At 37.2% G+C, this 124842-nt stretch overlaps 13 protein-coding genes, 1 long non-coding RNA gene and 2 pseudogenes across 20 annotated transcripts; 12 read left to right on the plus strand and 4 right to left on the minus strand.

The window, feature by feature from the left end:
- Positions 1 to 2334: 2334 nt before the first annotated feature.
- Positions 2335 to 4928, plus strand: LOC121782588 (pentatricopeptide repeat-containing protein At3g49170, chloroplastic-like). The gene is given in 3 exon segments (XM_042180488.1): positions 2335 to 2867; positions 2869 to 3958; positions 3960 to 4928. Coding segments are annotated over 3 exon segments (2574 nt in total). The 3' UTR covers positions 4911 to 4928.
- Positions 4929 to 6130: 1202 nt separating this feature from the next.
- Positions 6131 to 8216, plus strand: LOC121780984 (protein phosphatase 2C 51-like). The gene is made up of 3 exons (XM_042178651.1): positions 6131 to 6826; positions 7076 to 7181; positions 7488 to 8216. The coding sequence occupies exons 1-3, from the start codon at positions 6212 to 6214 to the stop codon at positions 7802 to 7804; spliced, it is 1038 nt and encodes a 345-aa protein (XP_042034585.1). The 5' UTR covers positions 6131 to 6211; the 3' UTR covers positions 7805 to 8216.
- A 7628-nt stretch (positions 8217 to 15844) lies between these two features.
- LOC121780630 (iron-sulfur protein NUBPL-like) lies at positions 15845 to 18446 on the plus strand. 2 transcript variants are annotated; one of them, XM_042178244.1, is made up of 7 exons: positions 15845 to 16011; positions 16202 to 16324; positions 16511 to 16608; positions 16840 to 16966; positions 17277 to 17380; positions 17602 to 17727; positions 17931 to 18446. In XM_042178244.1, exons 1-7 carry the CDS (start codon positions 15855 to 15857, stop codon positions 18096 to 18098), a joined length of 903 nt encoding a protein of 300 aa, XP_042034178.1. In that variant the 5' UTR covers positions 15845 to 15854; the 3' UTR covers positions 18099 to 18446. The 2 variants fall into 2 exon arrangements, with proteins under 2 accessions (XP_042034178.1, XP_042034179.1); XM_042178245.1 differs by having other exon boundaries at positions 17277 to 17362.
- A 3989-nt stretch (positions 18447 to 22435) lies between these two features.
- LOC121781074 (spermine synthase-like) lies at positions 22436 to 27544 on the plus strand. Of its 5 annotated transcripts, XM_042178762.1 has the most exons (12): positions 22442 to 22578; positions 22682 to 22712; positions 23669 to 23895; positions 24026 to 24070; positions 24321 to 24397; positions 24487 to 24609; positions 24713 to 24817; positions 24901 to 24973; positions 25460 to 25531; positions 26149 to 26344; positions 26580 to 26709; positions 27182 to 27544. In XM_042178762.1, exons 3-12 carry the CDS (start codon positions 23700 to 23702, stop codon positions 27245 to 27247), a joined length of 1083 nt encoding a protein of 360 aa, XP_042034696.1. In that variant the 5' UTR covers positions 22442 to 22578; positions 22682 to 22712; positions 23669 to 23699; the 3' UTR covers positions 27248 to 27544. The 5 variants fall into 5 exon arrangements, with proteins under 5 accessions (XP_042034694.1, XP_042034699.1, XP_042034696.1 ...); XM_042178760.1 differs by having other exon boundaries at positions 22436 to 22712; XM_042178765.1 differs by lacking the exon at positions 22682 to 22712 and having other exon boundaries at positions 22441 to 22578.
- Positions 27545 to 29189: 1645 nt separating this feature from the next.
- LOC121782062 lies at positions 29190 to 37954 on the plus strand (annotated as a pseudogene).
- A 47-nt stretch (positions 37955 to 38001) lies between these two features.
- LOC121782057 (cyclic nucleotide-gated ion channel 1-like) lies at positions 38002 to 42920 on the minus strand. Of its 2 annotated transcripts, none has more exons than XM_042179760.1 (8): positions 42766 to 42920; positions 41908 to 42069; positions 40705 to 41266; positions 40256 to 40468; positions 39520 to 39803; positions 39216 to 39327; positions 38867 to 39103; positions 38002 to 38775 (listed from the first exon to the last, which is right to left on the minus strand). In XM_042179760.1, the coding sequence occupies exons 2-8, from the start codon at positions 41934 to 41936 to the stop codon at positions 38077 to 38079; spliced, it is 2136 nt and encodes a 711-aa protein (XP_042035694.1). In that variant the 5' UTR covers positions 41937 to 42069; positions 42766 to 42920; the 3' UTR covers positions 38002 to 38076. The 2 variants fall into 2 exon arrangements, with proteins under 2 accessions (XP_042035694.1, XP_042035695.1); XM_042179761.1 differs by having other exon boundaries at positions 42698 to 42871.
- A 3541-nt stretch (positions 42921 to 46461) lies between these two features.
- On the plus strand, positions 46462 to 50740 carry LOC121782058. The gene is made up of 2 exons (XM_042179762.1): positions 46462 to 46649; positions 48025 to 50740. Exon 2 carries the CDS (start codon positions 48128 to 48130, stop codon positions 50222 to 50224), a length of 2097 nt encoding a protein of 698 aa, XP_042035696.1. The 5' UTR covers positions 46462 to 46649; positions 48025 to 48127; the 3' UTR covers positions 50225 to 50740.
- A 5454-nt stretch (positions 50741 to 56194) lies between these two features.
- On the plus strand, positions 56195 to 58424 carry LOC121782060 (abscisic acid receptor PYL8-like). The gene is made up of 3 exons (XM_042179764.1): positions 56195 to 56486; positions 57127 to 57342; positions 57877 to 58424. Exons 1-3 carry the CDS (start codon positions 56361 to 56363, stop codon positions 58093 to 58095), a joined length of 561 nt encoding a protein of 186 aa, XP_042035698.1. The 5' UTR covers positions 56195 to 56360; the 3' UTR covers positions 58096 to 58424.
- Positions 58425 to 58545: 121 nt separating this feature from the next.
- LOC121782061 lies at positions 58546 to 61199 on the minus strand. The gene is made up of 2 exons (XM_042179765.1): positions 60849 to 61199; positions 58546 to 59596 (listed from the first exon to the last, which is right to left on the minus strand). The coding sequence occupies exons 1-2, from the start codon at positions 61197 to 61199 to the stop codon at positions 59552 to 59554; spliced, it is 396 nt and encodes a 131-aa protein (XP_042035699.1). The 3' UTR covers positions 58546 to 59551.
- Positions 61200 to 61347: 148 nt separating this feature from the next.
- Positions 61348 to 62960, plus strand: LOC121782063. The gene is made up of 3 exons (XR_006046238.1): positions 61348 to 61481; positions 62465 to 62756; positions 62829 to 62960. It is a non-coding gene; the product is annotated as an uncharacterized LOC121782063 (long non-coding RNA).
- Positions 61880 to 63634, minus strand: LOC121782059 (bidirectional sugar transporter SWEET3b-like). The gene is made up of 7 exons (XM_042179763.1): positions 63548 to 63634; positions 63427 to 63463; positions 63119 to 63341; positions 62880 to 63041; positions 62682 to 62801; positions 62342 to 62596; positions 61880 to 62219 (listed from the first exon to the last, which is right to left on the minus strand). Exons 1-7 carry the CDS (start codon positions 63582 to 63584, stop codon positions 62211 to 62213), a joined length of 843 nt encoding a protein of 280 aa, XP_042035697.1. The 5' UTR covers positions 63585 to 63634; the 3' UTR covers positions 61880 to 62210.
- A 12066-nt stretch (positions 63635 to 75700) lies between these two features.
- On the plus strand, positions 75701 to 76630 carry LOC121781720 (ethylene-responsive transcription factor CRF6-like). Its single transcript, XM_042179417.1, has 2 exons — positions 75701 to 75730; positions 75956 to 76630. The coding sequence occupies exons 1-2, from the start codon at positions 75701 to 75703 to the stop codon at positions 76628 to 76630; spliced, it is 705 nt and encodes a 234-aa protein (XP_042035351.1).
- A 3978-nt stretch (positions 76631 to 80608) lies between these two features.
- Positions 80609 to 82133, plus strand: LOC121780830 (ethylene-responsive transcription factor CRF4-like). The gene has a single exon (XM_042178467.1). The coding sequence runs from the start codon at positions 80921 to 80923 to the stop codon at positions 81935 to 81937; it is 1017 nt and encodes a 338-aa protein (XP_042034401.1). The 5' UTR covers positions 80609 to 80920; the 3' UTR covers positions 81938 to 82133.
- Positions 82134 to 98335: 16202 nt separating this feature from the next.
- Positions 98336 to 99253, plus strand: LOC121781721 (ethylene-responsive transcription factor CRF6-like). Its single transcript, XM_042179418.1, has 2 exons — positions 98336 to 98365; positions 98606 to 99253. The coding sequence occupies exons 1-2, from the start codon at positions 98336 to 98338 to the stop codon at positions 99251 to 99253; spliced, it is 678 nt and encodes a 225-aa protein (XP_042035352.1).
- Positions 99254 to 103418: 4165 nt separating this feature from the next.
- On the plus strand, positions 103419 to 104763 carry LOC121781209 (annotated as a pseudogene).
- Positions 104764 to 121408: 16645 nt separating this feature from the next.
- LOC121780975 (ubiquitin-conjugating enzyme E2 28-like) lies at positions 121409 to 123532 on the minus strand. The gene is made up of 5 exons (XM_042178642.1): positions 123372 to 123532; positions 123196 to 123274; positions 122036 to 122163; positions 121822 to 121926; positions 121409 to 121733 (listed from the first exon to the last, which is right to left on the minus strand). Exons 2-5 carry the CDS (start codon positions 123263 to 123265, stop codon positions 121590 to 121592), a joined length of 447 nt encoding a protein of 148 aa, XP_042034576.1. The 5' UTR covers positions 123266 to 123274; positions 123372 to 123532; the 3' UTR covers positions 121409 to 121589.
- Positions 123533 to 124842: the final 1310 nt, after the last annotated feature.

Here is a 124842-nt window from a genome sequence, read left to right on the forward strand (position 1 = left end):
CAAGTTCGACGCTCTCCGAGTAGCGCACCTTTTCGTTGATACAGTGGTGCGGCACCACGGTTTCCCTACGACAATAGTCTCGGATAGAGACTCGGTGTTCCTTAACGCAACCTGGGAGGAAATGATGCGGTTGAGTGGGACCAAACTTCACTTCTCCACGGCTTACCATCCGCAGTCGGACGGGCAGACGGAGGTCCGTAACCGGGGTTTGGAGCAGTATTTGCGCGCGTTTGTTTCGGATAAACCCTCGAAATGGACAAATTTTCTCCCGTGGGCGGAGCTCGCTCTCAATTGTTTTCACCATTCCGGGTTGGGCACGTCACCGTATCGCGCTTTGTATGGGAGAGAGCCTCCGTCCCTGGTCGCAGCCCCTCCATCGGCAAAGACACCACCTAACGTCGCAGACATTATCAAGCAGCGAGGGGAGTTATTGGTCACCCTCCGGCGTAACCTTTTGCGCGCCCAGCAGCGTATGGCAGACGTGGCGAACCGGCACCGTCGCCACGTCGAGTTTGAGGTCGGGGATATCGTTTGGCTTAAGCTGCAACCGTACCGACAACATTTGGTTGCGAAGCCACTATCGGCTAAGCTAGCCCCGAGGTTCTATGGGCCTTTTGAAGTGCTGGAGAGGGTTGGCCCAGTAGCCTACAGATTGCGCCTCCCAGATGGAAGTCGGATCCACAATGTGTTTCACGTAAGTCTATTGCGGGAGTTTGTGGCGGGGGAAGGTGATGTAGACGGGGTGAAACTCCCTCCGGAGTTCGTTGGGAATAGGCCGGTGGCACGGCCAGTAGCGTTGCTGGAAGAACGCGTTAGTTGGCGCGAGGGCCGACCAGAGAAGCAATGCCTGGTGCAGTGGGAAGATGATGCGTTCACGCCAACGTGGGAGCCGGTTGAGGCGATTGGTAGGCAGTTCCCGGAGGTTCGCCTTGTGGACAAGGCGATTTTTAACGGAGGGGGGGTTGATACGAGACCCCCGACACCAGACGCAACAGCAGAGCAGCATGCCGAGCTGGAGGCGACAACAGCCGAGCAGCATGCCGAGCTGGAGGCGACAACAGCCGAGCAGCATGCCGAGCTGGAGGCGACAACAGCCGAGCAGCTCGACGCAGCGCTTCCGGAGCCGAGCAGCACGACGCAGCCGAGCAGCACGACGCAATGCGTGAATGACCAAAGTGAAGAATTGATTGTGTCGAAGAGATCCTTGAGGCCGAGAGACAAGCTCAAGGCGCCGAACAAGTTCAAGAGTTAGCCGATTCTTTTTGTTTCCTTTTTATTTCTTTCCTTTTATGTTTTAGTATTTTTGAAACATTAATTTACTTACTGTTGAGTCGGGCCTGGTTTATAAGCCCCGTTCGGGTTTTCTTTGCGGTTCTTTCCCGGATGAATTAGGGTACGTCGAACCGCCCTAGGGTTTCTAGTATAAAATAGGGTATTTCATCAACACATTATTTTTATGAATGAAATATTTTCCCTAAACCTATCTTGTGAAACAAGCAATTATCCTTACGTTTCTTGTTGCTTTGTGGAAGACGTCCACCAAATCAGCAGGGGTTCGATCAATTGCCGCGAGTTTGTCGTGGAAATTGCTCGTGGTTCCGCCGAGAAGAAAGATCACGGAGCCGTTGCGGAGAACGTCCGTAACACATCCACAATAGCGCCTAGCGCACCGCCTAGCCGAGCGCCGGCGCTAGGCGGTCTATTGCAGCCGCCCAGCGATTTTCGCGAAAAAAAACCGTCTAGCGCTCGGCGGTTCCGTGGCGCTAGGCGATCCGCTAGTCGCTATTGCAGCGTCCGGATCGCCTAGCGCACCGCCTATCGCGAATTTTTAATTTTTTTTTTGTTTCCGAAACACTATATATACGCGACTTGCCCGTCATTTTCATTCGCACCACTTGTATTAACGAGTACTTTCTCTATCTTAATTTATGTACAAGATCAACACCTAGAAATGAGTAACGCCGGTGGTAGTGGTGGGAGTGGTGGGGATGCTGAGGAGTACGAGCGTACTCTCTCTATCTTAATTATGTAATTTTTTTTAATTAATGTATTTTTTAAATTTTAATAATATTATTGAATTTTCTCGTATATGTATAGTAAATTAAATTGCGTATTTTGTGTGATTGTTAATTATTTGTTTTATATAATTTTAAGTGATATGGCTATTGATGTGGCTGGGCTATTTATGACGTGGCTAGGCTTTGACTGAGCTATTTATGATGTGCCAGGAGGATTTTTAGTGTTGATGATGTGGCAGGAGGAGTTTGTGGCTAGGCTATGGCTGAGCTATTGCTGGGCTATTCCCACTGTGGATGGCATTAAGCGGGAGAGAGAATGATAAGGCTCTCCCTACCATCCACCGCCTCTCCTCCGCTCAAACCCAATCACCACCACCACTCCCGCCGTCAAACCTCCACCACCCCAAAACCTCCCGACACCGTCACCTTCGAATCACTCAAGAGCCGCATCATTCGCCATGCCGACGCCGGCCGCCTCCACGAAGCAATCTCCACCCTCGACCTCATGTCCCGCTCCAATCTCTCCCCGGATCTCACCACCTACTCCGTCCTCCTCAAATCCTGCATCCGCACCCGAAGCTTCGACCTCCGCCGAGCCCTCCACTCCAAGCTCGAAAATTCCGGAATCCAGCTCGACCACATCGTCCTCAACTCACTCATCAGTCTCTATTCCAAATGCGGCGACTGGAAAAAAGCGGAGGAGATATTCGCCTCCATGGGAGGAGGAGCCAGGGATCTGGTCTCCTGGAGTGCTATGATTTCGGGATATGCTCACAGCGGATTGAATTCGGAGGCCATTGCTTTGTTTTTTGAGATGGTGGAGTTTGGGGAGCGGCCGAATCAGTTTTGCCTCCGCCGCGATTAGGGCTTGCTCGAATCGGGAGTATGCGGGAATTGGATTGGTGATTTTTGGATTTGTGGTGAAGAGTGGCTACTTTGATTCCGATGTTTGCGTTGGTTGCGCCTTGATTGATTTGTTTGGGAAGGGATTTGGGGATTTGGAGTCTGCGAAGAAAGTGTTCGATGAAATGCCTGAGAGGAACTCTGTTTCTTGGACTCTGATGATCACGAGGTTTATGCAGATGGGTGATTCAATGGATGCAATTGAGTTGTTTTCGGATATGTTGATTGAGGGGTATGTGCCGGATAGGTTTACGTTTAGTAGTGTTTTATCTGCTTGTTCGGATGTGGGATCGTTGGACATTGGGCGACAGTTGCATAGCTGGGTGGTCAAAACGGGGCTGACTTCGGATGTCTGTGTTGGGTGTAGTTTAGTTGATATGTATGCGAAATCTACGGTTAATGGATCCATGGATGAGTCAAGAAAGGTTTTTGACAGAATGGCGGAACATAATGTGATGTCGTGGACTGCCATTATCACGGGGTATGTGCAGAAAGGAGGGTGTGATGTTGAAGCAATTGAATTGTATTCTAGGATGATAACAGAGGGGAGGGTTAAACCAAATCACTTCACGGTTGCTAGTCTGTTGAAGGCGTGCGGGAATCTTTTCAATCCGAGGTTAGGCGAACAGATTCACGGTCATGCCATTAAATCGAGTCTTGCAGAGGTTAATTGTGTTGGAAACTCTCTGATTAGCATGTATGCCAAGATGGATATGATGGAAGATGCAAGAAAAGCTTTCGAGTTCTTATTCGAAAAGAATTTGGTTTCGTTTAACGCATTAGTTGATGGTTACTCTAGAAATTTAGGCTCTGAGGAGGCTTTTGGACTGTTTAATCAAATTGGAAATGCTAGTGGTGGTGCTGATTCTTTCACGTTTGCTAGTCTCTTGAGTGGTGCTGCGAGCATTGGAGCAGTTGGGAAAGGCGAGCAGTTACACTCTCGTTTGGTTAAAGCAGGGTTCGCGACCAATTTATGCGTCTGCAATGCTCTGATCTCTATGTACACGAGGTGTGGCGACATAGAAGCTGGATTTCAATGTTTTCGAAGAAATGGGAGTGCGAAATGTGATATCTTGGACATCCATCATCACAGGCTTTGCTAAACACGGACTTGCAAGACTAGCTCTGGATCTGTTCCAGCAAATGCTTGATTTTGGTGTGAAACCGAACGAGGTCACCTTCGTAGCTGTGTTGTCAGCTTGTAGTCATGCAGGTCTGGTCGACGAGGGGTGGAGGCATTTCAACTCAATGTCGAAAGAGCACGGGATAAGGCCGAGAATGGAGCACTACGCGTGTATGGTCGACGTATTAGGAAGATCAGGATTTCTAAATGAAGCAATGGAGTTCATCGAATCAATGCCTTTCACTCCCGACGCCCTAGTCTGGCGCACTCTGCTAGGTGCCTGCAGCGTCCAGGGCGACGCTGACCTTGGCAGGCGTGCTGCTGACATGATCATCGAGCAAGACCCAAGCGACCCTGCAGCACACGTCCTTCTGTCTAACTTGTACGCCTCGGCTGGGCAATGGGAGGACGTTGCGAAGATCAGGAAAGGGATGAAGGAGAGGAATGTGGTGAAGGAAGCCGGGTGCAGCTGGATTGAGACTGCGAACAGCGTGCATAAGTTCTACGTTGGGGATACGAAGCACCCGGAGGCGAGGGAGATGTACGAGGAACTGGAGAGGTTGGTGGTGGAAATAAAGGGGATGGGATATGTTCCGGATACAAGATTTGTGATGCATGAAGTGGAGGAGGGAGAGAAGGAGAGGTATTTGTTTCAGCATAGTGAGAAGATAGCTTTGGCATATGGTCTTATAAGGACAGGCAAAGCTAAGCCGATTAGAATCTTTAAGAATCTTCGAGTGTGTGGAGACTGTCATGCTGCGATGAAGTATGCGTCAATGGCGACTGGGAGAGAGATTGTGGTGAGGGACTCGAATAGGTTTCATCACATCAAGGATGGGAGATGTTCTTGTAATGATTATTGGTGAATGTGGTTTAATTGAGTACAAAATGGGAATTTTTTGTTAAAATTAGTCCCTGTAGCTTTTTTTGAAACAATAGAACTACATAGAGAGATACACCTATTCTCTGTGTATATATATGCTTATTAATAAATAGAGTATCGTCCGTACATAATTAGTAATTTTGTTAGCGTAATATCACATATGACCTCAGTGCACAAGGGCTCGACAGTGCACATATCACATGGGTACAGTTGTGGCGCAGGTGTCGCATCTCCGTCCGCAGCCGCAGTCCGTGCCATGGTTACATGTCGGCCCCAGCAGCATCGGGCCCCCAGTTGGGTGTACTTTTTACACCCTTGCATCGGAATGTTCTAATTTAGAAACGTGGAGGCCGGTTGCAATTAATTCTTAATCAAAAGTTAGATTAATAATCAGAAAACTGATGGTCTGAAACCATCAGCTACGGACACGCATAATTATACGACCACCTAACTAAACATCAACGACACGTGAAGCACTCAACGTCCCAAACTTCCCATGCATCTATAATTATCAAAACAAGATACTTTTCCACATACAACTCGCCACGTCTCTGAATTCCCTCTCCCCATCAAATCATCCCTCTCTATTTATCTTTTTTTTTTTGCATTTTTATGCTAATAGTAATAATTAGGCAAACTCTATATTTTTCTACCATCATAAACATTGATGTAGGGAGCTGTCTCGGACCTACTACTACTGCTCCCTCCGTTCCATAGTAGTGGAGTCATTTTGCCATTTTGGTACATTCCATAGTAGTGGAGTCATTTCCCTTTTTAGTAAAAGTTAACACATTTCTTCTCACTTACTTTACTCTCTCTTACTTTATTCTCTCTTCATCTCTCTACTTTTCTTAATCTCTGTGCCGAAAAGAAATGCCCCCACTACTATGGAATGGAGGGAGTACTATTTAATTGACACATACTGTCACCCTTTTCTAAATAGAGAACATTTTATCATTTCGGTGGTATTGATAGTAGAAACAGAATTTAAATGAAGAAAATAAAAATATAGCTGCGTAATAAATGTGGGGATTGAAATAAAAGTATAAAACATTGCTCCTTCGCCCCAGTGCCACCTGTCTACATACATCAATATCGACAGCCCACGTGGTTCGGCGCTTCAATATTTTATTTGACTGCCGCTTTTCCATCCACGTGGCGCCGATCCACGTCCTTCCTTGTAAACGGCTCCGATCTCTCCTCGTCTCGCCCTTCTCATGCATCCGTTTACGCATTCCGTTTCTATTTATTCATAAATTTACACTCTTTCGAGATTCAATAGCTATGAATTTCGACGAATTACGGCAAGGATCGATGGCGCCGGAGTGTGAGAGTGGGGAATTGGTTTTGTGCAACGGCGACGCAGCGAAATCGAAGAATTTCTGCCGGAAAAGGATGGAGCCGCGGCGGATCAAGTCGGCTTCGAGCAGAAAAAGGCGATCGGATGTGAAGAAAGAGATTGAATCGATGGAAGGATCGGTTCTGATTCGGCACGGTGCGGTGTCGATTATCGGCCGGCGGAGGGAGATGGAGGACGCGGTGGCGGCGGAGGTGGATTTTTTACAGAAAGGCGGGAGGAGGTACAGTTTTTTCGGAGTTTACGACGGCCACGGTGGGTGGCGCGTGGCGCGTGCTTGCAGCGAGAATCTGCATAAGGTGTTGGCGGAGATCGTGGAGCGAGATGTTGGTGATGAGATAGCGTGGGAGAGAGTGATGGCGGTGGGGTTTAGGAAGATGGATGAGGAAGTGAATAAGAGCGGGGCGTTAGTCGCGTCGACCGGGTCGACCGCCGTTGTGGCGGTGGTCGAGGAGGATGAGGTCGTGGTGGCGAACTGTGGCGATTCGAGGGCCGTGCTTTCGCGCGGCGGTGTTGCCGTACAGATTTCCGATGATCACAAGGTAAATTATATCATGAATATTATAAATAGACAATATTGTTTGATTCATTTGTTTAATTCACGGATGGTGTAGTGCATGTTAGGTTACTATATCAGAAATTGGCCAAATTTCATGATTTTTTTTATAATTTTTTAAAAAAGAAACGACTCATTTATCTATAATTTTTCTCTTTAGTAGTTTCATTTCAATTTGTGCTAATGAATCTTTACGAAAGCTGATGATATGTTGTTCCCGTTGGCATTACACCAGCCCGATAGACCGGACGAGCTAGAGAGGATCGAAGGATGCGGAGGGAAGGTGATAAACTGGAACGGTTTAAGAGTTTCGGGAGTGCTGGCAACCTCAAGAGCTATAGGTATGGTATTACATGAAAAGAATAGTCCAATTCTTATTTAGTAATCCCCTGCAATTTTTTTTTACACGCGATTTGAGAAAAATCAAATCGCGGTAAGTGAATGAAGAATAAATAGGAAATAAAAAGATAAGAGGGAGAATGAAAGAATAAAGTAAAAGAGAAGAAACGTGTTAAAATTTACTAGAAATGAAAATGATTCCACCCCTATGAAACGTACCAAAATGGCAAAATGACACAACTACGGAACAGATGGTGTAGATGATTACATATGTTGGATGTGATAATAATGTTGGTTTGCAATTGCAGGTGATGAATATCTAAAACCATATGTGATAACGGATCCGGAGGTAAAGATTTTGAGTAGGACGAAACTGGATGAGTTCTTGATACTCGGGAGCGACGGGCTGTGGGATGTGATCTCGAACGAGATGGCGTGCCAGGTGGCGAGGAGGTGTTTGGAGGGCCGGATGAGGAGGAGCTCCGGCGCTGGCTACACACGAACGATGGAGGCTGCTGCCGTTTTGGTTGAGCTGGCGATGGCTCGGGGCAGCTGCGACAACATCAGCGCCGTTGTAGTCGATTTGACCCGCAATCAAACTCAAACTGCTGCCTATTCATGCTAGTGAGATGTGCACTAATGGCACCGGATCTAGGTGGGGTCGGGAGTCGGGTTCACTTGCATTCTTCGTCTCTTATTTCTCTGCACTCCTGCGGACCCCACGAGTTTCATATCTCGTACATTCCAACTTGTTGAGCTCTCATTCATCATAAGAGACCACAAAAAGATTTTGAAGGCCAACAAAAGATGGACAAAATAGTTACATGTGTGATGTGTATGTTCTTGGCATGCGCCTCTCGACTTAAATTACAAGTCGCTATTTGGCTGCATTTGAAAGTAAATTATTCGACGTGTCACAAATATAGCAGGTTGATGGAAATATAGTTTCTTTCTAGAAATTACACTCCGTCGAGTAGAAGATTTTAATATGAGTATGATATTTTACAATAACATCATTATATTTTGAATTTTTATAAGTTCATTCTAAAATTTTGTCCATAAAATAGTCCACGTGGCACGGTTTAAGGGTGGTGATGAAGCCGCGAATTTCTGATGTTTGTAAATGCGGGTAGAGAATAAAGATCACGACACAATGAATTTACGTGGTTCGATTTACTGAAGTAAATCTACGTCCACGGGAAGAAAAGAGGGCAGAGTTGTATTGCTTGATCTGGGATTACAGCTTACAATACACACTTGCTATATAGTCTATTCTGTCTCTAGAGAACGAAAAGAGCGTCTTTCTGTCAGATCTAAGTTCTATTTATATATTGAACTGAGATTGTGGCTTGCATCACCACCCTAAGTCGTGGAGGTCATGGAGGTCATGAGATCCTGCATGGCCACTAACTAGGCAGTGGCTTACATCATCAGTAATTATGTCGTGGATGTCGTGGAGGTCATGAGATCCTGCGTGGCCACTAACTAGGCAGTGGCTTACATCATCAGTAATTATGTCGTGGAGGTCATGCATGAGTCCGCTATCTCCCAGTTCGGTCGAATACTGAGACCGAACTGCTGAATTATTGCCGAGTGGCTTTTGCCGATCTGAGAGCAGAGTTTGATTGGTTGGCTTTTACCGAGCTGTAGGCTGGGGCCGAACTCTTTGGTTGTGCCGAACTGAACTCTTTAGTCATGCCGAACTGATACTCTTTCTTGGGCTTTAGGCTGATGGGCTTGTTTGGTACATACTCCATCACTACCCCCCCCGGAAAGCGAAGTGAATTAGTTCGGCATTATGAATAAAGGTACGGGGTAAGTTGATGTTTGTCCTCGGTCTTATGAAGTGAACTCTTCTTCGACCGGACTCGTCTTTGGTCTGATGAAATAAACATCTTTGACCGGACTCGTCTTTGGTCTGATGAAATAAACATCTTTGACCGGACTCGTCTTTGATCTGATGAAATAAACATCTTTGACCGGACTAAGCTTGTGTCCTAATTTGGCGAGTTTTATCGCTCGGATCGAACTTTCCGTTGTCCTAATTTGGGGATCGGACTTTCCCTTGTCCTAATTCAGGCAAGTTTTATCGCGAGAATCGGACTTTCGTTGCAGTTCGTTTCAGACGAAATGCTTGATTCTTAAGCTGAATTGTGGTCTTGTATCCTCTTTAGAAGCTTGGACTCACAATCGTTGGCTTGTTGCAGCTCGTTTCAGACGAACTGCTTGTTTAAGCTGAATTGTGGTCTTGTATCTTCTGTAGAAGCTTTGACTCACAATCGTTTAGCTTGTTGCAGCTCGTTTCAGACGAACTGCTTGTTGAAGCTGAATTGTGGTCTTGTATCTTCTGTAGAAGCTTTGACTCACAATCGTTTAGCTTATTGCAGCTCGTTTCAGACGAACTGCTTGTTTAAGCTGAATTGTGGTCTTGTATCTTCTGTAGAAGCTTTGACTCACAATCGTTTAGCTTATTGCAGCTCGTTTCAGACGAACTGCTTGTTTAAGCTGAATTGTGGTCTTGTATCTTCTGTAGAAGCTTTGACTCACAATCGTTTAGCTTATTGCAGCTCGTTTCAGACGAACTGCTTGTTTTGGTATTTTTTCAATGTTCCTGTTTTCACAAGAACATCAATACCTGCAGCCAAATTTCGGCACTCCTCGGTATCATGACCGTGGGCCTGATGGAAGGAGCAATATTGATCCTGAGGTCGCCGCGCGGCTGATTTCGTCATCCGCTTTGGTTTTTCGAACATATCGGAATGTAGTTCGAAAATTTCCGTTCTTGACTTGTTTAATGGTACGAACTGAGCGGGCGGCTTCTCAGGATTGAGCCGTGGCCCCAATCTGCCTTGTACCGGTGCCCTTTGAATTCTTTCAAAAGGAGTTCGGCGAGGAAGCACCTGGCCGCTTTGATCGGGCTTCTTTTTCTCTTCTCGGGATGAGCTGTCTAAAGACCGTTTTCGACGGTCTGCCTCATCCGCACGGGAAAACTGGTCCGCAATGTCCCACATTTCTTGAGCTGTTTGCGGGCCGCACTCCACGAGCTTTCTGTAGAGAGCTCCGGGCAGGATTCCATTTTGGAATGCCGAAATGACAAGTAGATCATTGAGATTATCTACTTGTAGGCATTCCTTATGGAATCTCGTCAGAAAGTCGCTGATCTTTTCGTCGCGACCTTGACGTATAGAAAGCAGCTGAGCCGAGGTAATTCGGGCTTCCGCTTTCTGAAAGAACCTCCTATGGAAAGCATCCATTAGATCTCGGTAGGATCTAATGCTGTCTTGAGGAAGGCTGTCGAACCACCTTCTGGCGTTCCCGATGAGCAGCTCGGGGAACAGTTTGCACATATGGACCTCATTGAGACCCTGGTTCGCCATATTATACTGATAGCATCCCAAGAAGTCATGAGGATCCACTAGCCCGTCATAAGTCATTGACGGTGTCCGGTAGTTCCGCGGCAAAGGAGTTCGGGTGATATCTTCCGAGAACGGAGTCTTTAATGCTCCGTACATGGCGAACCCGACATCTCTTCGGTACGGAGGAGAATGAGTTCTCCTGTGATTCCGGTGCCGAGGAGAAACAGGAACATGTCGGGGTTGAGGATTCTTCTTCCTGGAAGGCACGGCACTACTGCGGTAGTGACTTTCATGTCTGGATGAGGAAGGAGAATCCACCGCTTTCGTCTTCGGTTTTTGGCCTGTTTGCAGGAATGCTAAGAATTCATCCTGCTTCTCGGCCAAAAACAACTTGACAGCCTCGTTCAAATCGGGCTGCTGGGAAGACTCGGTGCGACGACTTCTGGAGTGGCTTGTTCCCTCACCGTGAGAACTGGAGACAGACTTCTCACGAGGCTGCTTTCCAGGCCTATGGGCTGCTGGATTAGCTTCCTCATGGTCATCACGGACGGAGGCACGGGAGTTATGTGATCTGGCATGCATTTTTTTTTTGTGGTGGAAAAAGGGTCAAAAATTCGCTTTATCACAGATTTGGTTCTCTGTTTCCCACAGACGGCGCCAGTGATGAAGCCGCGAATTTCTGATGTTTGTAAATGCGGGTAGAGAATAAAGATCACGACACAATGAATTTACGTGGTTCGATTTACTGAAGTAAATCTACGTCCACGGGAAGAAAAGAGGGCAGAGTTGTATTGCTTGATCTGGGATTACAGCTTACAATACACACTTGCTATATAGTCTATTCTGTCTCTAGAGAACGAAAAGAGCGTCTTTCTGTCAGATCTAAGTTCTATTTATATATTGAACTGAGATTGTGGCTTGCATCACCACCCTAAGTCGTGGAGGTCATGGAGGTCATGAGATCCTGCATGGCCACTAACTAGGCAGTGGCTTACATCATCAGTAATTATGTCGTGGATGTCGTGGAGGTCATGAGATCCTGCGTGGCCACTAACTAGGCAGTGGCTTACATCATCAGTAATTATGTCGTGGAGGTCATGCATGAGTCCGCTATCTCCCAGTTCGGTCGAATACTGAGACCGAACTGCTGAATTATTGCCGAGTGGCTTTTGCCGATCTGAGAGCAGAGTTTGATTGGTTGGCTTTTACCGAGCTGTAGGCTGGGGCCGAACTCTTTGGTTGTGCCGAACTGAACTCTTTAGTCATGCCGAACTGATACTCTTTCTTGGGCTTTAGGCTGATGGGCTTGTTTGGTACGTACTCCATCAGGTGGGTCACTATCAGTATAATCGGTACGGTTGTACAATATACCATAATGAAATACTAGTATGACAAAATATTGCATGGTTACTGTACCGATTTATGGTATATCAAAGTTTCGGTGTGAATAATATACCATAATGAAATACTAGTATGACAAAATATTGCATGGTTACCGTACCGAATTATGGTATATCATAAGTTTCAGTGTGAATAACTTGGATATCATTACCGTACTGATTTTGCAGTATATTGTACTAAAAGAATTTCACTACAACACCATACAGCTATATCATACCATTTTTTATATTCCTTTATGTCCCCAAAAAATATGCACTTTGGGTTCAGTATGAGTTTTAATGTAAAATTTATAAAGTAAGATAGAGGTAGAGAAAAAAAGTAATTAAAGTATTGTCAGTGAAGAATGAGTCTCATCTCAATAGAGAGAAAATACTTTTCAAAATTAGAAAGTGCATATTCTTGTGGGACGAACTAAAAGGAAATAGTGCATATTCTTGTGGGACATGGGGAGTGGAAATTAATTGAAAATATCATTCGATTAATATCGAACATATCAGTATATGCTGTATGTACGGTAGAATAAAATTTATATCATTATCGTATCGAAATTACATACTAGTACGATACATAGCGTATCGTAAATTATGGTGTATAGAAAATTCTGTAATTTTTAGTAGTACATTTTTCAGTATAATAAATTCTGTAATTACATTTTTTAGTAATTACATTTTTTCAGTATAATAAACATCCAGCAACCCAACCTTTAGAGCATCTCCAATGGTGGACGTCCGGTCGGACGTGCGCGACGGGCGACCGGGACGTCCGCCATTATGGCAGGGGAGGTCGGATACGGACGTCCCGTTAGGACGTCGGGTGTCCTCGGACGTCGGCGCGACGGGCGGGCGGACGTCCGCCATTGTGGTGTGGGTCGGACGTCCGGGTCGGACGTCCGATTTTTAAATTTTTTTAAATTTTTTTTAAACTCTATATATACGGCTCGTTGAATTTTATTTCATTCGCACCACTTGTGTTAACAAGTTTCTCTCTCTACATCTCTAATTTCAAGTATATCTAGAATGTCTAGTGACAGTGATAGCGAGAATGAATTGGAGGTCGCTGTAGAAGGTGCGATAGATAGGCTGCTACAGCAGAGGGCGCAGCGGCGGCAGCAGGCTGCGGTACCTCGGCCGATCCATCGTCGAACTACAGTACCCCGTGACCACATTGCTGCACATATTCGGTTGTATGCAGACTACTTCGCTCCGCAACCGCGTTTTGGGGAAGCCTTATTCCGGCGACGCTTTAGGATGCATCGTCCGCTGTTTCTGCACATCGTGGGTGCTTTAGAGAGAAGGTACACGTATTTTAGGATCAGGGAGGATGCAGCTGGCAAACCCGGACTCACGCCCTTGCAGAAGTGCACTGTCGCAATCAGAAAACTGGCGTACGGAGGCGCGGCAGACATGTTCGACGAGTACCTCCACATTGGCGAGTCGACAGCCGTCGAGTGTCTGCAGAATTTTTGCGCGGGCGTGAGAGCGATATTCGGTGAGCGGTATCTTCGGAGTCCGAGCCCCGAAGACTGCCAGAGTCTGATAGATATGCATGGGTCGGTGCACGAGTTCCTTGTGATGTTGGGCAGCATAGATTATATGCATTGGGAGTGGAAGAACTGCCCCGCCGCCTGGAAGGGGATGTACTCTACTGGCTTCAAAGCCAAGCATCCCACGATGATCCTAGAAGTTGTAGCTGACTACCGGCTGTGGATATGGCATGCTTATTTTGGAGTCGCCGGGTCGAACAACGACATCAACGTTCTCCAGTCGTCGCCCCTGTTCAATGCTCAGTGCAATGGCGTTGGTCCCGCCATCAGTTTCGTCGCCAACGTCAACCAGCACAATATGAGATACTATTTGGCGGATGAGATATACCCAAACTAGCCCGTCTTTGTGAAGACAATCAAGCATCCGCTCGGACAAAAAAAGTCATACTTTGCGAGCCGTCAGGAAGCAGCGCGCAAGGATGTGGAGCGGGCATTTGGTGTGCTACAGAGTCGATGGGCGGTAGTCAAGGGTCCTGCACGGCAGTGGTATATTCCCAACATCGGCGATGTCATGTACGCATGTATCATAATGCACAACATGATTGTCGAAAATGAAGGTGCGGAACTGACTCAGTGGACCAATGAAGATGATACGGGTGCAGGTCCAAGTCACGGCGTGGCCACCGCGAATGTGAATATATGGGTACCTCATGGAGAGGTCGAGCGGATGCGTGCATTTGCCGACATGCGGCAAACAGATGCCCATGTTCGACTTCAGAACGATATTATCTAAGAGCATCTCCAGTGGGCGGATGTCCCACTCGGACATCCACTAGGACATCCCGAAAACACCTCCCGCCACGTCACTAGGACTTCCCATCCCACTGCCACGTCACTAGGACATCCCCTTCACAATCCGCCCTTCCCATCGCCCTTCCCACTAGGACTTCCCGCAATATAAAAAATCACAAATTCACAATTACGTAAAAACGGAATTATAATTTTGACACGGAATACGGGAAAGCAAAATACGGGCAAAAATACATAGTCATAAAACATAAAAAAAACATAGTTAGAAAAAAAACAAAATACATAGTCATTCAAAAAAAGAAAAATACATAGTCAAATATCACCGCCCTCCACTGAGCAAAGGCACGGTTCCGGACATCCTCCTCGGACATACCGCTGCTTGCCTGACGGAGATTGTTTTGGTAGAGGCCCGCAAATCGACTAAGCTTAGGCCTCAACCGCTCCCACTGTTTCCGGCACTGTTCGGGAACGCGACGCTTCGCCCCAGCCGGTTTGTGTGTGTGGTAGGCTTCAGCGATGCGATACCACAGTCTGTCAATATGTTGGTTGGCACCGACATAGGGATCCTCGACTACTGAAACCCAAGCCTTCGCAAGCGCGACATTTTCCCACGGGCTCCATACCGTCCTCTTTCCCGTCTCATCCTCATCCTCCTCCTCTGCCACCGTTCGCGAGGAAGAGCCCGGGGCTTTCCCCTTGCCCTTGCCACGTCCCTTCCCCCTGCCTGGAGTCTCCCTGACTGGAGATAGCCCCAACTCCTCTAAAGAGAAAGTTTCCAAGCTGGTGAACTGAGTCTCCGGAACATAAGTGGAAGGGGTATCAGTAGACAGCATATCGATAATTGACCGATAGACATCGTCCGCTTGTGGGCCCCTGCCACCCCCTCCCCCCGGCATCATCCCCGCCATCATCCCCGGCATCATCCCACCGATCCCCATCATATTTGGGGTCATGCCCCCCATCCCCATCCCCGGCATCATCATATTTGGGGTCATGCCCCCCATCCCCATCCCCGGCATCATCATATTTGGGGTCATGCCCCCATCCCCATCCCCATCCCCGGCATCATCATATTTGGGGTCATGCCCCCCATCCCCGCAGCCCTGGGCATCATACCACCCATTCCACCCATCCAATTGTACATATAAGGGGACATCATCCCACCCATTCCACCCATCTCCGACATTGTCGGAACTATTGTCGCATTTCCGCTAACGTTTCCCTCCAGGTCGATGGGAAACACCGGAGTCTGCGACTCGCTCGTGGCAGGGGAGTTCCTATTGTTCTCCATTAAGTAGAAATGAAATTTGTAGTAAAAGAAGAGAGAAACTTGTTAACACAAGTGGTGCGAATGAAATGAAGTTCAACGAGCCGTATATATAGAGTTTAAAAAAAAATTTAATTACTGGACGTCCGACCCACTCCACAATGGCGGATGTCCACCCGCCCGTCGCCCGCACGTCCGAGGACACCCGACGTCCTCACGGGACGTCCGTATCCGACCTTCGACGCCACAATGGCGGACGTCCCGGTCGCCCGTCGCGGACGTCCGATTGGAGATGCTCTTATTCAGTAAGTAGCATCACTTTTCGCTGAAATCAATTGCCTTCTTCAATTCAAAGCTGATGAAGAAATTATTTCTTAGCATAAATTTCAAGCGTGGAGGGTTTAGGGGTTTCGCCTCGCAGAGCGGAAAGGGGCAACATCTGAAGATTGGAGGGGTTAAGGACATTATAGCTGTTGCTTCCGGCAAAGGCGGCGTCGGCAAGTCCACCACTGCCGGTATTTTATCTCCATTTATTGTTTCCTTCAAAAAAATACTGAATTTTTGTATTATGAGTTTGTGAGTGTTTTAATTGATTCATTGTTTGGAGTGTCTTCAATATATGGATTTTTGTAAATTTGTTTAATTGAGTTTTTAGATATGCCAATTTACGATTTTTTTTCCTGTGATATTGCTGTGAATTTGTAGTTAATTTGGCTGTTTCGCTTGCAAATAAGTGGCAGCTAAAGGTTGGGCTGCTGGATGCTGATGTTTACGGGCCGTCGATTCCGATGATGATGAAGCTCCATGGGAAGCCTGAAGTGAGTGCAGGTGATGCTTTGATGAACTTTGAAATTATGTGCTTTTATTTCATGTTTTGAACTTTGTCACTGTTACTATGAGTGGATGAGTTGATTATCTTAGATTCTTAGTTCGCATGTTTCTTTCATTTTATTAATTTCTGAATTTACAAATTTTGAGTTATGAGCTGTTTTGATGGTGTGGTGCCTCTAGCAGATAAGAAAATGATCCCAATCGAAAACTATGGTGTTAGATGCATGTCGATGGGGTCCCTGGTCGCAGAAGGGGACGCGCTTGTCTGGAGAGGTCCTATGGTAAGTGCAGATTATTTCTCTGCTGGTCATGTTTTCACGATTGCTTATGTTTTTATCAGTTTGGTTTTATAAAAATGAAGGTTGTTATTTATATAATGATGTCAAATTGCTGATTACAGATCATGTTTTACGATATCAGTTTGGTCAGGAAAACTCGTGGAGAGCATCCTATTGTCTAAGAATCATGCTACAACCATTTTGATATATGTAGATACTGTGTTATCTTTTCAGGTCATGAAAGCACTTGAACAGATGACGAGAGGAGTTGATTGGGGAACGCTAGATGTTCTTGTGGTAGACATGCCACCTGGCACCGGTGATGCTCAGATTTCCATCTCGCAGAGATTGCAATTGTCAGGTAGTTAGGATCTGCCTTTTATTCTCTTTCGATCTACAAGAGTCTATTCCAGCGTGATGAAATTGTTTTTATGTAATCACTTTTCTCATATTTGTATAATATGATATGACTGGGAGAATGTGCTTATATCTTCTAATGGATACGTAAAGTGGATTTTTTTCATCCGTATTTGGAGTCATGGACAAAATCCAATCTTATCTATCTCATAGGGGTTGATGAAGTAGTTGGATTCTCTATGTTCCAATTCAACTTGATGTTTAATTTGATTACATTGCTCATTTATTACATCATTTTTGCTACATGTTAACAGGAGCCGTAATTGTGTCAACTCCTCAAGATGTTGCCTTAATGGATGCTCGAAGAGGTGTTAAAATGTTCTCCCAAGTGAACGTGCCAGTATACCGCTTACCTTCAGTTACAGAATTTGTGTTTCCACAGCTTTCATTCATATATTTTCGCCAAACATGGTGTCCTTAACATATGGTTGGATAAAAGTTTCACGTATTGCATTGCATTCCTGGACGAGAAAGTAATACTGTGTTAATCATATGTGGAGCAATGACCTTTCATAAAATAAAGATGATTAGCGATAGATTTTGTTCAATGATGTTTCCACTTTTTGCAATGCGTCGCAGATTTTAGGAATTGTGGAGAACATGAGCTATTTTAAATGTCCGAGCTGTAATGAGGCTCATTACATTTTTGGAAAGGGTGGAGCTCAAAAGACAGCCGATGATATGGGGATGAGGTTTCTTGGTGAGGTATTTCCACTGATTTTGTCACCGGCTGCAATATTCTTTCGAATTATTGCTAGTTACATTATCTACAAGTGAGCTTGAATTCTGTGTTCTTGATCTTTTCTATATTTTAAAACAAATTTATGATACATTCTGGTATATAATCTCTTATAATGTTCCAAACTGTTAATTTACTCAAGCACTGATCTTTAAATATATCATCGCAGTTGCCACTGGAGACGGGAATACGAAGTGGCTCTGATGAAGGAGTGCCTGTTGTGATATCCAATCCCGAATCTTGTGTATCCCGGGCCTATGGTGATATCTCCCAAAAGATAGTCAGCACACTCGAGCTACTCAACCAGCCACACTCGCGTCCTGAAATAAATCTTTAAGCATGGGGCGTTTCCAGCTACGTCTTCAACTTTTCCTAGATGGTGGCACCAACACTTGCTATCACATTGACACCCAAGCTCCTAAAGACCTCTTAAGGCACGGTGAGAAGATTCGCTTTGACGTCTCTTTTCACTTAATGAACGAATGGAGTTTGTTCTTTTGCCTTTCTGCTCAAAGCATCGAACATCTTATGCAACTCGTATAAACAGCAGCCACATTGTATGTGTAACGAGGGATGTCGTGTTCGTGTCTCTGCTTCGATAGGTTGTTTTTGTCGAAAGATTGATGAGATTGTTGAAATATATACTTATATATATTTAATCCTTGAAAAAAATTCCATTTTTTCATCCCTAGCACAAAAAGGTATTGTACTTCTCTCGTTTCATTATAATTGATTCATTTCTTTTGGCCTTGGGTACGAAAATTAAAGAATGAGTGTTTAGTGAGTTAAATAGAGAGACAATTGAATAGATCGGAGGAATAGAGAATAGGCCACTAAGGTGATAGGGAGACTTAAATAGATAATTGAATATATAGTAAATATGAGAAACAATAAAGATAGAGCAATATTCTATTGACATTCACACTATAATTTTTTCTTCTCCTCTTCTTTCTCCTTTTTCGTCGGAAAACATGTTTTGAATAAATATATAAATACGGAATAATCCTTTTCGTAAAATAGTAACAAGTAAAGAAAAAAGAAACACATATTTTATTGCTGTTATTTTCATTATAACATTTTCTTACTCATATTCTAGGAGCGACTAAAATAAATGCTATTTATATGTAGCTGTCTTCAATTTAATGATTTCATAAAAATATCATATTCAGTCTCTATCATACAAAGTTGTGTGACATATTGATTGCTTCTTCCTTTAATTCTTTTAAATTTTTTTAAGTGCATAAAGAATACCACGTGTTGCTTAATACGCATCTAACCCCATATTAATTTTTTGTGACAACTGGAATATAATAATGTAGATTTGGCTGTCTTAAATTAAATATTCACCTCGAGAGAATCGTGAGATGCTATAAAATTAGTACAAAATTATAAGCATCCAATACTTTTCGTTAATGACGTTTTTACTTTTTAGGATAAGAATCATAAAGCACTCCTTTATTTTCCTCTTTTTTTGTCTTAACACTTTATTTAGTGAGGCTGGGTTTATGTTAATTAAATTATTTTGTAGAAGTTAACCTCTAACTTTTACTGTTAAAAGTAAATAAATTATCAATTTGTGAACATCAGAAATTTATTTGCTTTCACAATAAACATTAGAGGTATTTTTATTTATATTATTAATTTCGTTGTAAATACTACTTATTTTTTTTAATATTGGATAATAAATACATGCACATGGATGCACGATAGACGATGCACGGGGTATTGTTTTTTGCCATAATTCTTGATTGTAATTTTCAATCGGAAGATAGTATCGTAGACGATAGTTTGATTTCTACTTATGTAATTTCGTGCTTATCAGTATATTGAACTGATGCTAGAAAACGAACTGATAAATTTTGATAAATTTGTTTATATTTTTCAAATATATATACATTTATGATTTATCTATTACACATGAATTTTGAACCTTATATATGGGACGAATAAAATTCTTATAGTGATCTTATCTCCATTACAATTTATACTTCTATTTTCCCTTTTTTACATACATTTTCCATCCTTTTTAAAGACTTTTCTTCTCATCTTGTGCTTATCTAATACACAAGGCAAGAAATTAATATGAAATCAAACTAGCTTAGTTCTATGTAGTTTGCATAACTATTAGAATTTGTACTGTTTTACACTTGCTTTGCACTCTTCTTTTTTAATTATATTTATAACTTGAAACAAGTTAGGATATTGGAATCTATAACTTGAAACAAGTTAGGATACTAAGGTGAATTGTTGTTTCATTAGTAAATTGTTAATTTTTTTAACTTATTGATTTTTATTGTCTTTATGGATTGTGTATTATGGGTTCCTTTGATTAATTGATTGCTTACTGAGTTTTTGAACCGTGATTTTTGGTTTTAATATATATGAATTGTGAACGGACATACATCGAGAAAAAAAAAATCTCTTTCTAATGACAGATTTGTGAATAGTTTTTGGTAGGAGTAAATGAATATCCACAATAGCGCATAATTGGAACCATTAAACTCAAATGTACTACTACTACTACTTTTTTTAAGCGAATGACTTCTTTTGGGCATGAGATTTAAGGAATTAATATTTAAATAGTTAAAGTGAAGAGAGTAAAATATAAGACAGAGAAAAATAGAGGAGTAAAGAGAGAATAAAATAGGTGGGGAATAAAGTAAAAAGAAAATTTTTTGCTAAAAAAGGAAATGACTCACTTATAGTGGACTTACAAAAAGAAATATGACTCGCTTATATTGAGAACATTTTTTTTGAATTTGTTCGACCCCACCATAAATATTTTTTGGATCCGTCATTGATAGTCATGGTCATGGACTCGTGATTCATGAATTTTTTTTAAGAAAACAAATAAATATTGCCGAACGTTTTTTGCAATGATAATAATCATATTCGTTAAGCAAGGAATAAACTTCAGTCAACGATTCAAACCATCATGCTTCAATATTTTGAACCAAAAATATATTAAAAATCAACTATGAATAAAGTGAACTTCAAGTATTAACTACTTGTCGACTTTAATAAAAAAACGAATATAGTGAAATTTATTCTTTCACAATTATAATTTTTTGGACCCAAAACATACGTGGTAGTGCTTTTTTAACCCACGTAGACTTATACAATGTATTATCAAATGAGCTAAGGTTGTATTATGGTTTTAATATTGATGCATATATGGTCTAAATTGCAGTTTGATTTTCTTTCATTCTTTAAATTGCAGTTTTTTAAAGTTTCTTTAAGTTATTTTGATATATATTTGCTTTCCTAGTTAATTTATTAAGTAGTTGAAAAGTTGTTGATCAATATTAATTGGTTTGAAATTCTTTCCTTTATCAATTAGTGCTTCTTTTAAGTTTATTTCCTTTCTAGTTATTTTTTTAAAGCTTTATTATAAGTTTATTTCCTTTATAGTTATTTCCTTTAAGTTTTATTATTCCATAAGTTAAGATTTTCTTTTGCTATATAAATGCTATATTGTTGAACTACAAAAACAGACATTAACTTGACAAATATAGTTATAAGTCTTCGTCAAATTTAAGACGAAGATCATATCAAATGCAGTTGTAAAATAGTAAGTATTACTCGCATTTAGTAGTAATTTCTTTAGCTATCAAAGTTGAAAAAAAATATCATCATGTTGAGTACTATGAACAACAACTCCAGTACAGTTTTTATTGTGAAGGGGCCCAAACATTCATGAAATATATGACTCCATTTTCTACTTTATTCTCTTATTTATTCACCAAACAAACATGAAGCATTGCTTAAAATTATTTACCAAAAATAAAATGTATAAGTAAGTGAGATGGAGGGAATACTAAATACATACTAGCATAATCAAAATTTTCACCTAAGCTTACATATATATAAATACTCCAATTTTTTCATATAGACACTTGACACAATACTCTCTCTAAACGGCCAAACATATTTGGGGTAATCTTGTTATATGTGAACAAATGTATATACACCTCCAATTTTCGGACAAAAAGATGATAAAAATCGAGCAAAGAAATAAATCAATAATTATAGTAGAATTACAGTAATTTGTAACATGGTTTAGGTCGTCAAGTTTATATTTAGTATAAACTTTATAAGTAATCTCTGGAAAATAAAGTTAACACTTTTTATGTTATGAGTGTGATCAGTTGGTAACTCATCAACGTAGTGTATTAAAAATGTCAACAATGAAATGTCGACATAAATTTAAATTAATATTTTAATGTCAACACATTTTATTAAAATGTCAATACAAATATATGTTGACATGTTAATGTGATCGTGTAGACATTTTTAATACACTACGTTGATGAGTTAGTAAGTTAACAATTTAAGAAAAGTTAGCATTATTACGCACCTTTTTATGTTATAGAAGTATAATAGTACTACATATTCTTGATATTTGTAATAATTTTTTTAATCTCTAGTGTCATTAAATTAAGTTAAGTAATTAAAAATTTTAATTATGTGGTTTTCGAAATTTGAATAGATTATTTGAATTTCATAAATATTTATAATTACTAAATACTATTACTAAAATAAATAATGAAATAGAAATATAATATCTAGAAGGTGATGATGCCATCCATGTATGAACAAGAAATTCTGTCATGTGGAAACGTGTGTTTTAGTTTACCTTTCTTTTATTTTTATTTTCAAAAAAATACTCTGATAAAATTCTGAATAATTGAAGAATCCTTTTTTTTGGTGGGAAGAACACTCCATTAATAATCGATTTGCTCATATAATTCTCTCCATCATTTCGCGATTCTCCTCCATTGATAACGCGACGCGAGCAGTGGAGCTGTGCAGTGAAGGTTTCAGTCGCAATTTCTCCCATCAATACTAATTACTACTACTTCCTACGTTTCGAGAATTTATTCCTCTGCTTTTTCGCTGCCATTTTCTCGTCACCCACAGCTTTTTTCTGAGAAATCCACATTCGCAACAGGTATGGAGCGCTTTCCTTCTCCTTTCTCTATCTGAAAGCACATTTAAGGGTGCAGTGGCGATCTTTTCACCCCAATCCACATTTCCCGGATTTTCGAAAACCCTAGTGAGCTTTGATTGGGATTTGTGGTTTGTTGATTTCGTTGAAAAAAAATTGACCTGAAGTTTATGATCATGTATACTCATTGTAATCGGAGAATTAACTTTTTACCGCAGTGAGGTGATTGTTTGAGGCGGTTAATTTTCTTCACATTGAATCCTTTTAGCTAAAATAATTTAGATTTCGGCTCGTACTTTTGGGCGGCGTATTTGTTATTATTAGACGATGATTGCAATAATTTTTGGTGCCTGGAAGGAAAAAAACAATAGTTGCTGTTTCCTTTTTAAAATTCTTGTATAATATGCGGATTCTGCTGCTATTTTTGGTGTATTATTTTACTACTATTATTCTCACCTACTTGTTCCTTCCATAATCTTTCAGCTAAAGTGAGAATCTTTTTTGCCTTCATTGATATAGTAATTTTTAATCCGGGTAACTGACAGTTATTTGCTCGGACCCTTCTCTGACATTGAACTTGTACGCACGTTCTGCTCATTTTTTTCCTCAGCTTCTAGTGTTTAAGATGTCAAAGCTGTACATTTTTTTTGTTAATTTGGCTGGAGGCTATTCTCAATTCTGTTTTGTCTTTGTAATCTCTAGTGGACATCCCTGTTGGTTTTAGTGTTAGTTGGTATATAGATACATGTTGTCTTTCTTTATTTTGTGTAATTGTAGTTATGCAAATTTCAAATTTTTATGTATGTGCTGTTATGGATATGCATATGTCTTTGATTTGAAGCCTTATTCTTTTAATGTGATCCTGGTCTCCCTTATTCTCACTTATGACTTTTAAGGTTTATCTACACATGTATGATTTCTTTGTTATTTCTAACTCAGTTTACCTTATTTGTGATCAGAGACTGGATCCACAGGAGAAAAGGCCAATTTATGGAGGGCGGCGCAGAAAGAGGTTCGGAATGCCAGAGGACTACAGGTGGGAGGGCGAGTAGTGACAATGGTTCTAGTAAGGCCACAAGTATACCCTCTTGTTGCTTGAAAGCAAGGGCATCTGCACCGGAGCTAGATGCCAAGTGCCACTCAACTGTTGTTTCTGGATGGTTCAGTGAAATTCAGCCATCCTCTGGTATTGGAATATGCTTATTATGTGTTTCCTGGGACACCCTTGTCCACTTCTGCTTTAGTCCTACCATTTTCAGCGTTGCATTGTGTTCCAAATGGGCTAATCAATTTGTACTTTATGATATTGGTTGCAGATGAGTCTTTGAATGAAGTCTATTTTAACAACCCAATGTGGCCAGGTATAATCCTCTTTTTGTCCTGATTCAAAAACCAGATGAATCCTCTGTTACGTATTTTTTGAATTTGATAAATTGGTTCATGTGTCATTGTGGAGAATAGCTCAATTTATTTTGATGTTTGAATCTAAAAAATATTTGCACTTGTGGGGAAAGTGATTTGGCGGTCTTATTAGTTTTGAAAGTAGTAATCTCCTATACCTTCGAAAATGGAGCGCAGTTTTGTACTGAATTGATACACACTTGGTTGTAGGAGAGTCACACTCCCTGAAAGTCGAAAAGATTTTGTTCAAGGATAAGTCAAAGTATCAAGAGGTTCTGGTTTTCCAGGTTCTGCATCTTTGACTTTGTATGATTTCTTTTTGTTCCCTATCTGTTGTGAACTTATTTTCACTCTGTACTTCGTCGTTTTATTGCAGTCATCAGCATATGGAAAGGTTCTTGTGCTAGATGGCATTGTTCAGCTGACGGAGAAAGATGAATGTGTTTACCAGGAAATGATAACCCATCTCCCTCTTTGTTCAATTGAATCACCCCAAAATGTAATTTCTGGATACTTTATTGGAACTTTACCTTCCTATAATGCTGGAGTTTGGTACCCTGCCTCGCTGCATAGGTTTTTATATGTTAAATTTGGGAATTCAGGTTTTGGTGGTAGGTGGTGGTGATGGTGGCGTCCTTAGAGAAATTGCCCGTCACAGCTCTGTGAAGTTAATTGATATTTGTGAAATCGATCAGATGGTCATAGATGTGAGCACTCAATCTTGCTGCCTATCTTAGCTTTGTATATGTTATACTTCATTGCTGCTTATGTATTATTCTTTAATTCACAGGTAAGCAAGAAATTTTTTCCAGAGTTAGCTATTGGTTTTGAGGATCCTCGTGTGCACCTTCATGTTGGCGATGGTATGATTTTAAGTTCTGTAAAACGTTTTCGTATACCTGGCCTTTAGAAGTGTAGGTTGAACATATGTTTAATATGCCACTTGGAACTAAGATATCCTGCACATGGTATTAAAAAAAAACCTCTTTCACTTTTCTCTATTCATTTTGATTTTTTTACAAATTTGAAAGTGCAAGTTTTAGATTGGGTCATTACTTTTAAATGCATGTCATTCTTTATAAGTTTAAGTTGCTTCAAGAAAGCATGTGCATATAGCCTACTCTTTAAATAACTGTGACCTGACGAGCAGCATGAAGCCTGACAATTGATGTCTTGGCTTTTGGACACATGCCAGTCTTCATTTTTTCCATGAGTTTGACCTAAAATGTATTCTCTTGCACTTGCAAGTGCTGTGGTTAGTAATACCCTTGCTCCATTTGCCTGCATTTATCACTCCAGGTGTGTGGTTAATAGTTTTTTAACTTTTGTTCCATTTCTTATTTTCACAGCTATTGAATTTCTAAAGCAAGCACCTGAAGGGAAATATGATGCAATTATTGTTGATTCGTCAGACCCTGTGGGTACGTGTACTATTGGTGAATTGGACATGCATGAACAAATGTTTATTTTATTGATTTTTTACTTGTATATTCATAACCTGCAATATGCATACATTAATCACACTACTGCTGATAAAGTTCTTTAATTCATTGATAAGGTGATTAACTATTAATGAGGATATTTATGTTTTTTCTCATAATGTTTTGACTTGAGTATATTAGTTAGTCTCTATATAACATACAACCATATGACTGGCAATTATGTAATTGGTTGTTAAGTAAATATTTCTGTAACAGAAATCAAATCTAGAAGCAACTTTCTGGATTGTGTATGAATGTGCTCAGTTGGAAATATGTTTGGTAAATCAATCATGGTAAAAAAAATCTATCATTTCATTGATGACTAATAGTATGTTTGAGTACTTCAATTGACTTGTAGGAGTAAGTTGTAATTATTATGGTAACTCAGACACCTTTTCAGAGTGTATTCTTCATTATTGTATCTTGATGATGTTGTATGACTGGACCTTATATATTCCTCCCTCCCCCCTCATATGATTGACTTTACGTAGTACTACTCGAGGTATCCTACAAGCAGTAATGTAGCTTATTATATCTTATGTTTTTTTACTGCTCAGGTCCTGCTCAGGAGCTTGTGGAGAGACCCTTTTTTGAGACCATTGCCAGAGCATTAAGGTCCGGTGGTGTTCTTTGTAATATGGCAGAAAGTATGTGGCTTCATACACATCTGATTCAGGATATGTTAACCATATGCCGAGACATTTTTAAAGGTTCTGTGCGCTATGCATGGGCTAGTGTCCCTACATATCCGAGGTAAAAAGCTTGCCATTTTATCATACAAGTAATTACAAGTTCTCGAACTGTATTTAAACACTCAAATTACCCACCACTTCTCTTATGAATTCCCATTAAGTCTGCTCAGTTATCCCAAAGATTAATACAGTCTGTCGACCAAGATTGTTTTTTTTTCCTCATTATTCACGGGTCATTTTTGTTAAGTTGTAATCTGTAAGATGGTGTTCTGATAGTTTCTCCTTCTGGTTGGCAGTGGCGTTATAGGGTTTCTATTATGCGCAACTGAGGGACCACCTGTTGATTTCGTACACCCTATCAACCCTATTGAGAAGTTGGATGGTGCACTTGACTACAGAAGGGAAATTAAATTTTACAACTCCGAGGTATCTTCTGGTCTATTCTTGAAATTGTTTATTGAAGCTCTCGAATTTGCTCTTATTCTTGAGGATTTCCATCAGCTTCAAAACTTTGTTCACAAAATGCATGGTTTATAGAATAATGTTTATTTGTGTGTAATTATTGTTATTTAGAATCAATAATACTATGTTCTGTCAAATATAGAGAGCATCACTGGCTACTATGTTCTGTTAATTAATCAGGCTTCTTCAAACTCAACCTTCAACTACACTATTGGTCTCTTTATATGATTCGTCAACATATGTGTGTGCTGTTCTCAGGCTATTTATCTGTTATCGACTACCAGATTTTCTAAGCTTTTGTATATAAATTTGACCTATGGCACACACGATGCACACACTGTCCCGAGCCATTCTGAAATTAACATCCTTTTTTTCCAAAATTTCCATGGTGCGATACTAGACACTCAACTACGTTTTTGCTTATTGTGGATAACAGATTCATAGAGCTGCCTTTGCATTGCCATCTTTCGTAAGGAGGGAGGTCGAAGCTCTCCGGGGTTGACCAACTTCTTTGAAGTCAGCCTTGCCTCGTTGCGCACCATATTAAACACGTCGATGGCGTTAGCCTCACTAAGACTATTATTATGACTTATGATGCCTGACTAGGGTTAGAGTGGGGATAATGCATATTCTAATTAGTGTGGATTTTTGGATTTGGCTGCGGTTGATATGTTGCTTATGTTAATGGAGTCGTATTGTGTATGTGGGTGGTGTTGTGATTTTCAATAACTTCGTCATGGTGTTTCATCGTTTGGTGAGAGATTTAGCAACTTGAATTTCTATTATTTTTGGCTGAAAATATGGTGCATGTCTACAACATGATTTATTCAATTACTACATATAGGGCTTTCTGGTTGTTGAATTTGCTTATCTTACAACATTAGGAGATAAAAATTGGTTGAGTTTAATTTGCTTCAAAAGTCACTAGTTTATATTTTCATTGCTTTGAAAAGAAGTGTTTTTACTTTCCGTGATGTCTTGAGCTCTTTCTAATCCATTCTTAAGAGTTGCTTCGTACTCCCTCTCTCTCCGGGGATGGTTATGGGAGTCTTATTTTTTCTTTTTGGTTCGTCTTCTAATATGACCCCTGATTCATTATTACTATAAATAGTATGAAATTTCATATTCAACTAACTATATTATTTAAAATTAATATATAATCCACTAGCTTTCTTCTATTCACTTTTTTTAATGTTTCTTATAACTCGTGCTGAAAAGAAGTGAAACTCACAGTGAATGAAGAAGGGAGTATGATCTAACGAAGGAGTGCAAGAAATGGTGATGTCTATATCTATTTACATTTGCCAAATAGAATCAATTAAGCCATGTCAACCATTCAGATCGATGATTTACCCGTCATTCCACTAACTTATTTCACTCATATATCATTTAAAATCAATATATACAAGTGACACCCGTAAACCACTAGTTTTCTTCTATTCACTTTTCATAACATTTCTTAAAACTCGTGCTGGAAAGAAATGAGACTCATAATGAAAGACGAATGGAGTATGATGTAACGGAAGAGTGGAAAACAGTGATGTCTATATTTATTTACATTTGCCCAATAGAATCAATTAAGTCACATCAACCATTCGGATGGATTATTAACACGCCACTAAAAATTAGCATGGTCTTTAAAGTTTATAATTTTTAAGACAACTTTTAAAGTTCCTAGGAAATACCATAATCTAAATAAAGTTCATGATTTTATAAACCAATTTCTCTTCCTTTTATTTGAAATAAACAAAAATTCTAAATACTAGAATATTCCCGTTCATCGCTCCTCTTCGTCTAAAATTGTTGGGGACCTTTGAGAAATATAATGACGAAAGTATAAAATTGTCTGAAATTGTTATTAAAATTCAAACAAATTTTTGATGAAATTGTGACTTAAATCATACTTTAGCATTATTCTATGAAAATATTATGTATTTGGTGAAGATATAATGACAAAAAATACAAAATTCCTAACAAATTTTATTAAAAGTTTTATTGTACTCCCAAGATAATTAAAAATGTAAAAAAGTACTATAATTTGATTTAACTATTTTTATAAGATAATGGGAGTACTATAGTAATTAAAGTACTAACAATTTTTCTTGTATTTAAAAATGGATCGAATTTTTTTTATAATCAATGAGATTCTGGAATCAGGCACGTGCCATCCACACTCCCATCTCTCTACAACTTTGCGAATTGCGATTGAAATTCATGTAGCATTGCTCAAGTTCAATTGAAACTACCTTTTGTGTGTGTGTACCATTTCTGGAGCTCGATTCTTCGCCCTTAAATCTTCCATTTCTGCAGAGCTTCCCAATCGGTACCTTTTTCTATCGCGCTCCAGCTAAATATACCAAATTTCGTATTATTTCTTTCATAATGTATGCTTCAACCTTATCTTCATCCATTTCGCGATTTTGTTAGCTTTGAGGTGAATTTCAGCTGAACATTTCGTTTTTAGAAACCCTAAAAAGAAAAATTCAGCATATTTGAGTCGGTGCGTGATGAATGGATGATGTTATTTGGGGATGTTTCTCGACAAGGTTATTTGTATAGTGGAAATGAACTTTCATAATTGCGTTGTTCTCCTTGTTTGGTGGTTCTTTGAATTATCTGTTTCAGATTTCCACGAATTATGAGGCTTTTTGCATCAACTGAATTACAAATTAATTAACACATAATTTCAATCATGGTAGAACAGGAAAGGTTATAAAGAAAAATGCTTTTGATGATGCATATTTTGAAATTGAGTCCACATGTTCATAGTATTCATATTTTGCTTTGCATATAATTTAACTAGTCAGGTGTAGAAGCACTAGGGATTTTCTCTCTTTTTTTATGTTTGTTAAGACCGATTCGAATTGTTCTTAGATGTAGGCTAGTCCAATTACATCACCTTGCTATGGTGTAACCAGAAAAGTGCATTTATTTTCTTTGTAATTTCTCTTAAAGTAGTTGAGCTAACGAATTTTGATGTCACGCAGACACCATACTTCAGAATATGATCAAAGGAGCAGTTTCAGTTGTTGACCAGACATCGTTTATGTATCATGTGAGTGCCCTTTTCATTTGTTCTTGAGGTTACTGCATGATTTCACAGCCTTGTAAGTTGTTTGTCTAAGTTCTAACTATATCATTTTTCAGTTAAGTAGCTTTAAGAAAAAGCTGTTGTCCCTTTGAACAGAAAATGGTGGAAGTGAACACCATTTCAGTAGTTAAAGTAGTTTTAAGAATATGCTCCTTAATCATGCACACCATTTCAGTGAACAGAACATTATTTCCTCTGACCCTATTTTACATATTCCTAGCGGAAAGTGGAGAAAAACTTTCATCACCCTATTTTTCATTTCATACGATCATCATAGACATCTCTACAATTTTATTTCTGTCTGGAGGCATTCACAAGAAAGGTTACTTGAGTACTTACTTTTTTCTTCACAAAAGTTATTTACGCTGATATCAACTATTAACCACTACATTCAAGATGATATGCGGGGTCACTGAGCCTAAGAAAATTTCATCTTCTTGTTAATTGTTATACTGTTGTGCAGGCTAGGTTCCCATATCTAGCAGCTGTCAACTTATATGGGAACTCCTCATTTCTGCCTTGTAAATCTGGCACTAAAGCACCAGACTATGGGGATCACATATTGCTTCTTCAAGGTCGTGGCAAACTCACCCCAATAGCTGCATATAGCATGCCACCTGAACGTGAGGATGCCTCACCTACAGTGCTCTCCTGATTTCTGTGATGATCCTGAGAGGGATGAGGATCATAAGGAGCCGAAAAAAGAAGAGCTTCCTCCAGAATGCATTCAAGTATTGATCTTCAACAAATTGCCGAAAAACAGGGAAACAAAGTGACTATGCTGGATAAGCTGAAGACAGTTCATTTGCACATCTTAGCTATGGAACAATGGAATGCATCAAGGCTTAACATGTGTCACCGGTAAGCTTCACTTATTCCCTATGTTTAGAAGCTGTGACTGTTGACCGATAGACCTTTTTTATTGCATTTTGTATTCAATATTCTTTTCCTGTCCCTAATACAATCTATCCGAGAATTTAACCGAAAGTACAATCTACATATGGTATTACGGTCATACCTTTTTCTTGTGCCATCCTTTTAAAACTGCTAAATCAGTAGTGCTTTTTGACAGGGGTAGAGTACTTAACAATTGAACTAGCCAAAAATTTTATTTATGATATCCTATTGTCATCTACATCCTAATAATTTGCAGAAATTACTCGGCAAGTGCTATAAACGTGTTGCACTATTTGGCACTGAAAAGCCTGGATACGGAACAGATCAAAGAAGAGCTGTGAAAGTGTGTCCATGCAAACTACTGATTTGATCGAGTGGTGGAGCCTCTGCAGCTCAAAGAAGAGATCAAGAAATGAAGCTCGGCTTTGAGCTAGCTCGGCTAGAAAGGAGTTCGGCTAGAAAGGAGTTCGGTAAGCTCGGCTAGAAAGGAGTTCGGTAAGATCGGCTTACCGAGCTGGAACTAGCCTGGAACTAGCCGAGAAGAAGAAGGCAGAAGAAGGAAGCTCGGCTTTGAGCTGGAACTAGCCGAGAAGGAAGAGTTCGGTTTTGAGCCGAGAAGGGAGTTCGGTTTTGAGCCGAGTAGCGGTTATAACTAACTTTGGGAAATAGAGTTAGTTGGATTTTATTTCTTGATTGCATCTTGTATAAATAGCTCGATAGAGCTCAGTAGTGAAGTAGCAGAATTACACCATATACACACACACCCAGAGAGATTAATTCTCAAGATAGCGAGCGGTTGTGAGCGGTAGAGTGTGAGTGTGAGTTCATTGTAATTGTAAAGAGTTCATCAATAAGATTCCGGTCATCTTCTCCGTGGACGTAGGTGGTTTATCACCGAACCACGTTATATCGTTTGCGTGCTTTATTTTCTCGATTACGTGTGTGAGATCAGCGGCATCGCAACCCAACAGGTGGCGCCGTCTGTGGGAATTTCCCAAAGGAGTTCTTGATTGCTTTCTGGGATAGTTAGGGTCCAAGAATTCCGGTACTTGAGCTGATCTTGGCGATTGCCCACCGTCTGTTTGAGAAATGTCTACAGCTAAGTTTGAGGTGGAGAAGTTCACCGGGAAAAATGACTTTGGGCTGTGGAGGTTGAAGATAAAGGCCATCTTGATGCAGCAGGGCCTATGGAATATCTTGAAGAATGAGGTCGATGCCGAGAAAGAAGCGGAGGTCGATGAAAAAGAGAAAGGAAAGCTTCAGGATATGCAGTATAGAGCCTACAGCACCCTAATCTTGAATTTGTCAGATAGAGTTCTGAGGGAAGTCTCCAAAGAGGAGACAGCTGCGGGAGTATGGACAAAACTTGAGTCATTGTACATGACCAAGTCCACTACAAATCGTTTACACCTGAAGCAGAAGCTCCTTGCATTCAGATTCTCAGATGCGAGAGGAATTACAGAGCAACTTGAAGAATTTGGTAAGTGTGTAGATGATTTGGAAAATATCGATGAAATGATCAAGGATGAAGATAAAGCCTTGATGCTGCTGAATTCGCTTCCTAAGAGTTTTGAACACTTCAAGGATGCGGTGTTACTTGGAAGAGAGTCCAAGGTTACATATGAAGAAATTCATTCTGCTCTGAAAATGAAGGAATCGCAAAAGAATGATTATTCCACTTCTACTAGACAAAATGATCCAGTGGCTGAGAGTCTTTTCTTGAAGAAGGGTCAGAACAAGAAAGTTTTCAACAAGAAGAAACAAAACAAAGATAAGGCTGAGGGAGAGAGGGAGACTAGAAGCTGCTACTATTGCAGAAAGCCGGGTCACTTGAAGAAGGCATGTTTTGCTTGGAAAAGAAAGCAAGAACAAGCGATCAATGCAGGTTCAAATACTGCAGATCTTGCTTAGGAAGTGGAGGCCAATGAGGCCTTGAATATACTCTCAGGGGCAAGAATTGAAGAATGTTGGATCATGGACTCGGGTTGCTCCTTTCATATATGCTCCCACAGATCCTGGTTTCAAAAGTTGACAGCACACACAGGATCAGTAATGTTGGGGAATGATCAGACATGTGATGTTAGAGGGATTGGAGAAATCAAGCTGAAGGTGAGTGATGGTAGTGTAAAAACTCTCACAGAAGTGAGGTTCATACCTCAGATCAAGAGAAACTTGATTTCTTTAGGGCTGCTGGAGTCCAAGGGCTACAGGTTTGAGTCCAGTAACGGAGTGCTCAGGGTGACAAAGGGTCCCAGAATAGTCATGGAGGCCAAAAGAAAGAATAGCCTGTATTACTTGGTGGGTGAAACCGTGATCAATGCAGCAAATGTTACTCAGTCAGAGAGCCTGGATCTGTGGCATGCTAGACTTGGGCATGTGGGGGAAAAAGGCATCAAGGAGCTTGCTAAGCTGGGTGTAATGAGGCTGGGGACATCAGAGAGGCTCAACAAATGTGAGTCTTGTATTCTTGGAAAGGCAAAAAGGCTACCATTCTCTGGTGGAAAGCACACTACAACAGCTCCCTTTGTATATGCTCACAGTGACTTATGGGGGCCTTCTCCAGCAGAATCCATAGGTGGAGGTAAGTATTTCATATCTATTATAGATGACTATTCAAGAAAGGTATGGGTTTACATCCTCAAAGAGAAGTCTCAAGCATTTGAGAGGTTTAGAGAATGGCATACTAGATATGAAAATGAGAGAGGGTCAGTGCTGAAGTACTTAAGAACTGATAATGGGATGGAGTTCTTATCTACTGAGTTTGATAGCTTCTGTAAAATGAAAGGGATAAGAAGGCATAGGACCGTGCCAAGGAACCCTCAACAGAACGGGCTGGCAGAGAGGATGAACAGGACGTTGCTAGAAAGAGTGAGATGCATGTTGTTCTACTCTGGAATGCCAAAGAAATTTTGGGCAGAGGCTGTTTCTACTGCAGCTGATCTGATTAACAAATGCCCCTCTTCATCAATTTCTAATGAGACTCCTGATCAGAGATGGTATGGAACTTTGGGAGACTACTCAGGCTTGAAGATTTTTGGGTGTGTGGCTTATGCACATATCAAGCAGAATAAGTTGGAACCAAGAGCAAGAAAATGTGTGATGTTGGGATACCAAGATGGAGTGAAGGGGTATAGGTTATGGAATATGGATGAAGGGGGTCAGAATATCATTGTGAGTAGAGATGTAGTGTTCGATGAAGGAGAAATGCCATTCAAGAAAAGTAGAGCACCCCCTGGTGGTGACAGTAGCTCTAGCATACAAGAGTTTGAGTTTGATGAGAAATCTGCTTGGTCTGATGCTGATGAGGATGTTGAAATCTCTGAACACCAAGAAGAAGGTGGAGCTTCCAGTTCTCAGTCAGATGAAAACACAAGAGGTGGAGATCCATCAAATCAAGGAAACAGAAGAAATCCAAGGAGGAATGCAGGCTTGCCCAGCAGGTTTTCAGATTATGATATGAGCTTCTTTGCTCTTTGTGTAGCAGAGGTGCTCATGTTCTCAGAGCCTTCAACCTATGAAGAAGCCATAAATTGCAAGGAAAGTCAGAAGTGGATCAGAGCCATGGAAGAAGAAATAGAGTCCTTGTTGAGAAATGGGACTTGGATTTTGGTGAATGACCCAGGGACTCAGAAACTCATAAGTTGCAAGTGGCTATTTAAGAAGAAGGTTGAAGTTGGGGAAGTTGAAAGCATACGTTTTAAGGCAAGATTGGTAGCTAGAGGATTCACACAAGTAGAAGGTATTGACTACACTGAGGTGTTCTCTCCAGTGGTAAAACACACCTCCATTCGGATCTTATTGGCCTTGACAGCTCATTTTGATTGGGAGCTGCATCAACTCGATGTAAAAACAGCTTTTTTACATGGGGATCTAGAGGAGACGATCTATATGATGCAGCCTAAGGGTTTTGAAAGGCCTGGAGAAGAAAAGAAGGTTTGCTTACTTAAGAAAAGCCTATACGGGCTCAAGCAGAGCAGTAGGCAGTGGAACAAGAAGTTCCATGAGCAAATGGAGCTGATGGAGTTTGAGAGATCCAGCTTTGATAGCTGTGTATATGTCAAGAGAAGTGGAGATTTGATAATAGCCTACCTGTTACTGTATGTAGATGATATTCTACTAGCTGGATCAAGCTTGAGTGAATTGCAGATTGTAAAAGATGAGCTTAAACAAAAGTTTGAGATGAAGGATCTTGGGGAGGCAAAACGAATCCTAGGCATGGACATTGTCAGAAATAGGAAGAAGAAGGAACTGAGGCTTGTGCAAGCTGAGTACATCAAGAAAGTGATAAGGAAATATCAGGTGACAAATGCAAAGGCAGTCTCTACTCCATTAGCAGGCCATTTTAAGTTGAGCAAAGAACAGGCGCCTAAAACCGACGAAATTCAGAGTGGGAAGATCAATGTGGTGAAGGTTCCCACTGAAGAAAATGCCTCAGACATGTTAACCAAGTCACTGCCAACTTTGAAGTTCAAGCATTGCTTGAAGTTGGTGGAAATTGTGGAATGTTGAAGTATGGAACAGGATTGAGAAGGGAATCTAGATATTGATGGAGTTTTGCAAGGACAAGGTGGAGATTTGTGAAAGTGTGTCCATGCAAACTACTGATTTGATCGAGTGGTGGAGCCTCTGCAGCTCAAAGAAGAGATCAAGAAATGAAGCTCGGCTTTGAGCTAGCTCGGCTAGAAAGGAGTTCGGCTAGAAAGGAGTTCGGTAAGCTCGGCTAGAAAGGAGTTCGGTAAGATCGGCTTACCGAGCTGGAACTAGCCTGGAACTAGCCGAGAAGAAGAAGGCAGAAGAAGGAAGCTCGGCTTTGAGCTGGAACTAGCCGAGAAGGAAGAGTTCGGTTTTGAGCCGAGAAGGGAGTTCGGTTTTGAGCCGAGTAGCGGTTATAACTAACTTTGGGAAATAGAGTTAGTTGGATTTTATTTCTTGATTGCATCTTGTATAAATAGCTCGATAGAGCTCAGTAGTGAAGTAGCAGAATTACACCATATACACACACACCCAGAGAGATTAATTCTCAAGATAGCGAGCGGTTGTGAGCGGTAGAGTGTGAGTGTGAGTTCATTGTAATTGTAAAGAGTTCATCAATAAGATTCCGGTCATCTTCTCCGTGGACGTAGGTGGTTTATCACCGAACCACGTTATATCGTTTGCGTGCTTTATTTTCTCGATTACGTGTGTGAGATCAGCGGCATCGCAACCCAACAAGAGCTTTCCTCAATTGGGCTTATGAATTTAGAGACAATAAATACTCATGTTCTTTCAAGTCTCGTTGGATGTATTGAAATGCTCATTAACTCAAGGCCAGAATCTCTCCTTGGCTTACAAGTTTCCAGTGAAGGCTTCCCTGTTCACCAAAGCTTGGTCGATAAAAATGTAGACCTTGGAATGACTGCGATGGTGAAAAAGGCATCTTCTAATAGAGACATACTTTTGGGAAAACTTCCAAATCAGAAAATGGCTCATGTCATGGTAACGGTTGGGCAAGAGGCAGCAGAAAATGATACGGATATAACAGATCTCGTCAATTCAGGGGCCACGATCTTTCGTATCAACTGTGCTCATGGAAACCCAGAGTTATGGAGTAAGATAATCACTACTGTGAAGAGATGCTCTCGTATTCTGGATCAACCTTGTCGGATCCTTATGGACTTGGCTTGACCAAAGCTTCGAACTAGAAGATTGAAGGCTGGTCCATGTGTGGTTAAAATATCTCCCAAAAGGAATGCACTTGGTAGTGTTATACGTGGAGCCCAAGTTTGGCTGAGCCCACAAGGAGCAGGCCCACCACCTTCCCACCTATCCCCCGATGTTATTTTGCAAGTGGATGGCGAAGAATTTCTCAGTAAGCAGGAAGTTGATGATTCTGTGAGATTCACTGATGCCCGTGGAAAACACAGAAGTCTCCAAATCTTAATCAAATATCCTGTTTTTTCCGGTGCTGGAGTTATGGCTGAATGCAGCAAACCTGCGTATCTTGAGTCTGGCACTGCATTGTATATTAAGGAGAAAGGAAAGAAATCTTCAGGTGGATTTTTGGTCGATGTTCCTCCAGCTGAACAATTTGTTAGGTTGAGAGTTGGTGACTTGCTGGTTTTATCTCGAGATAGTTCAGACGAGCAAGACACGTCACTTTGTTCAGCCGTTGGCACACATAAGATGACTTGCCCTTGTGGGTATCTGTTTGATTCAGTAAAACCGGGTGACCCTATTGCTTTTGATGATGGAAAGATATGGGGAGTGATTAAAGGAAATATCATTTCAGAAGTAGTTGTAACAATCACTCATGCTGATCCTAAAGGTACTAAGCTAGGTTCAGAAAAATCCATAAATATTCCACAGAGTGATATCCCGTTTGAAGGTCTCACTTCAAAGGACCTTATGGATCTCTACTTTGTAGCTGCACATGCTGACATGGTGGGTATTTCATTCATTCGAGATGTTCATGATATTGTTGTCTTGCGGCAAGAGCTTTCAAAAAGAAAATTTTCGAAGCTGGGGATTGTGTTGAAGATTGAGACACAAGGTGGATTTGAGAAGTTGCCTCTCTTAATACTAGAAGCTATGAAATCAGGAAACCCTTTAGGAGTGATGATTGCTAGAGGAGATCTTGCAGTGGAATGCGGATGGGAAAAGCTTGCTGATATACAGGAAGAAATTATGTCCATTTGCAGTGCTGCCCATTTACCAGTCGTCTTAGCAACACAGGTTCTTGAATCACTGGTCAAAACCGGGGTGCCTACTAGAGCAGAAATCACTGACGCAGCCAATGGAAGGAGGTAAGCAGTAATATGAATATTGTTTGCAACCAATTATATATGTTTTAGAAGCACTATATGGTGAGGGAAGAAACTTTTTATATTGAGGGAAACACACGATTGAATAGGATGTAGCAATCGTTTGGTATAAATAAGCATGCGTGGTTAACATTCCAACATAAATAGAAGAAACTAAAGATTTGGTGCTTTTGTATGGCATGGCAAGCTGCGTGATGCTGAAAAAAGGCAAACATATTGCAGAAGCTGTGTCTACTCTCGACACCATTTTAAATAGCCAATGCACAAACGCGAAAGCAGAACTGAAGCCTCTGATGTTAGCTAATCGTGTCGATTGATGCCTTCCGTTCTTCATTTCTTTCTCTTTCTGTACAGTATGTAAAATGTTCAATCCTCTTTACTGAGATTTAGATGCGATTTTTTCTCTCTTTCGATATTATTTTATCGTATTGCACGCGAGTGAAAAAAAATGGAAAGATGTACAGGAGCTGCCAAAGATGCACTCAAATTTGATAACATAAATAGAAAAGGCTAATTATATTACAATTACATGAAAGAATGATTTCATTTGTCTTCGGCCGTGAAATCTGGTTCAGCTGGCTTCTGAAGCAGCATTGGCGATATCCTCTCTGGCATCCTCGTCTTTCTCGTAGCATTTCGCCTCACTGCACGAAGCAAATTAGCTGCAAATCTGGAGGCATACATGGTTCCGCCCAGGCTGGGCGAGCCTGTCCCACCGTTGGCCAAAGCATCTTGCAATCGGTTTTCTTCTTCCCGGAGAGACTCCTCCAGCTTCTTCCTACAATAACGACGCCATGCTGCTTGTATAAAGCAAGCTGCCCAGGTTCTCCATTGCTGTGAGTAGAACCTGAAAGTATGGCGCAGCTGTTTACTATGTAACCGTCTGAACTGGGATGCCACGAACTTAAGATCATCAGCCATCAGAGCAAATGCTTCGACTTCTGAAAGGGCTTGCACGGTTCTGGTAGAGATGGGGAGATTAAACGACGAATGAGGATCCAGAGCCCAAGTTAAGAGTTCTTCGCCACAAAAGTCTCCTGCTTTCAGATATTCGGAATTGAAAAACCCGGTCCTTCCTCCATTAGTGGTCACAGTGATCAACTTGCCACGCATGATGAACAGCATCTCGTCAACTGGATCGCCCTCTCGAACTATGTAACTGTCCTCAGTGTAAAGAACCGGTTTAAGACAGTCGCACATCGCATCCAGCAGTTGTTCATCCATTTTCTCAAAGAGTGGCACCTGAATAGTAGCAGACAAAAGGTTGATTATTAGCTAGTATTTTTCATTCAAAGATAGACATTGTAGCAAATGGGTTTACGGAAACACTCACCCTCTTAAGTAAATCGAGACAGAGATGTCGCTTTATGTCTCTTCTAAGGTCCTTCGGAAGATTCTGGATAAGATTCTCTTCATCAACCCCCCTAGTTTCTTGCCATTTATAATGTTCATATCTTCTGATTCGCTCCTTTATATTATCCGGAAGTAAACGGTGAGTCATCCATTGTTCAGCATCTCTTCGTTTCACCCTCATCTCCTCTAACCTTAGAGTTGTAGACTGCAGATAAGTCTGCACAATGAATAGTTACAGCTTATTAGAACCTCGGACAAACAAATTAATCTAAAGATTACTACAGATCCCTTATCTCAGAACATTATCAATTGAGAAACAACTCACAGACCTGCATATTTCCAATCAGAAACGAAAACAGCACCAAGCCGGATATGGATATAAAGACTGCAAAGCAAATTTCCCAGACATAAGTACTTGTGTGAAGGTTCTGACCAAGGGAACTGCAATAAAAGACAAGAAACGATACAAGGGATTAGAAATTCAACGATGAAAACATAATCTGTAGTAGAACAAATTCTATGACTAGAACATTGGCATTCCCATTTCATAGTTTTAATATATAATGAGATACGGCTCTCCCATTTCATAATTTAATTATTATATCATGACATACATAATGAACTTCTGCTTACCTTAAATTCTGCAAACCCCACCAGAAGCAATAAAAGAACTTCTGAGGGAAGTCTTTTGATTCAACAACACCAGATTGAAGAGCATCAAGGAATATCCCAAAGTCAAAAAGTGTCGTATTAGCAGGCTGTATAGGGCACAAATTCGTCAGATTTTGTGTGAATCTTGTATGGTCAGCATCACAATAAAACGAAGCATTTCTACATGCAAATTGATCTCCACAAGCTCTTATCCAGCACGTAGCGTCGCGTTCTATTGAGAACAAATACCAAAAAGCTCCAAGCACCTAAAAATAGACCAAAAACCCAACGGTCAAAAGAGATTAGACGATATAACCTATACATCTTATCGAGTAGAGATTTGTGGGGCGGATAAAAAATAAAAACTACACAAACGAATCGGAGAATGTTAACATGTGTATTGTAGTTTCACACTTCACAGTGCACTATGATATAATCACACATACGTAATTTGTGTTTATGCATGTTTCTTATTTCTTCCCATTCTCACAGGATTCTTTATGTGTACTTGTATACATACATAGTTAAACAATATGTAGCATGTATGATTATCTCCTAGAAGTATAGAAACATATCAAGCCCCCTAGAATACAATGCTCAAGAGGTTTTTACATCCTATGTGCAGTTTAAAAATCTAGCAAATGAATCTCAATTAACAACTATATATGGACGAGTAAATTTAACTCAGATGCAAATGAGGTTTAGTAGATAGACTTACATGACTGGCAAGCATGTAAAGGAAAAGGTTGAAGGCAGCTCCAGCCCATGCTGTTTCAGTCAGTATGCCAGAAGTTCGTGTGACTTCTCTATACAGAGGATAGACCCGGAGAACCCTTGGTATATATTGAAAGAAAACCACAAATTTCAACAAATTCTTGGTGTTCAACGATCTTGCTCCATTCATCTTTGGAATGACGATGAGAATTACAATCTGGGGAAGTTACAGACAATCAGCTAAGAGGTACATCCAACGACGGATTCTCAAGAGAAAATTATACGCAGGGATAACAAAATTGACAGTATACTGTACTCAATGATATAGATTGCAGTTAAAAGAGTACCTCTTTAATGAACAACTAACCATAAAAAACGCACTTTGATTGAAGAAAGCATTTCTTTTCAATTCTATAATTGTACATTAAGCAAAACCAGACCATTATGCCATACCTGTGGAAGCGGAAGAACTGCAAGAACATCAATTATAAAGTATGATGCCAGATATCTTTTTGCTATTTCCCAAGAATCTTCAACTAGAACTCCTCTTCCAAATACACGCGAATAAGGAGCAATGAAACCAGTACGAAATTGGAAAATAATATGTGTGAGGTAAAAGATATCCGTAAAGGATCGTAAAATGCTAGCAGCAAGCTCCAATTTCTTATCCAAATCAAGGCATTTCTTTTCATCATTGATAATAGGAATGTAGAAAAACAAGGGATCCACGGAGATAGCAATCAGACACGTCAGCACAAATATCTTGTTCCATTTCTGAAGAAATGGTCCTTGAGGATCAAGAATTTTCTTCCTAAGTACCTCATCGTCTGCCAAGAATCTCTTCAATGAGAAAGATCTTATTGATCCCTTGAACCTCCTGATTCTATCAGAACCAGCTTCTACACCCCTATGAATTTTGTCTGAAATTGAGAATACTACTGAATTAAGTCTGTTCGGCTGTATTCCCCTACTAGATTGCTCATTGAAACTTTGATCTGATCTCGATTCTTGAAATCTGAAAGATAATATTAAGTTATACATGAGGAAAGACATCATCAAATTCTTCCAGAACCTATTTTTGATATACATAGATGAAACACTCATTGAGTTATTAGCAAGTACTTAAGGTCCTTCAATAGAAAATTAAACTCCCAATATAAGATCTACCGAAAAAGCCACCCACAGTAAGAAATATGTCCAATCTTTTCCAAAAGTGGCAGATAATTCATCAATCTATGGAGGAATGAACTATCTTGTCTATCTCTCCAGAAAATAGTAATTCTTGATTCAATTTCCATATCCTTCCTTCACTTATACAATACTTCCAATTCCATTCTTTTTTGCTTTTATCTCCTAAAATGCTACTCCCTCCATCCCAAGGAAGATGACCCCTTCCTTGGGCTGCACGGAGTTTTATGCAGTTCTATTTTGTGTGTTAAGTGGTGATAGTAAAGTAAGAGAGAGGGAATAAAGTAGAGATAATGGTGTTTCCATTTATGGTGATGGGTCATCTTGGTTGGGACAAACTAAAAAGGAAAGTGGGTCATCTTTAGTAGGATGGAGGGAGTACATAGCAAACATTATAAACCTCCAAAAATGCAACCTGGAACCCAAACAATAGCACCTATATAGAGATAACAAGAATCTTGAACTAACCTCACGAACTTCTCACGGTAGTGATCCATTACTCCAGCTTATATCAGAACAAGAGCAAAAAGAAGATGAAACCTCACTTTACAGGAACATTAACATAGTTGAGAAGAAGCATATGTATCCCATACTTCTGCTAGTGCCACAATTTGATGATGGTCACACCTCCTGTAATACGATTGATTTCTTTCTATTAGAGAATTGCTCGTCTCAAAGTCGGAACTGAAAGAACTATTGGGCCCCTTGAGAGCAGAGAACAGTTAACATAACTATAATTCAATTTCTTCTAACATAGTCAAGAGCAAGCAGACATCAAAACAAAAATTTGACAGCATATCACTCAAATCAGACGTTTCGGGACTTAACAGAAAAATGCAAAAGTCCAGAAGTTCTCCACTATTAGAAAAGCAAACTACTATTAGCCATAGCAACCAAATTCAAACAGCCAAAACAATCACTCAATCGTTGATCAACAAACAAAAGTAACTAAATAAAGCAAAAAAACACCAACTACTTTTCCTAATTCCACATTTTCCTAATCCAGAATAGTCACAGTCTCACAGAAAGCATCAAATCAGTAGACTTTCCAAATCACACTCAACTCTTCTTCACTCAATATTTAATCAAACAATTTCTACCAAACACTACAAACATCGATTTTGTCATCTTCTAAACTTTCAAACAATAAAAAGATCAAAGCAAATTTTATCGGATAAACCCCAATCTCCTTATCCAAAAGTCAAATTCCATCACAAAAGCGTAATCAGCAAGAAGAAATTGAGGAATCAGAACTTACCAGTTTGAACTCCGATTTCAGAAAATTCAACAGAAAAACAGCCAAAGAGCAAGAGAAGACAGACTTACAGAAGTGATGAGTTGTTATAAACCAGTATGTGAGAGAGAGAAAGACAAAGGAAGCTTCGCGTAGACTTCGCTTTCCAATTCCGTGCTTTCTCATGGAAGTTGAAAACTTGTGAATTTGCAGTTGGCATTTCAGATGGAGAAAATGGTTATTAAAAAAAAGATTAATTAATAACGAAAAAAGAAAATGATTTGCTCGTTAAAACTGTTTTTTATAGTTAAATAAATTAACTACGCTGTTTGACTGTTGTAATTGTAGTGTGTGTTTTTGGAAAAGTCGTATAGGTGGGGCCCATTTGTAAATGGACGAAGCCATTTTCTCTCCGGTTCGTTTTATTTGTTTATATGGAGTTTGCTTTGAACTGCACCGAACAGTAGACTAGGTCAATTACAGAGCGACGTATGAAAAATAGTCCTATATTATTAGATTTTTTTGCCCAATTGAAAATTGAGATGTATTATCAGCCACTCATCAGAATTTGCCATATGGAAAATAATTTTAGATTAATTAATTATAAAATGACAGAATGATAATTTTATGGTACATTTTATTCAATAAATATTTTTTTTAATTTTATTTTTTTAAATTTTTTTTTGGTCAACTACATATACAATTCATGTCAACTACACATATAATGTCAACTATGTGTACAATCCAATCCATGTCAACTACATATACTCCCTTCGTCCCGCTTTCGGAGTCTCATTTGAGTCGGGCACGTGTTTTAAGAAAGTGTTTGAGTGTATAATAAATAAATGTTGTATTGGACATTGAGACCTTCTTTTAGTTGAGTGTGTAATAAATATATGTTGTAGTGGATGTTGGGACCCACTTTTAACACTTTTTACTACTTTGTAGGCATTTTATATTAGTTTATCTCAAAAGGGCCTCCTAAAGTGGGACGCCCGAAATTGATCAATCGGGACTCCTAATGCGGGACGGATGGAGTACAATTCATGTCAACTACATATACAATTCATGTCAACTATACACATATAATGTCAACTATAAGTTGTTGATATTTGATGTGCATGCTATTGATGATAATACCCCCGAGTTGACATAATCTACTTGCAGTTGACATTTAAAAAATGTTATGGATGAGTGATGATGTGTAATTTTCGAGTTCAAATATTAATGGTACAGTTCACACAAGTTTAATAAATTGACTCTAATATTACACCGAATCTGCAAGAATACAGAGCCGATTGTAGTACTTCGAGTGTCGATCCACAGGGAAGGAATTGATTATTTAACTCTAAAACAAACAAAAGACATATTAAAAAGGATTTTTGCTTTCAAGGTTTTGATTTCTAAAAGTTAAGGATAAAATTAAGCTGCAAGTTAACTAAGGAAAGACTAATCAGATGGAAAAACATGTCACTCCAAGTTGCTCATTAGACTAGAATCGTTCTACACCTATATCAAAAGCATATATTTGGGATTAATGAATAAACCTAATCGCGTGCACTGAACATGTTTGCGACGTATAATTCACAGTCAGCTGAACACTTGTTCCATGAATTAACTTTCAAAGATATTAAATTCCTGCGGAAGCGCGGGAATAAAAGATCATCTACTATACGAACTTACCTAATCCGTTGTCAAATTAATATCTGAACAATTCTAATTTAACAACACATCAATTGATTAGTCCATCCAAGTCTATGTTAAAGAGACGATAAACAAGGATTAAACATCTATAACAATAGAGGCCTCTAAAGTGATAGAATCTAACATTAAACACATCAACGATGTCAAAACGTGAATTCAAAGGTGTAGATACATTCAAACAAGTCTAAATCACAACTTGAAGCAATATAAAGAGCTTAGCCTAAACACATAATAATAATAACAATTAAAACCGTAGGAAGCATGCTTTTGTTGAATGGAATGGAGATATGGAGACGGATCATCGGAATGTTGGTCGGAATTTCTTCCTTCTCTTCTTCATCCTCTCTTTCTCTCATTTCTTCTCACCTTTTTCTCTGCAAAATTCCCCCCCCCCCCCCCAAAAGTCCACCTTTTCGTCCCTGCCAAAAAAACGTCACCTCTTTCCCTCTCTCCTCTCTCTTTCACTTCCAACCGTGTCTCCATCTCCTTGGGAAAAGAAACTGCAGTATAAAACTGCCTATTTGCAGTTTAAATCAACTGCCCGGACGGGTATATTTTTGCAACTGAAAATTCACCCGGCCAGGTGGACAATTTAGAGGACTTGCTGGAATTTTCGTATTCTGAACATCATACCCGGTCGGGTGGAATTATTAGGCATAAAATACACCCGGCCGGGTGCCTCATTTTGAGAGCTTTCTGGACTCACAACGCAAACTGGGCAGTCTGTCATATTGGGAATTTTGCACAACTTTTTCACCATCCGAGCTTCATTCCTACACCATAAAACATACTTTTGCAAGTATCAAACTATATAAATCATGTAAAGTTAGGGGAATAAAAATGTTCGATTTGATTCGCATCAAGTGACTAAAAATGCATCTCAATTCTCAATTAAGTTAAAAAATCTAAACCTGACCAATCATTTATATTACTCCTATTATAGGATATTTCACCAAATAATGGTGTGCCTATTATTAAGTTGTGGATCCAGCACTATATTCCGTTTTGTTTTAAAGTTTTTTCATTAGCTTGATGTATAATTAATGATTATAAATTGATAAATAATCGTTTAACGTTTGCAAATTGTGTTCACATAGAGTTTCCTATTTAATTTATTAATTAAATATTTGCCACGTCACTCTCTACACTAAAATAAAGTACAAACTAGAGAATAAAATTTGGTTATTTGATGTGGGTGAAACTACTAATATTGGTGGTTGTTTGATATTAAAAGAAAAAATTTCTTGATTTCATGTTTGACATTTGGTGAAAAGAGGGTGTAATCTCAATACTGAATTATTGGAGGCATCTCCACTTTGGTCATTTAATCAACCAATATCAATTGGGCATATTATACTAATATAGATGAATCTCATGTGGTCATGAAAAGTGAATAGACTTGCCCCAAGTTTAATTCATAGGCTTTTTTTAATAAAGAAAGAAAGAAGAGAAACCTTGTGTGATTAGCCCATGATGTAGTAAATTGAGTTGTAATATGACTAGAAAAAGGACATCAAATCTAGATAAGTCTATTTTTGTTGTTCTCTCTATTTTCAGTATTGCCTCAGGCTTCAGCCCTTCACCAGTGCCTCAAATCTCCAATGAACATTATTTATAGCTAATAAAGAAAGGGTGTAATGTGCCTTAATGTCCAATTGTTCATGCTATGTATGACTAGGACTAGGAGAACAAACAACCTAAGATCACCAAAATATAACTACGTGACAAAATTGTAGTAACAAAAATTGAAATTATTATACAATTATATTTGAATATTGGATGAACTATATATGAAATGTGTACTAGGAGTAGTATGTTGTTTTAGCAAAATGGAATTTAAATATAACGGTGAACGAAAAAAGAAATGTTTTTGTCAAGATCAAAACGAGTATCGAAAATATTCAAAAATAACAATTTGGAAACGAAAATATTAAATAAATAAAAGAACAAAAAAGATATTATACTAGTATTAAATAGTTAAAAAGTAACTCTGGTTAAGCTCTAATATGGCCATTAACATGGTTATTCTAACTGTAGTTAGAGGTAGCCCAAATTTTGGTTAAAAACATGAAAAGTGAAACCCTACATCTTCATACATTTGCAATTTCAGATATTTTTTGGGGCATTTCAGATTTCTCATTTCTCATATGAGGTTTGACTAAAAGAAACTTTTGCAGTTTTCCCATATCAATTTGGTGGGAAAAATTTGAACAAAAGGAGGGAAGGAATTCCTGACAAAATTTCAACTCCGGCTGAATTCTGAAATGGAAAGGTAATTTTAATTTTCGGTGAGCGAGTTTTTTTTGTGTGTGTGTGCTGAATCTAGGGTTTATGTACAGTGCTAATTTTGATTGGGAGCGGAATTGTTTTTTTTTTGTGTGAATTAGCTCAGATCCATTGTACTGGTTTGCTTTAATCTCAAATTGGCTTAATTTCTCTGATTCGTGTGTGTTAGCCGTTTTTTGGTACGTTCTGATAGTTGCTTGAAATTTTATCTCAATTCATGCTGTTGAAGTAATTTTACGACGTGTTGACAGTTTTGCCCCGGAATTTGCTAATTTGGTGCAATGTATAATCTACTGCTTTTAGTCTCCTTTTTCTTTTATTTTGGCAATTGATGTTAAGGGATTCACTGAATTCTGCAATGTTCAAAGGGTGAAGAACGTAAGAAATACTAGTTCAGAGACTTGCTAATTAAGGCTGTGTTGTGAACTAGAACTTCAGATGCAAATGGTTGTGGGTCCCAGATAAGCCTCGTGCAATTTGATATCATATGCAAAATTAAGTATAGTGTGCATGCATAATGTCTATGATGTGCGGTTGTCACTTTTGCAAAAGTATCAGGAGGCTGCCATGGAGGCCAGCACTATTCTACTTTGCGGTGATGCTATAGATGAGTGGCACAATTTTGATTTTTGTTCCTTTTTGCCATTGAGGGTCAATCATTGCAGCCATTCTGCTGTTCCATCTTGGGACTGCTGTATTTGTTTCAGTACCTTCTTGACTCTAATGCGGTTATTCTGGCGAAGATTGTCTATTTTGTGTTTACGATACTTCACACTTGCATGAAGAATTTTCTAGATTCTCCTTGAATCATTCTTCAAGATGTAATAGTATTTTGGCTGATAAATGTGATGCAGCTTTAGAAAAGAGAAATTATAATCTGTGTGTTACTCTGTAGGTAAAAGATTATTCAAATCCATTAAAAATGATATAAAACCATCTCTAAACTCTTAAGTTGTGAACTAACATATCCTTCACTGACCCCTCATATTCCCTGCTTCCTCCTTGTTTTCACTGGTATTGTGCCTTCTTGATCCCTTACTACTAACTACTAACACCATCCCTGATTCCAATACTTGATGTGTTGATAAATTTACGTGTCTGTTCGGTCTTATGGGCAGATTGATCATTTTAAAACCTGGTTCCTTTTCTTTTATTGGTAACTTGGCTCCATTTGCAGTGGATTGTTGTCATTTGATGTACCTTTTCCTTTGACTTAGTGTATTAATATATTTTTTTGGATATTATTTGAAAGTTAAGTGATTAATGCTATTCAATGAAATTTTTTGCCTTTCATCTGAACATTTATTTGTTTTGTGAATTTCTTATCTTCTTTCATTATTCTGACACTTGGTATGAAGCAGGTGTTGACAGATCTGAAGATTCTCAGCTATCAGTGGTGTGAAGTTTAGTGAGAGTGCTATCATTGATCAAGTCAACTTTTGAGATCCAAACAATTAGAGAAGTATGGAGTGCAACAAAGATGAAGCCCTCCGGGCAAAATCAATTGCTGAGGGCAAGTTAGAAAAAAAAGATTTTGCTGGTGCTGTAAAATTTGCTTCAAAGGCTCAGACTCTATATCCAGGTTTAGATGGTATTTCCCAAATTTTGACCACACTTGAGGTGTATATTTCTGCTGAGAACAAAATAAATGGAGAAAATGACTGGTATGGGGTACTTGGTGTGAACCCATCAGCTGATGAAGAAACAATAAAGAAACACTATCGCAAGTTGGCTCTGAGTTTGCACCCTGATAAGAATAAATCAGTTGGTGCTGATGGTGCTTTTAAACTTATTTCAGAGGCCTGGAGTTTGTTATCAGATAAGAATAAGAGGTTGCAGTATAATCAAAGGAGGGGTTCCATAGGGTTTCAGCATAAAGCCCAGATGCATAGTGGTGGTCCATCAGCACCATCCAGGGGAAATGGGACTTTCAACTTCAGCAGCAGGGCACCATCCGTTTTGAAGAACAATACTACTAAGCGGCCACCACCTAAGCCAACTCCTGGACCACCTCCTAGGAATGATACTTTTTGGACTATCTGTCATCGGTGCAAGATGCATTATGAGTACCTTAAAGAGTATCTCAACAGTACTCTCCTTTGTCCCAATTGTCGTGAAGCCTTTTTGGCTTCTGAGACAGCCCCACCTTCAAATTTTCCAAAATCTTCTAATCAGCTTCCTCGGCAGCAATCTTCAAATTCTCGTCCTAGTCGAAATTCTTTTGAACAGGGAAGAAATGTTTCAGCTGCTAAAACCTCAGGTCCATCTCAAGCAGGTTCAAATTTGGGTAAACACTCGTACCAGCAGTGTCCACCTTCTGGATCAAGGGGTGTTGGAAGTACAGAACCATCTATTGCAGCGAAAGCAGCCAATGTTGTTCAGCAGGCACAGAATAAGTTGAAGAGGTCATATAGTGAATTACATGCATCTGCGTTAAGGGAGGGAGGTGTTCAAAAGAGAAAACTAGATGATGATCGTAGTCATTTTGGAATGAACCATAATGTAGCTCCAGGAAATGGTGTCTTTGCAGTTGGTAGTAGTGCACCAGGATCAAGGATTTATGGTTTTTCGGGTACCACCTATCAACAACCAAACAGTACAAGAGAATTATCGCCCCTTGAAACACGTAATTTGTTAATTGCAAAGGCTCGGAAGGAGATTATGAACAAGCTGTTTTTGTGGAGGTCAAAGCCTGAAGCAATCAAACAGAAAAACATATCTAAGGGAAGCAAGAAAGGACATAAAGGTACTAGTCATATTGAAGGACCCGATCAGAATGAGAATGGTGATCAACCAAGGAAGGTTAAGGTCAGCAATTCTGCGGATAATGCTAGTAAAGAGGATCCTGAAGCTGTTTCAATGACTGTTCCAGATCCAGATTTCCATGATTTTGATGTGGATAGATCAGAACTTTCTTTTGGGGATAATGAAGTTTGGTCTGCTTATGATGATGATGATGGCATGCCACGTTTTTATGCTCTCGTTCACAAGGTGGTTTCTAGGAAGCCTTTTAAGCTGAGGATTAGCTGGCTTAACTCAAAAACAACAAATGAATTTAGCAATATGGACTGGGTTGGCTCAGGTTTTTATAAAACGTGTGGAGAATTTTGGGTGGGAAAGCACGAGAACTGCAAATCAATGAATGCCTTCTCTCAAAAGGTTAACTGGTCAAAGGGCCCACGTGGGAATATTTTAATAGTCCCCCGGAAGGGTGATGTTTGGGCACTTTACAAAAATTGGTCATCTGATTGGAATGAGCATACCCCTGATGAAGTAATCCACAAGTATGACATGGTAGCCGTGCTGGATGACTACAGTGAGGAAGAGGGTGTGCGCGTTGCTCCCCTTGTAAAGGTTGTCGGTTTCAAGACAGTATTTCGTCCCAACATGGACCCTGAAGCGATCAAGAGGATTCCAAAGGAAGAGATGTACCGTTTTTCTCACCGGGTTTCAAATCATTTGCTCACCGGGCTAGAAGCCGAAGATGCTCCAAAAGGATGCCTGGAGCTTGACCCTGCAGCTACCCCATTGGAACTTCTTCAGGTGATAACCGAAAAGTAATGAGGTTCCAATCCTAAATGGCGGAATAATGGCGATGAAGAGGCATTGCAGGATGTCCCTAGTAGTAGTTCAGACGAAATTGCTGATGGGTCTAATTAGAGCTCTGGATGTATTTATATATCTCGAGGCCAAGTAGGGAACAAGCAAGTGGACTTGACAAGGTAACCAGCATTCAGTAGGTCAAGACATCGACTAGATGACCGCGTAGTCGGGAAATACAACTGTTTTTTGGTTAGTTTTTGCAACTGCGCAAAAGTGGCGAGCCTTGCTCTCCAGAAACTTCACATTTTAAAACTAGAGCTGCTTTTGGCAGATTCTTTTGAAACTAGAGCTTAGCTGATAAGCTGATCAGAAGAAAAGCAAACAACAGTTTTGGAATTTTGCTGTCTCTATTGCATCATTGATTCGGCAGTTTCAGTGTTTATTGATGCACAAAAATTGAGATTGTTTAACATGTCAATATTCTCTGAACTCTCTACACCTATATTCTTGGTTATGTAGTTAATTTTTTTGTCAGATTGTCTTGCCTCTGATTTCACACACGACTCAGAAATCTAGAAGAGAATGATCACAAATAAAAAGTGTGACCACCATACAATTTAAACCACCATATTATGGCCATCCATAAATTGATTAAATAGCAAAAAAAAATTGATTTTTTTCAAATTTTCGGTTTAATACTACTTGATTTTACTTTGATATTCTTTTCATTATTTGTTGCTCAACATGTTACTGCTGCTCTTTTATAGTTTTTGCTCAACTTATTACTACTGTCATTTCTTGATTGTTGCTTAACGTATACAGTAATTCGTGATATTAATGTGTTTTACATAATGGAATTCAAAGATAAGTATCAACTCACAAGTTTGTTCACATGCATATAAGGTTATATCGGTAATTCTAATTTTTTATATATGTAAATGGACTAAATTAACTCTTTATGGTCGGCCATAATATGGTCATTTAGCATCACTCTTTGAGATATATCTACAATCCGAAGAAGTGTTCAAGCATTTACTACTATTTTGCCGATAATATCTGATTAATGTTGTTTGATTGGATAGATAGAGTTCGAACTTAATTTTGGAGTACTAATACAAATGATTATATCTTGGCTTATAATTTTTTGTTAATAAAAAAATTAATCTCTTGTTAATTTAATTTCGGACAATCTTGAGACAAGTAATTGCACATACAGCTCGCTTCTAAAATAAGTGCACATCAATGCTTAGAAAGGAGAAAAGCTCAACCTTGATTGGCTAAGAAAACCAATAGACTTAAAGAAAGATTAAAGGTACAAACTTATTTTTTTCCAAACCATAGTTTATGCTCTAATGAAGGAGATAAGAAGATTTCAAATGATTAATTGATTTTGACAGTTGAAATTAAGTTGATAACGCGGAATATAAAAGAAACTGCAGAAGAAACCAAATTAATATTACTAGTCGTACCAACTTTTTTTGACTGCCCTAGCCATTTTCAACTTAATTATCGAAATGGTTTTTTTTCTCGTGTTTTAACTTATTAGTACATGCATTGTACATAATAATTTCCGTCTCATAATTATTTTATAAATATTGTCAGTATATATGTAATGTGTTGGTTTTTCATAGGCTTTTGAAATATTGATGTAAGCATCTTGTCAAGAGTTTGCCTATATATATTTTTGTCTCTCTCAGTATAAATTCTTGGCTCTGTCCCGGTAGACTACAAAAGACTATATAATTTATGTAGTAGTATTCTTATATTTCAATTGAATAAACTAAATTTGTTGTCAGGAAAATGAATAAAATTTATATTCTTAGGTGGTGTTCGGTTTTTAAGATAAAATAATACCAAGATATAATTTAGGATTAAGTTATAAGATTATTTTAATAATAGGGGGTTGTTAGCTATGAATAATTATCCCATGATTATCCATCTAGGATTGAGTTGTGGGATTGAATCTCATAAACCAAACACACTACAAATTTAATCTCGGGATACAATCTTGCAAACCAAACACTCTTATAAGATTAAGTAAAAATGCTATCATTGTAGCTAGTAATATACTCCCTCCGCCCCTGAAAGTTTGTCACACTTTTTTCTGCACTCGTTTTGTAAAAAGAATACTAATAAATAGTTAAAGTAAAGGAAATGTAAAGTAAGAGAGAGAATAATATAGAGAAATGTCTTAACTATATTAATCCCCTTCCTACTTTACATCTCTCTCCACTCTAACTATTTATTATTATTTTCACATAATGAGTGCAGAAAAGAACCGTGACAAACTTTCAGGGACGAAGAGAGTAGTAAATAAATGAATATGAAATTTAGTTAGTTAAACTTAGAAAGGGAATATGTTTTTGGGAAAGAAATTAAATGTGGTGTTTTGATTATTTTTGAAATATTTGCCAATATTCATGATTAATAAAATTTATGATGTCGATTTCTTTACAAATTCAAATTCCCACGCAATCAGCTTTTAATTGGAATTATCCCTTTAATCATATACATACGTCCTTTTCTCAATTGTTTTCACAATAATGTACACACGCTCTATAGAGTCTCATTTCTAATGATAATATGATCGTTGACAAAATTAGGGGTAGAGAGAGCCCTACAAACATGCACACCACCACCACAAAACGAAATCATATGTATATATTCCACAAATTATTCGTAAAAATGCCCAATAATTGAGTGTCTTTGCTCTTATTGTTAGTGCATTCATTCATAGGTTGACACATACGCATTAAAGCTTTATTATTTTGGCAAGCCTATTCATTAGTGTTGCAGATGTTAAGTTGTTTTTTTCCCTATAGAAGTAGTCAATTTGGGAATCTAGCTATATTGGTTCAAATATATTTTGATGGGATCTACACTACAACTACTGAAAGTTAGTACTATTATATTATTGAATCTACATGTGGATATGGTCACTCATGGCTAGATAGGTATACCACGACATTTTATGGTGTCAAGCTACTTACCCTTATAAACAATATACCTTATGCCTCGTTGATAAGGAACAATAGGGCTTAAATAAAATTGGTAGGGCTTAAGCCCTACCCTCATTTCACTATGTCCGTCCTTGCACGTTCCAAAATTAAAATAACATTATTTCAAATGTAACCATTCAGATATGCTGGTTTAGTTGTGAGTGGTATGGATGCATGGACGAGCAAGAAATTTTATATAAGTGGCACAAATATATACATAAAAACATTTTAAGGATTTGAGAAGGCATTTAAAAAAAATAATAATAATCAAAATAGCATAAATGAATTTTTTGAGGTGGGGCATTTGCCCTTTATGGAGCTCGTGTAGCTCCGTCCCTGTGTGGATGGGACGAGTGGGGCGATGAGTTGCTGCAGATTGGGTTGGGACAGTTGCATATGTTGATTCTTTAATGGATTGGGCTAACTTTCTAGGCTCTTGATTCGTGGAGTGCTTGTGGATAGAGTTGTATCACAATCACAAATCACAATAATGCCATGGAGTGCTTGACCGTTTCTCGGCTGTTCGTACAACCACAATGCCATTTTCATTTTATAAATTATTTTTTAAAATAATATATTATTCATTCTCTTTTTTATTGGTTAAATTTTTATTTTTTTAATAATTTCATGTATTTTTCTTATATAAATATCACATCAAAAATACTCATTCCGTCCTAAGGTAGTTGGGGCATTTCTTTTAGACACAAGATTTAAAGAAATTGATTTGCTAAAGGTTAAAATGTGAAAAGAGAATAAAGTAAGAGAGATGACGAGAGAGTAAAGTAAGAGATGAAATGAAATTTTTATTAGAAAATGAAATGACTCAACTACTTTGGGACAAATAAAAAAGGAATACGACTCAAACTCCCCCCAAAAAAAACAATTCTCAATAATTTATCTTAATTTTTCCCCCTCTCTATGTGGTACTATGAATTATAATTGAATTATATTGTTTCTATTTTAATTTAATTTTAATTTCAGTTATGTAACTATTTTTACTAATATAAAATACAATTAAGAAAATATAGGTTAATTACGAATAAGGCAACGATGTTGCCAAATGATACTATATCCTTATACTGTTCTAAATGATACTATTGTTCTGGATGCTAAGTAGAAGGACAAAAACCCCATTAGTAGTACTACTTTGTAACTTTGTTAGTAATACTTAACTGTCAATATCTTCTACAACAAAGTATACTGTATATACAAATAAATGAAAATATTTTGTGGCTGGGTCCCAATTCCAATTGAGGGCATAGCAGTGGGGCGCCCTAAAGCCCGCTCTATGTACTGCTACGTCAACATTTTATCCTCCTACCCTTCCACCTGCAGTGGGGCGCCCTAAGGCGAGCCCTATAGATTTTGCTATTGTTTTGTTAATTAATTTAAATGTTTTCAAATATATAAATGCAAACTAATTAAAAAAAACAATTATTAAATGAAAAACGGCAAATACTACATTGATTAAAAAAAAAGTTACACGGGTTAGAAATAAAAAAAAAGTTCTACTCTACAAAATTCCCCACTTCCGTCACAGTTCATCGATCAACCCCTGGAGGTATTCGGCTCTGACCGGATCCGTACACTTCATGAGGGCGTTGTGGGTGTCCAACAACGTCCGCGCCATCGAGGCCGTTGCCAACTCCGAGTAGGCAAGTGTCGTCGGGGTCGGGATAGGGGTCGGGGTCGGGATCGGCGATGGGGAGGCGGCTTGCGAGGAGGATGTCGCATTGGCCTTCCCTTTGTTCGTCGCAGCCTTGACGCCTATGGGACGCCGGGAGGACATCAGTGTGCCGGAACTCTCTTCCTCCGTGTACGTCCGGTTGAGGTCCACAAGACGAATTCCGCTTTCGCTGCTCGTGTAACCACTAGCGTCGGTGGTCTTCGTCCTCGTCGTCGCACCGGTGTGCAGAATCCCGCCTTGGAACTTCTGCTTGTCTCTCAAGAGCGCCCAGGTGCTGAAATGCTTGAAGTCGCCGTACAGGGACTGGTACGACAACAACGCTCTATCGCGCACATCGCTCAAGCTCTCGCCACTTCCCTGCTCCCTCGAGCACTTCTCGTACTCCGTCGCGAACAGGTTGACTTGCTTCTTCACTTGATCTCAGTGCTTGCGGAGCTGCTCCCTATGTCGCTTATACGCGGTCGGCAGCTTCGCCTCATTGTAGCGCTCGACGATGCGCTCCCAGTACGCGAGCTGCTTTTGGTTGTTCGTGAATATCGGATCCTCCGATATATCCACTCAACACCTCGCCAAGACGAGGGTTTCATCCGGTTGGTAGTTCGTACGTTCGGGGGCGTACTCTTCATTCGTTGCCGGAGGTGGCAACCTGTACGCCCTGTACTTGGTCCGCTTCTTTCTGGCGGGGGCGGCAGCGGCGACGCGACGGGAAGGGGCGGCAGCGGCGAGTTAAAGACGGCTCCATGTCAGAGAGACCGTACGAATTCGTACTGAAATCGGGATCGTACTGCGTGTTGGGGTCGAACGACCGATATTCGTCAGGTTGTGTACTCGACCAACGTGTTGGGCTATTGGGACTTGAGCATTCACCGGAATCTATTTTATAGCGTAAGTTGAGAGTGGAAAACTTAATCGAAAGGTTACAAATGAAATGTGGGATAGGGGTATTTATATAAACACAATTTTCGAATTTAAAAAAAAATGGGTTGCATCGTCCGCGCCATTGTCCGTGTAGCCCACAGTGGGCAGACGATACCCTATCATCCGCGCTTCGTCCGCGGACTAAGCTTAGAGCGAGAACGACAAATTGTCCATCGTCCGGCGCACCCACCTCGGGCACGCCATCGTCTGCCCCATTGTGGATGCCCTGAACTATACAATTCTCTACTAAAAAAATTGTGCAAGTAAAAGTTAGACTGTACCTAAAATTCTATTATTCCACACAAAAATTGTTTATATTTTAAATAAAATAAATGCAGAAAGCAAATATGGGTAAGATAGCGATTTTATATTTATTTCCATTAAGGGAGGCACATCGATGACGGTGATGAGGCGCCACACACCTTAGTTTTCACTTCTTCCCCAAACCTCCTAAAAATGGCTATGCCGACTCTGTACCGATCTCGCTGAGTCAACTCGCCGTAGCTGCAATTATCCAGGTGATCGGAGGTCAAATTTTCCGAGGAAGAGCATGATGAACATCAAAGGATTCGGCGCGGCGGAGAGAGAGTATATACGGAAGCATCACACGCACGAGATTAAGGATAATCAGTGCAGCTCCTTCCTCATCAAGCGTATTAAAGCGCCCGTACATCTTGTAATGTCACGGTTTTACTCATTTTTATTTTATTTGATTTGATTTATGTTTGGGGTTCTTTTCCTGTTGGTGAGCTCTGATTGGGCGGGGAGGATATTTTTTTGTGTGTTTTATCATTGGTTGTGATGGAATTTTTGATTTGAAGTTTCGATTCGGTTTTTGTTTAATCCGTTTATCTTCAAATTGACTATATTCTGCAAAGAAAAAATTATGCGAATTATATTCTCTTCTTAGTTCAATGTTCTTAATTTTATGTTTTCAAGCGAATTATATTTTTCATAAGTTAGTATTATCTGAATTTATTTCAGTGAAGGGTGATATTCTCTGCTTAGATTGAAATTTTCTTTTGATCATTTCTGATTTATATGTTGGAGGAAGGTTTAATGTTTCTGGAGGATGTGGTTTCTTGCTATGTTTTTGTGCTCTGCAAGAGATTTTTTTGTGTGTTTCAAAGAGGATTAAGATCATATGAAATTGAAACAAGGTGAATGATGACGGTGGCTATTGATGTTTTCAGGAAAGTTGATTTGTGATATGGTTTGCAACACTATATGCTGGAAGTCGAGTGATAGTTGTTGTTCGAACGATAGCATCGTTTATAGCTTAATCTGTTTATGCTCATATTGTTGCTTTCTGCTAGGTTTGGTCTCATGTCAGGAGGTTTGATCAGCCACAGAAGTACAAACCTTTTGTTAGCCGTTGCATCGTGCAGGGAAATCTTGAAATTGGCAGTCTGAGGGAAGTTGATGTTAAGTCAGGTCTCCCTGCTACGACCAGCACCGAGAGATTGGAGCTTCTTGATGATAATGAGCACATACTTAGTGTAAGGATCGTTGGTGGAGACCACAGACTCAGAGTACGATCAACGTTCCTTCCCCCTTTCAGCTTTCTATGTCTCCTAATTTGTTTCTAGATTTCTCGGGCATTTTTGTTAGGAGTTAAACCATTTTCAACATTGTGTCTCTTAACTAACTTCTGACCTTCCGGTGATAAATATATGGATCAGTAAATTCTTAAGAGTGGCAGTGTTGATTTTGGGTTCATGAATCTTGACTTTAATGCATACAAGCCTTGAAGTTCATGTAAAGCTCGTACAAATAAGATTTACATCGAAACATCTTGGTTGGCTTCATTGTTGTGATAATGCTATGTACCCTGAACATCATATTGTCTTTTAGAAGTTGAATATACAGTGTGAGATCTTCATTTTTGCAGGCCTTATGGTGAGATTCGTATTCGTGATAATGTTTCTTTAAGGCTATGCTTCGATCATAGTGTTTAGAGTCACTCTGCATTCACTTCAATCACACGCTTATATTGACTCGTTGGAGCTCGTCTGATTGCTCTTCTTTTTTTGTGCATTAATCTTACTGGTACACCTTTCTTGCAGAACTACTCTTCCATAGTGTCTGTTCATCCTGAGGTCATTGATGGGAGACCTGGGACAGTAGTGATTGAATCGTTTGTGGTGGATGTGCCTGAAGGGAACACAAAGGACGAAACATGCTACTTCGTCGAAGCACTGATCAGGTGTAATCTGAAATCACTGGCTGATGTTTCAGAGAGGCTTGCTGTGCAAGACAGAACTGAACCCATCCACCGTTCCTAAAACAGTTTGCTGGTATGTTGCTTGTATGCTATTTTCACCAAGGATGAAGCTTTCTTCAAGGCTTTGGAGACAGAAATATAGCCATTCCTTCTGAATTCCACCCTCTTCACTTGCTCTACATTTCTTCTTGTACTATGTTGTCTGGTATTCATAACTAGTTCTCGAAGTCATACTTTTGGCCCGTCGTCTTCTTGCTCATGAACCACGGTATATAGATGTATCTGAGTGTAAACAGATGGAATGAGCAAACTGGAGCCTAGATATGAACTGCCAAAGTGGAGACCTTGTGCTATTGATGTTGTAAATGAGGAGTCATATTTTTCATTTTATGTTGCAGCTATTGAAGCTTGGGAGGTGAATCCATAAAAAAACTGCATTTTAGTTAGTGTCTAAATTAAAATTCCCAAAGAGTTGGCAGCTTAATCCCAAGGAAGGAGCGTAGCAAGGCCTACCAAAGGCCATCGACATAACACCATTGCATCTGCAAACCAAAAGGAATTGGCCACAAATTTGCACCAAACATCCAATTTTCGAACAAGTATTTGCATGTGTTTTCGCCATTTCATAATGAAGCTCTTCTCTTATTTTATATTTTTTAATGAATAAAGAGAGACAAGTATACATGTATTGAAGGATAAAAGTAAGTAAAGAGTGAAATATACATGTTTCAAAATCAATTCTAGAAATGTTCATGTCTTTCGCTAGCAATACCAGAGCAGAGTAGAAAAATGGTTTTGCTCACTTTTGAGATAGAAGAACATCTTTGTAAGGCGTGGGTAGCTTCATTGCTCGACCCTTCTCCACGTCCCCTGCCGTTTCGTTTCTGGAGCGTTTCGCATCTGACATCCTCCTCCTTCTAGAATCTTCGGACACGAGTGGCATGTGCACTTCTGTTAACTCATTGAGCCTCTCTTGTGCTCCGCCTCGAAGCTTCTCCAGTCTCATCCCATTAAGCTGTTGCATCTTGAACACTTTTACTACGTTCACTGTCGCCCCAATGAAGAGCGTCGAACTTGCAATTATGCATAACCATATGCACGTCTCGCCCTTCAAATCCCGACATGGCATACTGAGATGAAATTCTCAAATTGAAAGTATGCAATTCAATATTAGGACAACAACAAGATCTGGCTATTACTTCAGTTGATTGACGAACAAACGACTTCGAAATTAAGTAAATTCAAGACACATATCCTATACTACAAGGCATACATATACACAAGAGAAGTCAGGCGATGTCAGGTTGGCACTTACCTGCAATTCCAAGCCGTGGTGAATGGCGGCATCGTGTTCTAGACAATTGATAACTGCACTGACTATAAATAACACGCCCGCCAACAAGAAAGGAATAAGAACAGCCTCTTGCAAGATTTGAATATGAGCATCCGACCTCTCGTAGATCTGGCATTATGGATTGATCCAACCAGCCTCAGGACCGGACCAGCAATGAACATTCTTAAAGCATGCTTCTCCAATTTAACAATCCATATCCTTTTTCTGCCTGTCCAACATTCGTTCATCCACCAAACTTTCCATAAGCAGACGCAAAATTAAGTTGAAGAAGCATAAATTATAACATGATAATACAGGTTAAATCACTCTCATTAATAGTACTCCCCCTGTCCCCCATTAATTGTCCACTTTTGCCATTTTCGTTCGTCCCAAATTAATAGTCTCACATTCCACTAACTCATTTCACTCACATTTTATAAAACTATATAAAAGTAAGACTCATGTTCCACTAACCTTTTCAACCCACTTTCTATACATTTCTTAAAATCTGTGCCGGAACCAAAGTGGACAACTATTAGGGGATGGAGGGAGTAATAAACATCGATCAATCCTACCCGATTTCAATGGAAGTGCAGATTCCTCTACTTTGTGTCAACTATTCCTCCACGAGAACTAATCAATGCTAAAGTATCGCTTCAAACAATGACAGTTTCAAAATGTTACACCAAGACTAGGTACGTACCCATTAAATGATGATGATATCATAATCCAAAAAGGAGAACACTATAATCCTCACCTATTTTGGGCACATGAGTGTCATTTATCTATCTAATGTTACGGACTCCAATGCTAGGAAACTCATCCCACAACAGTTATGTCAGACAGTTTCCTCTCTCCTCATGAGCTAGTCTTTTAGGATTAGTTATCGTATTTGGAGAGTAACATTGCAGCTTTGATCAATGTACTACTCCCTCCGTCCTCAGTTAAGATGACACAGTTTCCTTTTTAGTTTGTCCTAAATAAGATGACACATTTCTATTTTTAAAAATTTTCTCTCACCAATTAATACACCTAACCATTTTTCCCTTCTCAATTAAATATTCAACTCACTTTCTCTCTTCATTTAATACTTACACACACATTTTCTCTCTCCAATTAAACACATTAACCAACAACTTCTAAAATCTCATACCGGCTAAGAAATGGACGGAGACATTAACCGACTTGACAACTCGAAGTAGTAGCTTGGGAATAGGAACTATGTATATATGACCAACGAGGACATCTGAGAGCCAACTCGAAGTGGTGGCAAGGAAAGTAGTTAGCATCCAAAAGAACACTCTCTTAAATCTCACTAATAGACTTGTAATTTTTGATGAGTTTTCATGTTTGATCGGTAACATTTGAACTATATCCTTATGCATATAGCATGATCTATTCAATCAAAGTTACTGACACACATTTGATTAGAAAGAACTATCCATCTTAATCGCAATTGAAACATACTAATTGAATGGTACCTGTATGAAGAGAAAAAGTGTGGCGACGAAGAGAAGAATAGTGCAGATGGTGTAAACGAGTGGAACGGCAAACTCGACGAGAGCGAGCTGCAGATCGTACTCCATCAGCGACATCCGGTAATCGATGGCGGCGAGATGCGCGAAGAGATCGTGCACGTTCACGATTATAACCGCGAAATATCCCAACAGCAGCAGCACCAGTCCGGATCTAGGCTCGCCGGAGAACTGCGCGACGAAGCAGCCGACGAGGAGGATCGTGGCGAAGATGTAGAGCCCCGCGTTCATGTACTCCGCCCGGTGCCGCGACACTCTCGACCCGTACGTTCGGGCCTCTCGCGCCGACGTCACCATTTTTCTCTTTCTTCAGAGATGATGAGAGAGAGAGAGAGAGAGGGATTTTGGTTCGTTGAGGAAGAAGAATTAGTCAGTGTAGATTGGGGAGTTTGTTTATATGTTTACGTGGCTCTATGCATGAGTATCGTCGCGGTTGGTGTGATGCTTCTGCTGCAACACGTGTCGCTTTCGCCATATCGATTAATGGGTCATTATTTATTAAGGAAGTTGAATTAAGTAAAAGTGGATTGAGGCCGCCGCCGTCATGACCATTTCCGGCGAAACGGCTGCTAAAAGAAGGTATCGCATTCTATTCCACTCCACCTGTTTGACAAAATGCTCCAACGAATTACGTATGGCAGAAGCAGAAATGTAGGTGATGGAGTTTAATTATTTGTTGTTTTTGTTAGGATCCAAACAGAACACAGCCATTGAGATGAATTGAACAGTAAACATGAAGCTCATAATATCCAAAATGTATATTGATAGAACAGTAAACATCGAGATTTGTTGTTTGATGAATTGATTTTAATTACCAGGGCACTTATTCATTAATTGATAGGGTGTTTGATACTTTGATATATGCTGCATTAGGATTTCATAGGTGACTTTTGTATTTGATTATAAACGCCCTAATAATAAAAAAAACAAGATGTAATTAAAAAACCTGATATAGTAAATACTTGTATAGTATATTATTCTCCATCAGGAATGTATGGGCTATAAACTGGTAATTGTTTATCCAAACTTTCCAAATTATACATCAAATTCTGGTGACTATGGAGCTTGTTGTCAAGTGATTCTCATAGGTTGAAAAGGATGCAAGTTTTATACAGAATGATGAACAACTTTGTTTTTTTCTTTTGCATATAAACCTTTAGGTACATTCTTTAGTAATCTTTCATTTATAGATATAGTTTCTCTAGCATGCCGCAACTTTTTCCTCATTCGTTTTTTGCGAGGTGGATCCAAATCATTCTGCATCTACCTCTTTCTCATGTATATGGCATTTATTCTCAAGTATATCAACTAGTTGGCCTGTGAAAAAGGGAATCACAGAGTCAGAAATGCTTGCTTTTTAGTTGAAACAGATTGATTTTTTTGAGTTGGCTGAGACACAGTTATTGATTCTGTTAACTATGTGACAAAATGAAACTCACTTTTGTTGCATCAGTAACCACCAGCTGCAACTGCTGCTGAATTGCTTTCTCATCACCTTTTTCCTCATCCACCTTTAGATACTGAATTGGTTTATCTACTGTGTTTGCCTCTTTCACCTCTAGATGTTGCTCGGACTTCTCGGAAGGAGTTTTGAGATCCCATTTCTGAGGTTGTTTCACACTCCCCCTTTTCCTGTATATGCAGTACAGGATGAGCTGCAGGATGCCTAGTGGGCTACCAACAAGATTCGGAGACTGTAAAACAGACCACAGTTCGAAAAGTTTGTTATTTAAATCAGCCATTTCCCTTACGAAAAATAGACCTTATGATCACACTAACCGCAAGAAAAAGATCATGGCTTAATAGTCCATACGCCATCCAAAGGGAGCTTGCTAGAAACGAGAAGAGTGACAGGTAAAATGGCATAAACTCCACGCTCTTCGTCTGTATCACTTTTTTCTGACATAATCACAACAACTATATCAGAAATTCTCCAAAAAGAAAACGAATTTTCCCATTAACTAAAGTAGTACTCACCATAGCCACCAGTGGAGAACCATACATTGCTACAGATGCTACCAGTCCTATGCTTCCAACGAACGCCTTTCGATGATGGTGATCGTGGAATGCAAATGCTGATAGTAGCACAACTGAACTGGACAGCAGGACAACAGGTAGAGTCATCATAGCCACCTTTTTCTGCAATTTCATCAAAGCTATGTTGATATTACATGATACGAAATGCTTGTTGTTTGATTTTGTGTACAATAACTTGCCTTTCCATCGGTTGAAGCGTAGTAGAAATATAACAATATGAAAGATAGCTCCAGAAGAATTCCTATTCCATTGATTGTAACCACAGGAAAGTTTTCCCATTTGTAACTTACAACCGGCAAGCCATACCAAGTATAAAGAATACAGTTCAATAGAGCCATGATATATGGCACACATGAATACTCTTCAATGCTCTTTTTCCTTATCACCTTTGAGAAAGTGAATCTGAAAATGTTAACATTCAGTTTTATAAACATTTTGTATTATCGTAAGTTGAAAAATGGAGTAAGAGTTTAGAGTTTTTAGTTACATAGGTGCTGCATATAGTAGCATAGAGGCTGCATTGCCTGCAAGAAAATAAAACGTTTAAAACTCAATGCTACAACGAATCTAATGAGAAGGTTGATCTGTTGGGAGCAGAAAAAGTTTACCTGAAATGCCTACTGCTATACGCAATTTCTCTTCCATAACGTTTGGTTTTGAATATCCGGCCTACGAAGTGCTGCTGCTGATTATTCTTTCTCGTTATCTGCTTGTAATAGTGAGAGAACGGTATATATAGAGCGAAGAAAGAAGAATAACCAGCAGACAATTGTATGAATAAGAGTGCAGCAGTCTGCATCCTAGTGACTTGTGGAGAAAATCTCTGGGTGATTAAAGAATTTATTTCCCTTGATTTTGTTGTTTCAAAATAATTTTAGCATCTCTTAAATATAAAAGGACAGGAATGAGACTAAACCAGGAAAATGTATAAAAGAATAAGTTGCCAGGTTCTCTTGCAAGTGGAAGATGTTACAAGACTTCCACTGTCCACTTATAACAACTGAGGTGATCTTTTTAATTCTAGTTTCCTGATCTTTCTCTGAATGGTGGAAAAGAAATAAGTAAACAGTACAAGTTCATTTTGTCTACTTTATGTTCATAACCATTAGTAACAGCTTTTGGTATCAATAGTGCTTTTACATATAAATTTGAAAGTTTTTCTGCTAATGATCATTTTAAACTTGCAATCATAACCATGTTGCATTGCAACTCTTCAAGGTTAGTAAAACATATCATACATTGATAGAAAATCTTAATTATTTAATGCCTGATTCATTACATCACTGATCTGATTTATCTGATGTTTGGCTTCATTTCCAAGAGTGCTTCATGACTACTAATATAAGTTTGTGTAGTTTAAGAAATCAAGAATTATGTAAAAAAACTGACTCGTCGTTACATTCCTATAGTGTTCAATTACTTAAAATACTTCCTTTCATATTTTTCATAGTTTGTGCCAAGATTTATGAAAAAGGTCACTTTTATGATTGGTGAGCTAACATTTCCTTTCTGTTGTCTTCCATTGTTTCTACTTTATACAATGGGAACTTAATGCTTTATTCTATACATTAAGTGGGTGTTATTATTTCCACCATTATCCTAATAAACTTGTTTTGGATGATGCTTGCATGTGATGTATCATAACATTTGGGACACACAAGAATTTGGTTCTTATCACAAATTTCACCATTCTATGGTTCAAAACAGTCTAATACATAGACACATATTCTCAAATTTGACTGTCATGATGCATGTTGGTTAGAAACATTCTCTTTAGACTATTTGCTAAAGAATGCAGGATATGCCGATGCTTGAAATGTGCACGTTGTCTATATTTATGATCTTTTTTTTTCATTTGTTTCAATATATATGAGATATTATACTCTATTAGAGCACCCGCAACGCGTCGCGCGGGTGTCTCGTATCTCGTCCCTCCGAGACGAGACGGCAGCGAGACGAGACGGCAGCGAGATGCATTGCAGCGTCCCATCTCGTCCCGGTCTCGCCGAGACGCCCGTCCCACCGAGACGGCTGGCGAGCCAGCTCGCGACGCGCCCGCGCGATGTGGCGCGCGCTGGCGTTAGGCGTGACGCCCACTCGCCGGCCCGCGAGTGGGCTTCGTCACGCTGAAGCAATAAATTATTTTTTTAAAATTCGAATTTAATAAAAAAAATTTAAAATTTTCAAACGGTAATGTTACATTTTCGACCGTTATTTATTTATTTTTTTCTTTTTTTACTCTATAAATACTCCTATTTCATCCTCATTATACACACAAACACACATCTATTCTTCCCAAATCATCTCCATTTCCTCTCCAATTTTCATCTAACCTCTCCAATTTTCATCACAAAATGTCCGGCGACGGAAACTCTGGCGGCTCCGGCGGGTTTGACATCAACGCGTTTGGCGACTGGGGGCATGTACAATGTCTTGGGTGGTTCCGGTTTCGGTTCGTCGACGTCGGGCACCCAAGGCTCGTCGACGCCGGCGGGGTACCAACCACCTCATTTTGATGTGGATGCATACGCTCGTCCCTCCGCCCCGAGGTATTCGCAGAGATTATCCCAAATTAGGGAGGATTATCCGGATGAACCCAATCCGGAAGGAGGGCGAGGCGGTGGAAGCTCCAGGGCATTCGACGCCGTGGAGGAAGAGGAGGAGGCGGCCGACGAAGAGGAAGATGTAGGCCATCATCCGTACAGCCGCAAGGACACGATGGCTCTGTACAACGCCTGGATCCGTGTCTCGTACAATCCCATCGTCGGGAATCAACAATCCCGGAAGTGCTTTTGGGAAAAGGTCACCGAGGCCTACAACGAGATTAAGCCGAAGGGGTCCCGCCGCCGCACATTGAAGATGCTCCGAAGTCATTTTGACTGAGTCGACAGAGAGGTCAAAAAATTATGTGGCATCTACAAGAATGAAGCGGCCACTGGAGCCGACATTCTGAGATCGACTTTGCGAGTCTATTTCGACGACAACGACAAAGAATTCAAACATGTCGATGTTTGGGAGACCGTCAAAGACGTCGAAAGGTGGGTCGGCGATGTCCAGTCCAGCACGGGATCGACCTCGAAACGCACGAAGTACACGGCGGGTGGCCAATACTCGTCTAGTGGGAGCGGTTCAGGCAGCGCCGCACAAGAGGTTGCCTCACAGGAGGTTGAGGGCACGACAGACGATGCAGGGGGGTCCTCCCATGGGCGTCGTCGGCCGCAAGGGATCAAGGCGGCGAAGGCGGCTAGAGGGAGGAGGGGCCGAGACGAATCAAGCCAGGCGGGTTCCCAAGGGCCGTCCTCCTCCCTAATGTCCATGTACTTCACCGCCACGATGGCGGACACTTCCTGGATGACGGTCGCCCAATATCAAGCCCATCATGCCGGCATTGTGTATCTGGCGGGACAACTTGGTATTCCGCCTCCATTCGGTGCACCGCCACCGCCTTCGGGGGATGATTCGTCGGCGGAGTAGTTTTTATAATTTCTATAAATTTGAATTTTAAATTATGTCTTTTTTTTATTTATTTTGCCACGAATTTAATTATGTATTTTTTTAGGATTTTAAGTTGTAATTTTATTTTATTTTATTTAATGAAGTGTGTTTTTATTAATTGAATTTGTGTGAAATAAAAATAAAAAATGAAATTGAATGAATAGTTAAGGGATAGATGGTTAAGAGATGGATGGTTGCAGGTGTTGTCTCTTAGTTAAGAGATGGAGTGAAAAGTACAGTGGGGTCATGAATAGTTAAGAGATGAGACGGTTAAGGGACGGATAAAAGACAGTGTTGCGGATGGCCTTAGTGATTCAGGAATATGCTTATCCCATGTGTTTGTTCTGTTCAACTGGATTACCAACTTTCCAATTGGTTTAATTTATCGGATAGCTATGTGCCATTGGAAAAAAAAATGGAGATCGGCGCTCCAATCAGTGCACAATAGGCGCTGACCGCGTTCGGCAACGCCCGGGGGGCGGCGTCCGCAGATCGGCACCCTTATTGCGAGTGCTATAAACAAGAAGACAAAAAGAAGAAAAGAGAAAAACAAAATAGACTGGAAGCCTTGTAGCATATTAGGGTGTGCTAATAAAGTAATAATGAGGTTATGTAGTGCAATTGTATTTTAAGTGAACTAAATATTTGGTCTCTAAACTTTGCGTTAATATTAAATGCGGTACCCGTTCTTTAAAATTATCACCACACGTCTCTAGACTTTGGCGTAATATTGTTGGACACATTTTCGCACTTTTAAGACCATTTTACCATTTTTCACTTTTTTAACTCAATGATATTTTTGTACTTTTGTATCTAATATTCTCTCTTTGGAAAAAAAATATCATCAATTTATTTGAATATCTACTCACGTATAGGATAGTGATCTCATATAAACTTAATTTTACATAAAAAGTACGTATTGTGCACTGCACTTAACCTATTGAGTAATTGCATTTCAGCCGCATACGTCTTGTTTTAGAAGGTTCTTTTTTCATCATTCGGAAAAACCTAATTGCATTTAACGTACAAATTGTGTCGTCTTCCATGGTTTTATAATTTGCTTTTGGACCCAAAATACATATTCTTTATAGGTTAAATGCATTTATTTTATATATTGAGTGAAAATAATTTATAGTTTTACTTTCAACAATTCTGTAAATAGCAATGCTATTTGAAATATATTATGAGTGACAATAAAGTATTTTCTATATAAAGTCACGAGAAGGGGTGTGATCAATTGCTAATCACCCCTTAATTGCTAACTACAACTAATTTAATACCATAAGATTTTAAGGATCTAGTGGATTATAAATTGCTACGTGTAAATTCATTTTTTTATTTTTTAGTATTAAAAAGATAATACCAACTCTAATTTAGGGTTATAGATCAAAATATCAACACAGTGAATTAATTATATCAATACTATGTTTTTTAATATATCAACACAGTTTCATATTTGCATTTTACATGTATTAAGTTGATATATTATGTTAGTTGTATTGACATTACGCCGTTGTCGAAATATATGAAAATTTACGAAAATAATATCAAATTTTGACATCGAAACATATGCATTTAGGATCTCGTTAGAATCCTTATAAAATTATCTTTAATTTGATATATAAAAAATAATTTCAATCGAGATAGTTATATGCATTTTAAGTTTTGAGATATTCTTTAAAAGTTAGTTATAACTATTTTTTGTTAATTGACATAAACACCTTAATTGACATTTTTCGTTCAATGTATTGATACTCGGAGTTGAATTATATAGGCCTTTGATTTAAAAATCTAATATCTATCAATTATCATTTAGTTATAGTTAATAATTTAAAGGTGAGTTAGCAATATAACACACTCATTCACGAGAATATGCAAAAATGATCATATTATGAATAGATCGCATTTCCATTTTGTAAAATAAAATGTCTCCTGACAAGCCCATTTATTGTAACCTTAATAGTTCTCCTAGCCCAATAAAAATTTTCAAATACCAACTATTACAGCCTTAATTATTTACCGGCTCATTCAAGTTCATATTGGTAAGTGACTAAGTGAGGACTTGCTGCATGTTCAATTTTGTTTCCATTTTTCTATATAAAAAAATTTAATTAGTAATGGTTAATAACTTGAATCTCCTGCTTATTGAATGTGAAAAAATATTTTACCAAGCTATGCTTCATCATAATACACTCATAGTAAGATTTTGCAATAAGAGGCAACTTTATACATTGTTAATTATGTAGAAGAATATGCAAGTAGTGTGTGACTTGGTCTAATAGTACTATTACAGTAAGTCTGTACAATAATATTTGTAGGATTGCTGTTCTTTTTTTAAAATCGATCTTTCTGAATAAATGAGAGCCAACTATGTTTTTTTATATTTAGACTAATAAATATTTAAATAAAACACACACAAAACGGTCAATTTTTTCTACCGCATTAATTGCATCAGTCAGAAGTCAGAACCACCCATTTAACAAATGTAAGGGTCACGGCTTAGAGCATCCACAACCGTGCTCTTGCCAGCGGCACGGTTGTGGGCCCGGACGGTACTATTCATGCCTGCTCTCTGGCAAGAGCACAACACCCACAACTGTGCTCTTCCGCAAGGACGAGCACAATTAATATAAAATTCAATTACACAAAAACATTTCCATAATATTAAAATTCATTTAAAACCCACAATAAATATTACAAATGACAAATAAAATTAAACATTGCATAATTAAAATCCTAAAAATTAAAAATTACATAATTAAAATCCTAAAAATTAAAAATTACATAATTAAAATCCTAAAAATTAAAAATGACACTACTCGTTGCCGAATTTCGCCCACATGTGGTTGATTAGGTCTTCTTGTAGTTGATTGTGGATTCGAGTATCGCGCATTGTGTGTCTTGTCTCGATCCTCTGGCCAACCGTCGTATGCTCGCCTCGGCGTAGGGGAGACCTCGCTGTTGAGCTTCCGGCTTCGTCCTCGTCGTAGAAGCTAGCCGCCCTCGGCCCTTCGTCGGCTATAATCATGTTGTGTAATATAATACACGTGAACATGATGTCGGCGATATTATTCACGTACCACAGCCGAGCCGGGGCCTTCACAATGTTGAATCGAGCTTGAAGGACCCCGAAGGCTCTTTCGACATCTTTCCGCGCTGACTCTTGACGCTGCGCAAAAAGAACCCGTCTCGGGTCGTGCGGGTTGTGGAGCGTCTTCACGAACGTCGACCACCTTGGGTAGATACCATCGGCGAGATAGTAACCCATGCGGTATATATTTCCGTTGATGGTGAAGTCGATCGCCGGTGCTACACCATTCATCACATCATTGAAGAGTGGTGACGAATATAGCACATTCAAGTCGTTGTTGGATCCAGCAACGCCGAAATATGCATGCCAAATCCATAGGCGGTAGTCGGCGACCGCCTCAAGGATAAGCGTTGGGCCGCCGCCTTTGTGACCGCTCAAGTGTTGCCCCCTCCAAGCAGTCGGACAATTCTTCCACCTCCAATGCATGCAGTCAATGCTGCCAAGCATTCCGGGAAAGCCATGGACTGATTCATGAAGACGAAGCAACCGTTGGCAATCATCAGTGGTGGGTGCTCGAAGGAATTCATCCCCAAAAGCAGAACGAACGCCCTCGCAAAAATTCTTTAAACATAGGATTCCAGTGGACTCACCGATATGCAAATACTCGTCGAACATGTCGGCCGTTTGCCCAGTAGCGAGTTGTCGGATGGCACACGTACACTTCTGCAACGCCGTGATACTTTGCCGGCCGGCTGCATCTACACCTGTTTGAAAGTATTCAACACGTGCGGACAATGTGTTGACAATTCGCATGAACAAGCGCTTTGACATGCGAAAACGGCGCCTGAAGTAATCTGCCGGAAACCGCGGCTGGTCGGCAAAGTAGTCGGCAACGAGCCTTTCGTGGGCTCCCTCCCGGTCACGATGGATGTACCGTCGATTTGATCTGGTTCGTTGAGGAGGAGGAGCAGGGGTATTCGCCGCGACATATGCTTCGTAAGCGGCACGATGTTGTTCGTAGTATTCTTGTTCTTCGCGTTCCGCTTCCGCCATAATATGGGTGAAATCCATTTGAGATTTTGAGTGGGTGATGAATGTGTTGATAGTTTGTATGAGAATTATGAATGAGAGATGAATGAGAGATGATTTGATGTGATAAATGGATGATGAATGTGTGTATTTATAGATGATTTTGGGGAAATAAAAATAAAAAAAAATCAAAAAAATTCAGAAAAAAACGGGAAAAAAACGGCCATATTTTTGGGATTTGGAAAATATTTTTTTTTATTTTTTAGCATTATTTATAATTAAATACCGATTTTTAAAAAAAAAATAAAAAAAGTTTAAACACAACGGCTATGCCGTTGACGAATGGGAGCGCGCCACGTGTGCGTCCGCTGGCACGGACGTGCTCGATACATCGAGCAGCGCCGTGCCAGCGGCGCGGCTGCAGCGGCGGCGGTCCTGCGCCTTGCCAACGGCGCGGACGGCGGTGGCGTCTTTCGCCACCGCTGCGGATGCTCTTAACTCCACATTGATAATCTTGTTTAAGAATAATAATCGTAATAATTGTGATTAATCATTAGTATTATGATAATAACGGCATGCTAATTGCCTCTAAATTGTCTTGAGATCTCCTCTAAGCATGTGATGGGTGATTTACTCACATTTTCACCCGAGCTCTGCAATGTTATGGTTCGGGGTGAGCGAAATACTCTAAAATCGAATATCCGATCCAATTAAATTGAAATTCGAAATATGGTTCGGTTTTATTCGCTTTATCGGTTTGATTTAAATATTTGGCTAGTTTCTATTTTTTTTTACAAATTTAAGGGTCGGCATTAAAAAATGATAATTTTAATTTTTTCACACCAAATTACTTATTTTATTAATTGAGCATACAATGTATTAATAGTTCGAAGAATCGAGATTGAAACTTATCCAAGAAATTCATTTACTAATGTTAGTGTTTATCGTCGCAATTAGTGCACTGCACAGGCGGTAGATAATGTAATAATGGAATATACCTATTTCAGTGCATATCTTATGTTAATGTCGAAATTGAAAGCTCTAAATTTAGTAGTTTTGTATGCTATGTGCAGTAAATGAGTAAAGAATTTTACCCGAAGTTCACAACTAGTAGTACTAGCTGAATAATGTGCTAAACACACTTATAATTAAGTCGAATTATTTAAAATACACTTATAACTCCAAAACAAATAACGTATAGATTTTAAATTACTTAAAATTAACGCGTACTCCATTAATTTAAAAAGTTGTCTATTTTTATAGAATAGATGGAGTATATTGTTATTTTTACTAGTATGATACATCTATCTCACCTCAAAAACTTTTAAGTTCTCGATTTGTCTTAGAAGTATAGTACTAGTATGGAACACCATGTTAATTAGTTATGAAACATGATCTAACTAATTAGCAAGTCCCACCGAATCCAATGGAGTATGTACTGTACTAAACAATTTAGACTAAAATTGTTGTTGTATTTTCCACCAACTCTTTTTCTTCAATATAATTCTCATACACGTTATGTATATAGTACACCTTCCGTTCAAAAAAATAGTCTCATTTTATCATTTTAGGATGTTCACAAAACAGTGTCATTTCTAAAAATGAAATTTTTTTCTTTCATACGTTACCTACTTTTTCTCATTCTGTTTCATACTTTACTTACTTTTTCTCTGTATCTCCCTACTTTTTGTTTCCAATTGGTGTAACATAATAATATGTGTATTTCAATTCTTTGGAAGTATTTTATACATTTATTTACACACGACGCATATATGTAATAGTAAAATTCTATTGGCAAGTATACGATTTGGTGACCTTTTGACGCCGTTGTTATCAAACTTTAAAATATTTATAATTTAAATATGCATGTTAATACGTAGTAGTAATTAAATGCAAATTATTAAATGTATCCGATTTAAGAATATAAAGGTGACATTCGAAAAAAGAATATGTCACTTGCACAACCACAAATTTGAAAGCTTGACCAAAATATATGGCTAAGAAATATTTCAAACTCATGTAAGACAATAATCCAAATAATCCTTATATATTCACTGCATATAAACAAGTTAAATGAATCAAGACCATAAACTAAGAAGTAAGAACTGAGAGAATAGTGCCTAGAAATCCTAAACCAATTGAATAATTAATGCTTACTTCTTGTTCCCTATAAATAAATCTATTCATTTTTGGCCTAAAGCATTTAAATAAGAGTATAGTAGATGGGTGACCCATGTCGTGTATATATTCTATTAATAGAAACTATTAACAAAATCTCCACGTGTCAGCTCCATATCTGTGGAAGAATCTGAGAAGAACTATATATATAACTCAGATATTTATCATATTTTAGTTCCGGCAAAAGGGTGGAGAGGGAGAAGAAGCATGGACCCTTAAAATCTGCTTCAATTCAATTTAATTTTTAATCTAACCCTAATGTTTTCTTTATTTTTTTAAATATTAGTTGGGATTTGTCTTAATAGAAAACAAGATTTGGAATGACAAGTTGACACCCACTGCGTGAGTGGAGGACTGCGTGGCGGAGCAGACGCCGGAGCAAGGCGGCGCGGTCAGTTGGCGGGAGGGAGGTGGGGTCCCCTTTATTCCAATTATTATGCAATAATTATTTTTATAATAGTCGAAACATTTAACTTTGGGAAGCACAATGCAAGAGGAAGAGGTGGCATTAACTTAAACTTTTATTCATCTAATTCTTTTATATATAATGTTAATTCAAACTATTTTTAATATAATGTTTGCCTTTTTTGCAGTGATACTCCTTTTCTTTTCCTATTATTATGTTGATCAGTTTTGAAGTTGCAATTTCATGAACACATCTCATATTTAATTTGTGAGCACATCTCATATTTTGTGCATATTTTAAACTTCAAATGAATAAAAATACGACAAAGATAATCGAATTTAATTTTCAAAATTAGAAACTTTATATAAATATGAAATAGTTTATTCAATTTTAAAAAATACTTGCAATCTTTCTATACAAAAATTAAGGTACATTAACAAGTACCAAGACCACTAATACAACATGTATTACATGCCAAAAGAATAAATACAGATGGCAGACCAACAAAATGAAAAAGTTTAAGTGAGAGAGTTCTCCTTTTCTCCTCAATTTAAGGCACTCAATCATTTTTAAAAATATTTTTTTTTCTTAAATATAATTTCCATGTCTCCCTCATTTTCCAAGCACTTCCCAGACAGAATCCCCACTAGACCATACCAAAACTATCAAATATCAATATATACTAGTAATATAACAATAATATACGTATATATTTGTCATAGGAAAATCTGAACTGCAAAAGTAAGACCTAAATCATACTATTAAATCAAATTAATCAAGCACGGGGCAAAGATTTTAAAAATGAACAGATGAAATTATATTTTTTTATTTAAAACAACTTTGGATAAATTAATTACTATTTTAAAAAATAAAAATGATACAGTAGAAATATATTTTACAATTTTATTGTATTTGAAATTAGTGAATAATACAAGTAGTATATATAAAAGAGAGGAAAAGAGAGGGCTCTCAGGTGGGGTCCACTTTTAGCCAACTTTTTTTCTTTTTCTTTTTCTTTTTCTTTCTCTTTTTCTCCCAAGAGATACCTTTTTCTTTATTTTCCTTTTTTCCTTTTGTGAAATGGGAATATATATTTATAGCACTTCTTTCTATTTTCTTCTTCTCCCATCTTTAATCCAACAATATATTCAAAACATTATACAAATACATTTAATTCTATCATATGTTCAATATCGTAAAACTCGCGTGAATTATCGTTGTACACTCAGAAAATTGTGTGATATATTAAGAATTATACATAGAATCAACTTATTAAGCAAAGAAGATAGATGAAGAAACCAAATCGATAATATTACGAAAAATGGAACCACTGAAATGAGTAATTATGCAAATGCAATATTACAATTTTTACATTAAATTTAAGTTATGATTTCATTACATATTTGATCTTATATACATTCACGTAGATTTTAAAAAAATACTACAGTACTATATTTAACTATTCGAGTATGCATGTTCAAAACGTAACAATGTTTTTTGCGAATATTATGAAATTTCACAATTTGGATTTCTACACTGCATTTGTTACTCGAATAGTTATACATCAAGTTAATAATTTCAAGAGTTTATTTAGCATAAATATACATTCGAATATAAACAAGTTCAAATTTTTTTTACAACATGACTACTAAAAGAATCTACAATAAAGATATGTTTGCAGGCAGACAGCAGAATGCATTATGCAGATAATCAAAAGTGATGAATGGTCACGAATGGGCTACCAGAAACCACTAATAGTGACAGGAAAAACAGAAGTGATACAGTTGAGCCACCGACGGAACAACAGACACGGCACGACAGATTGCCTCAAAGAAGTACAAGGGGCATTTCTCCTCGAAGATATTCGCCAGACTGGAAAGGACGAAAATCTAGGTACTCTATTGCAAATCTTACCCAAAGACACCTTACTGAAATAGCTAAGGCATTTTTTCGATTTTTTTGACGAACTGGGTTTTTTTTATATATTTTTTGATCAGGTGGGGTGATGTTTTGAATTTTTGGATTGATTGGGGGTGTATATTGGACGGAAGGTTGGGATGGGGTTTATTTTGAGAATGGCTGGCATTAACCTGCGATGGGTGCTGCTGCCGGCTGATGCTACTACTTCCGCCGCTGACGCCGACACTGCTGTCTGTGACGGGTGGCGCTTGGTCGCTTGGTGTGTTTTCACCAGCCATCCGGCCCTCCTTGTTTTCCCCGGCGTTGGTGACTGGTGCTGCTACCACAAGTGACGTTAAACCACTGCATACCCTTTCTCCGCCATCAACAAGGGCACTGGCGTACGTCTTCTTCGGCGCGGGATGTCTTTCCTTGTTCTCCTGCAGCGGTGTGTGGCTACTCTCCGGCAAAATCTTTTCACTGCATAGATTTAGGTTTGAGGCGGTACTCCTTCGGCTATTCGCCGGTGTCGTTGCTGCAGCAGGGTGCTTGGACCCTATGCCGAGGTTCTTCGGCTGGTAGGAATTTTGGCTTTGGTTTGTGTTGGCTTTGTACAAATCAATTAGATTTGAGATTGTATCGATCAATTGTTCAAGAGTGTGTATTTGGCTTACCTCCATTGGAGGTTTTTTGTCGGTTTCCTGCTCTGATACCATCTTAAAGATGGTAATCGAGAGAGGCATTCATAGATTGGTAAGTCATATTGGAAGTAGAAAATAGAAATGGAAGAAATTGTTGTGTATTTTTTCTTGTGTATTTGATATGCTCATCACCCTAGTATTTATAGGGATATTTGAGTCTCGTTTAATACATCAATCAATGAGGATTGGAACTCTACACACATAGAAACTATACACTATCTAGGAACTCCACTGTAATGAATGATGAGCGGCTATTTATGATTCCTTTTTCCAACAGGTTAGGCTATGGCTGGGAACCTATGACACCGTCGAGGAGGCCGCCATGGTCTACGACGCCGCAATCAAGCTACGCGGCCCCAACGTTCTCACAAGCTTCACCGCGCTGCCTCCGGAGAGTAATGAGGCGTCGGTTTCAGGCTATGATTCCACTGACGAGTCTTCTCATATTGCTTCCTCTCCTGTTACGGTTCTCCGGTTCAATACCACTGAACCGGTCGATTTAATCAGCCAATGTAGTGAGTTTACTGAACCCGGTCAGACCGGCCCAGTGTGTGTGAAAGAAGAGACTAGTTTTGGTACTAGCACTGAACCGGCCGGTCTAAAAATTGACTATACTGAACCCGATCCGACCGGGCCGGTTCTGGAGTATGTGAATGAAGAGACTAGTTTTGACTCAGTTGGATTCAAGGGTGTGTTTATTGGCCGGTCGAGATGTGAGGCAAGCCCGATTCATAACTATAATATGGAGGTGTGTGAAGCAGAAACGAGTATAGTGCCCGATTACTCGAGCGATTATTTGCCAACGGACATTCCGGTTTTCGACGATTTCTTCGACTTTGAGCCGCAAGTAGAGCATTTGTTAAAGAATGGAATGAGTTTTTGCGGCGATTACTATAAGGATTCGTTTCTAGAACTTGGCTCACTCATGTGGAGGATTATTTTGAAGACATGAGCGGTTTCGACGGCAGTGATGCATTGTTATCATTATAAATTTATCATCAATGTTCGAGAAATCATATAGTATATGTTTGATGAATTAACATAGTCGGTTTGCCGATTAAATGGCAAATTTTGTTTCTTTTCCGACTGTCGGCTTGTAATTTGTTTAATCGATCAAGTATTCAAGTACAGTTAGTAGCTAATTAGATCTAATGTAATGCTATCTCCATCATAAATAAAATGGATTTGTTATCTCAACCTTTCGCGCGTTTTTTAAAATATCTTGTGTGCTTATTCCTTGTGATAGTAATAATAAACTTGGTGACCTTCAAAATTTAGTCTTCGAAAAATTAAATTTGTACCTCGTTAGTCTATAAAAAATCATGTTTCAAAGATCTTAACATAAATGGGTGTATAAGTAATTTTATTTATCTCATTATTATTTTTTATATAATTATCATTTATAAAGTTAATAAAAATAATATTTTCGACATTCTATTGCTTTTTCAACCATCATTTAAAATAAATACTTAATCAACTAATAACATTTTTGACTTATAAAAGGTAACTTACTTCATACTCCATCTGTCTCACAATAAAAATCACATTTGGTCATTTTGGTCTATCTCACAATAAGAGTCACACTTCATTTTTACCATAAATGCTAAGTAGGTCTCACATTCCACTAACTCACCTCACTCACAATTTTATTATAAAACCAATATAAAAAATAGGTCTCATATTTAACTAACTATTTCAACACACTATTCTTTACATTTTAAAAAACTCGTGCCCACAATAAGAGTGACTCATATTGTGAGGCGGATGGAGTATTTGATAATACTCCCCCCGTCCCACAAGAATATGCAATCTTTCATTTTCAGTCCTCCCACAAGAATATGCACTTTCCAATTTTGAAATTTTTTTCATTGTAATGAGGTGGGGTCCATTCTACACTAACAATACTTTAATTACTTTTTTCTCTACATCTCTCTTACTTTCCCAATTTTGCACTAAAACTCGTGCCGAACACAAAGTGAATATTCTTTGGGGACGGATGAAGTACTATATTTTACTAATGATGTATGAAACTTGTCATTTTCTTAATTTCACATGAATCTTCTCGAAATTAGGATTTTAAACCGTCTCCAATGGTAAACTAAAACCTGAAATGGGATAAACAATAAGTTTCAATGATACTTCAAAATTAATTTTATGGTGATAAAAGATTTAGCGACGATATTTGACAAATTGGCATTTGCAAGTTGCAAGTGTAAAGTTGAAGGACTGTATCTTTTATATTCGAGAGAGTTTATATTATTTGTTCCCTAATTTATTTGTAGGGAATGATAGATATTAATGCTATACGACAATTTAATGAAGAAGGATCAATAACTTACATTTCACTCCAATAAGAGAATTTATGTGGGGCATGTGGTTCTAATAATTGTTAAGACCCTAATTAAGCACCAAAGTTAAATTAAATAGTAGTACAAAATTTTCAGTTGACAATAGATTGAAATAAGAGGTCAATGTGAAAGCAAGTATCACGCGGAGTATACTAACGTTCCACTGTGAAAACAAAAAAATGCTAAAAATCCTTTTAAATATTTGGAAGGCGTTGACAATTTTAATAATTATGTTTAACTACTTTGATTGCATATAGCTTCGTCTTTTTCATAGATAACGATTTGAGGGAAGGGAATTGGTTAACCTTTCGTCAAGTTTGTGTGGAAAAATATTATTCAAACTCAAAATTATATATTCCCTTTGCACCATATCTCATGTTACTCGCACTAGTCTATTTCGACTCATCCCAAACAACTTACACTATTTATATTTTAAATAAGAATTATGATACATAATATTTACTAAACATATTAGAGTTAATTAAATATTCTATTATTAAGTGATTTCTCATTACACTTCAAATACTAATTTAATTACATTGAAAATTCCATCCCAAATAAACGGCATAAAATGAAAAGTTCAAGTAATATGGACGGAAGAAGTAGTAGTTTACAATTAACAATATTTGAATATTTGTTTTTCATCTCTATACGTATTTTACTAATTTTAGCTTTAAATTTATTAGTCCATTTCCAGGATATTAGTAGCGAACGATGAGTCCTTTTTAATTCATCACATTTCAGAGAATTCTATAATACATGTTCCAAAATTTATCATGTTTTACACTTTGTCATTCCTATATTTTAAAATGTGTTTTTAGCCTAACTTTGTCTAAAACACATACTATAATACATGCAAGGATGCATTCAAGGTTCGAATTTTATAGAAATGTTGAAATTGGTTCTTTGTACACAAAAATATATTTCAACATTTCTACAAATTCCGAACTTTAATTATATTTATGTGCACAATCACATAATATTATACAATGATAAATAATTGAATTAAATTGATTCCTTATTTTTCATTCATAGGGAATTGTATAGTCCACTTCTATATACCTATGATACGAAATTATCTGTCCATTTAATTTAACGTGCCCACACAATTGTTATGCGACTGAATCAGTAATGACATACTATAAAACAAGGTGTAGTTGTTTCCCAATTTATTTTCTTAGTTAGGTGTTGGAGATAAGATTTTCACACCGCCCCTCTTCCACATACTTTAAAATTTCATCTATTCAAATTTAAAGTTTAACAAATTCCTCTTTTGTGCCGTTTATTTCTTACCATGGCAAATTTATATATGGATTGAATCATATTAATTACTTTCTAAATTGTCCCGTAATAAAATACTAGTAGTAATATTTTAATCGTCATATCATAATTAGTGATAAGTATGTTTGGCTGTGGTATCACTTTACTAGAGTTCTTTTGTGTTGACTTATTTATGGAGCAAGTACTCCAGCAAAGAACACATATTAATAAATAATTCTATAGGTACGTTTAATCTAGTAATTTCAAGCATAATTTAACTCTTTATTAATGTAATTTGCAGACTATTTTACAAGAGTTTAGAAAAAAGAAATCCATGCCTGTGATATAATGTCTTGTTTTGACTTCATTCAAGTTTTAAGAAATATGAAAAAGTTGGTGAAAAATGAATGTCTTCTTTTATTTATATTAATTTTATAATATAATAATTTATATTAATCGTGAAATTCATTACTTAATTTTTTTTAAAAAAATGAGACCTTGTATTGTCTATATACCGAAATGATACAAAAGACATTACAATAATACTTTTGAAGTAGGAAACACGAGAGATAGTCAAACAGATGGAGTATAAAATTCTTATAGTAGTAGTAGTATTTATTAATATTTTGTTTAAAAATTAAATCTTATAGTATTTATTAATTTTTTATTTAAAAATTCAAATTTACAACTAAAATTTGAAACAATAAAAACCGATGCGCCGGTTCCAATTCAACCAAGAAACACCGGATTGTGTATCCGAAACCAGAAATTCCGGTCCGTTTCCGGTTTAACCATGGTGGATACACCTGGTTAAGTCCGTGGGTAGGTAACTATCTCGAGAGGTGGAATTACTAGAAAACAGGGTAAAACCCAAAGGGCCGTACAAAACCCAATTATAAATGGCGTCGAATCCTATGTTGCCCGCCACGTTATTCATGGCTGTAAATTACTTATTTTAACAGCATTTACTTCTAAAAAATATCAATACAAAATCATGAGAGAAGAATAACCGCACCATCCCACTATTAAAATTTAAACAGCTAATTACCAAGTGCTTCAGAAACTTACCGCTTCTGCTCCTCTATAAACGCATATTAATACTCCTCACTAATAAATGTCACTTACTATTTTCTTTTTCATCCGTTGTTAAAATTTTAATTGCAATTTTCCATTTAAGTGGGGGCACGTGACCGCCCACACGTACTTCGAGGTTAAAAAACACCCGCGGCCGGGGCCCACTCGTCCACGTGTCGGCACGGTATCCTCGCCGGACGCGGCCACCCGGTTTTTCTGCCGGAATCCTTATCTCCTCCGCCCGTTTTCTACCTCTGACTTTTCCGATTGATTCCTTTTAGACTCAAATAAATTTTATTTAATTCCATATTTTTACAGCAATGATTTTTTTTGAAAAATTAACATATTGATCTTCGCAGTGTTTGGCGTTACCCGATTCAGATATCCTGGCTATAAGTACAATTCACTGAAACTCAATAAAACCTCACTCTCTTGAATCTCTTCTCTCTAAAAATATCTTTTCACATCTCTCCCTTTTACTTGTCACATTTTTTCCATCTCTATTAGAAAACAAAACTCCCATTGCTTCATTTGTGTGATAATCAAAGCATAATTTCTCAATGGAGGAAGCCATTTTATACCCACCGAAATACACAGAGCACCGAAAAACCACCACAAAAATCATCAAACCGCCGCCGCAAAACCCAAGAAAGCACCACCGGAGCTCCAGCGCCGCCGCAAAAACCATCCGAATCTCCGTCACCGATCCCTACGCCACCGATTCCTCCTCCGACGACGGCGTCTTCCGCCGCCAAAGAATCAAGAAACACATCACAGAAATCAGAATGGAAACGACAGCAACCGCAGAAGTCAACCTCAAGCCGAATCCCAAGCCGATTAAACCGCCAAAGCAGGCGTCGAGCTGCGGCGCGAGGAAGTTCAGAGGCGTTCGGCAGCGGCCGTGGGGGAAATGGGCGGCAGAGATAAGAGACCCTTGTCGGAAAGTGAGGCTCTGGCTCGGAACCTACGACACTGCAGAGGAGGCCGCCATGGTCTACGACAACGCCGCCGTGAAGCTCCGCGGCCCCGACGCGCTCACCAATTTCACCGCCCCGCCCGTTAAAGAGGCGGCGTCGGTTTCCGGCTATGACTCCGGTGATGAATCGCACAATCTCACCTCTCCAGTCTCTGTTTTCCGGTTCAGTCAGTCAAGTGACTACACCGAACCGGCCGGTCTGAGTAGTCAGTCGAGTGACTTTACTGAATCGGACCGGTCCGTCCTGGTCAACAAAGTGGTCAAAAAAGAGACATTGCCGTGTTTGTTGATTGATGAACAAAGCCGGACCGGTCCGGTTTGTTTTGGTTCGAAGGTGGAGGAGTGTCAAGGAGAAACGAGTGCTGTACTCGATTATTTGTCGACGGACATTCCGTTCCTTGATGATTTTTTCAACTTTCACCCTCTAGAGGACCAGTTGTTCGGGGATATCCCGGGCTTTTGCGACGATTTTACGGTGAGGATTGATAAATTTCCGTCGCTTGACGCGGCTTACAAGCAGAAGGTGGAGCTCGGAGATGTTAAGGATTCGTTTCAACAACTCGGTTCGCTCGATGTCGAAGATTATTTTCAAGACATGTGATGGTGAATCAAAATAATGTGTGAACATAGTCGGAAAATTGCCAATCCATGGGCAAATTTTGTTTTTTTTTTCCGGCTAATGTTGGTATTTTATTTATTTTATAGTAGTAACTACAGTTAGTAGCTAAATTATTTGTTTTACTGATATTAAAATTGAGGAATGAGTGAGTTTAACCAATAAAATGGAGTATTTGTCTAAAGATTCACGTGCAATTTTTTCCGTTCATTTTGTGTTAGGAGAGTTCTTAGTTATTTCCTTTTGTGATGATACTATTCCATATAATAATTTTAGCACACAATATTGCTTTAGAGGTGTAAGAAGAAACATTTTATTATATACTGTACTAGTAATTAAATTAAATATTTTCAAAATTTTGTAAAGGGCGTATTGTTTTGTACTTTCCCAAAAAATGAAGTCTTGACAACATAAATAATATTGATAGTTAAGGAATAATAAATGAAAAGTGAATTAAATTATTTGTAGGGTTTGATGATATTGTGGGCTCATAAAAAAATAATGAAGACGGACCATATATATCAATAACTTGGATTTCACTCAAATAATAGAATTTATGTAGGGCGAAAAGGAAAGGTCGTAATCATGGTTAGTGCACCATAATTATGTAAATCAAATTAAATGGAATTAAATGGTGTATATGTAATAGAGTGAGAAAACAAGTATCACGCGCAGAGAGAATAGGTCGCATTTCGACAGGTACAAACACCATCACTCTAATGATTATGTCTCGACACTTTTTTTTGCAACTGTTCGTTACATAACTGTATGAATGATTTGACAATGCGTTGACGATTTCGTAATTCAAACCTGTTGCTGCATGCATTTAATTTAAATCAATTATATACTATAATTATAGAAATGAAGTAGCAACACAACTCTATATATTAATAAAGGTATCTAACAATTTCAGATGACATTAATTTTGAAATACAATCAGAAAAAAGTAGGGTACTCTGGGACTATAAAGTTATGACTTTTGTTACGTTCTGGTTTATTCTGTATATTTAAAATTTAAATGATAAATTACGAATTTTCAAAAATTTTGAATTTTTTTATTTGACCAATTTGTTGTATTGTACTAGACTAGTAGTTCTATTTTTAGTTTCGTATGCTCAAAATGATGTTGTGTTGTCATCCACGTTGTTACATTGTTGCACATTTACATTATTATTAATAAATATTACCCAAAATTTTATACATGTCCAACAACTTAGCATTACATTTGTCTGGGAAAAATATTTATCGGGGGAGTATTGAGAATTTTTGAAATTTTGTCAAAAATTTTGAAAGATGAAGGACAAACTAAAATATAAGTGTATTTTATAATTTTATAGACAACTAATCCAAAAAGTATTATTACAATATCCGTTGACAATCAATAGTTCATTTTTTCATTTTTGGATCATCTATAAAAGTAAGTGATCAACTATTGTTTATATGTTTTTCTTTCTAATAAATTGTGTCTCATTTAATAATAACAATATTATAACTATTTTTTTCTCTCATTCCCATCTCCACAGTTTTATATTAAAATTAATATTGTCTTTTTATAAGCTGAATGCAAATCCGCAATAGAAATAATTTTGTAACGCTAATTTATTTTTTTTTCTAAAATAGCTATACAGAGAAGTGATATTTTCTATATTGATCTATTTTTTTTTCATTTTTTGGGAGGTGGGGTCGATGTATCGGATCTTGTCCCAGAAACAGAAGAAGAAAATTAACATATGGTCAATTTTTATGATGTTTTGAGTGGAATATGACATGAGTCATGAGTTGTAAAGAGGTGATGGAGGCCTCCAGATTCTTCACAAAAAATTAATTCACATTTTGGTAAAAGCTACATTCAATTAATCATGGAGCTAATTTCTCTATAGATAGTAAATATTTATAGTTTGAATTTTGTTGATTGTATACTTGATACTTTTAGTCTATGCTCTGCTAATTCTACCAGCTATAATGTGAAAGAATATGTGATAGTTTTAGTGTGTGACTAGTGTCGAAATGTAATTGCTAATAAATACTAGTAGAATATTGGATGATGTAACATTATTTATACAAGTTTGATAGACAGCAGTGAAATTTATGATGTTTGAATTGAATTGATGTGAATTATGGGAAGTTAAGGAAGAAATTTGTCTAGTGGATTGGCAGCAAGTGTCTCTCACCATGATTAGCATACAATCTATTTTACAAATAAAAGAAAAGGAGTGAAAAGTTAATGTTTATCTAAATTTGCATTAACATATTCTAAAGGAAAAGTAAGAAGAATGCAATTATGATTTATGAATTTATGAGATAAATATAAAAAATGATATTGTACATATTTTATGTAAGCATTGTTCTCGTTTATTCTATGTTGGCGATGCTTAGTTTGTCTCATACATTTATTTTGATTCTAATTCCTCAAAAATTACTTTTTGTGTCATTAACTATCCAATTTATATAAAAACATTAAGTTCATTTTTGGTATAACATTATATAATCGAATAAAATTATAATTCAAAATTTGAATGTTTAATACTATATTAAAATAAATCTAAATATATAAAATAAAATAAATGTCATAAAACATGGATAAAATGATGCTCACAAATTGTTAACACATGTGAATATATCTTTTAAAACTCCTCCAATGTAAATTTAACAAAATAGATTAATTGGATTTATTTTTCAAATTTTGAAAATCAAAATTTATTATTTTTAATTTAAATAATGAAAAATATGTCTATAGATAAAAATATTATAAATACTAACATTGCTTAATTAAATCCTATTAAAACCGAGATATAAATTCTACCTCAAAATCAAGATCCTTAGTGAAATAGACTATATATATGCATTTGTGATTTGCCCTAAAAATGAAGGAAATTTAAAGTAGGATATCATTTATTCCAAAGTTCTAGGACCACATAGATATTCTGGGTTCATATTTCGAAATTCAATGGAGACAACATGAAGGAATAAATATTGCAATAATATTGGTGAAAGCTTTACCCGAAAACTATTATCCAGAAAGAAAGCTCTTTCATTTTCATTTTTGGTTTTTTGTTCCTGCAAGAAGATATAGTAGAAGAAAAGACAAATTTATAAATCATTATATTTTGTACAAAGTTTGGTGTAGTATATATCAATCTTCCTGCCACATTTCGTTACATTATATGTAACGGCGGCGCTGCCGTGGCTCAATACTGGCCAAGCATACCATCGCTCTATCACTATTCAAATTAATACTAAATAATAACAATACTAAATAAATTAAATAATACTCCATAAATGTTACATGAAACTAAGCTATTGTCTTCTTTAAGTGGAACCGAGATATCCCTCTTTCTCTAAGATGAGATACGAATCGGCTACTGCTCACGGATTAGCGTAACGTCAAACGACTTTACTTATATTCAGTAAAAATTAACAACTTAAACTAGTAGACACTAATGAACTTCACGTCAAGTTGGTAACTGAGCAATACAATATTTCTAAAATGCATACATTGAGATGTAGAGAGCTATAAAGAAAATAATGCTTTGATGTTTATGTGTGTTTCTCCTCTCACAAACTCATTTATTTATATGATAGTAAAAGGTACACGAAAGGCCTTACAATTCAAAGTACGTCATGAATAATTGGGAGGTTACCTTAATACTCCTTCCTTCCCCAAAGAATATGCACTTTGGGGTCGGCACGAGTTTTAATGTAAAATTAGTAAAGTAAGAACACTTTGGGGTCGGCACGGGGTAGAGAAAAAATGTAAATAAAGTATTGTTAGTGGAGAATGAGTCCCACCTCATTAGAGAGAAAAGACTTTTCAAAATTAGAAAGTGCATATTCTTGTGGGACGGACTAAAAATGAAAGAATGCATATTCTTAAGGGATAGAGGGAATGTGAAACAAAACAACACAAAATATACTATGCTATATCAATCAAAACAAAAAAATATTATGTGTATTGTTTTCAGACTTGTATTTCAGGTATTGGTTTTCACATGCTACCATATTTTATCTACTCCCTTGTTCACCGATTAATTGGTAGTACTTATAATTTTTTTTGTCCATCCACGATTAATTGATACTGACTACCCCATCATACTCACATTTTATTAATATATATATAATTAATACTCCCCCCGTCCCTCAAGAATATATACTCTTTCCTTTTTAGTCCGTCCCATAAGAATATGCATATTCCAATTTTGGAAAGTCCTTTCTCTTTAATGAGATGAGACTCATTCTCCACTAACAATACTTCATTTACTTTTTCTCCCTACCTTTCTCTTACTTTACCAATTTTACATTAAAATTAGTGACGACCCCAAAGTGCATATTCTTTAAAAACGGAAAAAATATATAAAAATAGAAATTATATTTAACTAACTTATTCCATCTATATTTTACTATATTTTAAAATCCAAGTCAAGTTAGGTCATGGCAATTAATTGTGGACAAAGTAAGTAGAAAATATAAGAGCCTAGATGAAAAGTGGATGTGCTGTATATAGAAGCGTATCCATTGAATATGCGGTAAATAATGAAAAGCAAAATCCTAAAAGAATTAATGAAAAAAATAGTAAAGGTTTCCACCAGCATCAAAAAGTGTGCATGGCTTAGGAGATTATTCCATCTGTCAAAATATGGTGCGTTGAATTTATTTTAAAGCAGAGCAAAGATGTCGACAATAAGATTGGGTAAAATCATGCTGCAATCATTTGCTCTAAGTAGTTATTGTAAGTTTTATTATTTGAGTGTACTTTCTACTCCCAAGTGTAAATAATTCGACTAATGTCAATTTTAATTTAATGTGGTTCGGTCATGATGTTCTTCATCACGTGATATGTTACCTCCTTTGGATAAAGTTATTGTGGAAATCAATCATACAATTCTTTTGGTCTATTCAAGATAATATTATGGTATTTTCAAGTTTTATATTTCATCACATTTTTATGTTAATCTTAAAACAAATAAGAATAGAAAGAAAAGAGAAATTAATAGTTATATAAGGTTAAAGCTCTAGCATGGGATAATTTCATTTGTTAAATAATAATATTAGAAAAAATATTATTATTAGTTATATAAGGTTAAAGCTCTAGCATGGCATAGTTTCATTTGTTAAATAATAATATTAGAAAAAAATATTGTACTATATATTTACTAGAATATCTCTAGAAACTTAATTATTGGGGCCATTCCTCTATCTAGCTTTGGCTATAATAAGGACAATATTTTTTTCTTTTCTCTAGAAAAATTTCTAAGAAATAGATTACATATTACTTGTGTAAGAAATATTAACAAATTACCTCTTTCAAATTGTTTGACTTAAATTTGTGTGCAAATTACCTTTTATTTTGTTTGAAACACATGTCTTCGATCCTTAATGTCTTGATATGTATGTATATTATACATAGATGCGAACCACTTGTACATGTGTCACACGACACCCAACCAACTTGGGGCCTATATAAATATCGAAATTTTAACCACCTTAGAAACCAATAGATTTATGATCCCTTTTCTCTTTTAATTTTCTCTATTAGCCGACATGAACTATAGATTTTAATGAGATTCGAAGTTGAGATAGTCGATATAGAATACTCACTCGTTGTTAGGTCATCTCTAAAGAGAAACTAACATATTTCTCTGTTCACAAATATTAGCATTTTTTTGTCTTTGATAAATTTTTAATGAGTGATGCTAAATGGCCATATTATGGCCAGCCATAATCTTAAAATATTATTAAACTTTTGTGCAATTAATGCTTAATAGTTGAAATTTATGCACCTAGAGAGTAACAATTTTTAAAAGACTAATCTATCCTCAAATATTAAATACTTATGTAGTAGAATATGGAGTATTTACATAAAAAATGAGATTTGGTGTATGATTGGAGATGGTCTAGGGTAAAAAAACCATGATAAACATAAGTTATAATTTTATAAGCTCAAAAACCATAAGTATCTAAATTGATATATGAACAAATTTTAAAATATTTTGAATATAAATAATATGATTAATAATTTCATAAGTGTGAGACATTTTATTTATAAATATTATTAGGTGTGATACAATAAACTTCTACTACAAAATTGAAAGGAAGTCTTAGTATTACTAAAACAACTTCTCAATTTAAGTACTATTCACTCCACTGTACTATAGTTTTTATATTGATTAGTTATACACACGTAACACCTGTATAAAAAATATAATTAATATAGTATCTTACTCAATGCAGATATTATAATATATATATTTAAAATAACTGATAATACTGAAATATAATATTATAACTTAATTTATAAGTTCTTTGTTTTTAAACGGTAGGATGAAAGTGTCTAAATATACATCAATTAGGCTAAACTAAAGATTAAGTTAAAATTAATTTTTATGCCTCCAACTCCACTTCCCAGACGCCATTTCCCATAATCAGTTAGATAATTTATAGTATATTAATTTGATTGAGAAAAGGGTTATTTTGTAAAAGCACACAAGACATTAAATAGAGTTATTAATTTATTATTTATTTCTTATGTATACTGACGATTTATATCCTATTATGGCCAGCCATAATATGGCCGCTTAGACTTAGACATGCCCACCGGTTCCGGTTCCGGCGGTTAACCGCCGAACCGGAACCGGCGCAATATTCCCGAACCGGAACCGTCGCAATTCGGTTCGCGGTCAGGTTCAGGTTCAAGATATTTCGAACCGGAACCGTCACCGAACCGGCGGTTCGGGACGGTTCGGAACCGGCGGTTAACCGTGGAACCGCCGGTTCGGCGCTTAAATCGAGGCAGAGGATGGGGCCGGTGCTGATCTTCCAAACCGGTCGGAACCGCCGGTTTAGTGGCTTTCGAGGCGGCGCGGAGCACGAGGCGACAATGGAGCAGCTTTGCAGACGGTTCGTTGACCGAAACGGCGGGTTTTTATTTCGGAAACCGGCGGTTCCGGCGGTTCCGGCGGTTTTCCGCCAAAACCGCCGGTTTTGTGAAATTTCAATTTTTTTTTTTTAAAATTTCAAATTCGAATTCTTCCATTTTCCCCCTCATTTTTTTCTATAATACCCCCCTCTATCCTCTTTACATTCACCCCACTCTTGTGTTAATAGAGTTTCTCTCTTCAATCCCAATTCTCTCTCTTTGTCTCCAATTTCTCATTTGTGCTATTGTGCTTCCATTTTTAATACGCAAGTGCTACTCTTATTACGCATTGTTATACACTTATACAGTTATACTTGTTCCGTAGTTCTATAAGTTGTCTTTCTTTCTCAATTACTAAAACAAAAAAAAATTATATTCCATATTTCTACATTTCTACATACCATTCCAATATGTCTTCATCCCGAGAAGGTCGTGTTGATAAGGGAAAGGGAAAGGCCAAGAGGCCATCTCGGAGATCCGTTATTGATGAAATTTCTTCCGATGGCGATGACGAGGTCAGAAGCGATAGCAACTCAACATTAGCAATGAGTCGACGGGGGCGGTGAACGGCGAGCACTGCCGACCAAAAAGGTAAGCAAGGTAAGAGAACTACGTGGGCTTTGATTCCTCAATAAAATTGTGGATACGTAGGCACCTCAATTAAATTTGAAAAGTTTAACTTCGAAAGTTTAAGTTGAGCTCAAGCCCTTTTTCAAAATTTTTTCCCCCCTATTTCATAGATCATTCAGGATGCGGCTAAGTTGTACTTGAAGATCATTAAAATATATTCCCCATTTGATAAATATCAAATGCGGAATATATTTTAATGATCTTCAAGTACAACTTAGCCGCATCCTGAATGATCTATGAAATTTTTTTCGGAATCAACCTTTTTTTCTTGCAAAATGTTGCCCATTTCTAAGCAAACACATATCAGCACGCTATATACACTGATACACATTGCTGCATTTCTAATAGGGGCAATTTGATCTTCCAAAGCAATCAATGCATCTCGAACACACATAGTCAGAACATTATTCAAGCATCTAGCATGGAAAAAATCAGAACCAACTATCTATTAGTACTAATTTTTTCCATGCTAGATGCTTGAATAATATTCTGACTATGTGTGTTCGAGATGCATTGATTGCTTTGGAAGATCAAATTGCCCCTATTAGAATGCAGCAATGTGTATATAGCGTGCTGATATGTGTTTGCTTAGAAAATGGGCAACATTTTGCAAGAAAAAAGGGTTGATCCCAAGGTAAGAGAACTACGTGGGCTTTGATTCCTCAATAAAATTGTGGATACTTAGGCAACTCAACTTAAATTTGAAAAGTTAACTTTGAAAGTTTAAGTGATCTCAAGCCCTTTTCCATTTTTCTTTTTCCCCCCATTTCATTTTTTTTTAATTTACCTTCCGAGTCCGACGAGGCGACGAGCCGACGGACACTTGTAAATTATATTACATTGTTGTATATGTTGTATTGTATACTTATGTATTGTAAATTGTAATGTATCGTTGTCCGTTACAACTCAAAATCAATAAAATTTATTTCATTTTCTCCTTATTCGTCTTATTTGTGCTGAATTATGCATTGTCTTGTTCCGATTTGTTGTTTATAAGCCAAATTTCAAATTTAAATTTAAAAAAAAAAATAAAAAAAATAAGTGAAACCGGGAAACCGCCGTTTCAAAACCGGAACCTGCAAAACCGCCCGAAAACCCGTGCGGTTTCCGAACCGGAAACCGAACCCCCCCGAACCGCCCGGTTTTTCCCGAACCGGAACCGAACCTTGAAGAGCCTCACGGTCCGTCCGGTTCCGCTTCCCCCTCCCCCCCGCCAAAACCAGGAAGGCATTGGATTTCGTCTGGAAGAACATAGTGTGCCGATTTGGCAAACCCCACATCCTCATCTCGGATAACGGGACTCAGTTCACCGACAAGACGTTCAAGAATTTGGTGCCAAGAACTGAATATTCAACAGCGGTTCACTTCGGTCTCTCATCCAAAGCAAACGGACAAACGGAGGTAACAAATCGTATCCTGGTGAAAGGGTTAAAAGCTCGGTTAGAACAAGCCAAAGGACAATGGGTAGAAAATCTCCCTCAAGTCCTATGGTCCTACCGAACTACACCCACAACCTCCAACGGTGAAACTCCGTACAGTCTGGTGTAACGGCACTGAAGCCGTAATTCCGGTGGAGATCGGCGTACCCAGTCCCCGAACTCTAAATTTCTCCTCCGAAATGAATGACGACGGACTGAGAGCCGAGCTAGATCTTGCGAAGAAAGAAGAGAATTGGCATGCATAAAAGCAGCCAAGTACAAGGAGCAAGTAGCCGGTATTACAACCAAAGGGTGAAGAAGCTGCAATTTCAAGTGGGAGATCTCGTCTTGAGAAACAACGAAGTAAGCCGAGCAGAAAAGCTGGGCAAGCTCGAACCCACATGGGAAGTCCGTATCGGGTGTCAGAAGTCCTCGGCAAAGGGTCTTACAAATTGGCTCACATGTCAGGAGAACAGGTACCCCGAACATGGCACATTTCCAACCTCAAAAGTTCCATTTGTAAGAGACAGTCCGGTCAGTCAGTCTTGAGTCCTGTTCAGTCAATGTGCTTTATTTGTTTACTTGGTCTTTATTTGTCTCTGCGCGTTTTATCTGTGTGTTTTGTCTGTCTCTGTGCGTGTCGTCTCTTACAAATGTTACTGAGGTATCTTGTTCTTCGAAGGCTGATCCCCTTCTTAGAACATATACAAGCCAACGATTGTGAGTCAAAGCTTCTACAGAAGATACAAGACCAAATTCAGCTTAAACAAGCAGTTCGTCTGAAACGAGCTGCAATAAGCTAACGATTGCGAGTCAAAGCTTCTAAAGAGGATACAAGACCACAATTCAGCTTAAACAAGCAGTTCGTCTGAAACGAGCTGCAATAAGCTAACGATTGCGAGTCAAAGCTTCTAAAGAGGATACAAGACCACAATTCAGCTTAAACAAGCAGTTCGTCTGAAACGAGCTGCAATAAGCCAACGTTGTGAAGTCCAAGCTTCTAAAGAGGATACAAGACCGCAATTCAGCTTAAGAATCAAGCACTTCGTCTGAAACGAACTGCAACGAAAGTCCGATTCTCGCGATAAAACTTGCCTGAATTAGGACAAGGGAAAGTCCGATCCACGCGATAAAACTCGCCGAATTAGGACAAGGGAAAGTCCAATCCCCAAATTAGGACAACGGAAGGTCCGATCCGAGCGATAAAACTCGCCAAATTAGGACACAAGACGAGTCCGGTCAAAGATGTTTATTTCATCAGACCAAAGACGGGTCCGGTCAAAGATGTTTATTTCATCAGACCAAAGACGAGTCCGGTCAAAGATGTTTATTTCATCAGACCAAAGACGAGTCCGGTCAAAGAAGAGTTCACTTCATAAGACCGAGGACAAACATCAACTTACCCCGTACCTTTATCCAGAATGCCGAAGTAATTCACTTCGCTTTCCGGGGGGGGGTAGTGATGGAGTACGTACCAAACAAGCCCAACAGCAGTAAAGCCCATCAGCCTAAAGCCCAAGAAAGAGTATCAGTTCGGCATGACTAAAGAGTATCAGTCCGGCATGACTAAAGAGTTCAGTTCGGCACAACCAAAGAGTTCGGCCCCAGCCTACAGCTCGGTAAAAGCCAACCAATCGAACTCTGCTCTCAGGTCGGCATCAAGCTCTACTCTCAGCATCGGCAAAAGCTGCTCGGCAATACCGAACTGGGAGCCACGACCTCCACTACCCGATCTATCTAGTGGTGGACCCATGCAGGCTCTCATGACCTCCACGACATCCACGACATAATTACTGATGATGTAAGCCACTGCCTAGTCAGTGGCCATGCAGGATCTCATGACCTCCATGACCTCCACGACTTAGGGTGGTGATGCAAGCCACGATCTCAGTTCAATATATAAATAGAACTTAGATCTGATAGATCAGGATTTACTAACTCTAGAGAAAAAAAGATCATATAGCAAGTCTGTGTTGTAAGCTGTAATCCCAGATCAAGCAATACAATCTTGCCCTCCCTTCTTCCCGTGGACGTAGATTTACTTCAGTAAATCGAACCACGTAAATCTCTGTGTCGTGATCTGTATTTTCCTGCCTTCACTAACATCAGAAATTCGCGGAGCCATCACTAACCCTAATGTTTTCTTTATTTTTTTAAATATAAGTTGGGATTTGTCTTAATAGAAGACAAGATTTGGAATGACAAGTTGACACCCACTGCGTGAGTGGAGGATTGCGTGGCGGAGCAGACGCCGGAGCAAGGCGGCGCGGTCAGTTGGCGGGAGGGAGGTGGGGTCCCCTTTATTCCAATTATTATGCAATAATTAGTGCTATTATTTTTATAATAGTCGAAACATTTAACTTTGGGAGGCACAATGCAAGAGGAAGAGGTGGCATTAACTTAAACTTTTATTCATCTAATTCTTTTATATATAATGTTAATTAAAACTATTTTTAATATAATGTTTGCCTTTTTTGCAGTGATACTCCTTTTCTTTTTCTATTATGTTGATCAGTTTTGAAGTTGCAATTTTCATGAACACATCTCATATTTAATTTGTGAGCACATCTCATATTTAATTTGTGAGCACATCTCATATTTTGTGCATATTTTAAACTTCAAATGAATAAAAATACGACAAAGATAATCGAATTTAATTTTCAAAATTAGAAACTTTATATAAATATGAAATAGTTTATTCAATTTTAAAAAATACTTGCAATCTTTCTATACAAAAATTAAGGTACATTAACAAGTACCAAGACCACTAATACAACATGTATTACATGCCAAAAGAATAAATACAGATGGCAGACCAACAAAATGAAAAAGTTTAAGTGAGAGAGTTCTCCTTTTCTCCTCAATTTAAGGCACTCAATCATTTTTAAAAATATTTTTTTTTCTTAAATATAATTTCCATGTCTCCTCATTTTCCAAGCACTTCCCAGACAGAATCCCCACTAGACCATACCAAAACTACCAAATATCAATATATACTAGTAATATAACAATAATATACGTATATATTTGTCATAGGAAAATCTGAACTGCAAAAGTAAGACCTAAATCATACTATTAAATCAAATTAATCAAGCACGGGGCAAAGATTTTAAAAATAAACAGGTGAAATTATATTTTTTTATTTAAAACAACTTTGGATAAATTAATTACTATTTTAAAAAATAAAAATGATACAGTAGAAATATATTTTACAATTTTATTGTATTTGAAATTAGTGAATAATAAAGTATATATAAAAGAGAGGAAAAGAGAGAGCTCTCAGGTGGGGTCCACTTTTAGCCAACTTTTTTTCTTTTTCTTTTTCTTTCTCTTTTTCTCCCAAGAGATACCTTTTTCTTTATTTTCCTTTTTTCCTTTTGTGAAATGGGAATATATTTATAGCACTTCTTTCTATTTTCTTCTTCTCCCATCTTTAATCCAACAATATATTCAAAACATTATACAAATACATTTAATTCTATCATATGTTCAATATCGTAAAACTCGCGTGAATTATCGTTGTACACTCAGAAAATTGTGTGATATATTAAGAATTATACATAGAATCAACTTATTAAGCAAAGAAGATAGATGAAGAAACCAAATCGATAATATTACGAAAAATGGAACCACTGAAATGAGTAATTATGCAAATGCAATATTACAATTTTTACATTAAATTTAAGCTATGATTTCATTACATATTTGATCTTATATACATTCAAGTAGATTTTTAAAAAAATACTACAGTACTATATTTAACTATTCAAGTATGCATGTTCAAAACGTAACAATGTTTTTTGCGAATATTATGAAATTTCACAATTTGGATTTTTACACTGCATTTGTTACTCGAATAGTTATACATCAAGTTAATAATTTCAAGAGTTTATTTAGTATAAATATACATTCGAATATAAACAAGTTCAATTTTTTTTTACAACAGGACTACTAAAAGAATCTACAGTAAAGATATGTTTGCAGGCAGACAGCAGAATGCATCATGCAGTGTAGCTCAGTTTGAAGATTATTTGACTAATCAAAAGTGATGAATGGTCACGAATGGGCTACCAGAAACCACTAATAGTGACAGGGCAAACGGAAGTGATACAGTTGAGCCGCCAACGGAAGAACAGACGGGGCATGACAAATTGCCTCAAAGAAGTACAAGAGGCATTCCTCCTTGAAGATATTCGCCAAACTGGAATGACGAAAATCTAGGTACTCTGTTGCAAATCTTACCTAAAGACACCTTACTGAAATGGCTAGGGCATTTTTTCAGTTTTTTTCTGGGGTTTTTTTTTATATTTTTTGGTCAGGTGGGGTGACGTTTTGAATTTTTGGATTGACTGGGGGTGTATATTGGACGGAAGGTTGGGATGGGGTTTATTTTGAGAATGGCTGGGAGTTGGGGGTCCAATTTGTAATTTTTGATGAGGGTTAAGTCATCCGCAACGCTGTCTATTATCCGTCTCTTAACCGTCTCACCTCTTAACTATTCATGGGCCCCACTGTACTTTTCACTCCATCTCTTAACTAAGAGACAGCATCCGCAACCCTCCATCTATTATCCGTCTCTTAATCATCTCATTCCTTAACTATTCATTCAATTTCATTTTTTATTTTTATTTCCAACAAAGTCAATTAATAAAAACACACTTCATTAAATAAAATAAAATTACAACTTAAAATTCTAAAAAAATTAAAAATATATAATTGAAAATCCTAAAAAAATGAAAAATACATAATTTAATTTCTTCCGCTCACTCCCTCTAAATTCAAAATCTCAAAGCTCAAAGAAGCAGAAGATAGATCATGTGGGTCTACCGGTTGCCAAATTTTGCCCAAATGTGCTCCATTAGATCATCTTGGAATTGGGCGTGGGCAGTAGAATCACGAGTCCTTGCCCGAATAGACAACCGATCTTGCATAGACGGATGCACTCCATTTCGAGGCGGACTACTTGCGGTAGAGCTTCCTGGGTTTCAGGGTCGAACCAATTTCCCGCCTCAGGGCATTCGTCGGCGACAATCATGTTGTGCAAGATTATGCATGTATACATGATGTCGACCATATTCTCTATAAACCACGTACGAGCCGGGGCTTTGATAATGTTGAAGCGCGCTTGGAGAACCCCGAATGCCCTCTCCACATCCTTGCGAGCAGCCTCTTGCTTCTGCGCAAAAAGAGCCTGTTTTTCGTTCACCGGCATATTGAACGTCTTTGGGTAGATGTCGTCGCCAAGATAGTACCCCATTTTATACCGTTGGTTGTTAGCGATGAAGTTGATGGCTGACGCTTTACCATCCAAAACTTCGGCGAAGAGGTCGGATTGGTTGACCACGTTGACGTCGTTGTTCGATTCGGGGACCTCGAAGTACGCATGCCAAATCCATAGCCCGAAGTATAACTGTGGGGTGGGTGCCTTTGTGGCCGCTCGTGTATGACCCCCTCCACGCCACAGGGCAATTCTTTCATTGCCAAGGCATGCAATCGACGCTGCCAAGCATCCTGGGGAATCCGTGCACTTCTTCGTGAAGGTGGAGCAGAAACTGACAATCTGCCGTGCTTGGCTTCCGGAGAAATTCGTCGGTGAAGGATGACCGGACGCCTTTGCAGAAGTTCATCAAGCACATTCTCCCAGTGCTTTCTCCAATGTGGAGGTATTCGTCGAACAAATCCGCCGTTTGTCCAGTAGCAAGCTGACAGATTGTTGCAGCACATTTCTGCAGCGTCATGTGGCTGGGACGGCCGACAGCGTCGAACCCTTCTTGGAAGAACTCTTCCTGGGCTGCCAATGTATTTGCGATGTGCAAAAATAGCGGTTTCCGCATGCAGAAACGGCGACGGAAGTAGGTCTCTCCCCATACCGGGTTATCACAGAAGTAGGCCCGTACTAACCTTGCGGTGGCTTCCTCCCGGTTACGATGGATTTAAGTCCGGGATCGTCGTTGGGACGGCGCGGCTTCCTCCGCCTCCGCCTCCCTACGTCGATCTTCTTCAAGCTATTCTTCCATTATTCGATGCATTTGCTCAAATGGATTCATGAATGGATTAAATTTGGGAGAAGAATAAAAGAGATGATTTGAGATGAAAATTGGAGAGGAAAGAGAGATGATTTGAGAAGAATAGATGTGTGTTTGTGTGTGTGAAAGAGGAGTATTTATAGAATAAAAAATGAAAAAATAAATAATTTTTTTAAAATGACCGTTCAACGGTCATATTATTGTTTTTAAAAAATTTATTTATTAAATTCGATTTTTTAAAAAAATAATAATTTATTACGTCAGCGTGACGAAGCTCACTCGCGGGCTGGAGAGTGGCGTCACGCGTGGCGCCAGCGCGCGCCACGTCGCGCGGGCGCATGGCGAGACGGCTCGCCATCCCTCTCGGTGGAACGGGCGTCTCGGCTATATTTTCGGATTTCTAAAAATATAGCCGTTTTATTACCATTTTTTTTGAAAATTTTTTGAAAATTTTTAAAAAAATTTAATCCCAAAACCATCTATAAATACACACATTCATCATCTATTTGGACGAAATTCGGTCACTTATGAATTTAATTATATAATTTTTAATTTTTAGGATTTTAATTACGTACTTTTTAAATTTTAGGATTTGATTATGTAATTTTTATTTTTTAAGATTTTAATTATGTAATTTTTATTTTATTTGTAATTTGTAATATTATTCGGAATATTTTTAATGCATTTTAATTTTGTGGAAATATTTTTATTCAAATTGAATAATAGAATGGTGGGGCCTTGTACTCGTCCTTGTGGAAGAGCACGGCTGTGGGTGTTGTGCTCTTGCCCAAGAGCAGGCAGAAAAAGTGGGGCCTGGCCCACAACCGTGCTCATTGGCAAAAGTACAGTTGTGGATGCTCTAACCTGCGATGGGTGCTGCTGTCGGCTGATGCTACTACTTCCGCCGCTGACGCCGACGCTGCTGTCTGTGACAGGTGGCGCTTGGTCGCTTGGTGTGTTTTCACCAGCCATCCGGCCCTCCTTGTTTTCTCCGGCGTTGGTGACTGGTGCTGCTACCGCAAGTGACGTTAAACCACTGCATACCCTTTCTCCGCCATCAACGAGGGCATTGGCGTACGTCTTCTTCGGTGAGGGATGTCTTTCCTTGTTCTCCTGCAGCGGTGTGTTGCTACTCTCCGGCAAAATCTTTTCACTGCATAGATTTAGGTTTGATGCGGTACTCCTTCGGCTGTTCGCCGGTGTTGTTGCTGCTGCAGGGTGCTTGGACCCTATGCCGAGGTTCTTCGGCTGGTAGGAATTTTGGCTTTGGTTTGTGTTGGCTTTGTACAAATCAATTAAATTTGAGATTGTCTCGATCAATTGTTCGAGAGTGTGTATTTGGATTACCTCCATTGGAGGTTTTTTGTCGTTTTCCTGCTCTGATACCATCTTAAAGATGGTAATCGAGAGAGGCATTCACAGATTGGTAAGTCATATTGCAAGTAGAAAATAGAAATGGAAGAAATTGTTGTGTATTTTTTCTTGTGTCTTTGATATGCTCATCACCCTAGTATTTATAGGGATATTTGAGTCTCGTTTAATACACCAATCAATGAGGATTGGAACTCTACACACATAGAAACTATACACAATCTAGGAACTCCACTGTAATGAATGATGAGCGGCTATTTATGATTCCTTTTTCCAACCGGTTAGGCTATGGCAGGGAACTTACGACACCGCCGAGGAGGCTGTCATGGTCTACGACAACGCCGCGATCATGCTCCACTGCCCCAACGCTCTCACAAACTTCACCGCGCCGCCGCCGGAGAGTAATGTGGCATCGGTTTCAGGCTATGATTCCACTTACGAGTCTTCTCATATTGCTTCCTCTTCGGTTTCGGTTCTCCTGTTCAATACCACTGAACCGGCCGGATTAATTAGCCAATGTAGTGAGTTTACTAAACCCAGTCAGACCGGCCCAGTGTGTGTGAAAGAAGAGACTAGTTTTGGTACTAGCACTGAACCGGCCGGTCTAAAAATTGACTATACTGAACCCGGTCCGACCGGGCCGGTTCTGGAGTATGTGAATGAAGAGATTAGTTTTGACTCGGTTGGATTAGAGGGTGTGTTTATTGGCCGGTCGAAATGTGAGGCCGGTCCGATTCATAACTATAATATGGAGGTGTGTGAAGCAGAAACGAGTATAGTGCCCGATTACTCGAGTGATTATTTGCCAACGGACATTCTGATTTTCGACGATTTCTTCGACTTTGAGCCGCAAGTAGAGCATTTGTTCAAGAATGGAATGAGTTTTTGCGGCGATTACTATAACTTGGCTCACTCGATATTGAGGATTATTTTGAAGACATGAGCGGTTTCGACGGCGGTGATGCATTGTTATCATTATAAATTTATCATCAATGTTCGAGAAATCATATAGTATATGTTTGATGAATTAACATAGTCGGTTTGCCGATTAAATGGCAAATTTTGTTTCTTTTCCGACTGTCGGTTTGTAATTTGTTTAATCGATCAAGTATAGTTAGTAGTAGCTAATTAGATCTAATGTAATGCTATCTCCATCATAAATAAAATGGATTTGTTATCTCAACCTCTCGTGCGTTTTTTAAAATATCTTGTGTGCTTATTCCTTGTGATAGTAATAATAACTTGGTGAACTTCAAAATTTAGTCTTCGAAAAATTAAATTTGTACTTCGTTAGTCTATAAAAAAATCATGTTTCAAAGATCTGAACATAAATGGGTGTATAAGTAATTTTATTTATCTCATTATTACTCCTATTTTTTATATAATTATCATTTATAAAGTTAATAAAAATAATATTTTCGACATTCTATTGCTTTTTCAACCATCATTTAAAATAAATACTTAATCAACTAATAACATTTTTGACTTATGAAAAGTAACTTACTTCATACTACTCCATCTGTCTCACAATAAAAATCACATTTGGTCATTTTGGTCTATCCACAATAAGAGTCATACTTCATTTTTACCATAAATGGGAAGTAGGTCCTACATTTCACTAACTCACCTCACTCACAATTTTATTATAAAACCAATATAAAAAATAGGTCACATATTTCACTAACTATTTCAACACACTATTATTTATATTTTTAAAAACTCGTGCTCACAATAAGAGTGACTCCTATTGTGAGGCAGAGGGAGTATTTGATAATACTCCCTCCGTCCCACAAGAATATGCAATCTTTCATTTTCAGTCCTCCCACAAGAATATGCACTTTCCAATTTTGGAATTTTTTTCATTGTAATGAGGTGGGGTCCATTCTACACTAACAATACTTTAATTACTTTTTTCTCTACATCTCTCTTACTTTCCCAATTTTGCACTAAAACCCGTGCCGAACACAAAGTGAATATTCTTTGGGGACGGGTGAAGTACTATATTTTACTAATGATGTATGAAACTTGTCATTTTCTTAATTTCACATGAATCTTCTCGAAATTAGGATTTTAAACCGTCTCCAATGGTAAACTAAAACCTGAAATGGGATAAACAATAAGTTTCAATGATACTTCAAAATTAATTTTATGGTAATAAAAGATTTAGCGACGATATTTGACAAATTGGCATTTGCAAGTTGCAAGTGTAAAGTTGAAGGACTGTATCTTTTATATTCGAGAGAGTTTATATTATTTGTTCCCTAATTTATTTGTAGGGAATGATAGATATTAATGCTATACGACAATTTAATGAAGAGGATCAATAACTTACATTTCACTCCAATAAGAGAATTTATGTGGGGCATGTGGTTCTAATAATTGTTAAGACCCTAATTAAGCACCAAAGTTAAATTAAATAGTAGTACAAAATTTTCAGTTGACAATAGATTGAAATAAGAGGTTAATGTGAAAACAAGTATCATGCGGAGTATACTAACGTTCCACTGTGAAAATAAAAAAAATGCTAAAAATCCTTTTAAATATTTGGAAGGCGTTGACAATTTTAATAATTATGTTTAACTACTTTGATTGCATATAGCTTCGTCTTTTTCATAGATAACGATTTGAGGGAAGGGAATTGGTTAACCTTTCGTCAAGTTTGTGTGGAAAAATATTATTCAAACTCAAAATTATATATTCCCTTTGCACCATCTCTTATGTTACTCGCACTAGTCTATTTCGGTTCATCCCAAACAACTTACACTATTTATATTTTAAATAAGAATTATGATACATAATATTTACTAAACATATTAGAGTTAATTAAATATTCTATTATTAAGTGATTTCTCATTACACTTCAAATACTAATTTAATTACATTGAAAATTCCATCCCAAATAAACGGCATAAAATGAAAAGTTCAAGTAATATGGACGGAAGAAGTAGTAGTTTACAATTAACAATATTTGAATATTGTTTTTCATCTCTATACGTATTTTACTAATTTTAGCTTTAAATTTATTAGTCCATTTCCAGGATATTAGTAGCGAACGATGAGTCCTTGTTTAATTCATCACATTTCAGAGAATTCTATAATACATGTTCCAAAATTTATCAGTTTTACACTTTGTCATTCCTATATTTAAAATGTGTTTTTAGCCTAACTTTGTCTAAAACACATACTATAATACATGCAAGGATGCATTCAAGGTTCGAATTTTATAGGAAATGTTGAAATTGGTTCTTTGTACACAAAAATATATTTCAACATTTCTACAAATTCCGAACTTTAATTATATTTATGTGCACAATCACAATAATATTATACAATGATAAATAATTGAATTAAATTGATTCCTTATTTTTCATTCATAGGGAATTGTATAGTCCACTTCTATATACCTATGATACGAAATTATCTTTCCATTTAATTTAACGTGCCCACACAATTGTTATGCGACTGAATCAGTAATGACATACTATAAAACAAGGTGTAGTTGTTTCCCAATTTATTTCTTAGTTAGGTGTGGAGATAAGATTTTCACACCGCCCCTCTTCCACATACTTTAAAATTTCATCTATTCAAATTTAAAGTTTAACAAATTCCTCTTTTGTTGCCGTTTTATTTCTTACCATGGCAATTTATATATGGATTGAATCATATTAATTACTTTCTAAATTGTCCCGTAATAAAATACTAGTAGTAATATTTTAATCGTCATATCATAATTAGTGATAAGTATGTTGGCTGTGGTATCACTTTACTAGAGTTTCTTTTGTGTTGACTTATTTATGGAGCAAGTACTCCAGCAAAGAACACATATTAATAAATAATTCTATAGGTACGTTTAATCTAGTAATTTCAAGCATATTTAACTCTTTATTAATGTAATTTGCAGACTATTTACAAGAGTTTAGAAAAAAGAAATCCATGCCTGTGAGATAGAATGTCTTGTTTTGACTTCATTCAAGTTATTAAGAAATATGAAAAAGTTGGTGAAAAATGAATGTCTTCTTTTATTTATATTAATTTTATAATATAATAATTTATATTAATCGTGAAATTCATTACTTAATTTTTTTTAAAAAAATGAGACCTTGTATTGTCATATATACCGAAATATACAAAAGACATTACAATAATACTTTTGAAGTAGGAAACACGAGAGATAGTCAAAACAGATGGAGTATAAAAATTCTTATAGTAGTAGTAGTATTTATTAATATTTTGTTTAAAATTAAAATCTTATAGTATTTATTAATTTTGTTATTTAAAAATTCAAATTTACAAACTAAAAATTTGAAACAATAAAAACCGATGCGCCGGTTCCAATTCAACCAAGAAAACACCGGATTGTGTATCCGAAACCAGAATTCCGGGTCCGTTTCGTTTAACCATGGTGGATACACCTGGTTAAGTCCGTGGGTAGGTAACTATCTCGAGAGTTGGAATTACTAGAAAACAGGGTAAAACCCAAAGGGCCGTACAAAACCCAATTATAATGGCGTCGAATCCTATGTGCCAGCCACGTTATTCATGCTGTAATTACTTATTTTAACAGCATTTACTTCTAAAAAATATCAATACAAAATCATGAGAGAAGAATAACCGCACCATCCCACTATTAAAATTTAACAGCTATTACCAAGTGCTTCAGAAACTACCGCTTCTGCTCCTCTATAAACAGATATTATACTCCTCACTAATAAATGTCACTTACTATTTTCTTTTTCATCCGTTGTTAAAATTTTAATTGCATTTTCCATTTAAGTGGGGCAACGTGACCGCCCACACGTACTTCGAGGTTTAAAAAACACCCGCGGCCGGGGCCCACTCGTCCACGTGTCGGCACGGTATCCTCGCCGGACGCGGCCACCCGGTTTTTCTGCCGGAATCCTTATCTCCTCCGCCCGTTTTCTACCTCTGACTTTTCCGATTGATTCCTTTTAGACTCAAATAAATTTTATTTAATTCCATATTTTTACAGCAATGATTTTTTTTGAAAAATTAACATATTGATCTTCGCAGTGTTTGGCGTTACCCGATTCAGATATCCTGGCTATAAGTACAATTCACTGTGAAAACTCAATAAAACCTCACTCTCTTGAATCTCTTCTCTCTAAAAATATCTTTTCACATCTCTCCCTTTTACTTGTCACATTTTTTCCATCTCTATTAGAAAACAAAACTCCCATTGCTTCATTTGTGTGATAATCAAAGCATAATTTCTCAATGGAGGAAGCCATTTTATACCCACCGAAATACACAGAGCACCGAAAAACCACCACAAAAATCATCAAACCGCCGCCGCAAAACCCAAGAAAGCACCACCGGAGCTCCAGCGCCGCCGCAAAAAACCATCCGAATCTCCGTCACCGATCCCTACGCCACCGATTCCTCCTCCGACGACGGCGTCTTCCGCCGCCAAAGAATCAAGAAACACATCACAGAAATCAGAATGGAAACGACAGCAACCGCAGAAGTCAACCTCAAGCCGAATCCCAAGCCGATTAACCGCCAAAGCAGGCGTCGAGCTGCGGCGCGAGGAAGTTCAGAGGCGTTCGGCAGCGGCCGTGGGGGAAATGGGCGGCAGAGATAAGAGACCCTTGTCGGAAAGTGAGGCTCTGGCTCGGAACCTACGACACTGCCAGAGGAGGCCGCCATGGTCTACGACAAACGCCGCCGTGAAGCTCCGCGGCCCCGACGCGCTCACCAATTTCACCGCCCCGCCCGTTAAAGAGGCGGGCGTCGGTTTCCGGCTATGACTCCGGTGATGAATCGCACAATCTCACCTCTCCAGTCTCTGTTTTCCGGTTCAGTCAGTCAAGTGACTACACCGAACCGGCCGGTCTGAGTAGTCAGTCGAGTGACTTTACTGAATCGGACCGGTCCGTCCTGGTCAACAAAGTGGTCAAAAAAGAGACATTGCCGTGTTTGTTGATTGATGAACAAAGCCGGACCGGTCCGGTTTGTTTTGGTTCGAAGGTGGAGGAGTGTCAAGGAGAAACGAGTGCTGTACTCGATTATTTGTCGACGGACATTCCGTTCCTTGATGATTTTTTCAACTTTCACCCTCTAGAGGACCAGTTGTTCGGGGATATCCCGGGCTTTTGCGACGATTTTACGATGAGGATTGATAAATTTCCGTCGCTTGACGCGGCTTACAAGCAGAAGGTGGAGCTCGGAGATGTTAAGGATTCGTTTCAACAACTCGGTTCGCTCGATGTCGAAGATTATTTTCAAGACATGTGATGGTGAATCAAAATAATGTGTGAACATAGTCGGAAAATTGCCAATCCATGGGCAAATTTTGTTTTTTTTTTTTCCGGCTAATGTTGGTATTTTATTTATTTTATAGTAGTAACTACAGTTAGTAGCTAAATTATTTGTTTTACTGATATTAAATTTGAGGAATGAGTGAGTTTAACCAATAAAATGGAGTATGTGTCTCAAGATTCACGTGCAATTTTTTCCATTCATTTTGTGTTAGGAGAGTTCTTAGTAATTTCCTTTTGTGATGATACTATTCCATATTATAATTTTAGCACACAATATTGCATTAAAGGTGTAAGAAGAAACATTTTATTATATACTGTACTAGTAATTAAATTAAATTAAATATATTTAAAATTTTGTAAAGGGCGTATTGTTTTGTACTTTCCCAAAAAATGAAGGCTTGACAACATAAATAATTTTGATAATTAAGGAATAATAAATGAAAAGTGAATTAAATTATTTGTAGGGTTTGATGATATTGTGGGCTCATAAAAAAATAATGAAGACGGACCATATATATCAATAACTTGGATTTCACTCAAATAATAGAATTTATGTAGGGCGAAAAGGAAAGGTCGTAATCATGTTAGTGCACCATAATTATGTAAATCAAATTAAATGGAATTAAATGGTGTGTATCAGTGTATGTAATAGAGTGAGAAAACAAGTATCACGCGCAGAGAGAATAGGTCACATTTCGACAGGTACAAACACCATCACTCTAATGATTATGTCTCGACACTTTTTTTGCAACTGTTCGTTACATAACTGTATGAATGATTTGACAATGCGTTGACGATTTCGTAATTCAAACCTGTTGCTGCATGCATTTAATTTAAATCAATTATATACTATAATTATAGAAATGAAGTAGCAACACAACTCTATATATTAATAAAGGTATCTAACAATTTCAGATGACATTAATTTTGAAATACAATCAGAAAAAAGTAGGGTACTCTGGGACTATAAAGTTATGACTTTTGTTACGTTCTGGTTTATTCTGTATATTTAAAATTTAAATGATAAATACGAATTTTCAAAAATTTTGAATTTTTTTATTTGACCAATTTGTTGTATTGTACTAGACTAGTAGTTCTATTTTTAGTTTCGTATGCTCAAAATGATGTTGTGTTGTCATCCACGTTGTTACATTGTTGCACATTTACATTATTATTAATAAATATTACCCAAAATTTTATACATGTCCAACAACTTAGCATTACATTTGTCTGGGAAAAATATTTATCGGGGGAGTATTGAGAATTTTTGAAATTTTGTCAAAAATTTTGAAAGATGAAGGACAAACTAAAATATAAGTGTATTTTATAATTTTATAGACAACTAATCCAAAAAGTATTATTACAATATCCGTTGACAATCAATAGTTCATTTTTTCATTTTTGGATCATCTATAAAAGTAAGTGATCAACTATTGTTTATATGTTTTTCTTTCTAATAAATTGTGTCTCATTTAATAATAACAATATTATAACTATTTTTTTCTCTCATTCCCATCTCCACAGTTTTATATTAAAATTAATATTGTCTTTTTATAAGCTGAATGCAAATCCGCAATAGAAATAATTTGTAACGCTAATTTATTTTTTTTTTCTAAAATAGCTATACAGAGAAGTGATATTTTCTATATTGATCTATTTTTTTTTCATTTTTTTGGGAGGTGGGGTCGATGTATCGGATCTTGTCCCAGAAACAGAAGAAGAAAATTAACATATGGTCAATTTTTATGATGTTTTGAGTGGAATATGACATGAGTCATGAGTTGTAAAGAGGTGATGGAGGCCTCCAGATTCTTCACAAAAAATTAATTCACATTTTGGTAAAAGCTACATTCAATTAATCATGGAGCTAATTTCTCTATAGATGGTAAATATTTATAGTTTGAATTTTGTTGATTGTATACTTGATACTTTTAGTCTATGCTCTGCTACTCTACCAGCTATAATGTGAAAGAATATGTGATAGTTTTAGTGTGTGACTAGTGTCGAAATGTAATTGCTAATAAATACTAGTAGAATATTGGATGATGTAACATTATTTATACAAGTTTGATAGACAGCAGTGAAATTTATGATGTTTGAATTGAATTGATGTGAATTATGGGAAGTTAAGGAAGAAATTTGTCTAGTGGATTGGCAGCCAGTGTCTCTCACCATGATTAGCATACAATCTATTTTACAAATAAAAGAAAAGGAGTGAAAAGTTAATGTTTATCTAAATTTGCATTAACATATTCTAAAGGAAAAGTAAGAAGAATGCAATTATGATTTATGAATTTATGAGATAAATATAAAAAATGATATTGTACATATTTTATGTGAGCATTGTTCTCGTTTATTCTATGTTGGCGATGCTTAGTTTGTCTCATACATTTATTTTGATTCTAATTCCTCAAAAATTACTTTTTGTGTCATTAACTATCCAATTTATATAAAAACATTAAGTTCATTTTTGGTATAACATTATATAATCGAATAAAATTATAATTCAAAATTTGAATGTTTAATACTATATTAAAATAAATCTAAATATATAAAATAAAATAAATGTCATAAAACATGGATAAAAATGATGCTCACAAATTGTTAACACATGTGAATATATCTTTTAAAACTCCTCCAATGTAAATTTAACAAAATAGATTAATTGGATTTATTTTTCAAATTTTGAAAATCAAAATTTATTATTTTTAATTTAAATAATGAAAAATATGTCTATAGATAAAAATATTATAAAATACTAACATTGCTTAATTAAATCCTATTAAAACCGAGATATAAATTCTACCTCAAAATCAAGATCCTTAGTGAAATAGACTATATATATGCATTTGTGATTTGCCCTAAAAATGAAGGAAATTTAAAATAGGATATCATTTATTCCAAAGTTCTAGGACCACATAGATATTCTGGGTTCATATTTCGAAATTCAATGGAGACAACATGAAGGAATAAATATTGCAATAATATTGGTGAAAGCTTTTCCCGAAAACTATTATCCAGAAAGAAAGCTCTTTCATTTTCATTTTTGGTTTTTTGTTCCTGCACGAAGATATAGTAGAAGAAAAGACAAATTTATAAATCATTATATTTTGTACAAAATTTGGTGTAGTATATATCAATCTTCCTGCCACATTTCGTTACATTATATGTAACGGCGGCGCTGCCGTGGCTCAATACTGGCCAAGCATACCATCGCTCTATCACTATTCAAATTAATACTAAATAATAACAATACTAAAATAAATTAAATAATACTCGATAAATGTTACACGAAACTAAACTATTGTCCTCTTTAAGTGGAACCGAGATATCCCTCTTTCTCTAAGATGAGATACGAATCGGCTACTGCTCACGGATTGGCGTAACGTCAAACGACTTTCCTTATATTCAGTAAAACTTAACAACTTAAACTTGTAGACACTAACTTACGTCAAGTTGATAACTGAGCAATACAATATTTCTAAAATGCATACATTGAGATGTAGAGAGCTATAAAGAAAATAATGCTTTGATGTTTATGTGTATTTCTCCTCTCACAAACTCATTTATTTATAGGATAGTAAAAGGTACACGAAAGGCCTTACAATTCAAAGTACGTCATGAATAATTGGGAGGTTACCTTAATACTCCTTCCTTCCCCAAAGAATATGCACTTTGGGGTCGGCACGAGTTTTAATGTAAAATTAGTAAAGTAAGAACACTTTGGGGTCGGCACGGGGTAGAGAAAAAATGTAAATAAAGTATTGTTAGTGGAGAATGAGTCCCACCTCATTAGAGAGAAAAGACTTTTCAAAATTAGAAAGTGCATATTCTTGTGGGACGGACTAAAATGAAAGAATGCATATTCTTAAGGGATAGAGGGAATGTGAAACAAAACAACACAAAATATACTATATCAATCAAAACAAAAAAATATTATGTGATATTGTTTTCAGACTTGTATTTCAGGTATTGGTTTTCACATGCTACCATATTTTATCTACTCCCTTGTTCACAGATTAATTGGTAGTACTTATAAATTTTTTTTGTCCATCCACGATTAATTGATACTGACAACCCTTATCATACTCACATTTTATTAATATATATAATTAATACTCCCCCCGTCCCTCAAGAATATATACTCTTTCCTTTTTAGTCCGTCCCATAAGAATATGCATTTTCCAATTTTGGAAAGTCCTTTCTCTTTAATGAGGTGAGACTCATTCTCCACTAACAATACTTTATTTACTTTTTCTCTCTACCTCTCTCTTACTTTACCAATTTTACATTAAAATTAGTGACGACTACAAAGTGCATATTCTTTAAAAACGGAAAAAAATATATAAAAATAGAAATTATATTAACTAACTTATTCCATCTATATTTTACTATATTTTAAAATCCAAGTCAAGTTAGGTCATGGCAATTAATTGTGGACAAAGTAAGTAGAAAATATAAGAGCCTAGATGAAAAGTGGATGTGCTGTATATAGAAAGCGTATCCATTGAATATGCGGTAAATAATGAAAAGCAAAATCCTAAAAGAATTAATGAAAAAAATAGTAAAGGTTTCCACCAGCATCAAAAAGTGTGCATGGCTTAGGAGATTATTCCATCTGTCAAAATATGGTGCGTTGATTTATTTTAAAGCAGAGCAAAGATGTCGACAATAAGATTGGGTAAAATCATGCTGCAATCATTTGCTCTAAGTAGTTATTGTAAGTTTTATTATTTGAGTGTACTTTCTACTCCCAAGTGTAAATAATTCGACTAATGTCAATTTTAATTTAATGTGGTTCGGTCATGATGTTCTTCATCACGTGATATGTTACCTCCTTTTGGATAAAGTTATTGTGGAAATCAATCATACAAATTCTTTTGGTCTATTCAAGATAATATTATGGTATTTTCAAGTTTTATATTTCATCACATTTTATGTTAATCTTAAAACAAATAAGAATAGAAAGAAAAGAGAAATTAATAGTTATATAAGGTTAAAGCTCTAGCATGGGATAATTTCATTTGTTAAATAATAATATTAGAAAAAATATTATTATTAGTTATATAAGGTTAAAGCTCTAGCATGGCATAGTTTCATTTGTTAAATAATAATATTAGAAAAAATATTGTACTATATATTTACTAGAATATCTCTAGAAACTTAATTATTGGGGCCATTCCTCTATCTAGCTTTGGCTATAATAAGGACAATAATTTTTTTCTTTTCTCTAGAAAAATTTCTAAGAAATAGGTTACATATTACTTGTGTAAGAAATATTAACAAATTACCTCTTTCAAATTGTTTGACTTAAATTTGTGTGCAAATTACCTTTTATTTTGTTTGAAACATATGTCTTCGAACATTAATTTTCAAATTTTGTGGTCCTTAATGTTGTGATATGTATGTATATTATACATAGATGCGAACCACTTGTACATGTGTCACACGACACCCACCAAACTTGGGGCCTATTTAAACATCGAAATTTTAACCACCTTAGAAACCAATAGATTTATGATCCCTTTTCTCTTTTAATTTTCTCTATTAGCCGACATGAACTATAGATTTTAATGAGATTCGAAGTTGAGATAGTCGATATAGAATACTCACTCGTTGTTAGGTCATCTCTAAAGAGAAACTAACATATTTCTCTGTCCACAAATATTAGCATTTTTTTTATCTTTGATAAATTTTTAATGAGTGATGCTAAATGGCCATATTATGGCCAGCCATAATCTTAAAATATTATTAAACTTTTGTGCAATTAATGCTTAATAGTTGAAATTTATGCACCTAGAGAGTAACAATTTTTAAAGACTAATCTATCCTCAAATATTAAATACTTATGTAGTAGAATATGGAGTATTTACATAAAAAATGAGATTTGGTGTATGATTGGAGATGGTCTAGGGTAAAAAACCATGATAAACATAAGTTATAATTTTATAAGCTCAAAAACCATAAGTATCTAAATTGATATATGAACAAATTTTAAAATATTTTGAATATAAATAATATGATTAATAATTTCATAAGTGTGAGACATTTTATTTATAAATATTATTAGGTGTGATACAATAAACTTCTACTACAAAATTGAAAGGAAGTCTTAGTATTACTATAAACAACTTCTCAATTTAAGTACTATTCACTCCACTGTACTATAGTTTTTATATTGATTAGTTATACACACGTAACACCTGTATAAAAAATATAATTAATATAGTATCTTACTCAATGCAGATATTATAATATATATATTTAAAATAACTGATAATACTGAAATATAATATTATAACTTAATTTATAAGTTCTTTGTTTTTAAACGGTAGGATGAAAGTGTCTAAATATACATCAATTAGGCTAAACTAAAGATTAAGTTAAAATTAATTTTTATGCCTCCAACTCCACTTCCCAGACGCCATTTCCCATAATCAGTTAGATAATTTAATAGTATATTAATTTGATTGAGAAAAGGGTTATTTTGTAAAAGCACACAAGACATTAAATAGAGTTATTAATTTATTATTTATTTCTTATGTATACTGACGATTATATCCTATTATGGCCAGCCATAATATGGCCGCTTAGACTTAGACATGCCCACCGGTTCCGGTTCCGGCGGTTAACCGCCGAACCGGAACCGGCGCAATATTCCCGAACCGGAACCGTCGCAATTCGGTTCGCGGTCAGGTTCAGGTTCAAGATATTTCGAACCGGAACCGTCACCGAACCGGCGGTTCGGGACGGTTCGGAACCGGCGGTTAACCGTGGAACCGCCGGTTCCGGCGCTTAAATCGAGGCAGAGGGATGGGGGCCGGTGCTGATCTTCCAAACCGGTCGGAACCGCCGGTTTAGTGGCTTTCGAGGCGGCGCGGAGCACGAGGCGACAATGGAGCAGCTTTTGCAGACGGTTCGTTGACCGAACCGGCGGTTTTATTTCGGAAACCGGCGGTTCCGGCGGTTCCGGCGGTTTTCCGCCAAAACCGCCGGTTTTGTGAAATTTCAATTTTTTTTTTTTTAAAATTTCAAATTCGAATTCTTCCATTTTCCCCCTCATTTTTTTCTATAAATACCCCCCTCTATCCTCATTTACATTCACCCCACTCTTGTGTTAATAAGAGTTTCTCTCTTCAATCTCCCAATTCTCTCTCTTTGTCTCCAATTTCTCATTTGTGCTATTGTGCTTCCATTTAATTACGCAAGTGCTACTCTTATTACGCATTGTTATACACTTATACAGTTATACTTGTTCCCGTAGTTCTATAAGTTGTCTTTCTTTCTCAATTACTAAAACAAAAAAAATATATTATTCCATATTTCTACATTTCTACATACCATTCCAATATGTCTTCATCCCGAGAAGGTCGTGTTGATAAGGGAAAGGGAAAGGCCAAGAGGCCATCTCGGAGATCCGTTATTGATGAATTTTCTTCCGATGGCGATGACGAGGTCAGAAGCGATAGCACTCAACATTAGCAATGAGTCGACGGGGGCGGTGAACGGCGAGCACTGCCGACCAAAAAGGTAAGCAAGGTAAGAGAACTACGTGGGCTTTGATTCCTCAATAAAATTGTGGATACGTAGGCACCTCAACTTAAATTTGAAAAGTTTAACTTCGAAAGTTTAAGTTGAGCTCAAGCCCTTTTCAAAATTTTTTTCCCCCCTATTTCATAGATCATTCAGGATGCGGCTAAGTTGTACTTGAAGATCATTAAAATATATTCCCCATTTGATAAATATCAAATGCGGAATATATTTTAATGATCTTCAAGTACAACTTAGCCGCATCCTGAATGATCTATGAAATTTTTTCTCGGAATCAACCTTTTTTTCTTGCAAAATGTTGCCCATTTTCTAAGCAAACACATATCAGCACGCTATATACACATTGCTGCATTTCTAATAGGGGCAATTTGATCTTCCAAAGCAATCAATGCATCTCGAACACACATAGTCAGAATATTATTCAAGCATCTAGCATGGAAAAAATTAGTACTAATAGATAGTTTGTTCTGATTTTTTCCATGCTAGATGCTTGAATAATGTTCTGACTATGTGTGTTCGAGATGCATTGATTGCTTTGGTAGATCAAATTGCCCCTATTAGAAATGCAGCAATGTGTATCAGTGTATATAGCGTGCTGATATGTGTTTGCTTAGAAAATGGGCAACATTTTGCAAGAAAAAAGGGTTGATCCCAAGGTAAGAGAACTACGTGGGCTTTGATTCCTCAATAAAATTGTGGATACTTAGGCAACTCAACTTAAATTTGAAAAGTTTAACTTTGAAAGTTTAAGTTGATCTCAAGCCCTTTTCAATTTTTCCTTTTTCCCCCCATTTCATTTTTTTTTAATTTACCTTCCGAGTCCGACGAGGCGACGAGCCGACGACACTTGTAAATTATATTACATTGTTGTATATTGTTGTATTGTATACTTATGTATTGTAAATTGTAATGTATCGTTGTCCGTTACAACTCAAAATCAATAAAATTTATTTCATTTTCTCCTTATTCGTCTTATTTGTGCTTGAATTATGCATTGTCTTGTTCCGATTTGTTGTATAAAGCCAAATTTCAAATTTAAAAAAAAATAAAAAAAATAATTGAACCGGCGAAACCGCCGGTTCAAAAACCGGAACCGCCAAAACCGCCGGAAAACCGGCGGTTCCGAACCGGAACCGGAACCGCCCGGTTTTCGAACCGGAACCGGAACCGTGAAATAGCCTCACGGTCCGGTTCCGGTTCCGCTTCCGCCAAAACCGGAACCGGCGGTTCCGAACCGGAACCGCCGGTTTTCGAACCGTGGGCAAGTCTACTTAGACTTACCCATTTTTAATACCTAATAAGGTGAACTTCATCTCTCATTAGTAGTGTTTCAATATAAAATATTTATATATTTTTTTCTATTTTATTAATTTAGTATTAAAATTCGTATCATCTATCAGTAGCGGGCAGACGAGGCATAAATGTTGTAGCTAGAGCGTAGAAGAGACAATTTGCATTGCTTAATTTTTGGCAATATATGCAACATTCTTAGTAGCTACTACCTAAAAGTTTTTTCATTTTTTGGCCAGTATATCAACAACATATCAACTTTGTTCCAGATTTAGGAGCCGTATATATGTATATATACTCCCTACGTATTTCTGTAACTTTGTTCTCGAAATCCTACACTCAAGGCACACACTTCCTTGTGCTCTGAAATTATCAAATTGCCCTTCGTTCATATCTAACTTGGGAAAAGCTATACGATAGAATTAGTCAAGCGGTAGAGAGGTTAATACCTGAGGTCAAAGGTTTCAAGTTCGAGTCCTATGTGGCACTGCATTTAATTTTAAATAAATTTATTACCAAAAAAAAAGATAATAATAGTAATACTAATTTGTTCATTCATAATAAGGTAATTATCAAATTAAGAGTAATGTAATATAGTACTATAAAATATAGATTTATGAGTTAGTGTCCTAATTCAGTTCACGTAGAAAAAACGTTTGGCACGTTCTAATAAATTTAGAAAGAGAATACTTTATTTTCAGACATAATATGTCCAAATATTTCAAGAATTCAATTTATACCCAATGCAATTAGCGTTTTTCACAATTTCTTGGTTTGTGTTAATTTCATGAAGCTAGCTTGTAACTACTAATATACTGTCGATTTAATGGCCACGTTTTAATGTATTAGTATAATTTATAACTCTGCTTAATCATACACCATGCTTAATCATAATATATTTGAATTTGAGGATTCACCATTCTTAAATTAGAGTTTATCAATCTCTAGCTCGGATTTATTAATTATAATTAGGAGTTAAGAACAACAAATGCACCTTAATTAGTTAAGGGACCCGACGGTGTGTCTTCTTCTATTAAGATGATAGATTTTTTGAGAAAAAACACGTGCTCAAGCTTGTAGTTGCGGCAAGCTATTATTCGACAACCAACGTCCAAAAAAAACACAACAACTAACCAAAGTCCTACCCCTAGCAGAAAGCACAAAAACACCAAGTCCTAACCTAATAAGAGCGAAAAGAGATGATGTCAAGACCAAGAAACGAACAGACACAAAAGCAAGGGCAAACAAAAGGACGAGGTTAGCCATTTTATTTTGAAAGATTAATAATGATTTTCCATTTACCTAATGATATGCCTTCTCAATTACTAGTTAGGAATTCCTTTTCTGAAGTTTGACAAGAAACTAGTATGATTTTCATGTTTTATATCGTCTCATTGATAATTTGAAATATTTGAAATGAAATTATTTTCAAGGTGTCGTTTTCCTTAGTGCCTAGAATATTCTTGATGTTATATAAGAATTGTGACTTAAAATATTGAATAAAATGTTTGTATATATTTGGAGTGTGTGACACAATTTTTAATGCAAAACTATTAGGTTGTCATGTTTTTTGATATATATGTGCATACCCACATCAATTAGTCTATGTTATAGGCAGTCAAACTTTGTGGATTTTTTACTTAATCATTTACATGGATTAGTGTACATATACATCACAAGTACGTACACTAAATTTATTTACTGAAGTTTTCATATATGGACATGATTTAGATTATGTCACATGTGGAGGTCGTCCTTTTTCATCATATGATATTAGGTGAATCTAGTCGATATATTTCTTAGATTTGGAGTATGACTATGAAAAAAATGTGGATCAGTTTCTACACTATTTGGATGAAAGGAAGCCAATTTTTGACAGGTTGTATATGAAAACAACAAAAAAGTAAACAATAGCTACTTCAAATATGAAAGCATTATGCGTGCATGTGATGCAGATTTATATACAGATATACGCTCAAGAGCAAGGTTCATTTTTGAGTCTTAATAATTGAAAATATTTTCTTCGTAGTTTGATTTATTGCCAGAAGTCATTTTCAAGCATCGGGTCGGGTGTGGCTCTATTGACATGGATTCGTTCTTTGCATATCATGATCTAAATCAATGTTATTTATGCACCAATTGTACCGTGATGTCAAACAGGAACGGACGCATAAATGAATACGAGTAGAGGCTAAATTTTTAAAATTTTATTTAAAAATAATTTTTTGAAGTAATTTAGATTATCAATACGAGATTTTATACTATAATATGTGTAAAATATGAACATATTTTAAAACTTTATACTATAAATTTATAAAAAATTTGGATTCATTAGGGGCTAAAACCCTCCCCATTATATGTAGTTCCGCCCCTAATGTCAAACATATAATAGAAATTAATGACCAGCATAGTCAGCCCACGCCAGGGGCGGAGCCAAGAATTCAATTTAGCAGGGGCAAAAATAAATGCATGAAGAAAATTTAGAACTTTGAGGTTAGACATTTATAAAGGAAAGTAAAAAATTCTAAAAATTAATCAACAAATTAGTATAAGTGAAATATATTGAGGTGGGGCAATTGCCTCTTATTACTATCCTAGTCACATATTCAACACTGCAAATAAATTTGAACTTTATAACTTTTCTACAGCTCTATACATCCAATATTATGATACATTCATTTAAAACTCCCAATTGCAAAAAAAGTACTAATAGATATAATTAAACATCGTGCAAAGTTCCAAATAGAACACATGAATGGAAAAACTATATGTGATTAGTCACCACATTTAAAATTGACGCCAATTTCATAATTATCTCCAAACAAACACGCTTCTTACGAAACAAAAACAAAAAGACACGTGGAAAGCGAAGCGCGCTTTTCGAAAGTGCTAATCGATTGACTGAAGCCGGAACGTGAAGCGTGTGAGAATGGCTGTTTCATATTTATTGCTAATCATAATATTAAAAAAAACAGTACAAATCATAGTTTGTCACATGGTTTTATATCACCATATATTTTGAGTGGGCCCGCCCATGTCTCCCCATTTGCGTTGGTCACGCTCTATATTTTTATTTTATCTCATGAAATATTTATGTGTAACTTTAATTGGTAATCTACTCTTGTAGTCTTGTATGAGAAACATATTTTGAGAAATATATTTTGTCTCATCTACACATTATTTAACTTGATATGTCCGACTAAGTTAATTTGGTTAAGCATCAACCGAATTTACAAAGTATGATTATAACGTTTGTTCGCAACTATCTCAAACTCTACTATAATCATATTTTAATATATAAGGGGGAAGTTGCTGAAAAAATATCATAATTTTTTTTGTCAAATTATGGCCGATCGTGCAACTTTTAAAATTAGTTGAAAAAGCATGAAGTCTGGTTTTTTTCGCAATTATCTATAGTAGAAAGTTTTGGTACAATTGTACTATCTTATACGATTGTCGAAAAAAATTATATGTGCAATTTTCGAAATTAGTTGAAAAATCATGGAGTCTGAATTTGTTAACAAGTATCTACCACATAATATTTTGATACAATTATACTATCTTATATGATTATCTAAAAAAAGTAATACGTAGACATCTGCCAGTGAGTTGGATCGAGTATATCGGAAAGGTAAAATTTATTTGACCACGATTATACCCACTGCAACTATCTTTTTCAGGCCAAAATTACTTTTCCTTGCAAATTGTAACTTTGATTTTTTTTAATGAAATTTAAGTCAAAGATTTAGTTGTAGATAGGAACACTGGATAGTATTTTATATATAAAAATATTCGTTAATTGTAAAATCTTTATTGTAATTGATAAAATTGAGCAGAATGTAAAAAGTATTGTCGAAAAGGGACGTAGCTTAGAAGACAAAAAGGCAGCCGCCAATATAGGAATGTTTTGATTGCGTTAAATATTTTTTGTAAAAGTAATATTATTAATGGGCTTTACATCTTGATTGGTTTTGCTTTATATGGACCATTAACTAAAGTATATTATCATAATTACCAGGAAATTTATTTTTTCATTACTAGTCAGACAAGATATATTAGCTATTTGAATTATAAAATTTAGTCAAATTCTAGTATGTCAAATAACCTTTAATTAAAACTGAAATATTAAATTACAAAATTTCAATCTATCTCAATTATCTCACCATTTCACTTTCATGTATTTACTCTAATAATTAATCTAGCATTTAGATGAAAAAATTTAAAATTATTCCATTAATTAATTTAGTAGATATGCATGAATTGATTGAGATATAAGGCATGCGTTTGTTATAAATATAGAATTATCTGGAAAAGCATTATACTAGTGAAAAAAATTATGTAATGTTTCCGAGCCCAATTGGCCCGATAGGTTAACACATCGTAAAATTTAGGATTACGGTTGATAATTTCTAGCCCGAAACTATTATTTTTGTAAAATTCGGATAGCCCTAGTTTTCATATAGGCTGTAGCTAATACAAACATTCCATGACCATATATATGCCTTTATAAGTGCATGAACTTTATTATTAACACTTTACTAATTCAATATTATTAATTAAATAATTAAGTTCATATCCTATGTGTACACAGCTAACAATTCCAACAGTGTGTGTCTCAACATGGTGTGCTTCTGATTTGAAGTCAAAATTTGTGGAAACACACGACTTTAGCTTTTGCAACATTCTTTTTGCTGAAATCGCTGAAGTTTTCGTCAACTTCTCAACGTTATAATCTCATAATCAATAAAATATTTAAAATAATTAATCTTGTCCAGCAAATGATTCGACAAATTAAAGTAGAAACTTTAGTTTGTCGAGTACGTAAATTGTGGCTTAAAATATGAAGCTCTTTTTAGCTTGTCTGGCAAAAAAAAGAGAATAAATACAAATAATTTCAAGTAATTATAATCACGTTAAAAGTCGAAACAACTCTTTTTTGTTAGAGAAGCGATCTCAAGAATGGATTTAAACAACAAAAAAAATTTTGGTTAATTATTGTTGATGGTTTAAATTTTTAATATTTTTTAGTTGTAGTGTCAAATTTTGAGTTTTTTAGTGGGTCGATACCTGAAAAGGAAGTGGGCTGATAAAAATAAAGAAGATGGGTCACATCCGTTTGTTTGTAGGAGTATATTATTTAAGTATAACCACGAATAGCCCAAGCAAATAAATATTTTTAGTGCCACAATCAATAAAATTAAGACGAAATATATTATACATGATGAATGAGAATAAAGTACTTTTTTTCAGAATATAAGTCAATAGTGTTAAATTATTAAAATAATACTATAAATCATAACAGTGCAGTTTAGGGTTTCTCATCGTCACACTATTTTTACAAAATACTCCGTCCTTCCCACGAGAGTATACTTCAATTACTTTTTCTTTTAATCTCTAATGAGGTGGGATTTACATTCTCTTCTAACAATACTTTAGCTACTTTTTATTTCTATCTTTTTCTTACTTTACTAATTGTGTTTTATAACCCGTGCCCAACTAAAAGTGCATACTCGTATGGGACAGAAGAAGTATAGTACTCCTTCGTCTCAAGGTATAGTACTCCTTCAATAATACTCCTTCAATAATTTGGGACAGATGAAGTATAGTATTCCTTCAATAATTTGGGACAGAGTCCCTTCTTAACTTAGCTAAGTCCCTTGAGAAAAGGTATTTCTAATTAATTTATAATTTCTTACTTAAACTAGTTAAAACGAAGTTTTTTTTGTGGTTAGGTATATTCAAATTGGGAGAACATTGTATTAGCCTACCAATCACTCGGAGTAGTGTATGGAGACTTGGGAACTTCCCCGGTGAACGTATTCTCCGCGACAAGATTCACTAATCTCTGTGAAGACGACCTTTTGGGAACCCTAAGCCTTATCATATGGACTCCGACCTTGCTAGTATTGATCAAATATGTGTTCATCGTGATGCATGCGAACGATCATGGGGAGGGAGGGACCTTCGCTCTCTACTCATATATTCGTCGTCACATTAATTTTACATCCAACTTCACCATTCGCAACGCCAAAGTGGATTCGGACAGCTTGTCTTCGACTAGGGTTAAGGGCTTTCTTGAGAGGAGCACTTGTGCTCATAATTTTCTCACTATTATAGTGCTCTTGGGTACTTGCATGGTTATTGGAGATGGAGCTCTTACTCCTACAACTTGTGGTAACTTATTATCATATTCATTCATTGCATGATTTGCTTTTAATTTAGAGATTAAACTACAATTCAAATCATTAACTATTCGAATGTGACAAAAATGTCCAACCCCATGTAACTATGTAATTCCATCTTCCCTTTATGTTGCTGAAAATTCAAGGATGTTTTTATGACTTTTTCGAGCATTTCATTGCCATATCAATAGTTCGATATATTTTGAGAAACTATGCATTTAGTGATATTTACCCAAATCAACATAAAAATTGAATTGAATATATTATATATTGATATTTTATATGTGATTCTTATGTTCGCAAATATTTATGCGAATTTGCAGTTCTTTCTGCCCTGCAAGGAATTCAATCGCTGTCTTCCAAGATCACACAAGGTTTTTGCCCAATTATTTTCTATCTAATATTTATATTGATAAAATTATTTTTTAATTATATACTCCCTCCGTCCAAAAAAAAATTATTTTTTCCATTTTGGAATGTCCACAAAAATTAGTCTCATTGCTAAAAATGGAAAGTTTCACTCACCTACTTTACTTACTTTTTTTCCGGTCTTATACTTTTTCCACTTTTTCTTCCTCTTTCTCTTACTCTCACTTTTTCTCTTCTTCTTTCTTACTTTACTAATTTCTCAATAAAATTCGTGCCGTCCACACCCATTTTTTTTGGATGAGAAAAAAGGCTCAAACCAAAAGATGGTGAGCAAGAGTTCAACAATAATTCCCCAAAAAAAACAACTAAACAACTAAACATCAACGTTAAACCAAAAGTAAAAACAATCAAACGACCAAAGCTCACACCACAAGCAAAAAGCCACCAAGCAAGCAAGGCCAAAAAAGCATCACACCCATTATACAATGTTATTATAAAGGTAATAATGTCATGTATTAAAAAAATACAGTTATACTAAAATTCATTTGCATTCTCTTTTCTAAAATATCTCAAATCTTTAGATTTTACTCAACTTTCTCAATTCAAAATTATCTTTTCACAAAACATATATTCTAACGGTCAACCAAAATTAGTCTCATTGTAAAAATGGATAGTGACTCTCAATTTATTATTATTATTAATTTTTTTTAAAATCTTTTTCTCTCTTGCTTTATCAACATTTTCTCTTTTTCTCTTCTACTTTACCCACTTTATCTATTTCTCTCTTAAATATTTTACCAATTTTGTATTCAAATCCATGTTGTCCACCAATGAGATTATTTATTGTGACGGAGAGGGTAACAATTAAAGACAATTTTATGATTATACTAACAAAACAACAATTGTATATGTTGATATGAAAAATTTTGCATGGTCATTATGCAATATGATCTTATGATGTACGGAAAACGGTATACTCATATTTTTATGTTGGTACAGTGATATCCTTTGATTACTATATTGATATATGTTTATGTTAAGATTTGTCTGTTTGCTTTTCAGAGCACGTAGTGTGGCTATCTGTAGTACTTTTAGTGACATTATTTGTCTTCCAAAGTTATGGAACTAGCAAAGTCAGCTTCTTATTCTCTCCAATAATGTTGATATGGTTTGCTACCAATGTCTCAATTGTTGTTTACAACATCATCAACTATAATCCATCCATCCACCCTCAAAGCTATCTCACCACACTATATTGTCAAATTCTTCGTGGCCCGCGTTTCCCACGCTTCAAACCCCGTCCCCGGCAACGATGCAAGTCGGAATGTTGTATGAAATCTAAAGCCAGACTTCAGTATGGACCAAAAAGGTTACTAGCTCCATGATATAATAAAAGTTCTCATCTTTTAAATGACAAGCACACGATTTTACTTATAGAAACGCATTGATAGATAAACTACACATACAAACAGTTCAAAGCAATGTGTCTGGTCATTTTAGTCCAAATTTAGGACTTGAAATATAGATTAGACCGATTGATACATAATAAAAATGCAGAAAGCAAAATGTTCAAAGGTAAACGGGCCAACCACTCGTCCACACAAAGTTAGCCCATGGCGTATTTCTGAGTCCAGCTCCTTGCAGTGGTCTCGTACTTGGTCCTGTCAGTTTTATACATATGGGCAATCTCAGGAACCAACGGATCATCGGGATTCGGGTCTGTCGGCAAGGAGCATATGGAAAGCAACACCTGAAGCACAAACAAACACCAACTCTTTCAGCAATTTGGATTTATGAGCAAGAGATTGTGTTAAAAGTAGATATATAAACATACTAACCTTAGAGATGGTTAGGGCTGGGCTCCACTGCTCCTTCAGTATGTCGAGACATATGCTTCCGTTGCTGTTTATGTTTGGGTGGAAAACTTTGGTCCTGAAAGCAACCTGCAGAATTCATCGAACAGAATATGTCAGACACCACAAGGAGTATCATGTGAGATATGACACTTCAGAAATAATCGATGAACCTAAGAAATGTGGACGTAAACAATACCTTAGGAGGCTTGAAAGGGTAGTCTGGAGGGAAATGGATGGTAACTAAGAAAACCCCTCCTGAGTAAGGACTATCCGGAGGACCCATGATTGTAGCTTGCCAATGAAACATGTCCTCAGCGACAGGACCTGCCAATTACAAAGAATGGGAAAAATCGAACCTCACATTTAGAAATCTTGAGGTTGAATTTGAAGTTTCAAGTGTGAAAACTAGCAAGTGAAACATTAGCAAAACTATAAAGGAGGTTGGAGAGAATGCAAGACAACGTAGGTGGTTCAACGGCTGAGGAACAAAAAGCCATTTATCCAATGCTGGTCCACCTTCTTTACTTGGACAGATTTGGACGAATAGCAACGGAAAATAAGTCCACGACCATACAAAGAACAGATTTTGCATAAGGATCTGATATCTCTTCCGCACTCCTTAAAGACTATAGCCTTGTTACAATCCAATCCTAATCAAATTGATGCTAAACTAAAGGATACCATCAGCAAATGGTGCCAGCTACTGCATCAATTGATCAGGAAAGTGCTAATTCACCTAATTAAAACTTGTTAAGAACTCAATATCTTGTATGTGGCATGGCACAGATGGCCAACCACACAAATCACTTAACATATTGTTATACACACAAACTCTGTGTGAATTAGACATGTCATTCATTAAATGCAAACACTCCAGTGCAAACAGAAGAAACAATGTGCCATCCACATACATTTTCATCTTCATGCAGCTTCCTAAAGCTTAACCACAAGAAACCTCTGTTTAGAGAGAGGCCTCAACCATCCCTCAAGGCAAAAAAAACTCCTAAACTTGGGTAAAATTTTCACAATCAAAACAGAACAAGAAATCATATCAATCTCAAAACTGAAAAACATATGCACTAAGAAGAACCAGTCAACCACCAAAATTGCCTTAAAAAGAACCACTAAAATCCCACAATAAGAAAATGAAACAAAACACCTCAATGATTAATTGATTACATAAGGCCACAAAAAAAAATCAAACAGATTACTAGAACCCCAAAACAGGGTAGATATCAAAATCAAAATCAAAAACAAAAATGAAAAACACACTCATGTACAGAAATTAAAAATCGAATCTTTTTTATGTGAATGGGTTTAAAATGTAAAATTTTGACGAAATTTAGTTACAATTACCAGCACTGCAAGAGGTAGGAGGATCCTTTTGGAGATCCTTGAGCTCCTTCAAGATCCGCTTTGAAGCCATAAGCGATTCCTGTGATCCCCCAAAAAAACAAGGCAGATCTAATTTTTCTTGCGGAATTCCTCGAAAGTAATGGAAAGAATTAGACAGAAATGGGTTGGAATTGTACCTGAGAGAAAGATTGGATCCTCCTGCCTGCGTAATTCGAGGGGAAAGTTTTAGTATTACTTTTTCACAGAAAAGTGGACGACGAAAATGAAATTGCAGAGGAGATATTTGTTGAGTGAGGAAATGAGTTTTATAGGAAGAAAGAAACTCATAAATGATTAATTAATCAATTATTCATATTTGTTTTTATTTTTTCTAGGTTCTTTGTCATCAATGAATTTCATCATGTTGACATTGGGATGACTCCATTTGTCAAGTGGCTCCTTTTTTCTTAACTTTTTTGGGTAAATTTAAGTATAGATTCTATGTATCTGTTTTATTTTCTAGCGAAAGTAAGAACAAATAAAAGGAGAAATTTCAGGAATAGTGAGGTAATATTTAATTAGTCAAATTATTTCAACAAAGATCGTTACCATTTTATTTAACAAATCATGTATGAATATATGATGGGGAAAAGTGTATATGAGAAAATTATTGCTCTTAGGCCATCCACAACGCTGTTCCTATGTCGTTCCTTAAACCACTATTTGAGGGCCCCACTGTACTTTTTACTCCATTCCTTAACTAAGGAACGGAACCTGCAACCCTTCGTTCCTTAACCGTTCCTTAACCGTTCCTTAAATTACTATTTATTCAATTTCATTTTTTTTATTTCCAACCCAATTCAATTTAAATAAACACACTTTAATAAAAAACAAACACACTTTATTAAAAAACACGCAACATTAAAAAAAATTCAACTTAAACTTAAAAAAAATAAAAAAAGCACACAATTAAAATCCTAAAAACATAAAAAACACAAAATAAAAAACACACAATTAAACGTGGGAAAATAAAAAAACTACTCCGCCGGCGAATCATCCTCCAGAGGCGGTCGAGGTTGAGGGGGAGTCGGAAGGCCAAGTTGTGCTGCCATATACACAATTCCGTTCCACCAGGCCGTGAATTGGGCGTACGAGAAGCGGGAAGTGTCCGCCATTGTGGCGGTCATGTACGCCACCGTAAGTGTGTCCGAGCCTCCCCGCGAGCCCGATCCCGAGGCCGACTGGCTTGATTCGCCTCGGCCCTTCCTCGCTCTAGCCGTCTTCGCCGCCTTCGTCCCTTGCCGACGACGGCGCCCACGGCTGGATCCCCCGTATTCGTCGGGCGTTGGATCCCCAGTACCCCCAAACACCTGCGGTGTACCCTCGCTGGCCTCACCGGTGTCACCAGACGTGTAGTGGCCGCTCGCCGTGTGCTTCGTGCGCTTTGAGGTTGAGCCCGAGCTCGAGCGGACACCGCCGGCCCACCTTTCCTCGTCCTTGACGAGCTGCCAAATATCAACATATTTGAACTGTAGACCGGTGTCCTGGTAGAAGACGCGCAAAGCCGCCCTCAGAATGTCGGCGCCCGAAGCTCCGCTTTGGTAGTTCGCCGCTTCGGCCGAGTAGATGCCGCAAAATTTTTTGACCTGTGCGTCGACTCGGCCAAAG

The sequence above is a fragment of the Salvia splendens genome, chromosome 20 (assembly GCF_004379255.2).
Source record: "Salvia splendens isolate huo1 chromosome 20, SspV2, whole genome shotgun sequence".
In the NCBI taxonomy this organism is placed as follows: Eukaryota; Viridiplantae; Streptophyta; class Magnoliopsida; order Lamiales; family Lamiaceae; genus Salvia; species Salvia splendens.

Excerpts from the sequence above, each read along its gene's own strand:
- LOC121780630 (XM_042178244.1), top strand. The coding sequence starts at position 15,855 with ATGAAGAAATTATTTCTTAGCATAAATTTCAAGCGTGGAGGGTTTAGG. Across the intron at positions 16,325-16,510 it reads GAAGCCTGAAGTGAGTGCAG|ATAAGAAAATGATCCCAATC; the intron begins GTGATGCTTTGA and ends TGCCTCTAGCAG. Across the intron at positions 17,381-17,601 it reads CAGTATACCGCTTACCTTCA|ATTTTAGGAATTGTGGAGAA; the intron begins GTTACAGAATTT and ends AATGCGTCGCAG.
- LOC121782057 (XM_042179760.1), bottom strand. The coding sequence starts at position 41,936 with ATGGATCACTACCGTGAGAAGTTCGTGAG. Across the intron at positions 39,804-40,255 it reads TTTACATGCTTGCCAGTCAT|GTGCTTGGAGCTTTTTGGTA; the intron begins GTAAGTCTATCT and ends GTCTATTTTTAG. Across the intron at positions 39,328-39,519 it reads TGGGGTTTGCAGAATTTAAG|TTCCCTTGGTCAGAACCTTC; the intron begins GTAAGCAGAAGT and ends CTTTTATTGCAG.
- LOC121782059 (XM_042179763.1), bottom strand. The coding sequence starts at position 63,584 with ATGGAAGAGAAATTGCGTATAGCAGTAGGCATTTCAG. Across the intron at positions 63,342-63,426 it reads CTACTATATGCAGCACCTAT|ATTCACTTTCTCAAAGGTGA; the intron begins GTAACTAAAAAC and ends TAACATTTTCAG. Across the intron at positions 62,597-62,681 it reads GCCATGATCTTTTTCTTGCG|TCTCCGAATCTTGTTGGTAG; the intron begins GTTAGTGTGATC and ends TCTGTTTTACAG.
- LOC121781720 (XM_042179417.1), top strand. The coding sequence starts at position 75,701 with ATGGTAATCGAGAGAGGCATTCATAGATTG. Across the intron at positions 75,731-75,955 it reads AGAGAGGCATTCATAGATTG|GTTAGGCTATGGCTGGGAAC; the intron begins GTAAGTCATATT and ends TTTTTCCAACAG.
- LOC121780830 (XM_042178467.1), top strand. The coding sequence starts at position 80,921 with ATGGAGGAAGCCATTTTATACCCACCGAAATACACAGAGCACCGAAAA.
- LOC121781721 (XM_042179418.1), top strand. The coding sequence starts at position 98,336 with ATGGTAATCGAGAGAGGCATTCACAGATTG. Across the intron at positions 98,366-98,605 it reads AGAGAGGCATTCACAGATTG|GGAACTTACGACACCGCCGA; the intron begins GTAAGTCATATT and ends AGGCTATGGCAG.
- LOC121780984 (XM_042178651.1), top strand. The coding sequence starts at position 6,212 with ATGAATTTCGACGAATTACGGCAAGGATCGATGGCGCCGGAGTGTGAG. Across the intron at positions 6,827-7,075 it reads AGATTTCCGATGATCACAAG|CCCGATAGACCGGACGAGCT; the intron begins GTAAATTATATC and ends GCATTACACCAG. Across the intron at positions 7,182-7,487 it reads GGCAACCTCAAGAGCTATAG|GTGATGAATATCTAAAACCA; the intron begins GTATGGTATTAC and ends TTGCAATTGCAG.
- LOC121781074 (XM_042178760.1), top strand. The coding sequence starts at position 23,700 with ATGGAGGGCGGCGCAGAAAGAGGTTCGGAATGCCAGAGGACTACAGGT. Across the intron at positions 24,071-24,320 it reads TAACAACCCAATGTGGCCAG|GAGAGTCACACTCCCTGAAA; the intron begins GTATAATCCTCT and ends ACTTGGTTGTAG. Across the intron at positions 24,610-24,712 it reads CAATTGAATCACCCCAAAAT|GTTTTGGTGGTAGGTGGTGG; the intron begins GTAATTTCTGGA and ends TTGGGAATTCAG.
- LOC121782058 (XM_042179762.1), top strand. The coding sequence starts at position 48,128 with ATGGAGTGCAACAAAGATGAAGCCCTCCGGGCAAAATCAATTGCTGAG.
- LOC121782060 (XM_042179764.1), top strand. The coding sequence starts at position 56,361 with ATGATGAACATCAAAGGATTCGGCGCGGCGGAGAGAGAGTATATACGG. Across the intron at positions 56,487-57,126 it reads TTAAAGCGCCCGTACATCTT|GTTTGGTCTCATGTCAGGAG; the intron begins GTAATGTCACGG and ends GCTTTCTGCTAG. Across the intron at positions 57,343-57,876 it reads GTGGAGACCACAGACTCAGA|AACTACTCTTCCATAGTGTC; the intron begins GTACGATCAACG and ends CCTTTCTTGCAG.
- LOC121780975 (XM_042178642.1), bottom strand. The coding sequence starts at position 123,265 with ATGGCTTCAAAGCGGATCTTGAAGGAGCTCAAGGATCTCCAAAAGGAT. Across the intron at positions 121,927-122,035 it reads ACCCTTTCAAGCCTCCTAAG|GTTGCTTTCAGGACCAAAGT; the intron begins GTATTGTTTACG and ends TGAATTCTGCAG. Across the intron at positions 121,734-121,821 it reads CAGCCCTAACCATCTCTAAG|GTGTTGCTTTCCATATGCTC; the intron begins GTTAGTATGTTT and ends TTTGTGCTTCAG.
- LOC121782061 (XM_042179765.1), bottom strand. The coding sequence starts at position 61,199 with ATGGTGACGTCGGCGCGAGAGGCCCGAACGTACGGGTCGAGAGTGTCG. Across the intron at positions 59,597-60,848 it reads CACTTTTTCTCTTCATACAG|GCAGAAAAAGGATATGGATT; the intron begins GTACCATTCAAT and ends AATGTTGGACAG.